At 42.3% G+C, this 119,392-nt stretch overlaps 5 protein-coding genes, 1 long non-coding RNA gene and 1 other non-coding gene across 9 annotated transcripts; 6 read left to right on the top strand and 1 right to left on the bottom strand.

Annotated features, from left to right (window-relative positions):
- Positions 1–8,158: 8,158 nt before the first annotated feature.
- Positions 8,159–18,694, top strand: LOC112261497 (human immunodeficiency virus type I enhancer-binding protein 2 homolog). The gene is made up of 7 exons (XM_024436874.2): positions 8,159–8,388; positions 11,315–15,330; positions 16,045–16,220; positions 16,461–16,636; positions 16,824–16,922; positions 17,064–17,899; positions 18,122–18,694. Exons 2-7 carry the CDS (start codon positions 11,398–11,400, stop codon positions 18,587–18,589), a joined length of 5,688 nt encoding a protein of 1,895 aa, XP_024292642.1. The 5' UTR covers positions 8,159–8,388; positions 11,315–11,397; the 3' UTR covers positions 18,590–18,694.
- Positions 18,695–26,543: 7,849 nt separating this feature from the next.
- Positions 26,544–33,302, top strand: LOC112261496 (beta-taxilin). Of its 2 annotated transcripts, none has more exons than XM_024436872.2 (10): positions 26,544–26,647; positions 27,668–27,911; positions 28,046–28,137; positions 28,440–28,610; positions 29,558–29,752; positions 30,514–30,633; positions 30,885–30,959; positions 31,905–31,997; positions 32,147–32,242; positions 32,555–33,302. In XM_024436872.2, exons 2-10 carry the CDS (start codon positions 27,683–27,685, stop codon positions 33,200–33,202), a joined length of 1,719 nt encoding a protein of 572 aa, XP_024292640.1. In that variant the 5' UTR covers positions 26,544–26,647; positions 27,668–27,682; the 3' UTR covers positions 33,203–33,302. The 2 variants fall into 2 exon arrangements, with proteins under 2 accessions (XP_024292640.1, XP_024292641.1); XM_024436873.2 differs by lacking the exon at positions 26,544–26,647 and adding an exon at positions 27,324–27,347.
- Positions 33,303–33,446: 144 nt separating this feature from the next.
- LOC112262285 lies at positions 33,447–36,985 on the top strand. Its single transcript, XM_024437969.2, has 9 exons — positions 33,447–33,568; positions 33,753–33,846; positions 34,056–34,109; positions 34,289–34,334; positions 34,506–34,633; positions 34,765–34,879; positions 35,093–35,215; positions 35,377–35,514; positions 35,615–36,985. The coding sequence occupies exons 1-9, from the start codon at positions 33,463–33,465 to the stop codon at positions 35,720–35,722; spliced, it is 912 nt and encodes a 303-aa protein (XP_024293737.1). The 5' UTR covers positions 33,447–33,462; the 3' UTR covers positions 35,723–36,985.
- Positions 36,986–37,956: 971 nt separating this feature from the next.
- On the top strand, positions 37,957–44,425 carry LOC112262284. The gene is made up of 3 exons (XR_002955316.2): positions 37,957–38,160; positions 42,462–42,684; positions 43,615–44,425. It is a non-coding gene; the product is annotated as an uncharacterized LOC112262284 (long non-coding RNA).
- Positions 44,426–45,401: 976 nt separating this feature from the next.
- On the top strand, positions 45,402–76,813 carry LOC112262432 (afadin-like). Its single transcript, XM_042330605.1, is given in 25 exon segments — positions 45,402–45,591; positions 51,152–51,344; positions 51,530–51,633; positions 51,809–51,981; positions 52,190–52,342; positions 52,552–52,610; positions 52,768–52,991; positions 58,804–58,949; positions 59,175–59,266; positions 59,472–59,595; positions 59,826–59,985; positions 64,365–64,508; positions 64,776–64,974; positions 65,234–65,302; positions 65,402–65,514; positions 65,594–65,659; positions 65,806–65,879; positions 70,184–70,302; positions 70,537–70,734; positions 74,145–74,230; positions 74,393–74,530; positions 74,690–75,337; positions 75,494–75,607; positions 75,858–76,111; positions 76,312–76,813. Coding segments are annotated over 25 exon segments (3,864 nt in total). The 5' UTR covers positions 45,402–45,495; the 3' UTR covers positions 76,430–76,813.
- A 7,218-nt stretch (positions 76,814–84,031) lies between these two features.
- trnal-cag lies at positions 84,032–84,114 on the top strand. The gene has a single exon. It is a non-coding gene; the product is annotated as a tRNA-Leu (tRNA).
- Positions 84,115–87,339: 3,225 nt separating this feature from the next.
- Positions 87,340–113,966, bottom strand: LOC112261494 (guanine nucleotide-binding protein G(I)/G(S)/G(O) subunit gamma-2). 2 transcript variants are annotated; one of them, XM_024436870.2, is made up of 4 exons: positions 113,765–113,966; positions 103,913–103,992; positions 88,492–88,621; positions 87,340–88,110 (listed from the first exon to the last, which is right to left on the bottom strand). In XM_024436870.2, exons 3-4 carry the CDS (start codon positions 88,576–88,578, stop codon positions 87,982–87,984), a joined length of 216 nt encoding a protein of 71 aa, XP_024292638.1. In that variant the 5' UTR covers positions 88,579–88,621; positions 103,913–103,992; positions 113,765–113,966; the 3' UTR covers positions 87,340–87,981. The 2 variants fall into 2 exon arrangements, with proteins under 2 accessions (XP_024292638.1, XP_024292639.1); XM_024436871.2 differs by lacking the exon at positions 113,765–113,966 and adding an exon at positions 110,972–110,992.
- Between the last annotated feature and the right edge of the window lie 5,426 nt (positions 113,967–119,392).

Raw genomic sequence — 119,392 nt, 5'->3', positions numbered from 1 at the left:
TACGATTAGAACTAGTGTAGAACGAGTCAAGCACACATGATTCCAAAACAGGTCCTGTATTCCGATTTGCGGTATAGGCTATGCGGTCTTTTTTTGTTGGTCAGCATGCGCTTAATATCAACCGTCAGTCGTTGTAGCCTACTTTTAATTTAATTTCCAGAAGTAAAAAGGACAATTTCTTAATTCGAAGCCTTCAAGTGTGAACGATACCAATATGTCCAATCTGAGCATTGCAACGTGTCTCAATGTTGTATGTCTACTCCTATCTGTAATGCACGCGCTTGGCCTGTGCCTTGTGGAGAGAGGTTTTTCAGAATTGTTACGAAAATGTTCCATGACGTGAAATAGGGGGTGAGCAAGGGGTTCTCATGTTCCATCGGTCTATTTCTCAAGATAGGATACTTAGACCTTAGGAGACACCAGTTCTGCAAGAGAAAGCACACTGCTAATGTATGTTAGACTGGTCATATCTGTTCTTTCTCTTATCATGGAAAGAAGGACATTTGATTCCAGCCAGGATGCCAAGAGAGGAAAGCAAGCCTTCTTGAAATGTCAGTGCAATTTCATGTGGTTTTCTCTGATCAAGCCATGTCTTAAAAGCAGTGGTGGGCCGTCAGGGCCAGCAAGGCCTTCTCTGCTGGCCTAAACATCATCAGAATATATTTAAAAAATATATATATATTCCCACATTTGTATTAAATTATTCCCCAGAGTAAGAGTTATACTCTTCATTTCATAGCGTTCCTCTTGGTTGCACTTGCTTCCAGCCCCAGGTTGAGATTTGGAGGGCTGGTCTTTATGTTAGATCTTTTATCCAATCATATTCAGCCATGTGTTGCCATGGGTCTAAAATCTGCCCTCAGGCCTTCAGAATCAACAGTGCGGGCGCTTGTAGCTTAAAGTGAATGGAAATTCAAATTTAGTGTCAACCAATCAGCTTTAGAGTTGGCTATTGTACGCCTGCTGGCTGGCTCCAGTGTTACACAGGAGCCAGCTAGCAGGCGTAGTGCGTGCACGTATTTTGATTGGATTACCAATATTGAGAGGCAGGTCCTATATGGGCAGGTCTCAGAACTAGGAAACTGAAATTGATTAACAAATTAATTCGCGTACTACTAAGCTGTTTTTTCAACCCACAATGGCGGAAGGAGAAGATATCGATTTGATCGAGGATATAATTATAATGCCATTCTCAAGACAAACTTTTCAAGAAAAGTTAGACATTGTCAGGAGAGGTAGATGCCGACGCTACAAAGCCTGTCACAGGCGGGAAAGGGGTTCGTTCGCCACTTTCAACTATGGGCGCTATCAATGACTCACAGGCTCCGAGACGCACTGCAAACTGTACTGCTGGGAATGCCTATTATTTGCAAGTGATCGATTTGGTGTTTGGAGCCACAATGGCTTTGCAAACCTGAGTTGTCTAACCAAGGCAGCAACGAGACACCAAAGTACGGCTGGGCACTTACAAGCAATGGTTCTTTTGAAAACCTTTGGGGACACCCGAGTGGATCTACAGCTCAACGAACAAGCGCGCAGGGCAACGAAGCTGCACAATGAAAAGGTATTGTACTCTTCCCCTGCAATTCTCTGAATAAAAATGTCAATTTCAAGGTGACGTGACGCAACGCCTGGTTATACTGCGTTTCTGTCTAAATGTATAGTGTCTAGAGCCATGGCATCATAATGATGGTAATAAGAGGTGGATTAATTCGGGTGGGACTGTGTAGGACTTCACTGAAGGCCCAGGCCCCAGAACCACGGCACGCTACTGCTTAAAAGTGGACTGCCCTCTTCAAGACAGTCATGAAGAGGGCACGACAAAACCTATTCCCCCTCAGGAGACTGCAAAGATTTGGCATGGGTACTCGGGTTTTCAGATCCTCAAAAGGTTCTACAGCTGCACCATCGAGAGCATCCTGACTGGTTGCATCAATGCCTGGTATGGCAACTGCTCGGCATGCAACCACAAGGCACTACAGAGGGAAGTGCGAACGACCCAGTACATCACTGGGGACAAGCTTCCTGCCATCCAGGACCTCTACACCAGGCGGTGTCAGAGGAAGGCCCTAAAAATGGTCAAATACTCCAGCCACCCTAGTCATAAACTGTTCTCTCTGCTACCGCACGGCCAGCGGCACCGGAGTGCCAAGTCTAGGTCCAAGAGGGTTCTAAAACAGCTTCTACCCCCAAGCCATAAGACTCATGAACATTTAGTCAAATGGATACCCAGACTATTTGCAGTGCCCCTCCCCTCACACCCCTCTTTACACCACTGCTACTACTGTTGTCATCTATGCATAGTCACTTTAATAACTCTACCTACATGTACATACTACCTCAAATAACCTGTGCCCCTGCACATTGACTCTGTATCGGTACCCCTCCTGTATATAGTCTCGCTATTGTTATTTCACTGCTGCTCTTTACTTGTTACTTTTATCTCTTATTCTTATCTGTATTTCTTTTAACTGCATTGTTGGTTAGGGGCTCGTAAGTAAGCATTTCACTGTTCTGTTCTATTCAGCCTATGTGACTAATAAAATTTTATTTAATATGGTCCCACAGTTGACAGTGCATGTCAGAGCAAAAACCAAGCCATGAGGTCGAAGGAATTGTTTGGAGAGCGAAGAGACAGACAGAATTGTGTCAAGGCACAGATCTGGGAAGGGTATCAAAACATTTTCACAGCATTGAAGGTCCCCAAGAACGCAGTGGCCTCCATCATTCTTAAATGGAAGCAGTTTGGAACCAAGACTCTTCCTAGAGCTGGCCGCCCAGCCAAACTGAGCAATCGGGGGGGGAGGGCCTTGGTCAGGGAGGTGACCAAGAACTCAATGGTCACTCTGACAGAGCGTTCCTCTGTGGAGATGGGAGAACCTTCGAGAAGGACAACCATCTCTGCAGCACTCCACCAATCAGGTCTTTATGGTAGAGTAGCCAGACAGAAGCCACTCCTCAGTAAAAGGCACATGACAGCCTGCTTGGAGTTTGCCAAAAGGCACCTAAAGGACTCTGAGACCATGAGAAACAAGATTCTCTGGTCTGATGAAAACAAGATTGAACTCTTTACCCTGAATGCAAAGCGTCACGTCTGGAGGAAACCTGGCACCATCCCTACGGTAAAGCATGGTGGTGACAGCATCATGCTGTGGAGATGTTTTTCAGCTGCAGGAACTGGGAGACTTGTCAGAATCGAGGGAAAGTTTAACAGAGCAAAGTACAGAGAGATCCTTAATGAAAACCAGCTCCAGAATGCTCAGGACATCAGACTGGGTCGAAGGTTCACCTTTCAACAGGACAACGACCCTAAGCACACAACCAAGACAGCACAGGAGTGGCTTCAGGACAAGTCTCTGAATGTCCTTGAGTGGCCTAGCCAGTGCTTGGAACATGTCTGGAGAGTCCTGAAAATAGTTGTGCAGAGACTCTCCCCATCCAACCTGACAGAGCTTGAGAGGATCTGCAAAGAATAGGAGAAACTCCCCAAATACATGTGTGCCAAGATTGTAGCGTCATACCCAAGAAGCCTCGAGGCTGTAATCACTGCCAAAGGTGCTTCAGCAAAGTCTGAGTAAAGGGTCTGAATACTTATGTAAATGTGATATTTCTGTTTTTTTATTTATACGTTTGTACAATTTTCTAGAAATCTGTTTTTGCTTTGTCATTATGGGGTATTGTGTGTTGATTGATGAGGGGGGAAAACTATTGAATCAATTTTAGAATAAGGCCGTATTGTAACAAAATGTGGAAAAAGTCAAAGGGTCTGAATACAAATGCACTGTATGACTTATATCCTTATTGGCTCACTACTAGAGGGTGGTGTGTGTGTGTGTGTGTGTGTGTGTTTGGTTTCACTATCCTTGTGGGAACCAGAAATCCTCACAAGGATTGTAATTTGGACATTTTATCAGTCTCCACAAGGAAAAAGGCTTTTAGTCTTAGGGTTTGGGTTAAAATTAGGGTTAGGCATTTGGTGTTAAGGTTTAGGGAAAATAGGATTTTGAATGGGAATCAATTGAATGTCAATCAATCAACAAGGATAGTAAAACAAACGTGTGTGTGTGTGTGTGTGTGTGTGTGTGCACAGAGCACAGATATTGGGAATGCCAAGCAGTGTGTGTGTGGGAGGTCTAGGGGACAGACCATGGGTGCATCCCAACTGGTACCCTATTCCCTATATGGGTCCTGGTCAAAAGTAGTGCACATTATACGGAATAGGGTGCCATTTGTGACAGAGCATTATATTTATAGATTGGCAACTTGACCTTCACTGCACAGTATCAGCCATTTTAGTGTCGCTCCTCCAGATACTGAATACAGACAGGTAGCATAATGGATTTAGCTGCAATGCAGTGCACTCATGTTTAGCTTCAAGCCTAAATTATTATCCCTATATGTACTAGTACTACACTTGGTAAAGCAGTCCCATATACTGTATATCGGCGCTTTTTCTTCTTGATATGTTGCATTTTGAGTTTGGGTATGTTTTAAAAGAGGAATTTAATGCAAACACCGCAGGCCTAATATCTGGACAGAACTGTGAAGTTTATGTATAACGATAAGGGCATTTATATTATTTTCATATAACTGTTACATAAGTTTAGTAAGCAACCCTTTGTTATGCTGTGTAGGTTTTATGTTAACAATAACCCTCTCCTAAAATGTTTTTAACTACAGTACATAAATGGTGCAAACCCTACCAAGGACTCCTTTTCATAGCAACATCCAGTTGTTCTCACCCAATAACACCTACTGAAACTGAAGAGGGGGATTGTCACGACTTCTATCGAAGTCGATGCCTCTCCTTGTTCGGGCGGTGCTCGGCGATTGACGTCACCGGTCTTCTAGCCATCATTGATCTATGTTTTATTTTCCATTGGTTTTGTCTGGTCTTCTTACACACCTGGGAGCCATGGCAGTTATTCATAGTTGTGTTAATTGTATTGTATTAAAAGGGCAAGATTCACACAAATGACAGAGATGCACATATTGTATCCATAGTTATGTTACATGTAATGATTTGTGCACAGTAGTTCAAATACACTATATATACAAAAGTATGTGGACACCCATTCAAATTAGTGGATTTGGCTATTTCAGCCACAACTATTGCTGACAAGTGTATAAAATCGATCACACAACCATGCAATCTCCATAGACAAACATTGGCAGTTGAGTGGCCGTATTGAATATTGGCAGATTCCAGGAGAACGCTATCTGTCCCAATGCATAGTGCCAACTGTAAAGTTTGGTGGAGGAGGATTAATGGTCTGTGGCTGTTTATCATGGGTCGAGCTAAGCCCCTTAGTTCCAGTGAAGGGAAATCTTAATGCTACAGTATTCTAGATTATTCTGTGCTTCCAACTTTGGCAACAGTTTGGGAAAGGCCCCTTCCTGTTTCATCATGACAATGCCCTGTGCACAAAGCTAGGTCCATACAGAAATGGTTTGTCGAGATTCGTGTGGAAGAACTTGACTGGCCTGCACAGAGCCTTGACCTCAACCCCATCAAACTCTTTTTTTGGATGAATTGGAGCGCCGACTGCGAGCCAGGCCTAATTGCCCAACATCAGTTCCCGACTTCACTAATGCTGTTGTGGCTGAATGGAAGCAAGTCCCCACAGCAAAGTTCCAACATCTAGTGGAAAGCCTTCCCGGAAGAGTGGAGGCTGTTATAGCAGCAAAGGGGGGACCAACTCCATATTAATATCCATGATTTTGGACGAAGATGCTTAATGAGAAGGCGTCCACATACTTTTGGTCATGTAGTGTAGATCAAATTCAGTTTAAATTAGAACTTTTTTTTTTTAAGATGAAAGAAATAATTGTAATTACGTTCATAAACAATTAATGCTTAAAAATGACTGTGGGTGTAGATGTGACTGCAGTAGTATAAAGGCTGCACAGTATACAGCCAGCTCAGACTGAACAAAGCATTGATATGGGAACAGAACGGAACAGAGTTTTATTGCCCAACCAAGGATGGAAATGTTCCTTTGGCATCAACTTACAAGCTGTAGGCTGCACTTCTATATAATAAGACAGTTTGCTCTCCTGCGGTTGGTGTCCTAATTTTAGCCAACAAATTATGCTTTGGGACATTTTCACCGTCGTTGGTCCACTTCTGAATTCAAACAGTTTAACCACCAGGTTCGGAAGATAGAGAGAGCATGGCATAGGAGCTAAACAGACCGTGGAAAAGTGGTGTTAGGCTATAGTGATTCAATCTCATTCAAATTGCAACCCCCTCTTTATACTGTACAAGTGCATACCTATATATGATGAGGATATACAGTACCAGTCAAATGTTTGGACACCTACTAATTCAAGGGTTTTTCTTTATTTTTACAATTTTCTACATAGTTTTGATGTTTTCACTGTTATTCTATGAAATAACACACATGGAATCATGAGGTAACCAAAAAGTGTTAAACAAATCAAAATATATTTTATATTTGAGATTCTTCAAAGTAGCTACCCTTTCCGCACTCTTGGAATTATCTCAACCAGCTTTATGAGGTATTCAACTGGAAAGCATTTCAATTAACAAGTGCGCCTTGTTAAAAGTGAATTTGTGGAATTGCTTTCCTTCTTAATGCGTTTGAGCCAATCAGTTGTTGTGACAAGGTAGGGGTGGTATACAGAAGATTGGTCAAATTTGGTCCAAGACCAAGACCAAGTCCATATTATGGCAATAACCTGTCAAATAAGCAAAGAGAAATGACAGTCCATCAATACTTTAAGACATGAAGGTCAGTCAATCCGGAACATTTGAAGACCTTTGAAAATTTCTTAAAGAAACCACTAGTAAAGGACACCAATAATAAGAAGAGACTTGCTTGGGCCAAAAAACATGAGCAATGGACATTAGACCGGTGGAAATCTGTCCTTTGGTCTTAGGAGTCCAAATTTGTGTTTTTGGTTCCAACCGCCGTATCTTTTTGAGACGCAGAGTGGGTGAATGGATGATCTCTGCATGTGTGGTTCCCACCGTAAAGCATGGATGAGGAGGTGTGATGGTGTGGGGGTGCTTTGCTGGTGACACTGTCTGTGATTTATTTATAATTCAAGGCACTCTTGACCAGCATGCCTACCACAGCATTCTGCAGTGATACACCATCCCATCTAGTTTGCGCTTAGTGAGACTATCATTTGTTTGTCAACAGGACAACGACCCAACACACCTCCAGGTTGTGTAAGGGCTATTTGACCAAGAAGGAGAGGGATGGAGTGCTGCATCAGATGAGCTGGCCTCCACAATCACCCAACCTCAACCCAATTGAGATGGTTTGGGATGAGTTGGACTGCAGAGTGAAGGAAAAGCAGCCAACAAGTGCTCAGCATATGTGGGAACTCCTTCAAGACTGTTGGAAAAGCATTCCAGGTGAAGCTGGGTGAGAGAATCTCAAGAGTGTGCAAAGCTGTCATCAAGGCAAAAGGTGGCTACTTTGAAGAATCTAAAATCTATTTTGTTTGAACACTTTTATGGGTTACTACATGATTCCATATGTGTTATTTCATAGTTTTGATGTCTTCACTATTATTCTACAATGTAGAAAATAGTCAAAATAAAGAAAACCCTTGAATGAGTAGGTGTGTTAAAACGTTTGACTGGTACTGTATATCTTTGTAGTTGTCAGTGATCACAGTGAATTGTTTCCCATCACCCAGAGGGAAAGTAAGTGTCTGCTGTGTTTTGGCCCAATGAGGAGGGTAAATCCCTAGCTATACTTCTTCTGTGTATTTGGGTCATCCCAGGTTATCAGACTAGTGTAATCAAGGATCCCAGACATTGGTAGAATCCCTTTTGGTGTATAAAGGACCCACACCGGGAAAGTGTAGTTGAATATTCTATTCCCTTCTGGACCCGTTGAGAAATGTAAGTGTCTGCTATGTTTTGAACCTCTAGCTAAGAAAACGTTGCTGTCTGTTGTGTTCAGGTCGCTGGTAAAAGCAGCGTTTTGGTATATGAAGGGTTTAAACATTGTTTTGCCACCACACTGAGAAGTGTATCTGCCTGCTGTGTTTTGGACCCACACTAAAAAAAGTGTAAATGCTGTGTTTGAGAAAATGTCTTTAAACGTGGGCCGTTGTATAATCCCTCACAGGGCCCCTTTGCTATTTTTGTGCCTGGCTCTGTCCGTGTCATGCTTGGGTATTTTCTCTGTTGACTAGCTCACATCAATAGATATTTGAACGAATACTCAGTCAGCCTGCAGCAGCGGCAAAAACGTAAGATTTTTGAGATTTTACTCCTCGCTAAATCTGATCATTGTTGTTATTACTATAACCCAGGGATTCTGAATGGACCGCTGGAATTTGCAAAATGAGGTATGTCACATGTGACTGGCGATATGGGACAAGAAGGGAGTATACGAATGTCAGGTTTGTATGAGGATTATATTTGCATGTATGTCTGTCTGTTGCATAAGGAGATACTATTTTCTTACCACAGATCTTGTGCTTTAACTGCATGTATTCTGAGCAGCCTCATCTTGCATTGGTGTTCAATCTGCATGCTGTGGGCTGTCATGCCATGGGCTTTCTGCCTCAGTGTCCCTGGCGCTATGTATTTTCCTAATAAGATGTATAGATGAGGGGCCAGTGTTGGCCTACATGGCTGTCATCCCTGTTATGGGATATGTTCTGTATAGCTTGAACGTGATATGATGCAGTGGTATTATAAAGTCGTTTTCAATAACCTACATACAGTATACTTCCCAATGTCTCCATTCAACATGCTTCAGCTGCTGTACCATCCATGTCTTATCAGCATGTACGGTCAGATCCATAAATGTTGGCATCCTTGATAAAGATTAGCAAAAAAGGCTGTATAAAATACAAATACTGAGCTATATTGTATGCTAAAAAAACGGGGAAATTATATTATGTTAATACAATTGCTCAGAGAAAGAGATTTTGTTTAATGAGTAATAAATTCAAAGAAGATACTCTAGCACTGACCACTTGCAAGGATAACCACACTGAGCCTTTTTCTAAATGTGTTATGAGATTGGAGAGCACATTGGAAGGGATCTTAGACCATTCATCCATACAGAATCTTTCCAGATCCTTGATATCCTTCATCTGCATGGATTGCCCAATTCAACTCAAACCACAGGTTTTCAATGTGGTTCAAGTCCAGAGACTGAGATGGTCATTGCAAAATGTTGATTTTGTGGTCAATGAACAATTTCTTTGTGGATTTTGATTAGTGCGTGGGGTTAATGTCTTGCTGGGATCCACTTGCGGCTAAGTGTCAGCCTCCTGGTAGAGACCACCAGGTTTTTGACTAAAATGTCCTGGTACTTGTTAAAGTTCATGATGCCATTGACCTTAACAAGGGCACCAAGACCAGTTGAAGCTAAATAGCCCCATAAAAGCAAAGATCCACCATCATATTTTACTGTAGGTATAAAGTACTTTTCTGCATTTGCTTTCGTTTTTCAATGTCAAACTCACCACGTGTGTGTGTGTGTGTGTGTGTGTGTGTGGCCAAAGAGCTCTATCTTCATGTCATCTAACCATAGCACCGGTTCCAATCCAAGTGCCAATGCTATTTATCAGGGGCTCCCAAGTGGCGGAGCGGTCTAAAGCACTGCATCTCAGTGCTAGAGGCATCACTACAGACCCTGGTTTGATTCCAGGCTGTATCACAACCGACTATGATTGGGAGTCCCATAGGGCGGCGCACAATTGGCCCAGTGTCGTTAGGGTTTGGCCGGTGTAGGCCGTCATTGTAAATGAGAATTTGTTCTTAACTGACTTGCCTTGTTAAATAAAGGTAACAAAAAAAATGTGGTCAGATTAAATCAAAATAGAGCTCTTTTTGCTATGCACAGCAGTGGTACAGTAGCATCTTTCTGTGAACAGTTTTGATATACCATGAATGAGATATATTACTGTAACGTGCGACACGACCGTTAGCTTTACCCACATGAGGAATAGATAGACTTAAAAGAGGTTGGGAAGTGTACATACTAAAGGGTCTGTTCCCTTCCCTCTCTCTCTCTCTCTCTGTGGTGTAATTCAGAGGCGAGGTATGCATTGTTTCAATGAGGGAGGCTTATCTCCCTGACACCCTGCACTTGTAGTTCCTCCTCTCATTGCTTTAGTTGGGAAGGATGGAAAAATACCCAGCTATGAGGTCAGAACGACCTTGAGGAGAGAGAGATCCCCTGTCCCCTCCCTCTCAAGGCTTCTTACAATGTTGTCACCTCTGCCCTGATACCTCTGGAAACCTTCTCTCATAGAATGTTCCAAAAATCAACCTTTTACAGTACACAGAATATACTGGATTATCCTCTTTGGTCTGTCTGTCGAAGTGAGGAATGCAAAACTCTATCTGACTACTGTAGTCTTTAGCCATATGTCAAGTGGGAGGATAAAGCACTTCCATTTGAATATTAGTTGGACATACTTGCAGTATAAGCACAGCCTCTTTGATTTAATGCGTGTTTTATCTCTGCATCTTGAGTCACCTTGGATTTGTATCATCCCCGAGAGAGAGAGAGAGAATACTAGGATGGTTGTAAGAAAGAGAGCAGTAGGAAGAAACAAAAAGAGAGGGCGTCACTCATAGAATGTCCTAATTAAGAGTAGCTCAGTGGGTTTGAACCAGATAATCTTACATAACCTCGTTAAAGAGCACACAGCCTTTGATACCGAGAAGATGAAAATGATGTTCCCTCTGAGACGCAGCATATTGTGGAGCCCCATGGTAGAGAGCTGAGGTATGGGACAAGATTACATACCCAACCCCATTGCATTTTGCTGAGGTATGGGACAAGATTACATCTCATTCTACGGGCCCTGGTCAAAAGTTGTGCACTATGTAAGGGGATAGGCTGCCATTTGTGATGAAGGCACAGTAATAGCGCCGAGATCCAGATAGCCCCATGGTATGGAACTGAGATATAGGACAGGATAATATACAGTACGCACATCCAATGTCTGAGTTTAGAGTCCAAGTGCACACAAATACAGTATGCACACACACACACACACACACATTGTGATTGTAGTGCACAATGTGTGTGTGTAATATGAGATACTATGAGGTAACAGGATTGGAAAAAGTCTAGTAAAGAGCCAGATTCTTCATTCCTGCTGTGAACACTGGTCATTATGTACCAAGTTTATTTGAGGAAGGAACATAAAGTACGTTATTTTTGTAAGTAAGCCATCTTTGCATCTACCGACTCATCTTGTATTCTGTCTTTGCTAGGGATAATGCTTGGGTGTCCTTGAGGTAATGTTTTGAGGTATGCAATTTCACTGATAATAATTTCAGCTTTCTGATGTCTTTCAGATGACCCTTTATCTCCACATATTACTACATTTACATCACAGACATTATTGTCTGTTGGATATCAACCCTGAAGAGGAATCGTCATGGAGTCACTAGAAGCTACTGTGGAGGTGAAATGCTCTAAAGAGGATCTAAAAAAGACAGCTACACAGACAAAGTGGGCAGCGCCAGAGCCTACAACTGCCCAATCTAAAATGCCCCCTTCGGCTGATTCTGAGGGGGAGGGGTGGCACCAATGCCCACAACCTGAGGAGGACCAGAGTAGAACCACATGTGGTTCAACAGACAAGCCTGACTCAGGGAAACTAAGACAATTAGGGAAATCACCACGCCAATTACAGGATCAAGCCTGCAGTCATCCTCATTACAATGTATTAACATCATATCCACCACTGGGGAGACAGGCAGTTCCCTTTGCTCGACAGAAAACGGCAGATCGCTCGGTTTCTGCACTTCCGCTATCCCATGGCAACTATGAAGGACCCGCCCCCAGTTTACCCGCGTCTCTTCAACACTGTTCCCAGTCAGGGATAGAGGAGCTATCCAAGGACGTGTGTAGTAAGCTGGAGCAGAAACAGCAGCAGAGGCCTGGGAAGTATGTTTGTGATTATTGTGGGAGGGCATGTGCCAAACCCAGCGTACTTAAAAAGCATATTCGCTCACATACTGGGGAGCGACCCTACCCCTGCGTTCCCTGCGGCTTCTCTTTCAAAACCAAGAGCAATTTATACAAACACAGAAAATCTCATGCTCACTCTGTCAAAGCTGGGACAGTGCCAATTTCAGAACTGGGTTCTTACAATGCCAACATTGAGGACCGGGGATCTTTAGAAGGAGAAGGAGAGCTATACTCTGATGCTGAGCAGAGCTCTGACACGGATGATGACTATTCATCGTTCTTGGACTCTGTTTCAGTCGAGGAACCAGATAGCACCACTGCTGTGAAAGTACTGAATCTCATTGCCCAGAAACAGGGAGTTACATCAACATTATCTGAGGAGCGTTCAGCCAGGCTCCCAGAGATCAATGGTGCTCAAGCTCCAGCCGTTTCTCAGGTCAGTCGTGCAATTCAATCCAGCGCCATCAAGCAGAGGCTGGCACTCCGGCTCTCAGAGAAAAGGAGCAGTGACACTGACACATCTCTCTCCCTGCCTAGCCAGGGAAGCAAAGGCAGCACAGACTCAGGCTACTTCTCACGCTCTGAGAGCGCAGAACACCAAACCGGTGGTCCTCCCAACACAAACGCCAAGTCCTATCAAGAGATTATGTTTGGGAAGTGTTACAAACCGAACCCGAAACAGGCCATAACAGTTGTGACTTGCACTACAGACTTAATAAGTGATCGTAAGTCTTCAGAGCGAGGTGTTTCCCGCGTATTCACACAAGAAAAGGAATCAATGATAGAATCGATCAGAATAAACACACATTCATTTACAAGGGAAGAAATTAAAGAGGCTCAACTAGAGCTCTCCGATTCTGGGCAGCTGGTGCGGAGCAACTCGATGCCCACATCCTCAGCTGCGTGTCTGGACATGCCACAAGGCCTGCGAGGCAGCCACTCCTTTGATGAGAGGGCGTCCCCTGGAGGTATTAGGAGACTCAGGCGACAGGCTGCCTTTGAACACTCTGCACACGATGGACACACAGAACTTCCTGACCACTACGGAAACATCTCTGATATTTCCAACCTTGGAGTAGAGATGGAATTTGCGACGAGGAAACGACGGCAGGAAAACTGTATCGGGGAGGAGGAGGATATAGCAAGCCAGTATCACACAGACTACGACCACGCTGAAGAGACGAGGGACTGTGATTCAAAGCAAGCCTCTCAAGGTGCTCTAACCACGACTCCTTCAGTGAAAGTGCATGCCCAAGGCGTGAACACACAGGATAGAGCGCAGTGTGATAGACTGGACATGGAAATGTTGGAAGACACCACAGAGAAGAGAGCTTTAGGTAATGTCATCTCTGTGATTCAACACACAAACTCCTTGAGCAGGTCTCACTCGGACGAGTCTTACAACCGCCAGAGACGGGAAAAGCCTTCCTCAATGGAAGTGGAGGAGCAAACCGAAACCCGAGATAAAAGGACTGAGATCATTGCACACCAATTGAGTGACAGTAGATTGTTAGACCAATCACATCAAATGACACCTAAGCTAGTCCGTCAGTCCAACATACAGGTCCCAGAGATCAGGGTGACTGTAGAACCTGACAGTCCAGAGAAAGAGAAAGCAGCGGAGGTGAAACAGGTGAAGGCGAAGGAGCCCGATAGATATGTAGAGGAGTTCCAGTGGCCTCAAAGAAGTGAAACCCTGTCTCAGTTCCCCCCAGAAAAACTCCCTCCAAAGAAGAAGAGACTGCGCTTAGCTGACTTGGAGCACTCTTCTGGTGAGTCTAGCTTCGAGTCGGCCTGTACGAGCCTCTCCCGAAGCCCTAGTCAGGATAGCAACCTATCCTACTGCTCCAGCTTCTCGTTTGACCGAGAAGAGAGAGAGCGAGAGTTTATCCCCAAGCCAGCTCCCCTGGCAGGTAGACAGGATGAGTTTGGAAAAGCGTTGGAGTTCTTAGCTGTGCCAGGAAGCGCCCACTCCCTCTCTGTCCTGAACCAGCGTCAACAACATGAAATGAGACGCTCCTCTTCAGAACAGGCACCATGCAACTCTCAGCGCAGAGAGCTCCCAGAGGTCCGAAGCGTATCATTTGACTACGGCAGTCTCTCTCCAATGGCCAAAGTTAGACATGCGGAACTCGGCGCCAGTTACTCAGAACCCAGACGGGGTAACTTGGTAAGACAGGCGTCCTTGAATGTTGACCCTGAATTTACACATCCAGTCCTTCCGCTAAATATTCTTCCTCAGTACCTCAGCAATGCCCTGTCGCTCTCAACCACTTCTCTGCTCTCGCAGTCTCTGCCAATGTTTGCCCCTCAGCCACCACACTCCGGTCTCTTAGTTCCTGTTAGAGTACAGGCTCACGTGCCATCTTACGGTAGCATTACATACACCACTGTGTCACAGGTTGTAGAGGATCCATACGAAAACTCTCTCACTTCTCACTTTGCACATTTATCCACAAATTTAGATGTGTTATTAGGACACCCCCGAGGACTGTTGACCAACAACCCAGCCCAGATTCAAGTTCTAGATCTGTCACCAGCTAAGTTTAAGACAGGCATCCCACTAACCCTGACCTCCAGGACTATCTCCACCACCAACTGTGGATCCAGTGGTGGATCCAACAAGCGCATGTTGTCTCCGGCCAGCAGCTTGGACCTGTTCACAGAGGTAAAACAGCAGAAACGTGTCAAAGAGGAGAAAATGTACGGTGAGATAGTGGAGGAGTTGGGTGCTGTGGAGTTAGGGAACTGTAATGTGACCGAAGAGAGCAAGTACAGTTTAAAGACTGAGTTTAAAAGTGACACCAACCAGGGAGCTTCACTGTCAGGCCTTTCTTCTATATCCTCTTTGTCTGTGTCATCCTCACGTCATTCTCAAGACGACCGAGCAAGTGAAAGCTTCATCTCACCTCAGCAACAAGGGTCAGAATGTCCTGATTCCTCTATGGACAACTCCCCAACCGAAACACGCCTACATCCACCCTCTCTGATTTCCCTAAATGATTTCAAAGAGTCTGGCATGGACAGCAAGGCACAGATGGAAATTATGGTGCAGGTAGTCAAAGGTCAGGGCATCCTCATCTCTGACGGTGAAAACACCAAACTGATATCTCAGTTTCCAAGTCTTCGCACAACAACAGTTGTGAGTTGGTGCTATCTGAACTACACCAAGCCAAACAGCACTCACAACACTTCTCCTATGTCCTCTGTGTACACTACGTGGTGCGTCAGTTCCCATAACCCAAACCCTCCTAACCTCAACACCAGTGCAACCCTGGCTCTGCTCCGCTCCAAACAGAAGACTAACACATGGGTGTACACCATGGCTGCCATGTACCAACCTGGGACTGGGAAACTGGTCTCCTCCTCACTCTTATGGAGGCAGAGGCTTGAGCTGGTGAGAACCTTTATTGTTCATTTTTGATTTAGTCCAAATCACCCTTACATTTCCATATTGTATGTTTACCATCCTTGACTCAAGTTACAGTACATCATAAACTATCTAATATTGTATAATATTGTAACCATATTACATTGTTAATATCCTGTATTACCTAACTCCATTACCTAAACATATCTAAACTGCATGTTAACCGAATGTATATTCTTGACCTCCTGAGTGGCGCAGCGGTCTAAGGTTGCTGCGTCACTACAGCCTGGGGTTCGATCCCTGTGTCATTATCGGTCGTGACCGGGAGTCCCATAGCGCAGCGCACAATTGGCCCAGCGTCGTCCGGGTTAGGTGAGGGTTTGGCCCAGCGTCGTCCGGGTTAGGGGAGGGTTTGGCCCAGCGTCGTCCGGGTTAGGGGAGGGTTTGGCCCAGCGTCGTCCGGGTTAGGGGAGGGTTTGGCCGGAGGGGCTTTACTTGGCTCATCACTCTGACTTTGTCAGTTGAACGGTGTTTCCTCCTAAACATTGGTGCGGCTTCCGGGTTAAGCAAACGGTTTGGCGGTTTCTGGGGATTGGCGGTTTCTGGGGATTACTCGACCTTCGCCTCTCCCGAGGGAATTGCAGCGATGAGACAAGATCATGGAGAGAAAAATGGGGTTACATTTGTTTGTTTTTTAAAATTCTTCCTTCATATTAATGTTTATTTATCTGGCTCATTTAGCTACAGAGCAAACCGGAGCTCAAAGAGCTGGATGTGATCTCCTGTGGAAGGAAAGTGAAGGATGCCAGCTGCAGGGTAAAAGCAGCGAAGGAGGACTGGAAAGACATGGAGGTCTCCTCGAAACCTACAGCAGCGCCAACACCAACACCAACCCAGATCAAAATCTTTGACGGAGGGTCAGTTATGATACTATCACATGAATCAATAAGCAATAGAATGTTCATTATAATGTTAGCTTGTAATGTTTTATATAGGGGGTAACGCCTGGTGGTACAAAATATTTGTAACTTTATTTATTTAACCCGGTAGTCCTATTTAGGTCAGAAGGGTGACCTGGAATTAGATTAAATATATGTATTCACTTAACTTAGCTTTTTTATAGAACATCACATTAAGGACTGTTTCCCTTCCCTCAGGTTCAAGTCCAATGAGGACTATGTGTACGTAAGGGGCCGAGGCCGAGGAAAGTATATCTGTGAGGAGTGTGGCATCCGCTGTAAGAAACCTAGTATGCTAAAGAAACACATACGCACCCACACTGACGTCAGACCCTACGTTTGCAGGGTCTGCAACTTCGCTTTCAAAACGAAAGGTGGGTATCCCGTCTTTTTATTCCATTGAAACAAGAGGTATAAAAGCACTTTGTGACAACTGATGATTTTAATTGATTTCGATTGATTGATGACAATAGGAACATTTATTTCCAAAATGTACAATTGAATGGAAATGAATGTAGTAAGCTCAACAAGATGAATCTTTAAATGTTTGTTGTCCTACAGGAAACCTGACCAAGCATATGAAGTCAAAGGCTCACATGAAGAAGTGTCTTGAGCTTGGTGTGTCAGTCACAGTGGATGATACAGAGACACAGGAATCTGGTAAAATATTGACCAATGACCAGTATACTATACTTCACTCCCTAATATGAATTATTCAGATATGTAACACTGAGTTAATGACAGAAAGGAATTTGATATTATATTTGTCTTTATTTTTTCCTGTTCTTTCAAACAATACAGATGACATCCAGCAAGACTCGAAGACCGGGGTCTTGAGCTCAGCCAAACACCAGTTCTCGGACGCAGACGACTCCGATGGCATGGATGAAGAGATAGATGACATCGACGAAGATGACGATGATGATTACGACGGTGGCTCCACTCCAAAGAGCTCCAGCCCTCAGCCCTGTGACATAGCCTCTCCGTCGGTTACCTCTACCACCATCACCCAGGTTGTGTCGTCGGCACTCCATGGCTGTACCCTCAGTACCTTCCGTTCTCTCCCCAGCTGCCTTACCAACTCCATCGTGCCTCCACCGTGCCATCCCCACACCTCCATCTCAGGCAAGAGCACAGGGCCAGACTGGAGGACTGTCTTGGCCTCCAGCCTGGACAAGGAGCAGAGTGAGAGAGAGAGGCTTGTGGAGGAGGACTGTAGCCTGGCCATGCTGTCTCCTGACCAGGGTTGTCTGTTCACCGGTCTGCTGTCCACTGGCTGGGAGTCCCCTCTGAGGGAACCGTCCCCCTCCCAGCTCCGCTACCCATCACCCCGTAGAGACCTCTCCCCCCGGGGTCGCTTCTCACCTCGATGGGACACCTCCCAGCTGAGGCCCAGCTCCCCCAACCTCACCCCCATCCAGCACCTCTCCCCGGCCTGCATGGAGAGGCCCCTGTCCTCAGGCGGAGTGGACCTGCCTGGGAGGAGGGAGCCATCAGCCCGGGGCAGACAGAGGGTGGTGCTGAGGGCTGTGTCTCCACGTAGAGGGGGCTCGCAACACAGAGGGTCTGGCGATAAAACCAAGCGACAAGCCAAGGCTGAACTTGTCCACAAGGGAGGATCCATTGAAATGGATTTGGTATGTAATATAGTTGTATACACTATATTATACACACATTTTTAGATTGACTAGTATGCTTGTCCATGCAAAACTAGTTGCACTGACTTTCATTTCATTTCAGCTGGGTTGTTAGTATTCTTGATATAAAACCTTTATTCATTTTTTTTCCCACCCCTGGAGTCCCTGCATTAAACTGTAGAAAACTGTCTTCTGGTAGTCACTATAACTTGTTGTTTTTAGGATCAGAGGAGAAGCACGCTCCCCAAACTGCCTGGTCCCTACATCTCCAGTTGTACCCATCATAACGTCCTCAGCCACCTTCCCCTACACTCCCAGCAGCAGGCTCGAACTCTACTCCCCATGGTCCCTATCGGGGGGATCCAGGTACTGCGCACTTTGCCCTCCTGCAGCTCTGACCGGACCCATCTGTCAGCCCTGTTCCATCAGAAGACTGAGCTCCACCAGGACAGCAATAAGGAGGGATCTGTCTGTGTGGCGGGCTTCGGTGCAGAGGACTCAGTAGCCCAGCAGCAGGAGAAAGAGCGGGAAAGGGAGAGGCCGTCCCCCCACCAGACACCCTGGGACTCTGAGGAGGAGAAAGATCCTGTCTCTGTCCTCACGGTCAGGGACCCTAAGCAGGAAGAGGGTCTTCAGACCTGCACCAAGGCCATTGCCTCCCTCAGGATCACTTCTGAGGAGCATCTATAGACTGGGGTTGCATAGGGCTCTGGCCAAAAGTAATGCACTCTATAGGGAATAGAGTACCATTTGGGACATATGCTACATGACTAGAAGTATGTGGACACCTGCTCGTCTAACATCTCATTACAAAATCATGAACATTAATATGGAGTTGGTCCCCCCATTGCTGCTATAACAGCTTCCACTGGACTTGCTTCCATTCAGCCACAAGATCATTAGTGAGGTTGGGCACTGATTTTGGGTGAATAGGCCTGGCTCGCAGTCAGTGTTCCAATTCATCCCAAAGGTGTTCAATAGGGTTGAGGTCAGGGCTCTGTGCAGGCCAGTCAAGTTCTTCCACACCGATCTTGACAAACCATTTTTGTATGGACCTCGCTTTGTGCACGGGGGTATTGTCATGCTGAAACAGTAAAGAGCCTTCCCCAAACTGTTGCTACAAAGTTGGAAGCACAGAATCGTCTAGAATGTCATTGTATGCTGTAGCGTTAAGATTCCCCTTCACTGGAACTAAGGGGCCCTTCCTGAACCATGCAATACAGTTGGCACTATGCATTGGGGCAGGTAGCGTTCTCCTGGCATCCACCAACCCTAGATTTGTCCTTCGGACTGCCAGATGATAAAGTGTGATTCTTCACTCTGGAGAACGTGTTTCCACTGCTCCAGCTGACGCTTGGCATTGCGCGTGGTGATCTTAGGCTTGTGTATAGCTGCTCGGCCATGGAAACCCATTTCATGAAGCTCCCGACGAACAGTTCTTGTGCTGACGTTGCTTCCAGAGGCAGTTTGGAACTCGGTAGTGAGTGTTGCAACCGAGGACAGACGATTTTTACGTACTTCAGCACTCGGCGGTCCCATTCTGTGAGCTTGTGTGGCCTACCACTTCGCGGCTGAGCCGTTGTTGCTCCTAGACATTTCCACTTCACAATAACAGCACTTACCGTTGACCGGGGCAGCTCTAGCAGGGCAGAAATGTGATGAACTGACATGTTGGAAAGGTGGCATCCTATGGCGATGCCATGTTGAAAGTCACTGAGCTCTTTAGTAAGGCCATTCCACTGCCAATGTGTGTCTATGGAGATTGCTCGATTGTATACACCTGTCAGCAATGGGTATGGTTGAAATAGCCAAATCCACTAATTTGAAGGGGTGTCCACATACTTTTGTATATATAGTGTACCTTGGAGCTTCCTCCAGGAGCAGCTGAGCCTCTCATCCATCGCCCAGTCCCCAGCTTGCCTGGTCCTATATCTGTTTATGCTGTCTTGCCAACTTTTATGGTCACATAGGAGTTGGCAAGACAGCACAAGAAGATCTGGCACCAGAATACATCCACAATCCCTCTCAATCTCATTCCTCTAGACAGACAGACAGACAGTCAGACATACAAAATGACTTCATCCAGTCCCTTTTGGTTGGGTGTTGGAGGCTCTCCTCTCAGTCGGTTCAGGTTTCTGCATGCTAGTAGTGTAAAGGCCAGTCATCTAACAAGCCCCTCCCCTCCTGTCTCCCACAGACTATATCTATATCTGAGCGAAGAACAAACCTTGACATACAGGAACAACATAAGACTTCATGCTCTCTATGAATTTCTCTATGAATTAAGAGTTTTTGAACATTTAGGTCAGCAGAATTCTCATAGCGAAGGACAAGCAAGAAGTCAGTTGAAGCGGTGGACACAGGTGCAAAACATGGTGTTAAAGTAAATGCTTATATATTAGTTAAGCTTGCATACACTTGCACACAAACATAATTATTGATGTTGATTTATACTCCATAACCCACTCTTAACACATACAGTATGTGCATACACATGTATATGTGGACATGTATACGTGGACAAGCATTTCGCTACACCCGCAATAACATCTGCTAAATATGTGTATGTGACCAATAACATTTGATTTGACTACTTTGAAAATAGGCTGTTATTGTATTCATATCGAGTGATGATAGTTAAGGGTTTGATTATTGAAAACATTGGAGAGGAAGTAACAATAGAAGTATCTGAAATATGAAAGTATTTGCAAATTGAGCCTGACCAAATTTTGCATAGACTTGCTTCTTGTCCAGTTTGGTGCTTTTAATTGAACAGCAAAGGTCTGTCTGTGCCTTTTCTTTGCTTTCTACCTATGTTTTGAACGAGCATATTAAGCAAGGGAAAAGTTAATATCATTTTTAAGGAACTTTTAATCAGAATTGTCTGACGTGACAGTGTTATTTATTATCAATGAATATTGCACTAAAACATATCTTTTACTTTGTGGAATGAAATTGCTGATTTGTGCCGCTACGTTTAATGTAAATGTATCCATTTTAAATGTTTTATGTTGCAGATTCTCAATGTTGTGTTTTTATCTTTATGCTATTGCACAAATAGAGAAGTGAATATTATGTATACTGTGAGATGTCTTTATATATTAGAAAAGTACTCTCTTGTTGACGATGGAAAATATTTGACTACTATTTATATGCTGTATATTATCTCCACTTATGCAACAGTGTGTCCCACTGACCGAAGCGTATGAGATCCTTATGATGTCATGTCATTGCTTTATAACTTATGGCTTTGAATCAAAAACTTGTTTTTGTTATTCTGGCCACTGAACCTTTATGAATTGAAATAAGCACTTTCCTCCTAACTTTGATAACTGACTGAGGTGGTGAGTGAGGAGAAATAAAAAAACAATCATGTGAGCTATTGTGAGTTCAAACATTCCACTTATTTTAAGTGATCCTTACCTGCAGTGCCTTCAAAGTATTCACACCCCTTGACTTTTTCCACATTTTGTTGTGTTACAGCCTGAATGTATTACATTTAGATGTTGGTCTACACGCAATACCCATAATGTCAAAAAGGAATTATGTTTTTAGAAATGTTTACAAATTCATTTAAAATGAAAAGCTGAAATGAGTCTTGAGTCAATAAGTATTCAACCTCTTTGTTATGGCAAGCCTAAGTATGTTCAGGAGTAAAAATGTGCTTAACAAGTCACATAAGTTGCATGGACTCTGTCAGCAATAATAGTGTTTAACATGATTTTTGAATGACTACCTCATCTCTGTACCCCACACATACAATTATCTGTACGCTCCCTCAGTCGAGCAGTGAATTTCAAACACAGATTCAACCACAAAGACCACTGAGGTTTTCCGATGCCTCGCAAACAAGAGCACCTATAGGCAGATGGGTTAAAATTTTAAAAAATCACACATTGAATATCCATTTGAGCATGGTGAAGTTATTAATTACACTTTGGATGGTGTATCAATACACCCAGTCACTACAAAGATACAGGCGTCCTTCCTAACTCAGTTGCCGGAGAGGAAGGAAACCGCTCAGGGATTCACCATGAGGCCAATGGTGACTTTAAAACAGTTATAGTTGAATGGGTGTGATAGGAGAAAACTGAGGATGGATCAACAATATTGTATTTACTCCACAATACTAACCTAAATGACAGAGTAAAAAGAAGGAAGCCTGTATAGAATATAAATATTTCAAAACATGCATCATGTTTGCAATGTGGAAATAAAGTAAAACTGCAAAAAATATGGCAAAGAAATGTACTTTATATCCTGAATACGTTATGTTTGGGGCAAATCCAACACAACACATCACTGAGTACCACTTCATATTTTCAAGCATGGTGGTGGCTACATCATGTTATGGGTATACTTATTGACAAGGGAGTTTTTTGGGGATAAAAATAAATGGAATTGAGCTAAGCACAGGCAAGATCCAGAGGAAAACCTGGTTCAGTCTCCTTTCTAACAGACACAGGGAGACAAATTTCCCTTTCATCAGGACAATAACCTAAAACACGAGGAGAAATATAACCTGGAGTTGCTTAGAAAAACAATATTGAATGTTCCTGTGTGGCTTATTTACAGTTTTAAATTAAATTGTCTTGAAAATATATGATAAGACTTTAAAATGGCTGTCTAGCAATGATTAACAACCAACTTGACAGAGCTTGAGGAATTAGAGACTTACCAAGAAAGACTCACAGCTGTAGTTGCTGCCAAATGTGATTCTAACATGTATTGACTCAGGGGTGTGAATAGTTATGTAAATGAGATGTTTCTGTATTTCATTTTCAATACATTTAGAAAAAAAAGAAGAATATATATTTTTTTCTTCACTTTGTCATTATAGGGTATTGTGTGTAGATGGGTGAAAAAAAATCTAATCCATTTTGACTTCAGGCTGTAACACACTAAAATGTGAAATAAGTCAAGGGGTATGAATAGTTTCTGAAGTCACTGTAAGTATGCATGTACAGTGCATTTGCGTTTTACAATTTTCTTTCCTTTTAATTTTAAGTGTGAATGTTCTTTTAGGTTTTAGGAAAAGAAGATGGATGGATTAATTAATTTGTTTCCGCTAATAATGTAAATACTTGTACACTGAAATTCATATTTCCTTTTTGCGCAATCGTTTTTTTCTGGGTTGAATTTGCAGTGTTTGAATTCACAACTTTTTATGTGGATTGTAGATATCTTTTAAGAGGTAAAAAATAATGGCTGCATTTTAAATATTGAAGTTATTAACAAATTAGCAAATTGACATGACATTTACAGTTTCACAGCTGAGACATGAGTGTGGATTGATTTGAAATACGTTATACTCAGCTACCACAGACATCATGGTGAGAGTTAAAGCTATCACTTTACCGACTCCATTTACATGCTATCACAGGTCATACTGTATGGCAGTGGCGATTTTAGCATATACACAACTTTTTTTTTTAGATGCATGCCAGCAAAGCCACTGCACAACACAACTCTAAACAATACATGAATTGCACTATAATGGTGTCTTGTGGTGCCCACAAACTGTTAGGGCCTACATAAAGCTGAGCTTTCTTTTCAGCACCATAGAGTGAATCCTGACCACTGCTACACCTGGCTATCAGCAGAGCCTTGTCTAGCAGCGAAACAGCCTCATTTTTTATTTATTTTTTATTCATCTTTAATTCACTAGGCAAGTCACTTAAGAACAAATTCTTATTTACAATGACAACCTACCAAAAGGTCTCCTGCGGGGATATGGGCTGGGATTAAAAAATATATAATAATAAATAAATATAGGACAAAACACACATCACGACGAGAGACAACACTACAATAAAGAGAGACCTAAGACAACAACATAGCAAGGCAGCAACACATGACAACAAAGCATGGTAGCAACACAACATGATATTATTTCTTTAAAAAAAAAACATAGCTGATATGGCTGACTTGCTTAAACCAATATGGTTTCTACTGACAATTGAGATGAACAAACTATGGCATAAGGTGACGTCGAGTGGATAAGAGGAATTCTGTAATTTCGATTAAGACATTAATGAGTGATCTAGGATGGACATAACTATTTGGTCAGCACTTTTTAAATGTACAGCGACAGAATTTAGGACATGGGCCATTCTTACAGTATTCTCCCTGTATACCAAGTCAGAACCGTAGGATAAATAAAGGGGGGCATATAAGCAGACAATTGTGCATCGCCCCATGGACCTCCCGGTCACGACAGAGCCTGAACTCGAACCCAGAGGTGGCACAGCTAGCACTGCGATGCAGTGCCTTAGACCATTGCGCCACCCCGGAGGCCTGAATGTTTATCCTTTTAAGCTTGGAAAAGAGACCCTTAAACCCAGACTTGGACCACACACCCACTCCACAGATAGCAGATTGCTTTGCAACACTTGCTGTTAGCCACTGATTCCTTCCAAACCACTCATTGTTGAATTTGCAATTTCCAACTTGTTGTGTAATGTTTATGTCCAATGGCTGATGAGCACTGATATGTTTTATCTATAATTTCTCTTCATATGACAATGATTTGCCAGTAGATTGTGGACTTTTTTATTTTACCAGGCAGGTCAGTTAAGAACAAATTCTTATTTTCAATGATGGCCTAGGAATAGTGGGTTAACTGCCTTGTTCAGGAGCAGAACGACAGATTTTTACCTCGTCAGCTCGAGGATTCGATCTTGCAAACTTTCAGTTACAAGTCCAACGCTCTAACGCCCTGGCTACCTGCTGACTTGATTCTTGATGATAACTGCTAGCTTGCTAGCTAAGATTTTGAAAGTACGATGATCACTCCAATCAAAGCTACGGTAGATATAATGTGATTTGATGTCATTTTATCTATGGCCTTGAGCCTTCTTGGATGGGCAGTTCTAATGTAACTCTATGGCAGCAACCAAAGGGGTTCTTGCCATAATATGGACTTGGTCTTTTACCAAATAGGGCTATCTTCTGTATACCAACCCTACCTTGTCACAACACAGCTAAAATTGGCCCAAACACATTAATTAAGAAGGAAAGAAATACCACAAATGAACTAACAAAATAACAAGGCACACCTGTTAATTGAAATGGTTTCCAGGTGACTACCTCATGAAGCTGGTTGAGAGAATGCCAAGAATGTGCAAAGCTGTCATCATGGCAAAGCCTGACTACTTTGAAGAATCTAAAATCTAAAATATATTTTGATTTGTTTAACACTTTTTTGGTTACTACTTGATTCCATGGGTTATTTCATAGTTTTGATTTCTTCACGTTTTTTCTACAATGTAGAACATAATAAAAAATAAAGAATAACCCTTGAATAAGTAGGCGTTTCCAAACTTTAAACTGGTACTGTATATATAACTGAGAATAAAAAAGACTAGGCAACAGGATAGATAATAAACAGTAGCAGCAGCGTATGTGATGAGTCAAAAAAAGGGTCAATGCAAAAAGTCTGGGCAGCTATTTGGGTGACTACTTAACTAACTGAAAGTTAGTGTTATTGTTAACTCACCAAGTTACAGATTTTGTACCTCTTATTAAAGCAGTCGCTAATTCCCTTGATTGGTTATTGACATCGTTACAGGACAGTCAGGATAGAGAAAACACAGTGACGTTTCAGATTTTATCATTTTTGTCCTGGGAGGGAGAACTCTCCAGAATAAAGTGAATAGAGATTTATATTATACTGACATCCTCTGGTGATGAATGATCAGTACAGGCAACTGTTCCTTTGAGAAAGGGGAGAACGTCAATTGCACCTAAACACAAACCTTCATATTCCAGCCACTGTTACTAAGAATACCATGATCAATTATACAATGGATTTCGTGTGTGTTTTAGTCATAAAATGTATTCGCTGTCTATTAATTCAGTTCTAATAAGCTGGAGGGTGAGCAAAATATGATTGCTGGTTGTATTGTTTATGAATCTACATAGTACCATGGGTCGCAATAGCTTTCAGAAATCAGCATTTTCTATTGTTTTATATTGAAAGTCAACAGTGGTATTTTGCGTCAATGAAGTGATTGGGGCGTGCAAGAACTAAAAGATGCATGGCCATCATATTTCTCAATGTTTATCGTAGAAAGAATTTAGCCAGATACATTTCCTAATGTTTTGCTCAAAGAATCTTGAATTTCAACTAGCTACAAGAGAAATACTAAACAGGAGGAAAGTACCGGACAAAATGAGTCTACAATAGTCTGCACATCAGTCAGAGCAAAAACATTTCACCGGGAGTGTAGAAGTGAAACTAAAGCAAGAAAAATGGTCCTTTTACATGAATGATTTGGAGCGAACCGTGTCTGAAACCGAGCAGAATTTACAATAAGAAGCATTTTATAAAACGCAGCCTATTTTCTGCGTTGCATCTTTCCTTTTCTGCGTGACAAATGCGAATCCTGCGTTAACGCGACCCCTGATAATACTGTTACAAAGTCCTTAACGTTTCTTGGTAAACATCAACATAACTCTTGTCCGTAGGTCATTGCAAGCTTAGAGGCATAAGGTTTGTGTGGTTTTCATTGTGGGACGTTCTGAACAGGGGATGCGATTTATATATTATTATTTCTCTATGGCCTCTCTCTTTCTGTGTTGGTGTCAATATGTTCCCCTGTCTCTCTCAGTTGTGTCCCGGTGGTTTATTTTGAGGTCTTCTTCACAGCTGTTATATCTGTGGGGACAGAGTTAGAGCACCCCCTCCCCCTCTCTTACCCCCCTCTTCACGTTTCCTTTCCCCTCTCCTAGATCCTGGACCTTTTGGTAAGAAGCAGTTCAATATCTTCTATGCGTTTGTTTGCAGATATTTGAGTTTTGGATGGTGTAGAATGAAATATTTTCATGGGTATATGTTTTCTGTCTTGTGCATTGTACGTTTGAATGTATTTAGGATAAGCTTACTTTTGGGGGGGAATGGGTGACTTGTCACACTCGTGAAGCAGTGCAATGTTTCTGTCGTGATGGAACCTCTTGTTCTTTGGTGTTTTATGAGAAGTTGTCAGCTACAGTATAGGCCAAATGCATTTTTACATGTCCCGTTGTATCAAATTAATGTTCTGTTCAAAGTTTTTCTTGGAATGGATTAGGAAGGCTATAGAAATAGATATGTCTTAATTTCTTCTGAGTAAATGTAAATTCTAACTCAGTTGGGTAGTCACTTAAGTACTTTGCTGGATATTTAAAGTTATGTTTTTAAGTGTCATTAATCTATCAATAACAAAAATCAATAACATGCCCATATTAAGAAGTTCCTAAAATAGCATATTGGCCCAGGACAGGTGCCATGTGCTCTGACTACTCTGCTCTGCCTGTGAGTTGAGACTGAGTAGAGGGTATGCACCCAGGCAGCAGGCTAATTATATGCACATTAACAGGCCACAGTCAAGCACTATCAGACTTCGATAGGCAAACAGACAGTGGAGGTTGATAGATTATAAATTCCTCATCGACTATGTCATGAAGGGTAATAAAATACATAAACAATAGAAAACAGTTTAAATAATATTGGAAAAGATTGTTTCAGCTATTCTGATAAAGATTGGTTTGACCTTGGCTTTTCTTATACAGCAGTATACAAAATGACAATTTGTATATAGCACTGCTTTTCATTTCCAAGCTTGAGAAACTAATCAGGGCGTTTTCATTGTGAGTGTGTGAAATAGGGCTATAAGATTCGTCTCATTAACCGTCATCCTTCACAGAAACATTGAACTTGAACAAGAATATGTCCATATTAGTTCAAGTAGTTCTAATTCTATGCTGTATTATATCATTATATCTTAGTGCAAGCCTATCAGAATGGAGACATGTCAGGTGAGTGGCCAGGTGGATCCAGCCCAGTGTCAGGGTCAGGTGGACCTGACAGAGGACCTGAGCAAGCAGCTAGAGGACATCATTAGTACCTACCAGGAGGCCAGTGAGGAGCCTGCTGAGCAGGAAGAGGTGGAGGAGGAGGTTCTGAAGGAGCAGGTCACCAAGAGCTCCGCCAAGGACCAGAAACTAGAGAAGAAGATGCTGAAAAGCCTTGGTGGGTTGTGTGTTCTTCTTCATCTTTCTTCTTCTGTTCTATTTAGCATCCATTCAGCATCAATAGTTGTTAGTGTTACAGTGTATCAATAGTTTTAGTGTTATTAACTGTACTGTAACATGATCTCTATTCAGGCAAAGAGGCCATGCTATTGATGCAGAGCTTGAACAAGCTCGGCACTCCAGAGCAGAAACTGGAGGCCATCATCAAGAAGCACGCTGAGCTGGTGAGTAGACCATGCTGAATTATACATCGGAGGTAGTATGCCATGGTGTCTAGTAGGGAACTAGATGTGGTCTTTGCCCTTGTATTATCTGTTCATGCTAAATATATTTATATTATTCGTGGTGAAGCATATAGTTATATTTATCTAACTGGCTGCTAACCAGTACCATATCATTAGTCTACACCTATGCAGCAGTATTTGCTTATTCTGCATATATTTGTTTTGTAAAGAACAAAAATGGTGTGTGTGTGTGTGTGTGTGTGTGTGTGTGTGTGTGTGTGTGTGTGTGTGTGTGTTGGTAGCTGGAGGAGCACCGGGGTGACCAGAAGCAGCTGAAGGTTCTGCAGAAGAAGCTTCTTCAGGTGATGAAGGAGAAGGACCAGCTTCAGAGTGAACACAGCAGAGCGGTTCTGGCCCGCAGCAAACTGGAGTCTCTGTGTAGGGAGCTGCAGAGACACAACAAGACACTGAAGGTAGGCCTCTCTTTGTAGCATATACTATAGTACTATAGTACACAGACTGCTCTGTCTAACGTCCTAGGTGAGGCTCTCTTCTCACTGTTTACAGCCAACCATACTTAATCAAATGCATATATCAAATACTACTTTTAAATACCTAAACTGTGCTTGATTTCATATTCCCTATACAGTGGAACCAATGGAATAGTCCTGAAAGTTCAAACTCCAAGCTCAAATACTGACCCAGGTCTGATGCAACAACCAGTGGTGCTCACTAAGTTAAAATTGTGTGGCATGTGTATGGTTAGGCTACAGTTAGGGCTCTATTCAATTTGTTAAGCTGAAGCGCTACAGATTCCGCTGTTAGAAATGTAAAGGTCATTTCCGATTGAGCTGACATATGCAACATTTCCCCTGAATGCAGTCTCCACTCAAGCGGGAACATTGCCTTTAAATTTAAATGATGCTGTAAAGCTGAACTTCCGGGATGCGGATTGAATAGAGCCCTTAGTAATGTGTGTACACGGTCTGTGTCTGCTTGTATGTGCAGCGACATTACAGTACATATTTCCTTGCATTATGAGTATATCTGTGAGTGTAACTTACTGTGCATCAGGTGTCTGTGAGTGTGAGATCAAGATTAAGATAACGTTATTGGTCAATTGCACACAAGGTCCAACCTAAATTTGACTTCCGCTTTTAACCCAACCCCTCCGAAAGACGCGCATACCTATAGAGGTTTTGGAGAGGTGCGGGGGCTGCCACACTGGGCGCTCGGGGAGCTGTTTTTGTGGGGGTTAAGTGCCTTGCTCAAGTGCACAACGACAGGCAATGGTATCTAGGATTTGATACCAGGAACCTTCCGGTTGCTAGCTCACTTCCCGGGATTCTAGCTGGCAACCCATTGCTAGGCTACCTGCCACCCAACTAACTGCATCATCCTGTATAATGTGATCATGCAGGAGGAGACCCTCCAGAGGTGCAGGGAGGACGACCTGAAGAGGAAGGACATCACCACTCACTTCCAGAGCACGCTGACGGACATCCAGGTCCAGATCGAGGAGCACAGTAACCGCAACACCAAACTCTGTCAGGAGAACAGCGACCTGGCAGAGAAACTCAAGAGCCTCATCTCCCAGTACGACGCAAGAGAAGCGGTATGGGGCCTTGTTACAGACGCTCCGGACTGGAGTTTGTAGTGCAGTTTAAACGGAATGTGTTTAGTAATATCAACATGCTATAATAATGATATATTTATTTTGTATAGTGTTTTTCAATACAATGAGAATCTCAAAGATGCTTTTAAACAATAAAACAAATAATAAACTATGTGCGTCTCTCGAACATACGATATGTCACAAAGACATTTCAAATTCCTTAGCGACGGCATTCAGTACTCAACTGAGATAGAGTCCCCCTCATTATTGACCACAACAGGTCCATGCCACACCAGGAGTCACTGTGTGACAACAACAAAAACTTGCTCCTCCATGAGTCGAGACTCAAGAGCATGCTCAGTTGTTCATTTGTTTCCTTTTTAGTAATTTAGCAGTGCATCAATCTTAAGATAGCTAGGTGAGACAACCACACATCACAGTCATAGTAAGGTAAATGTTCTTCAATCATGTAGCTATCAGTAAAGTCAGTGCTAGTAAGAAAAGACAAGTGTGAGTGTTTGTGCAAAGTAGTTTTTTTTGTTTGTTTTTTTTCACAGTGTTGTTAGTGTCTGATGAGCTTGGCTCTGTTCATCTCCTCTGCATAAATGTCATAGGTCTCCTTTCAAGTAAAAATGTTACCACTAGCAATATACCAATGATTAATACTAGCCCTTGGCTCCTGTCTTACCGTGGATGTTGTGTCAAACGTGTGATGTTCGTCTCAGTGAAAGTGACCCAGTCTCCCTCGTCTTACCTTGCAGAACCTGGAAAAGGTATTCAAACATCGAGACTTGCAGCAGCAGTTGTTGGAAACCAAACTTGAACAGGCAAACATATTCATTAAAGAGGGAGAGGAGAAGCACAAGCGAGAGAGGGATCATGTAAGTTAGCATCTTTCAGCAAGTCTGGACTGGCTTAATTGATTTTATACAATTTAAGATATTTTATTCATATGTGTTTGTTATGTAAGAGTTTAATCACATGTTCAGTATTTTTTTATACTGTATGAAATATGGATCAGTGCATGGAATAAGTTAGACACTGCCATCAAATATCTTTGAGAAATTCCATTCAGTGACAAAGCAAATAATTATTAACTGATTTATTTTTTATAAATTGTATTTCTCCAAAGTTGATAAATAAGGCGGCACAGTCACAGGTGAAGGTGCAGATTCTGAAAGAGCAAGAGGAAGGGATGCAGGCCCAGGTAAATGGAGTCTCTGTCTGTCTGTGTGTCTGTGTGTCTGTGTGTCTGTGTGTCTGTGTGTCTGTCTGTCTGTCTGTCTGTGTCTGTCTGTCTGTCTGTCTGTCTGTGTGTCTGTCTGTCTGTCTGTCTGTCTGTCTGTGTGTCTGTCTGTCTGTCTGTGTGTCTGTCTGTCTGTGTGTCTGTCTGTCTGTGTCTGTCTGTCTGTGTGTGTCTGTGTGTCTGTCTGTGTGTCTGTCTGTCTGTGTCTGTCTGTCTGTCTGTCTGTCTGTCTGTCTGTCTGTCTGTCTGTCTGTCTGTCTGTGTGTCTGTCCTGTCTGTCTGTCTGTGTGTCTGTCTGTCTGTCTGTCTGTCTGTGTCTGTCTGTCTGCCTGTCTGTGTCTGTCTGCCTGTCTGTCTGTCTGCCTGTCTGTGTCTGTCTGTCTGTCTGTCTGTCTGTCTGTCTGTCTGTCTGTCTGTCTGTCTGTCTGTCTGTCTGTCTGTCTGTCTGTCTGTCTGTCTGTCTGTCTGTGTGTCTGTCTGTCTGTCTGTCTGCCTCTCTGTCTGCCTGCCTGTCTGTCTGTCTGCCTGCCTGTCTGACTGTCTGTCTGTCTGTCTGTCTGTCTGTCTGTCTGTCTGTCTGTCTGTCTGTCTGTCTGTCTGTCTGTCTGTCTGTCTGTCTGTCTGTCTGTGTGTCTGTCTGTCTGTCTGTGTCTGTCTGTCTGTGTCTGTCTGTCTGCCTGTCTGTGTCCGTCCGTTCGTCCGTCCGTCCGTCCGTCCGCCTCCCCTCGTATTTTTGTCTGTAATGTATTTTTCGATGTGTGTCGGACTGTGTAAGACTAGCTGTCACCATTGACGTCGGCTAATAAGGATCCTAATAAAATACAATCAAAATCTCTGTCTCTCTCTCTCTCTCTCCGGGTCTGTCTCTATATTTTACAAACTTAACTTTCCCATTTCTCCCCCCAGTTGTCCATGTACTCTGAGAAGTTCGATCAGTTCCAGGGGACTGTGTCGAAGAGCAACGGAGTGTACGCCAGCTTCAAACAGGACATGGAGAAGGTAGCCTAAGTCTTGTTCTCCGTATATTACTATCTCCTTATCTGTAATCTTATGAGGTCAATTTTGTTGCCATGGCACAAATACTTTCCCTTTGTTTACTCTTCGATTTAACTGACAAACTTTCAAATGGGATGGGTTTTGTCTTGTAGATGACCAAGAGAATGAGGAAGCTGGAGAAGGAGTCTATTCAATGGAAAAGCCGTTTTGAGGGCTGCAACAAGGCTCTTATTGATATGCTCACAGACGTAAGATACCATACACATAGCGTACAGTTTTCACCCATTTTTTGAATGTTACTTTTACGATCACGCTCTGTCAAAGACATGATGAAAGACAAACAAGCAACAGAGTTAAATATGACTCTTCTTTGACTCATGGTGGAGATAGTGGCTGCATACCAAATGCACCCTATTCCCTAGTGCCCTACGCTTGACCATAGCTGTATTGACTTTATGCACTATATAGTGAATAGGATACCATTTGGAATAATACCTATGAGTGATCTTTATGAATATCAGTACTGATTTGCACCCTGTATATATTTCTACTCCATTCAGAAAACCCTGAAGGAAAAGGAGTTTGAGCTGTTCACCCTGAAGACCCAGAAGCTGGAAAAACTGTGCCGGGCGCTGCAGGAGGAGAGGAACAGTCTCTCTCATAAGCTCCAGGAAGCAAATCCAGAGGCTGCCACCAATGTAGCGGAGATTAAAGAAAATGAGACAAAGGAGAACCCAGAGGTACCTGCTGCTGAGAAGCCCATTGAGACACCCTCTGAAAACCCCTCGAATGAAAGCCCTACTCTCAAAGTACCTGTTGCTACAGAAACCCTCGCAGTTGTAACTCCTGCTCCGGAAAAACCTGCTCCTGCAACACACCTGACCAGCGAGCTGGATAACCTGAAGGCCCAGAAGTCCCGTCTGCAGGAGATTCAAATGTCGTTCACCCTTTCCAACGTTGTGCCACCTGAGTTCTTTGACAACGAAGAAGAGGAGGAGACCACCACAGAGCCACATGGACACACGGAGGCCCCAGAGGCCAGTAGCGAGGCCAGCAAGATCCCAGAGGAACATCACATAGAGGGGTGTAATGGAGACAAAATGACAGAGGAGACCACTGGCCCTTTTTCTTCTTCTTCTTCTCCTGCAGCAGCTGAAGGACACGAGGCCCAGGAGCAGAGAGATAGGGAACTGGAGACAGTTGACTAGACTATGGTGTAGTTACAGTAGGTTACAATCAGAGATGAAGAACATGAAGTGATCATAACTTATTTGACTGGATTTTTTAAGAATAAACAATAAAAACGTGCTCTTGTTGTCTTCTTTCTATGACTCCATGTTAGAAGAGAAGCTGAGAAGGGGGAGTTGTATAAATGGGAAGCCTAACACTGGACTGATTAGGAGTTGTATATCTTGTATTTATTACACATCTTTGCTAGTAGTTAATCAGTAATCATTAACCATACAACATGGCTGAGAAAGAGACAGATGCGCAGACTTATGCGAAAGCTTTGACAAGTTTTGTTGAAAATGGAAAAGGACTATTGGAACTTGCTGAACAGGAGAGCAAAGAGGGTAGGTTGTGTGCTAGGCCCACAGCTAGCGCTATCTGTTAAAGTTTCATGATTCATTCCTGCTCAACATGGACAATATGTGGAAGGCTAATGAGCTGTTGGCAAATGGCAACAGTAAGTTAAAGTCAGCAATGTCCTAAAAAGAGGTTATGATTGTTAATTAAATAAACATATATCATTTATAGGACTTCTGCAAGACTACATCAGGAAGAAGATCCGTATTGAACTGGACCAATCACTACTGGGACTTATTCCAGCAGGGGCAAGGTTATTCACAAGGTTCTGTTTTACATTAACAAGTTATTAACCCTTTACAATCTGTTTATAAGCACATAATTGCTGTCAAACTTGACTGTCTTTCAGGCCCTGAAAATATACCCTGGAAATAACGCAAAATCTAGCCTATATAGATTCAATGATTATTATTGGAAATGACTACCAAATATGTTTGCAAACAATGAAAGACGATGATTATTATACACCACCAGCATGTCAGTGAAGAAGAAAAAGGACGCTGATGAACTATGGAAGAGAAGCTACCAGTAAGACATATAGCAAAGCTATGTTTCCTAATCAAAACCATTGACTTTTGAATGTCAACACCTTTGTGAGATCAACTTTATTAGAGCCAATGTCTTCAGTAATAATTAACTGTTTACCTCATTAGATTAACCTTTGAACAGCTCGTACAGAAGTTACACAGTTATTGTTCTCTCTCTAGATGTGCTGAAATGCAGGATGCTGTTGAGGACTTCTTGCAGCTGGGAGTAAGCTGATATGGCTGTTGCTAGGCCTGTGTTTGATATTACTTGCATGAGTCTGTGTAAAAACTCTTGTGTATTAGCTTAGCAGGTTAGTGTTTTTTTCTTGTTCTGGAGGCAGCTACCTCGCATTAACACTTCCTTCCTCTGACATCCACTGGATGTGCTTGGTAATAGGTGCAGTGGGATAGTTTTCTGGAGTACTTGGACAAAGAGCTACATCTGGGTGATAGAATCTTTGGTCAAGAGCCACAAGTAAAATGCCTGTCGCCTGACATACCCCTCATTGATGCCCAGACTGGAGCGTGAGTTTGATGACTTTGTCTTACATGGCCTCTTCTTTGTGATAGACAATAGGTCAAACCAGGGTATTAACTTCTGCCTGTCAGAAGTGACGTATTTCATCTGTCTCGCTGTCTTTCTGTATTTGTTTCAGAACTCTGACGTTAGGGAAGTACCTTGGGAGAGGTGAGAAAGTGCTACTTGTGTTGATCCGTCAGTTCTCCTGCCTCCTCTGTCGAATCCATCTGAAAGATCTGGAGGCCCATAAGGTGAGCCATGTGTTGACAGTTGTATCTAAGATTTATGATACACCTAGTTGACTCTTCTCATCAACATTAGTTCTCTGTGCATAGTCTACAACCTTTATGGATACACAGAACTGTGATAAAGAAAGAATATGCACGTCCATATTCAGGTGCTGGACAGAAAATAACATATTCAAGTTGAGGCCATTACACGGAGCACTGTGCCTTGTGTTGCAGATTGCCCTGGATGCATGTTCAGTGCAAGTGGTGGTGGTGTCATTTGGCTGCAGAGAGGGGGCGTTGCATTGGCTGGCAGAGACAGGTTGCCAGTATGACATGGTGTTAGACCCACACAGGAAGGTTAGAGTTACCAGGCAAATTGATTGATTTAGAATGAGGCACCACTTCCTGATACTTGTCTGACTGAAATTATTTATGTCATACATACTATATAGTGCATTTACTACTACTATTCATTTACAATGCACTATAAACAGTCATGTTATGTCGGGGGATTGCAGGTGTACAGCGCTTTTGGCTTGAGAGCATCTCTAAAGAAAGTGTTGAACTTCAACAACATGCTCCTCTACGCTGAATACGTTGTGGCAAACCTGGAGTTTCCAAGAGGTCTGCCTTCTATAGAAGATGATATGTTTCAGGTGTGGTTGTGAGATGATCAGACACATAAAGAATACATTCACTAAGGAGTGTACTTTTATGGTTATATTTTTGCTCATTCTGTTTTCCATGTTTTCTCAGCTTGGAGGAGACTTTGTCCTGGATGACCAGGGGAGGGTGCTGTTCTCTCACTGCTGTGACAGCCCTATAGACAGACCTGCTGTAGAGGACATACTGAAAGCCCTATAGAATGACCTGCAGTAGAGGACATGCTGTGTGCCATTCAGAAGGGATACCCAAACCTGTCAGGTTCAACATTATGTTAAAAAAAAAACAAGCAGACCCCATCTCATCTGATACAGAAATGGTTTTATCACAGGGAGATATCAGCTATAGACTATTGCCCTCAAATTCTTCCCCCCTCTAATCAGGGACTGATTTAGACCTGGGACACCAGGTGGGTGAAATTAATTATCAGGTTGTAGAACAGAAAACCAGCAGTACTCCGGTCAACCATAGGGTAAGATTTGAATACCTCTGGACTGAGATTATATTAGCCGCTCTCTTTCAATAGCTGCTGTACAACTCTGGCACGGGAGACTATAGTCCAGGGGTATTCAATCTTGCCCTACGAGGTTACTTCTGGTTTTCTGTCCTACTAATTGCACCCACCTGCTGTCCAAGGTCTAAATCTGTTCCTGATTAGAGTGGGAAGAATTTAAAAAACAGTGGAACTGGCTTCAAGTTCCATATTTGAATTTGAAGCAAATCTTACATGCGTGCTCTAACAGTCTATTAGAAGACTCTAGCAAAACACGAACAGGTAGTAGCTGATCAATCGAGAGAAACCTTATATGATATTCCCTCATTTCTTGTGAATTATGATTTTTATTGGTTTCCAATGCGATTTCTTATTATTTGCTTGCTGTTGTAGACCTTTTTGAAAGTGTTTCGGCTGGCGTAGATGTCGGTGATGTAACCATATGCTCTAACTTTGAGCTTAGTTCTTCTATGAACTGGGGCTACAAAATTTGGTACAATAAGGTGCAAGCGTGCAGCACAGTTTTGATGATGTTGCTTAAATTCATGATTACACGTAACCTACAGCACCAGTAACTAATATATTATTAAAGGCACTGCAGAAGAGGAGTTCACCTTATGGACATTCTTGGAAAGCACCCCATGTCACTGCAATAGACACAAAGAGAAATAGTGTACTATTAAGGACCATAACTTGACTTCTTCACTTTCAAAAGGGCTGACTGCAGCAAAGATGGTGGATAAATGGTCACTCAGGCCATTTACCGTTGTCTACTTATTAATGATGATTATATGATGTATATGTAATTGTATATACATACAATAAAATTACCTAGGTCCATCAGCTCAACATTCTCAACACTACACTCTAATGGACATTTTGTCAAATGCAACCAGAAAGACCCCTCAATTTCAATGACTGTTTTATTGTCATCAGAGTCAAATACAGCAAAATAAACGTTTTTAATTTTGGTGAGGTAATATCTTTCTAAGTAAAATAATTGTACATACTGTCTTACCCACTTCATATGTATATACTGTATTCTAGTCATGGCTCATACTATATAACTACTGCTGTAGATACCTTTTTCTATTAATATACTGTCTTAATTTATTTATTTTTATTTTTTGGATTATTTGAATATTGTTGTGCACCTGCAAAAACATATGCACATCTATATATGTGATTTTGATTTGAAAATGCAGCAATGCTAGATTTCACTAAGCAAGCTAGCTGATATCCGATTTGAGTTAAATGAAATTTAACATTTGATCATATTTAGAAAATGTATTTCTGTTAAGAAAACATTTATTTCGTAACCCCCCCACCTCCTCCCTGCGCCTGCCGGCCCAGTCGCACACATTCCGCATGGTAAGCCTATTTTATTGGTACAGTCGGTTTCCGCCTCATCTCTGTTGTAACACTTTGTAGAAATCGGGTTCTGCTCACCATTCCTGCCTCTGGTGGATGCACATGGTCATGAAACTCGAATACTCGAGTATTTGGATTTGCATCTTCAGCATCGAACACGTCGTCACTCTTGCTCTGCAGTTATTTTGCTAGCACCTCCTCTGAATGTTGTCACCCCTCGTTTGGTGCCGGTGATACCTGAAGTGTGCATACTCACTTAAAAAAATCTTTGCTCGAAAAACGAGAGAAAAGCACCAATAGTAATGTTTGTCCATTTTGAGACGCCATAGCCAAAATAGTCAGAATTAATCTAAGATAACTCAAGAAATCTTTCATTCATTGTAAAGTTTTTGCTGAGGAGATCTTAGTCACACAATTTTACATCTAACTAAGATGTTTGGTGCAGTATTTCTCAATGAAAACATGTGCATGAAAATGAGTCGTCTTTGGTTGAATGACAACAAAGACTTTATTGAAGAATCCCTACTCTTGACCAATCACCAATGAAGGGGCGTAGACTTCGACTACGGACTTCAGATTGCCAATTTGTGTGCCTGAACAGCCGAAAAAACTCCACAAAAAGTCATCATAATATATGCATGAACTCTTCCGAATTGTTTTTGGCTTGTAAGAATGGGAACGCCTTAAATCGCTCTACATACAAAACGAGGCAACAGTGATACAAAATGGGGCGGCGGTGTGCTTTAGGACCATTCAGACGCCTCCGAGCAGTCCGGTAGGCTGTTTGGAGTGTTTATTCGACTGGATAAAAAAAATAGACTTCTAAAACCAAAGTTGCGCCCCAAATGTTTTCATCTGTTGAACAATTGTTTGACCAACAGATGAAAACATTTGGGGCGCAACTTTGGTTTTTAGAAGTGTTCATGTAGGCTAACGGCATACGTTACTCAGGGACTGCTGAACGACAGAAGGTGCAGAAAAATATTGTCTTTAAGCCTCATTTAGACATTTTCTGCTTATAATTTCAAACATTTGGTAGGCTACTTGTTAGTAAACTTGTCTTTAATTAGATACATGCAGCTTCTCTTCTGTCATTACTTGATGCTCGTCTAGAATACTAAATAAAGCCTTATTCACCAGAAATGCCTTAAATAGATAGAATGATCAATGCATCATCAAAAATCTAGTTGACATTTGTAGTTTTTCTTTCATTTCTGCTTCTCTCATGGAGCAAGGACATTTTTTTAGCTATTGCAAGAGCAGCATCTACTCTTCCTGGGGTCCACACAAAACATGAAACATGACAATACAGAACATCAATAGACAAGAACAGAACTACATTAAAAAAAATCAAGCACACGTAGCCTACATATCAATACCTACACACAAACTATCTAGGTCAAATAGGGAGAGGTGTTGTGCCGTGAGGTGTTGCTTTATTGGAGTTGTATGCAAAAAAAAAATGGCTCTATTATGATACTGATGCTTTCTTGAATTTGTTCTGGATTTGGGGACTGTGAAAAAAATCCCTGGTGGCATGTCTGGTAGGGTAAGTGTGTGTGTCAGAGCTGTGTGTAAGTTGACTATGCAAACATTTGGGGATTTTTTTCCAACACATTAATGTTTCTAATAAAAGTGATGAAGTCAGTCTCTCCTCAACTCTTAGCCAATAGACTGGCATGCATAGTATTTATATCAGCCCTCTGATTACAATGAAGAACACGACGTGCCACTCTGTTCTGGGCCAGCTGCAGCTTAACTAGGTATTTCCTTGCAGCACTCGACCACTCGATAATCAAGATAAGACAAGACTAGAGCCTGCAAGACTTGCTTTTTGGAGTGTGGTGTCAAAAAAGCAGAGCATCTCTTTATTACTACGGCCAGACCTCTCCCCATCCTTACAACCATTGAATCTATATGTTTTTACCATGACAGTTTACAATCTAAGGTAACACCAAGTACTTTAGTCTACTCAACTTGTTCAACAGCAACACCATTCATTACCAGACTCAGCTAAGGTCTAGAACTTAGGGAATGATTTGTACTAAATACAGTACAATGCTTTTAGTTTCAGAGATGTTCAGGACCAATTTATTACTGGCCACCCATTCCAAAAGAGACTGCAACTCTTTGTTAAGGGTTTCAGTGACTTCATTAGCTGTGGTTGCTGATGCGTATGTATTTGAATCATCAGTATACATGGACACACATGTTTTGTTTAATGCAGTGGCAGGCCATTGGTAAAAACAGAAAATAGTATTTGCATTGTGTCCCGCCAACCCCCACTCTCTGTTTATCATCTATGCATAGTCACTTTAACTATACCAAGCTTATGGGTCTGCTGTCAGAACCCGAAAAGGCCGCTTTACCACTCTTAGGTAGTGGAATTACTTTGTCTTCCCTCCAGGCCTGAGGACAAAGACTTTCCTCTAGGCTCAGATTAAAGATATGACAGATAGGAGTGGCTATAGTGTCAGCTACCATCCTCAGTAGCTTTCCATCGAAGTTGTCAATGCCAGGAGGTTTGTGATTATTACTTACAAGCCCAAAAACCAACAAGGCAGTTCAAGAACGAGTTAAGAAAATATTTACTAAATAAGCTAAAGTGAAAAATAATAAGAAGTAACACAATAAAATAACAATAACGAGGCTATATACAGGTGGTACTGGTACTGAGTCAATGTGTGAGGGTACAGGTTAGTAGGTATGGGTAAAGTGACTATGCATAGGTAATAGACAGCGCGTAGCAGCAGTGAAAAAAATAATGGGGGTGGGGGCAATGTAAATAGTCCGGGTGGCCATTTGATTAATTATTCAGCAGTCTTATGGCTTGGGGTAGAAGCTGTTAAGGAGCCTTTTGGTCCTAGACTTGGCGCTCCGGTACCGCATACTGTGCAGTAGCAGAGAGAACAGTTTATGACTTAGGTGACTGGAGTCTTTGACAATTGTCTGGGCCTTCCTCTGACACGCCTAGAATATAGGTCCTGGATGGCAGGAAGCTTGGCCCAGTGATGTACTGGGCCGTATGCTTTACCCTGTGTAGCTCCTTACGGTAATGCAACTGTTTCTTTCATTATTTGTTTTTTTTATGCATGAATATGATGGCTCATTGTTCGTTGTTGGCATTTCCTGCCTAAGTTTGCCCACCTTGCCAATGAAGTAATCATTAAAATAATTGGCAACATCAAATGGTTTTGTGATGAATAAGCTATCTGATTCGATGAAAGATGGAGATCAATTTGTCTTTCTGCCCATAATTTCATTTAAAGTACTCCAAAGTTTTTTTCCATTATTGTTTATATCATTGAGCATAGCTTCATAATACAGTTTCTTCATTTTGTTGAGTTTTGTCAGCTAGTCAGATGTTCAACCAGACTTATTAGCCACTCCTTTTGCCCCATCTCTTTCAACCATACATTATTTAAATTCCTCATCAATCCATGGAGCCTTAACAGTTCTAACAGTCAGTTTCTTAACAGGGGAATGTTTATTAATAATTGTATAAGAAGCAACTTCATAAATTCATCAAGTGCGGCGTCTGGATGCTGCTTATTAATCACATCAGACCAACAAATATTTTTTACAGCAAAATATTTAGTATGATCTCTTATACACTATTTTAGGCCCAACTTTTGGAACTTTGGCTTTCCTTGATATAGCCACTATATTGTGATGTGCACTGCATCCAATGGGTATGGATACAGCTTTATAACGAAGTTCTACAGTATTAGTAAAAATGTGATCAATGCATGTGGATGATCTTGTTCCTGTAGTGTTTGTAAACACCCTGGTAGGTTGATTAATAACCTGAACCAGATTACAGGAACTGGTTACAGTGAGAAGCTTCCTCTTGAGTGGACAGCTTGATGAAAACCAGTCAATATTCAGGTCCCCAAGAAAGAAGGCCTCTCTGTTTAGATCATATACACTATCAAGCATTTCATACATACTATTTACATACTGACTGTTAGCACTTGGTGGCCTATAGCAACACCACAAAGGAAAATGCTTTAGAGCCAAGTGAACCTGCAACCGCAACACTTCAATAACATTTGACATAAGATCTTCTCTAAGCATTACAGGGATATGGCTCTGAATAAAAACAGCAACACCTCCCCAATAAGCATTTATGTATCTTCTATAGATGTTATGTCCTTGTATTGCTACTGTTGTATCATCAAATTAATTATCCAAGTGTCACGATCGTCGTCCTCCTCGTCTGAGGAGGAGGAGTTGGAAGGATCTGAGGACCAACATGCAGCGTGGTATGTGCTCATCGTGAATTTAATGAACAGAGAACACTTGAACAAACTATTCAAAACAATAAACAAATAACGACTGTGAAGCTATAATAAGAACTGTGCTGACACAAGCAACTAACATAGACAATCACCCACAACTCACAATGACAAAACAGGCTACCTAAATATGGTTCCCAATCAGAGACAACGACTAACACCTGCCTCTGATTGAGAACCATATTAGGCCAAACATAAAGTACATTCCCGAAGTATTCAGAACCCCTGACTATTTCCACATTTGGTCACTTTACAGCCTTATTCTAAAATTGATTAAATAATCCCCCAATCAATCTTCACACTATACCCCCAAAATGGAGCCGCAGTCCAAACCGTTCAGACGCTACAGATGTTTTCCCGAGAATACCGATTTTCAGGATGTCTCACAGTCTGACAAACACCGCTCTAGCTCTGCCACCTTTTACCGCAGATGTGGAAGGGCGATATCGGCGGGTGCGGTGGATTGAGACACAGCCCATGCAAAAAAAACATCTCTCTTGCTTAAACAGATGGATTTTGATGGGGATTTTTTTATTACGCTAATTAGATGTCCGCGGGGGCGCGGCCATTGTAAGCCAAGGTTAAAAATCTTTCTTTAATCTTTAAACTGATTGAAGTGGATATAACAGGTGACATCAATAAGGGATCATAGCTTTCACCTGGTCAGTCTGTCATGAAAAGAGAAGGTGTTCCTAATGTTTTGTACACAGTGTAGATATGATACATTAATGGATTTGTAATGCATTGTTTTCTCTTTATTCCCCTGCTCTCTCTCTAGAGAGTGCTCTCTCAAGAGCACCGTTGATTTTCAAGGGCTGGTTCCACGCCTGGGGATCACAGGATACAATTTCTTCCTGAATGTATTTATCTCTGCAGCTGTGGAGCTGCTCACTGGTCTCATCTTCAACTGCTGGTGGACAGGGTGGGATGGAGACTCCTCATGGCTGTCTCTAACTTCATATGAGTCGCCGCCTGCCTCATAGTCCCCTTTGTTTCAGTAGGTGAGTAGATGTAAGTCTATTTATTTGTTTAATTGGAGAATCCTTTTCCTGTATTTTTCTATTTGATTTAGAACAGCTCCTAATGTAGATGTATGGGTACAGTAGCAGAATGGAGAATGTGGCTGGGGTTCCACTTTGCTCTTGGTGGTGGCAATTCAAACTGAATAGTGAGGTTAACCAATTTAACTCAGTTACCCATTTCCGACGATAACTGACATGGGAAAGCTGATAAGAATAGATTCATGTTGAAATGAGAGCTGCTTTTTCCCCTTTTACGGATGATACTTTTTCACTCTTTCTTTTTGATCTTTTACTGTAATTTTGAGATTGTCTGTTGTAATCCCATCATAAAAATGCTGGGATGACCATTCTGCTTCATTTGGCCATTACAAATATATTACGTCGTTTACCACCTTGCATCCCATTGCTGGCTTGCTTCTGAAGCTAAGCAGGGTTGGGCCTGGTCAGTCCTTGGATTGGAGGCCAGATGCAGCTGGAAGTGGTGTTGGAGGGCCAGTAGGAGGCACTCTTTCTTCTAGTCTAAAAAAATATCCCAATGCCCCAGGGTAGTGATTGGGGACACTGCCCTGTGTAGAGTGACACTGCCCTGGCCACGTTCTCCATTCTGCTACTGTACCCATACATCTACATTAGGAGCTTTTGGGTGGGATGTTAAATGGGTGTTCTGAGGTCATTAAAGATCCCATAGCACTTATTGTAAGAGTAGGGGTGTTAACCCTGGTGTCCTGGCTAAATTTCCAAGCTGTCCCTCATACCATCACGGTCACCTAATCATCCCCAGCTTACAATTGTCTCATTTCTCCCCTGTCACTATTCCCCAGGTTGTTGCTGTAAATGAGAATGTGTTCTCAGTCAACTTACATGGTTAAATAAAAATCTATTCAACCTTTTCTTTTCATCTTTCTACAGACTGTGTGGCTGATGAAAACCATAGCGATCATTGGTCAGGCTGTTGCCATTGGAATTGAGACTGAACTTTGCCAACTCTAAGCTGTATCCAACACCTCTCAGCAAATAATAAAATGAAACTCATTAATGCTGCTTAATTCTGTTTTCACAACCTGGATTACATACTGGTAGTAATACATGCAGTAACATACAATAATAAGGTATTATACTACATATATTGTGTAAACATATGATATGACGTAGTGTACTCTATATTGAGACTCATATTCAGTAACGTTTTTTTTTTTACACTGAGTATACCAGACATTAGGAACACCTTCCTAATTTTGAGTTGCATGAACACTAAAAGTTGTCGAAACTGCATTCACCTGGTCAGTCTATGTCATGGAAAGAGCAGGTGTTCTTAATGTTTTGTATATTCAGCTCATATTTCTGCATTTCAGAACTGTCGGCTAAACTGCTTGATAATACTGTACCATGTGTATCTGTAGGTGTCATGTCTGTGCTGTACAATGGACTGACAATTTGCCTGAGACCATAGAAGACGTGGAGAACTTAAATGGTTGTGTTAGTTTGTCTTGGTCGCTTAATATGCCCATTCTGCATTACCAGGAGATACAAACAAAAAGGAAAAGACTTGAAAGGAAAAGACTCCAACAGAAAGGACTACATCATGTAAACTATTTCATATATTTGTGTAAATTTCACACAGTATTACACTAATTTTTCTGTTACTCGGTGAGGCTTGGGAGGAAGAAAAGCAACATGTAGAGTAGGAGGAAGAGAATAACAAAAAATAAACACTTGTCTTTCAAACACTGTTTATAACATCATGAAATATTTGTTTCAAACCATAAGAATTGTGTTTAATGCACACTATTTTATGATGACAATAAACATTGAAAGTCATTTTTTACAGTAAAACTTTCTGAAAAATACTACTGATGGGATACAAAAGCATTTTCAACATCCAGACGACAATAGCATTTTTTTTTTAAAGAACATTTAATTGGTTGTTCATGTATATTAGGATCTTTGTTCCATTGTGAGTTGTCCTGTAAGCTTCAAGAGCAGTAACAAAAGCTGCCCTACATTAATGATCTGGTTGAATGGGCTGGATTGATGACCTGTAAACATACATTCTAGTGGAAATCACAGATATGCATGAGAAGTGGAATCCACTCAAGCGTGATCACTTCCTGCACCCCACTAAAGGAGGGTGGAATGCACTCATACGTACTGTAGCAAGCTGGGGCAGAGTTCTAGGGTTCAGGGAATACCCATAGCCTATAAATCATGCAACTATCTTCATGATCAATCTCAATGATTTAACTCTGTACACTCCACCAGATGTCAGCCGTTTGAGTACAGTATGTGCACCACACACACACACATTGATGATAAGCCTTGTACAAGGGCATACCAGAAACCACAGGGGTGTAGGGGTGTTCCCACTTTTTATAGGCCGACACCTGATTACCCAGGACACCTTTACGGTAAAAACAACAGTTATGGGCCCCTAGACTTGATGTTGCTGTTATTGTTGATGTTGTTATGCTATAAGACTTTACACAGGAAATGCAATATGTATTATTATGGAATCAAGTCACCTGGGTTGCAGATACAGCAGGATAATTTGATTAAGAGGCCAGTCTATTGCGGTCACTGCCACACATAAGGGTGTGATGACCTGTCACTAACAGGGGTGGGATCCCAGGGACCGCTGAAGACATTAACATTACTATGTATAGGCGTTCAGAGCACTCCTGTCATCGCTATAGGTTATGCAGAATAGTGCACTGGCTGAAGATTGTGGCCAACAGCAACGATCATTGTGAAGATATAAAACTGTTACTTTAGTATTTACTCGGTTGACTGGACATGGCAGGGAAGGAAGAGTGGCAGAGATTAGCTGACATCATCCAACATTGGAACAACACCCGACTGGACCTGTTTGAGATCAGTCTGCCATGCAAGGTGAGTGGACTTCAGAAATGTAATCAATCAAATCTACAGTGGAGTAGGAAATTATTGACTCCCTTGATAAAGATGAGAAAAAAACGACTAAATAATTCAAATACTGAGCTATATTATACGCTCCAAAAAAATTGGGAAATTATATTATTTTATACTAATACAATTGATCAGATAAAGATATTTAGTTTAATAAGTATATATTTTTCCTTCAAAAAGGTAGAGATTAAAATTATTGACACCCATGTTTTCAATACGTTTCAAAACCTCACCCTGAGAGGTTAACGGCACTGAGCCTTTTTCTAAAATGTTTTATGAGTTGGAGAACACATTGGGAGGGATCTTTCTATTTCCATCTCATACGATCATAGCACCTGGTTTCAATCCAAATGCCAATGCCGTTTAGCAAACTCCAGATTTCTATATTGGTTGCTCTCAATAAAGGCTTTTTTTTCTGGCAACCCTATTGGCATGCGTCTAAAGAGCCTGACTGCCAATATGTCCAGCCTGAGACTCCCATCTCACCATTGCTACAACCCCCCTCAGATTATTATAAGTCTCAACTTTTCAAAACAGTACTGCATTTAAAATTGTATGGATTGGTTCACATGTCAAACTAACATGTCTCTGGCATGCCACCTTAGCTTTTTGAGAAGATAAACTGAGTGTGGTGTATAAGAAATACAAGTCAACTGGTTTTAATAAAATCACAACTTAAACCATTTTACATTTCATATACTTCCTACTGACAGGCTATTGCTTATGTGTTGCATGTGAGTACCAATTACTTCAATAGTTCATATTTATTTTGAGAACTGTGACACATTAAAATGGTGATAATGTACAGTACCAGTCAAGTTTGGACACACCTACCCATTCAAGGAGTTTGTTATTTGAGCAATTTTCTACATTGTAGAATAATAGTGAAGACATCAAAACTATGAAATAACACATATGGATTCATGTAGTAACAAAAAAAAGTGTTAAACAAATCCAAATATATTTTAGATTTGAGATACTTCAAAGTAGCCATGCTTTGCCTTGATGACAGCTTTGCACACTCTTCACCTGGAAAGCATTTCAATTAACAAGTGGGCCTTGTTAAAAGTTAATTTGTGGAATTTCTTTCCTTCTTAATATGTTTGAGCCAATCAGTTGTGTTGTGACTAGGAGTGGTATACAGAAGATAGCCTTATTTGGTAAAACACCAAGTCCACATTATGTCAAAAACAGCTCAAATAAGAAAATATAAACGACAGTCCATCATTACTTTAAGACATGAAGGTCAATCAATCTGGAAAATTGCAGTAGCAAATACCATCAAGCGCTATGATGAAACTGGTTCTCATGAGGACCACCACAGAAAAGGAAGACCCAGAGTTACCTCTGCTGCAGAGGATAAGTTCATTAGAATTAACTGCACCTCAGATAGCAGCCCAAATAAATCTTGGTCAAATTGCTGAAAATAAACCACTATTAAAAGGACACCAATAATAAGAAGAGACTTGCTTGGGCCAAGAAATACGAACAATGGACATTAGACCAGTGGAAATCTGTCCTTTGGTCTGATGAGTCCAAATTTGAGAATATTGGTTCTAACTGCCGTGTCTTTGTCAGACGCAGAGTAGGTGAACGGATGATCTCCGCATGTGTGGTTCCCACCATGAAGTATGGAGGAGGAGGTGTGATGGTGTGGGGGTGCTTTGCTGATGACACTGTCTGATTTATTTAGAATTCAAGGCACACTTAAGGATTAGCCCCCTTTTTTTTCTCACATTTCGCCAAAAATGACATACTCAAATCTAACTGCCTGTAGCTCAGGCCCTGAAGCAAAAGCAAGATTATGCATATTATTGGTACCATTTGAAAGGAAACTCTTTGAATGTTATGGAAATGTAAAATGTAAAACAGTAAAATATAACACAATAGATCTGGTAAAAGATAATACAATGAAAAAAACAACCGTTCTTTTGTATTTTTTCTTTACCATCATCCTTGAAATGCAAGAGAAAGGCCAAAATGTATTATTCCAGCCCAGGTGTAATTTAGATTTTGGCCAATAGATGGCATCAGTGTATATGCAGAGGTTTAGACTGATCCAATGAACCATAGCATTTCTGTTCAAAATGTTGTATCAAGACTCCCCAAATGTGCCTAATTTGTATATTAATAACTTTTCATTTTCAAAATTGTGCACTCTCCTCAAACAATAGCATGGTATTCTTTCATTATAATAATAGCTACTGTAAATTGGACAGTGCAGTTAGATTATCAAAAATGTAAAAATGTTCTGGGAAATATTCTTGTTACTTACAACCTCATGCTAGTTGCATTAGCCTACGTTAGCTCATCCATCCCGTGCCCGTGGAAGGGACACTGATCCCAAAGAAGTTTTAAGCATGGCTAACACGGCATTCTGCAGCGATACGCCATCCCATCTGGTTTGAGATTAGTGGGACTATCATTTGTTTTTCAACAGTACCCAAAATACACCTCCAGTCTGTGTAAGGGCTATTTGATCAAGAAGTAGAATGACGGAGTGCTGCATCAGATGACCTGGCCTACACAATCACCCGACCTCAACCCAATTGAGATGGTTTGGGATGAGTTGGACCGCAGAGTGAAGGAAAAGTTGCCAACAAGTGCTCAGCATATGTGGGAACTCATTCAAGACTGTTGTAAAAGCATTCCTCATGAAGCTGGTTGAGAGAATACCAAGAGTGTGTAAAGCTGTCATCAAGGCATGTGGCTACTTTGAAGAATCTAAAATATATTTTGATTTGTTCAACACTTTTTTGGTTACTACATGATTCCATATGTGTTATTTCATAATTCTGATGTCTTGACTAATATTTTACAATGTAGAAAACAGTAAAAATAAAGAAAAACCCTTGAGTAGGTGTGTCCAAATGTAGGTGTGTCCAAACTTTTGACTGGTACTGTATGTGAAAAATGGCTTGACAGAAATTATATGCATAGAAATCTAATCTGAATACTTTCTGAATGCATTGTATGTTGCATACAAAGAAGTTGTTGACTCCCAAGAGATGTGAAAGTTACAATACCCCCCACACACACTATAATGCATGCTCCCGCTCTTCCCCCCTGGATTTTGAGGGCACCAGGCTGCCCTGTGTTGCGCACTCCTGCCACCATAAATTACGCACACCTGCCTTCCCTCGTCACGCGCTTCAGCAATATTGGACTCACTCAATCACCTGTTTATTACCTCCCCTATATTTGTCAGTTCCCCAGCTCTGTATTGATTGTAATATGTCTGTGTTACCTGTGTGCCGATGCTGTTTCTGTCTTGTTCCATGTCTGTTCCCTATCAAATGTTTGACTCCCCGTACCTGCTTCTCATCTCCTGCGTCGGTCCTTACATATACATAATGTAGAGATTTAAGGGGGTATTCCTGACTGGAACTCAAACCCAGGCCCAGCAACTGTCAAGCCAACACCTTAACCCTTCGCCAAGATGTCCAAGCCTCTTGACGAGGTTTCTAGGTATTGGGTTTAGGTCACTACATTACCCCCTTCCTTAAGAGTGAGTCCCCACTCCTTTCTATAGCAAGTTAATGGACACACACCGGGGGTGCGTAAGCCAGCTCGTCGGGTTTCCATGGATGGCCGCCCTTGCTCCATCCAGCAACTTTCAAGCCAACACTTTAACCAGTGTAAGACATCATTGTGAATAAGAATTTGTTCTTAACCAACTTGCCTAAAAAAAAAACTTTTACCGGTACGCCAAGAGATCTCAACCTTTTGACGAGGTCGCTAGGTGTTGGGTTAAAGTACTGTTTGTACTGTAAGTCTCCTGGAAATACACGAAGACTGATCATGAGGATGTGTAAGACTTCACTGTATGCCTGAGATTGCCAGCTGTCATAATGACCCATGTACGGAAGAGATTCAGTTTTTACCACAGTCAAGGAGTTTAACCATACAAGAACCACGTTCATCTGTAAATAGAAAAGGGTACAGTAGACTGGTATGCGTTTTGTTACACTCAGAGTAAATCATGGGGCATTGAGTTCGACTGTCAGCAAAGGTGTGAAAAATTTGTAAACAGTCTAGTCGTGTGTTGTTGTATATGAGCACCTACAGTTGTGCTGTTGAGAAGACAAGCACTGCCAACTACACTCTGAATAGGTTCAAAGAGTGTACTAACAGCCCCTATCCCCCATGACAAAGAACTGACTGCAAGGGTGTGAAAAGTATGAGGAGCTTGTGGATTGGTGATGTTTTCTCAAGAGGGGGTTTTGTTTTCATAAATACCTTTGGCTGCCCTGGCTTTTTTGCATCCCACATTCTCATTATGCTCTGGGATAGCATGATGTGTCACGTTCGTCGTATGAATGAGACCAAGGCACAGCGTGGTATGCGTACAGTCTTATTTATTTAAAGAATGAACACTGAACAAAATGAACCGTGACGCTATACCAACAAGTGCTGCCAGGCAACTACACATAGACAAGATCCCACAAACACCAAAGGGAAATGGCTACCTAAATATGATCCCCAATCAGAGACAACGATAAACAGCTGCCTCTGATTGGGAACCATATCAGGCCACCATAGACATACAAATCACCTAGACTGTTACGGTTTTCTAGGTGTGAAGGAGAGTCGGACCAAACTGCAGCGTGTAGATTGCGATCCATATTTAATAACGAACGTAAAACACGAATCAAATAACAAACACTACAAAAACAATAAACGTAACGAAAACCGAAACAGCCTATACTTGTGTAACCTAACACATAGACAGGAACAAGGACACTAAGGACAATCACCCACGACAAACTCAAAGAATATGGCTGCCTAAATATGGTTCCCAATCAGAGACAACGATAAACACCTGCCTCTGATTGAGAATCACTCCAGACAGCCATAGACCTTGCTAGATAACCCCACTAGCTACAATCCCAATACATACACACCAAAACCCCAAGACAAAACACACCACAATACAAAAACCCCATGCCACACCCTGGCCTGACCCAATACATGAAGAAAAACACAAAATACTTAGACCAGGGCGTGACATAGACCTACAAAAACCCTAGACATACAAAAAAAACTAGACAATACAAAACTAGCGTACCCACCCTAGTCACACCCTGACCTAACCAAAATATAAAGAAAACAGATATCTCAGGTCAGGGCGTGACATGATGTGTCTGCAGCAGGATTAGTCTGTAGGACACCCACTAGACAGTGATTAGCTAACATTTTACTACTTTGTCCCAAACAAGGTACTATATCCACCCATCCCCCCATGTCAATAGATCATGCATACTAACAACCTTCACACACAATACCCACCACCAACAGACATCAATCCCTTCCTCTGCTTTTCTCCAATTTCAAGTTACAAATCTCATCACCAGATAGCAGCTGGCTAATTACATTGATTTGATTTGGAATTTCTAGCCAGCAAATTATGGAAGCTAGCTATGTAGATTTTGGTTTAGATAAACAAATGAAGATTGCTAGCTAGTTAGCTAAGTTAGCTACGTTACCTCTGCTTGACTTCGTTCATCTACTCTTTCCCCTCTAGAACTTAGAGTTCCATGGAGTGATGCGGTTCTACTTTGAGGACCATGTTGCAGGGAACGTTGCCACCAAGTGCCTGCGAATCAGCAGCACCACCACCACTGGAGAGGTTATTGAAACACTGTCAGAGAAGTTCAGACCGGACATGAAGATGTTGAATACTCCCTATTTCCTGTTTGAGGTCCATGCTAACAAGGGTAAGATGGATGGATGGATGGATGGATAGACAGACGGATGGCTGGATGGATGGATACATTAATTAAAGAGTACACTTGGGGGCAGGGCATTTGTGAACAATTCTATATTTTGAATAGATTGAGTGTATTATCCGGTAAATTTGTTCATGTTACTCTCCCACTCTTCGCTCTGTTAACCATGGCAGAAGAACGGCAGCTGGACCTGAGTGAAAAGCCTCTGGTTGTGCAGCTGAACTGGAACACACACAACGGGGAGGGCCGCTTCGTACTCAAGAAGGATCAGGACATTATTGTACATGTGACTGACTGCTTACTGTATTTATAATTGAGCAGAATTTGCTCAGTTAGAAATTACTTTTCATGCCCGACCTAGCTTGAATGTCAAGGCAAGGAAAGCAATTTAGCTGGCAAGAGTTAATGCTTTGATTTCCCACTGTAGTGTTGTGTCTCTCTGTGTGATTATGTGGCCTTTATCCATACAGGACAACAGCCCAGAGAAAAAGAAGGGAGGCATGATCCAGAACTTCAAGAGGACCCTGTCGAGGAAAGAGAAGAAGAAGGAGAAGAAGAAGACGGGAGATGATGCTGTTAACCACTCGGCAAAGCCTAATGGGTCCACTATGAGGAAAGAGAATGGGTAGGTCTTCCCTTAACGCCAATGAATTCATTAGCAAACAGAGAAGCATGACAATAAAAACTTTATTTTTAATTTTTTAATTTTTTAACTCCAAGCATCCCACTCTGGTTCACAAAAGTTAATGTTCAATGTTAAGTCTGTCTCCTGTAAAAGTTCACTGCCTGTAGCGGATTCTCAAGTTATAGGTATAGTCTTCTCTCCACTGCAGGCAGATATCAGCTTCTGTACCTGTGGAGAAGTCCTGGACCAACAAGGATATTGTTTCTAACCCTGACACAACAGAATGCAAGAAAAGTTCCACGTGGCGGGGCATGGTCCGTAAGCATAACCAGCAACAAGACTATGGAACAAGGAATGAAAGGTAAACATGACCCCAAGTAATGTAAACATTTACATTTATTGACATGACCTTGTCTTCTGTGTGTGACAAAAATTCACACGTTTCTGGCATCTCTTGAAGCTTAATAAAATGGCTACTGTGGCTTTTGTTTTTTCATGATTCCGGTTTTGAGATATTGTTGAAGTGACTATAGGCTGGACAACTGAAATGATTACATCTTGTCTTAACAGAGATCAGGACAACATGGACCAACTTGCACTTCCAGTTGGTATTAAATTCAGGGAAAATTGTAAGTAATTCAATTTGACCATTGTAGTAGCACTGTAGTAGCACATTGTAATAACACATAGTAATAACATAGCAATAAAACAATCCATTTGTTGTCAGTCTCATTATCATCCTGTATTAATCTGCTGTCCTCTACTGGTGTCCCTCTGTCATAACAGCTGAGGACCCCTTCCTCTCTGCAGTCATCAACTACACCAACAGTTCCACTGTCCACTTCAAGCTCTCCCCTGCCTACGTCCTGTACATGGCCGGACGCTTCGTCCTCCACCGCCATTATAGTCACAGTCAGGAGACATCACAGAGTCATCGCCCCTCAGAGCACACACACAGAGTCACCGCTACTGTCAACAAGATGGTAGCCATGACTGAGGTGGTCATCCAGGCAAGTGAGACCATGCATGCACCATCACACGTTTGACTCTGAATTATACAGCTCAACTGGAAAGAGCATGCCTCTACTACTTCATGGGTTCATTATGGTTTTGGTAACACTTTAGCCTGAAGGTATACTTAAGCAATACGGTTTGAGTGGGTGTGGTATATGACAATACGCTGTACCATGGCTATGGGCTGTTCTTATGCACAACGAAATGTGGAGTGCCTGGACACAGCCCTTAGCCGTGGTATATTTGCCATATATCACAAACCCCATACACAGTCAAATAGTATCTCACAAGCTACAATAATGAACTAAATGGGTTCATAAGCATAAGTCATCACCTCCCAGTCTTAGAAACAACATGACAAATAAAACGCGCCCAGCTTCTAGAATTGTCGTTTCTACCAGTGATCCTAGCAAGCATTTGTTCATAAGATGCTACTTCTAAAATTGATTCTATCCATTGTTTCATAGTAGGAGTGGCATGACCCTTCCAAATTCTAAGGATTACTCTAGCTGCTGTAACCATACAGTGATCAGTGCAAATTACTAATTTGACATGCAAAAGTACTCATTACATTTTCAATTCTTAGCAGTACAGGAAAATGGTCAAATTCACACACTTATCAAGGGAACATCCCGGTCATCCCTACTGCCTCTGATCTAGTGGACTCACTAAGCACAATGCTTTGTTTGTATAAATTATGTCTGGGTGTTGGAGTGTACCCCTGGCTATCCGTAGGTTTTAAAAACAAGAAAATGATGCCATCTGGCTTGCTTGATATACGGAAGTTGAAATGATTTTTGATATTGATATTTTAGCAATTACATTTACTTTGACACTTAAGTATATTTCAAACAAAATACTAATAGACTTTTACTCAAGTAGTATTTTACTAGGTGACTTTCACTTTTACTTTAGTCATTTTCTATTAAGGTATCTTTACTTTTAATTAAGTATGACAATAGGGTACTTTTTCTACCACTGGATATTTCAAAACAACCTTCCAGAAAGGTAGCACTAATGTACACTCCCTTATGGACTACCGAAGTGCGCAGCGGTCTAAGGCACTACATTTCAGTGCAAGAGGTGTCCCTGGTTTGAATCCAGGTTGCATCCCATCCTGCCGTGATTGGGAGTCCCATAGGGCGGTGCACAGTTGTCTGGGTTTGGCTGGCGTAGGCTGTCATTGTAAATAAGAATTTGTTCTTAACTGACTTGCCTAGTTAAATAAAGGTAAAATTAAAATTGTGTGAAAGAATTTCCCAGTGTCTTTTTGGCATTTCCAACACAGAGAATTGTTGGTCAGCCCCATCTTATAAAGCCTTGTTGGGGTCCAATAAAATCTATGTAGTATCTTATACTGAGTAAGTTTCCCCCTGACTTCTCTTATGTTCCTCCTTGGACAAGATCTTCAACCAGGTATCATCCTCAATTTCACACTTAAGGTCAATTTGACATATTGTTCTGAGGTTTTTACAGTCTTTACTCTGCAGATGACTAAATATTGAGTAAAAAATGGCTGCTTTATGTTTGGGTAATTCCAGTTACTCAGCTATTGGGTTCTTTCCTGGATTTAGTTGATAGCTGGTTGTGGACCACAACCATTTTAATCACGTTGATCTTTCCACATTTTTATAAAATTGTCTTAATCTTGACTACTAGTGGCTCAAAATGTAGTCTTAATACCCAAATATTTCATCCCAGTAGGAACCCATTTGATATTGCATGTGGTAACAGTTCCAGAGTAACATATGGCATTAATTGACATTGCTTCCGATTTATTCCAATTTATTTTGTAGCCTAACAATTAGAATATGATTCAATACAAGTAAGTAATTGTGGTACAGACTGAAGAGGATCAGAGACTAGCAGTAGAATATTGTTTGCATACCTAAGCAGCTTGTGTTTTTTTCCTCCTCAATGTACGCCCCTAATTTCTGGATCTGTTCTCATCATTGTTGCGGGGAAAGGAGGCTCTAAAACTATGGTAAACAGGAGAGGGGAGAGTGAGCAACCCTGCCTTGTGCCTCTAGAAAGGCTAAAAAAAGGAGACATAATTCTATTTGTAAGTACTGTTGCTTTAAAATTAGAATGGAAGACCCCTATCCATTTACAAAAGTCAGCCCACTCTATCCTATCAAATGCTTTCTCAGCATCTAAGGAGACAGCAGCAGTAGAAACTATATTTGAGCGGTTTAACCACATGAGATACTGTGGAAATCTTTTCAGTTGAGCCTATGTTGATCTCAAATAAGGATCTAAGATCATCTGCTAGTGATTGGCTAAACAGCTCATATTGTAATAGCATTGTGTTGAGTCTAAATCTACCCTTTATATAAACATGTAACTTTAGTATAGCATGATCTGTGAGGGCAATGGGCCCAATCTTGCAATCAATCCCATTATTAACCATGAAATTAGATATCAAGAAGAAATCTATTCTGGCTTATGACAGTGAGAGAAAAAAGTATATTCTCTATCATTAGGATGGACTAATCTCCATACGTCTGTAAGGCCCATATCTTCTGCTAATATGTACTAGCGGTCAAAAGTTTTAGAATACCTACTCATTCAAGGGTTTTTCTTTATTTTTACAATTTTCTACATTGTAGAATAATAGCGAAGACATCAAAACTATGAAATAACACATGGAATCATGTAGTCAAATCAAATCAAATGTATTTATATAGCCCTTTGTACATCAGCTGATATCTCAAAGTGCTGTACAGAAACCTAGCCTAAAACCCCAATCAGCAAGCAATGCAGGTGTAGAAGCACGGTAGCTAGGAAAAACTCCCTAGAAAGGCCAAAACCTAGGAAGAAACCTAGAGAGGAACCAAGCTATGTGGGGTGGCCAGTCCTCTTCTTGCTGTGCCGGGTGGAGATTATAACAAAACATGGCCAAGATGTTCAAATGTTCATAAATGACCAGTATGGTCAAATAATAATAATCACAGGCAGAACAGTTGAAACTGGAGCAGCAGCACGGCATGGTCCTAGGGCTCAGGTCCTCCGAGAGAGAAAGAAAGAGAGAATTAGAGAGAGCATACTTAAATTCACACAGGACAGGCCAGATAGGACAGGAGAAGTACTCCAGATATAACAAACTGACCCTAGCCCCCCGACACATAAGCCCCACTGCAACATAAATACTGGAGGCTGAGACAGGATATAACCCCACGCCAAAGCACAGCCCCCACACCCCTAGAGGGATATCTTACCATCCTGAGACAAGGCCCCCACAAAGATCTCCGCCACGGCACAACCCAAGGGGGCGCCAACCCAAACAGGAAGATCACATCAGTGGCTCAACCCACACACCCCTCCTAGGGAGGGTATGAAAGAGCCCTAGTAAGCCAGTGACTCAGCCCCTGTAATAGGGTTAGAGGCAGAGAATCCCAGTGGAAAGAGGGGAACCGGCCAGGCAGAGACAGCAAGGGCGGTTTGTTGCTCCAGAGCCTTTCCGTTCACCTTCACACTCCTGGGCCAGACTACACTCAATCATATTTTTTATTTTTTTAACCTTTATTTTACTAGGCAAGTCAGTTAAGAACAAATTCTTATTTTCAATGACGGCCTAGTGGGTTAACTGTCTGTTCAGGGGCAGAACAACAGATTTGTACCTTGTCAGCTCAGGGATTCGAACTTGCAACCTTTCGGTTACTAGTCCAACACTCTAACCACTAGGCTACCCTGCCGCCCCACTGAAGAGATGATTCTTCAGTAAAGACTTAAAGGTTGAGACCGAGTTTGCGTCTCTCACATGGGTAGGCAGACCATTCCATAAAAATGAGCTCTATAGGAGAAAGCCCTGCCTCCAGCTGTTTGCTTAGAAATTCTAGGGACAATTAGGAGGCCTGCGTCTTGTGAGGTATGTACGGCAGGACCAAATGAGAGAGATAGGTAGGAGCAAGCCCATGTAGTGCTTTGTAGGTTAGCAGTAAAACCTTGAAATCTGCCCTTGCCTTTACAGGAAGCCAGTGTAGGGAGGCTAGCACTGGAGTAATATGATCAAATGTTTTGGTTCTAGTCAGGATTCTAGCAGCCGTATTTAGCACTAACTGAAGTTTATTTAGTGCTTTATCCGGGTAGCCGGAAAGTAGAGCATTGCAGTAGTCTAACCTAGAAGTGACAAAAGCGTGGATACATTTTTCTGCATAATTTTTGGACAGAAAGTTTCTGATTTTTGCAATGTTATGTAGATGGAAAAAAGCTGTAACCAACAAAGTGTTAAACAAATCAAAATATATTTTATATTTGTGATTCTTCAAAGTAGCCACCCTTTGCCTTGATGACAGCTTTGCACACTCTTGGCATTCTCTCAACCAGCTTCATGATGTCGCCACCTTGAATGCATTCAATTAACAGGTGTGCCTTGTTAAAAGTGAATTTGTGGATTTGTTTCCTTCTTAATGCGTTTAAGCCAATCAGTTGTGTTGTGACAAGGTAGGGGTGGTACACAGAAAATAGCCGTATTTGGTAAGACCAAGTCCATATTATGGCAAGAACAGCTCAAATAAGCAGACAAATGACAGTCCATCATTCCTTTAAGACATTAAGGTCAGTCAGTCCGGAACATCTCAAGAACTTTAAAAGTTTCTTCAAGCGCAGTCGCAAAAACCATCAAGCGCTATGATGAAACTGGCTCTCATGAGGACCACCATTGGAAACGAAGACCCAGAGTTACCTCTGCTGCAGAGGATAAGTTTATTAGAGTTGCCAGCCTCAGACATTTCAGTCAAAATAAATGCTTCACAGAGTTCAAGTAACAGACATATCTCAACATGAACTGTTCAGAAGAGACTGTGTGAATCAGGCCTTCATTGGTTGAATTGGGGCAAAGAAACCACTACTAAAGGACACCAGTAATAAGAAGAGACTTGCTTTGGCCAAGAAACACGAGCATTATACATTAGACCGGTGGAAATCTGTCCTTTGGTCTGATGAATCCAAATTTGAGTTTTTTGGTTCCAACCGCCATGAGACGCAGAATAGGATGATCTCTGCATGTGTGGTTCCACTGTGAACCACACATGCGTGAACCACACGTGAACCACACTGGTGACACTGTCTGCTATTTATTTAGAATTCAAGGCACACTTAACCAGCATGGCTACCACAGCAATATGCAGCGATACTATGCATGCCAGTCTCTCTTAGCTAAGAGTTGCGTCACATCTTGTTTTTCTAAGAAACATTATTGTATTGGAAATTCCAAATTGTTTGCTAGTCAATTTACACACAGCACTGACACACACAACTACCCCACCAGATATGCCACCAGGAGTCTTTTCGCAATCCCCAGGTCCAGAACAAATTCAAGGAAACATACAGTATTATACAGAGCCATGAGTGCATGGAACTCCCTTCCATCTTTTATAGGGCAAGTGAACAACAAAAAACAAATAAATCAACACCTCGCAGGACAATGTCTCCCCATGTGACCTACTTGTTGTGTGTATGTACTAACATGTATGTGTAACTGATAGATTCAAACACACACACACACTACATGTTCATTTAAAAAAAAAATGTATGTAAATTGTAAAGTCTTTTGTCTGTAATTATTTTTCATTATGTGTCAGACCTCAGTAAGATTATGTCGCCATTGTCATCGGCTAATGGGGATCCTAATAAATAAAATAAATATACCACGGCTGTTAGCTAATCAGCATTCAGGGCTCGAACCACCCAGTTTATAATGCTTGATAACTTGTTACAAGCATGCATGACACTTTATAATGTCTCATAATAAGGCTTATAAAATGTCCATATTTATTCCATCTTGATCTTTCTCTCTCTCCCTTCCAGAAGCAGAAGTCCATAGCTGGTGCTGTAGCCTTCTGGATGGCCAATGCCTCAGAGCTCCTGAACTTCCTAAAGCAGGACAGAGATCTAAGCCCCATCACTCTGCAGGCTCAGGAGAACCTGGCACACCTGGTGTACAAGGCTTTCAAGTAAGACATTACATATAGCACTTCTTATCTCTTCTAATCTATGTAATTTACTCTGACTTCAGTAAATAAGGAATTCAGTAAATAAGGATTGTAGCTGCTGTTCTACTGTGAAGACTTTGAACTGAGCACATAAGTGATCTTCCCTCATCAGTCCTGATGTTGTACAGTATTGATAAAGCCCCCTGCCCCCCTGTCTGTCTGTCTTTCTGTCTTTTGTTCCTCAAGGTGTTTGACTCAGTGTCTGCTGGCTGATCTGAGCAGACACTTGCCAGAATTCCTTATTTATCCCGAGGGGAGTCATTCACCTGCAGGAATAGGTACACCATGAATGTTAACCACAACACAATCTAGTTATAACCTCTAACTTTTTTTGTTTTAACCCGCAGCTTCCATATGTTAGTTTTGATCCAGTAGATATAGAACCATCATATTAGCATGAAAATCAACACCAGTGTGCTTATTTTCAATGTTTTTTAAAAGTTTGTTTCAAAACTTTTGGTCACTCGATCCTCCCTCCACCAGAGGGCGTACTGCAAACCTTGATGGGTGCCATGTCTCTGCTGCGTCACTGTCGAGTCAACGCTGCCCTCACCATCCAGCTGTTCTCCCAACTCTTCCACTCCATCAGTGCCTGGCTCTTCAACAGGTGAGAGAGGCAGACATACAGTAGTTGAGGCTTTTAAATCACTTTTTGAAAACCCACCCTTTTAGCCTGGCCTTTAATCACCAATATTTTACTCATCTTTTTTGTTTCATGTTCTTTTATTCATCTCTTTTATTTCTTTGTCTTGTTTTAATCTCCTTGTTTTTCATGATTTTATTGTAAAGTGTGTCATTTTAAATGCACTTTAAATCATGTTTGATTTGATTCAACAGGCTGCTGAGCCCCAGCCCCCAGGGAGAGGCCTGCTCCCTGGGCCTTAGGTCCCACTACTGGGGGGCCACCCTCCGCCAGAGGCTTAGCCTGGTGGAGGACTGGGCAGAGAGGCAAGGTCTGGAGCTGGCCGCAGACTGCCACCTCAGCCGCATCATACAGGTGGGTGACTTTATTTTAGTTTATTTGACCAGGTTAATCTAAATTCCTCAAGGTGGGCGTTTTTAAGCTAGTTCCTATGTCACAGTAGGGCTGTTTAAAGGTCCAATGCAGCCGTTTTTATCTCAATATCAAATAATTTCTGGGTAACAATTAAGTAATGTTTGTTTTAAATTCAAATGGTCAAAAAGAAACAAAAATAGCTTTTCAGCAAAGAGCAATTTCTCAATCAAAAATGTAATTAAGACAAAGTTATTTGACAGAAAACAGACTTTCAGCATGCTTATAGGGAAGGGCACTCAACATGCTTGGTACTGACACAAATGACTGATGATTGGCTGAAAGAAGATTGTGGCAGCTGTTTTGTTAGACTTTAGTACAGCTTTTGATGTCATTGATCATAACCTATTGCTGAAAAACTTAAGTGTTATGGATTTGCATCCTCTGCCTTATAATGTATTGCGAGTTACCTACTGTATCTAATAGAACACAGAGGGTTTTCATTAATGGAATTATCTCTCATGCAAATTCAGTTGAATGTGGTGTACCGCAGGGCAGCTGGCTAGGGCCATTATCGTTTTCTGATTTTACAAATGACCTTTCACTGACCTTGAATAAAGTCTGTGTGTCTTTGTACACTGACGGTTCAACAGTATACATGTCGGCTGCAACAGTAAAATAAATAACTGAGACATTTAACATAGAGATCCAGTCAGTTTTAGAATGGGTGACTAGCATTAGGCTGGTGCTAAATATAAAAAAAACTAAAAGCATAATTTTTCAGACAAATCACTCACTCGATGCTAAACCTTGTTTAGATCTATTATTGAATAAAATGCCTAATGAGCAAGTTGAAGGGAAAAAACTGCTGGGTGTAACCCTAGATAGCGAGCTTTCATGGTCAAAACATATAGAATCAATGGTTGCCAAAATGGGAAGAGGTCTGTCCATGATAGGGTGTTGCTCTGCCTTCTTGACATCTTAGTTGAACAGGCAGGTCCTACAGGCCCTAGTTTTGTCGCACCTGGACTGCTGCCCAGCTGTGTGGTCATGTGCGGCAAAGAAGGACAGTTGGTCCAGAACAAAGCAGCACGTATCACACTTAGATGTACACAGAGGGAACGTTGAGGAAAGTTGAGGAGAGGTAATGATGTGTTGAAGTTACCGAACCCCGAACTCTGATGAGGGCAGCTTGTCTGTTGAAATGTTGGTTATTAAATGATTGAATCTGAGCTCCTAGAGTGTGCAGAAGTTGCAGCAGTGTTCAAGCAGTTGGCAAGCAGTTCGGACACACATCAGTACAATACAAGACATGCAACCAGAGGTCTCTTCACAGTCCCCAGGTCCTGAACAGATAATGGGAAACGCACAGTATTAAATAAAGCCATGACTACATGGAACACTCTGCTACCCCAGGTAACTCAAACTAGCAATAAAACCAGTTTAAAAAAACAGATAACACAAAGGGGACTGTGAAGAGACAGACATTTTATATACAGTTGAAGACGGAAGTTTGATGTCTGAAAATGATGTCATGGCTTTAGAAGCTTCTGATAGGCTAATTGACATAATTTGAGTGTGGATGTATTTCAAGGTCAACCTTTAAGCTCAGTGCCCCTTTGCTTGACATCATGGGAAAATCAAAGGAAATCAGCCAAGACCTCAGAATGTTTGTGTTTAGACCTCCACAAGTCTGGTTCATCCTTGGTAGCAATGTCCAAATGCCTGAAGGTACCACGTTCATTTGTACAAACAATAATACGCAAGTACAGTCTAAACACCATGGGACCACACAGCCGTCATACCGCTCAGGAAGGAAAGCATTCTGTGTCCTAGAGATGAATGTACTTTGGTGTGAAAAGTCCAAATCAATCCCAGAACAACAGCAAAAGACCCTGTGAAGATGCTGGAGGAAACAGGTACAAAAGTATCTATATCCACAGTAAAACGAGTCCTATATCAACATAACCTGAAAGGCCGTTCAGCAAGGATGAAGCCACTGCTCCAAAACCACCATAAAAAAACAGACTACAGTTTGCAACTGCACATGGGGACAAAGATCGTACTTTTTGGAGAAATGTCCTCTGGTCTGATGAAACAAAAACAGAACTGTTTGGCCATAATGACCATCATTATGTTTGGAGGAAAAAAGGGGATGCTTGCAAGCCGAAGAACACCATCCCAACCGTGAAGCACAGGGTAGCAGCATCATGTTGTTGGGGTGCTTTGCTGCAGGAGGGACTGGTGCACTTCACAAAATAGATGGCATCATGAGGATGGAAAATTATGTGGATATATTGAAGCAACATCTCAAGCCATCCAAATGGACAATGACCCCAAGCATACTTCCAAAGTTTTGGCAAAATGGCTTAAGGACAACAAAGTCCAGGTATTGGAGTGGCCATCACAAAGCCTTGACCTCAATCTGATAGAAAATGAGTGTGCAGAACTGAAAAAGTGTGTGCGAGCAAGTGTGTGCGAGCCTGCAAACCTGACTCAGTTTCAAGAGCTCTGTCAGGGGTAATGTGCCAAAATTCACTCAACTTATTGTGGGAAATTTGTGGAAGGCTATCCGAAACGTTTGACCCAAGTTAAACAATTTAAAGGCAATGCTACCAAATACTAATTGTGTGTATGTTAACTTCTGACCCACTGGGAATGTGATGAAAGGAAATACAAGCTGAAATAAATCCTTCTTTCTCATATCATTCTGACATTTCACATTCTTAAAATTAAGTGGTGATCCTAACTGACCGTAGACAGGGGAATGTTTACCAGAATTAAATGTCAGGAATTGCGAAAAACTGAGTTTAGTTTTTACATTTTTATTTCACCTTTATTTAACCAGATAGGCAAGTTGAGAACAAGTTCTCATTTACAATTGCGACCTGGCCAAGATAAAGCAAAGCAGTTCGACACATACAACAACACAGAGTTACACATGGTGTAAAATAAACATACAGTCAATAATACAGTAGAAAAATAAGTCTATATACAATGTGAGCAAATGAGCTGAGATAAGGGAGGTAAAGTTAAAAAAAGGCCATGGTGGCAAAGTAAATACAATATAGCAAGTAAAACACTGGAATGGTAGATTTGCAGTGGAAGACTGTGCAAAGTAGAGATAGAAATAATGGGGTGCAAAGGAGCAAAATAAATCAATAAATACAGTAGGGGGAGAGGTAGTTGTTTGGGCTAAATTATAGATGGGCTATGTACAGGTGCAGTAATCTGTGAGCTGCTCTGACAGTTGGTGCTTAAAGCTAGTGAGGGAGATAAGTATTTCCAGTTTTTTGCCAAAGTGTATTTAAAGTGTATTTTCCAAAGTGTATGTAAACTTACAACTTCAACTGTATCTTGTCTTGTTTTTTGCACTGTACTAGATATTGTTTGTATGTACTAATGTGAATATATTTTTTATTTAACCTTTATTTAACTAGGCAAGTCAGTTAAGAACAAATTCTTATTTACAATGGCAATCAGAGAACAGTGGGTTAACTGCCTTGTTCATGGGTAGAACGACAGATTTTTACCTTGTCACCTCAGGGATTTAATCCAGCAACATTTCAGTTACTGGCCCAACGCTCTAACCACTAGGCTACCTGCCGCCCCTGTAGGCTATGTGTGACTTTTTAAATGTACTGTATGTATTTCAGTCCTTGACTAATAATGTTCTGTACTATGTATTATGTCATGCTTCATGTGGACCCCAGGAAAAGTATCTTATACTTTTGCAGCGGATAATGGGAATCCTAATAAATACCAAATATCAAGATGAGTCCTAATTGGTCTGTCATGTCTATAACAGAATGGGGGCCTCCCTGGTCAGTACATTGTACACCATTTTTAAACCGCAGATTTTAGGAAAGACATAGCTATGGAAAATGGCTACAGTGTTGCTACAACTCTCAACAACATTGCTGCCCTGAATTCAGCTGGTGCTATCGACAAAGCTCAGTGGGAGAAGAAAGGCTCATTTCTGGAGGACAATGCCAAGCTGACTCGCATGCGCTTACTTGTGAATTGTTAAAGAGATGTGAACAATGCTGAATGGGTGTAAACAAAGAAGACCTCTCTAGCAAGTGTGAAAATCTCCTTATAAATCTTTCAAGGGCATTTTCTCCTACTTGTGTGTTTACAAGTTTATCAACTTTCAAAGCAGTATAACTTTCCCATGTTTACCTGGTCAACTACAGTGTATGATTTACCATAAAGCCAACATTAGAGATGTGCAGGAAATGTACCTTTTCTAGTTGACATTTAGAATCTCCTTTTCAAGACCTGTGTTTGCCCAACCACTTAACCCATGCCATTTATAAAAATGTGTATCTTATCAGGTTCAAGGTAGTCAAGAGGTGATTTGATTGATGGATATTTTCTAGGTAACAATGCTGTTGACCATGAACAAGTATTCCATGCAAGATTCGGAGAACATCCAGAATACCTGCTTCAAGTTAAACTCCTTGCAGCTCCGAACACTGATGACAAGCTACCTCTACGATACCAACGAGCCCCGCATTGCCCCTGTGAGTACTAGCCAAGTCCTTAAATTTGTAATTAATTGTTCGTAAACATTTCTAAACATTTATGGGCATTTATAAACATTATATGCATTGTAATTCATACTGTGGGTATATGTATTGTTATATGTAGATGTATTTTATATGTATTTTTCTCAAATAAAATCAATCAACATCAAATAAATGATAAAGCATTTATAATGGCTTATAAAGTCTAGCCAAAAACACAGGTTTTTCAAATATCCTTCATGTCTTCTTCCTCTGCCCTTTCAGGGTGTGATTGACAGGGTGGTGGCGGCTGCAGAAGCCAGTGCTGATGAAATGTTGCGTAATGAAGGGCATGACCTCCAGCTGGAGGAGGGGCCAGACCTCCACCTGCCCTTCCTGCTCCCTGAGGAAGGCTACTCCTGTGACACGGTCAATGGCATCCCGCAGGGCTTCAGAGAGTTCCTGGAACCTATCTGCCGCAAAGGTACTGTAGCTACATGCTTTTTAAAAAGAGGTTTGCTGAACTGACTAATTACTTTCAATATAAACCAGAGAATGACTTTTGTCTAAACTGGTATACAACGTCTGCCTTGTAGAGGCATTATCCGGGATGGTAAAAGGCTATATTGTAAGTAAAATGCATGATACAAATGACACAAAACAATGCACTCCCTGTACAACATGCGTTGTGTGTTGTGTCTGTGAACAGTTATCTAAATAGGCTGTGCTCTCTCTTCCTTTAGGCCTCTGCACTCTGATGTCTCACCCCCAGTCTGGTGGCACCTGGACCATCTTCTTCAACCGAGCAAACTGTTTCTTTGCACAGGACGCAAACCCGGTGCATTTTTTAAAAACATATCCATATTTTTTACCATACCCTTTTCAAATGTTAATACCTCTTTCTTATTGAGATCTCTTCTCTTTTTCTTTCATTTAGCCACTGCATAGAGAACTTGAGGTTGTGACTATTACACTGACGAAACCCTTGAACAGTGGAATGGGGGTCAGCATCGTGGCGGCCAAGGTACAAATTCATTCATCCATCCATCCATCCATTCACCCAACAATCAGTGACAATAGTCCATCTTTGGCCCCATCTACAGGGAGCAGGACAAGACAACCTTGGGATTTACGTCAAGTCTATCGTCAAAGGAGGACCAGCAGAAATGGTTAGAAAACTATAGTACAATTCAAATAATGCCTGTTGACTGGATGCAGTATGCAATAACATTTCACATCATTTGAATGAACAGCATTGGTATCTCATTTCAAATCTTATGTTCCACATGTGTTTCTATGCTGTTGTGTTGGACAGGATTGCAGGTTAACTGCTGGGGATCAGTTGCTGTGTGTGGATGGACACAGTCTCGTGGGCCTCTCACAGGAAAGGTTAGATAACATTCTAACTTTCTACGTTCAGATCAGAGTTGAGCAGCTGGAAATCCCGCTCATGATTTCCTTTCCGCTAAAACTGCTTGTTGCTCATAGGAAGAAAAAAACTGCTGCTCCAAATTCGCTCCATTCATTAAAATCACAATTTAACCAACACCCATCTATATTTTTGACTACCTGTACCTACCATTTGGTTTTGAATTATTGAAACCAAACCATATGGATTTTAATAAACTGTAATGCGGTGCGTGCTGGTGGCAGGGAAGTCAGGCGCAGGAGAATGAACTTGGTAAAAAACAGAGCTGTTTAATAAACATACAAAAAACCTCAGAAAACCAAAGTAAACAAAAATAACATAATTGGGTGCAAAACCCGTCGCACACCAGAACAAATAACACACCTACATACAACAAACAATCTCTGACAAAGACATGAGGGGAAACAGAGGGTTAAATACACAACATGTAATGAATGGGCGGCAGTGTAGCCTAGTGGTTAGAGCCTAGTGGTTAGAGCATTGGACTAGTAACCGAAAGGTTGCAAGTTCAAATCCCTGAGCTGACAAGGTACAAAATCTGTCATTCTGCCCTTGAACAGGCAGTTAACCCACTGTTCCTAGGCTGTCATTGAAAATAAGAATTTGTTCTTAACTGACTTGCCTAGTAAAATAAAGGTTAAAAAAAATGGAATTGGAACCAGGTGTGTAGGAAGACAAGACAAAACCAATGGAAAATAAAAATGGATGGATGGATCGATGGCTAGAAGGTCGGTGACGTCGACTGCCGAACACCACCTGTACAAGGAGAGGGACTGACTTCGGGCGGAAGTTGTGACATAAACATGAAAATGTGAATGTAATCATTATAGTCTATAAATTGCACATGTAGGCTGTTACTTATAATTAAATACAAATTACATTTTTTTTAAATGACTTATTAGTGCATTTGAATACATTTTTAGAAACATGAGTTTGGTCAGTCTGTGGTTTCAGGCTCTTGTGATGGTGCCTGGACAGCAGGCCAGCAGTGGAGAATATCCTCTCCGCGCTTGCAGAGCCAATGGGAATGCTAAACACCCTTTTGGTCACTCTTGCCAGGCTGGGTAGAGATCTAGAGTTGTTTGTTTAGATAGGCCTAAATGTTTTTAGGCAAAATAACCCAATCAAAATGGAAAGGTCCTTGAACGAGGGGAATATGCCAGGCCTATTCAGCCAAAATGGCCTATTGTATAGATAATAGAACAAAAATGAACGAAAAGTTTAAGAGATCAGATTTTTAGCTTAGAAATACTTTGCTACAATGACAAAGCATGTGCACATAGTAAGTACACCATCAAGCTTTCGGGATAGGTGTCTTTTCAGAATGATTCTTTAGTTTTGGACACTACATTACCGCACTCCCTCTCTTGCTCTTGGTCCTCCTTTTTATAATTCACCTTAATTTAGCACCTGTGCGTTTATCAGTTTCTTTATGGAAATATTTAGCGAACTCCACGACAGTAACTAAAGCAAGGGGCTAAAGCAGCACACAAGTAGACTACAAATGCATGCTGGGCCAGGCATGCCCCCCTGAGCTCGTAAAGTGAGCGCTACTGGAGCGAAATTGGGGGGTGAGAAGGCCGACACACCAGCCTTTGGGAATCGAACTTCACGCTCCAGTCAAATTGGAGCGATCTGTGCCGCTCCAGCAACGCTCTGCTCACGTACTCTTAAGTTCAGATAGTCTGGCTAACACCAGCCTCTCCACATCCTTGATTTGAGAGTCTGAAACGGGTGCTTTGATGTGTCAGCACGAAGCAACAATACTGAAGGGGCTGTGCCCTCAGACTTCAAGGCGGCACCCTACGCTGGTTGGATATCCCCGTTTCAAATTGAACAAATCATGATTTTTGCTTTACATAGGACCGCTCCAGCCCTTCCGTTTCCACCAGCCCTTTCGGGATAAACAAACACACGCAGTAGCTAGCTAGTAGTGACGGGCATTCCGGCTCTTTTCAGTGAGCCGGATCGTTGGGCTCAGCTCACCAAAAAGAACCGGCTCTTTTGGCTCTCAAACGGCTCTTAAGTTAAAAAAACATGTTTTGTATTTTTTTAAGTCAAACCGTTTGCGATAGTTTGACTATGATTGGCGTTAAAACAATTCTAATTAAATTATTACATGAAATGATACTCTACCTTAACCACAATGTATTTAAAAATGCATTGGTTTGTTGTGAAAAAGAATGCTATTAAACATTTAAAAGTATAGTATTTAAAGTATAACTTTTTAATGTATATAAACAAAGTGCATATAAATGTAACAATTCAAAATGAATACAATCTGAACAACATAATAATAGAAAATTGCACCATATCAAAGAAAAATAAATAACAATGTGCAAAACTGCATCATCCCACTTAAAACGTTAAAATTGTCCCTCTTTTCTCTCTCTTCTTTATTGCCATGTTATAACCAGCAGCACACAGCAATGCTGACCATATTTTGCTTTTATGAGAGATTTGCATTCAGAAATGCAAGCTGCCTCACTTGAGGGGCTGATGCGGTTCCTTCACTCAGTAATTATTTGTACCGTTTTTGAGAAGACCCTCTCAGAGAGAACAGATGTGGAAGAGCCTCATCAATCACTCTGGCATCACTGAAGGCGAACTCCTTAAACCTGGGGTCAATTGCAGTGGTTTCTGATAGCACGTGATTATATTCCATTCTGTGGAGCTTTCTGTCCGTTGATGAACATAGGGTGTCACATGTCCTGTGTTTACCTCCCAATCCTCATGGGTCAGAGCATCAACAGGTGCATTGACAATGGCCAGGGTAGAGATGATGGCATCCTTTGACTCAAGAAACAGCTTCAACATATTAAATGTTGAATTCCACCTTGTAGTGCAGTCTTGTTTCGGCCTCAGCTCAGGCATCCCCATCTGGCATTGTGTAGACTAGTTTTTCAGCACATGCTGTGCTCTGTGAAAGTATTTTACAGCTGATTTCACTTTGTCCACAGTGGGCTTCATCACCTTCAGAGCATCTCTTACAATCAGGTTGATTGTGTGGGCAAGACATGGTTGATGATTGGTCCATTTTCAACAGTTTCATGGCTTTGTTTATGTTAGCTGCATTGTCGCTAACACAACAGACCTCTTTTCCATCTTCTTGCCATTCTCTGGCCACTCTCAACAGCTCCTCTCCCAAGTTCTCTGGGGTGTGTCTGTCGCTGAACTCAAAGAAGTCCAGATGAGAGCTAGACATCAAAAAATCTTCAATGAAGTGACATGTACTCTTTCCTCTGGCACTCTTTCCTCTGGTCTAAAAAATATCCCAATTCCCCAGGGCAGTGATTGGGGACACTGCCCTGTGTAAGGTGCCGTCTTTCAGATGGGACGTTAAACGGGTGTCCTGACTCTCTGAGGTCATTAAAGATCCCATGGCACTTATCGTAAGAGTAGGGGTGTTAACCCCGGTTTCCTGGCTAAATTCCCAATCTGGCCCTCAAGCCATCACGGTCACCTAATAATCCCCAATTTGCAATTGGCTCATTTATCCCCCTCCTCTCCCCTGTAACTATTCCCCAGGTCGTTGCTGTAAGTGAGAACGTGTTCTCAGTCAACTTACCTGGTAAAATAACGGATAAATAAAAAAATAAAAAATGGAACCGGCATGTAAGAAGTGGTTACCCTTGATGTCCAACAGTCAGTGGTAAGGCAAACTGCAATAGCTTTTTGGACTCTTTCTCGCACTGAAGCCTGTGTGCTCTCGTACAGTTGTGGAATAGGGGCTTTTGAAAGGGTTTTCCTGCTTAGAATTGTGTACATTGGATTTAGACTATTGCTATAATTTCTGGAACCTCTGTCCTCCACAATGGAAAATGGCTGGAAATCAGTGGCAATCATTTTAGCCAATGCAATATCAATTTGGCCTTGTTTTTCTACAGACATAGACTTGGGCATAAACTGGTCCATAGGAGACTTGACTGAGTGGATACGCTGACTCCACCACTATGTTGAGCCAACCTCCCCTTTTAAAAGCCCAAGATACTAGACCAGTGAGTCACAGCGAGCTGTCTAGTCACGTGGGTCGCTGTCAGCAAGGCTAACTTTCAGGTCCTTTTTTAGTATAACATTTATTTAGGTCTTTACAGATAACTATTCGGTCATTAACCCTGATGTGAAAACAGTTTCTGTTGGAACAATCTGCAATAGTTCCATCTGTTCAATGGTCATTTCAAATATGCTGAAAAACAAATAGAGGATTATGCTTTGAAAGCATAATGAATTGACAGTGATTGATGTGGTCTTGTCTTGATTGTAGGGCAGCAGGCATAATGATGCACACTGGGTCAGTTGTGACTTTACAGGTTGCCAAGCAGGGAGCAACATGCCATGGTCTGGCTGCCTTGCTAGATGAACCACCTTCAGTATCAACTACAGGTACGAGCAGAACAAAGGCATTATTCTCTCTGCATTGTTATCATTTTCCCCTGAACAGTCCCTCAAAAGAGGTCTAATGATCTAAGACCAAAACCAAATTCAGATCATTTAATTTCATGGCTTCCTGTTAGTAGTTGTTTTCCAAAATGAATGGTAAGAATAGTCTTTTTCAATTAATAGTAGACCTACACCTAGATGTTCAAGATCTAACCAACTTTTCTATGGTTCTCCCAGCTTTGGATGGTAGTGGCCCCACCAGCAGCAGCCATGCTAAGCCGAACGGCAAGGCCCTGATCGTGTATGACGGCATGGAGCAGAGCTCTGGGCCCTCAGGACTATGGGGTAATAACTCCCATGGAGGGAACAGGAGACAGAGAGAACAGACCCTGCTGAAGAACAGACAGCTATACTGCTCCAACCCTAACATGATCAGTGAGTCTAACAATAGTGTTCTTTTTGAAAAGTTGACTTAACACCCTTTTCACACTATTGCGTCGATCCAAGCCAGTCATACTGTGCTGTCTCTGATATTTTAGTTTCACATGGTATTTCTCAGCACAGTCCCAGCAACCATGGTAGGTATAACGAAGCCAGCTCAGTACAGCTTGATTTGGCTTGGCTCAGTTCGGCTAGTATTTTGCAACCCTAGATGCAAGTCACATTATAGTGACTTGCAAAGTGATTGGTAATTTATATTGGAATCCAACTCAACATACTGCTGCCACTATATAAGCCGTTGTCCTGCACAGTGGCATTTACCCCTGCTATAGTACACACAGACAAATGTTGAGAACCTGCAGTGGTCAATTGAGTTTCAGACAGCCCTCTGGTGGCTAAAATGTGTTAGGACACTTTGAGCCTGGCTCTATTAGCACAGAGCCTCCTTTGAGTAATTAAAAGCAGGGTTGTCAAACTCATTCCACAAAGGGCCGAGTGTCTGTGGGTTTTTGGATTTTCCTTCCCATTAAGACCTAGACAACCAGGTGAGTGGAGTTCCTTACTAAATAGTGACTTTAATTAATCCATCAAGTTCAAGGTGGAGTGAAAACTCACATTTTATTGTACCTTTATTTAACTAGGCAAGTCAGTTAAGAACAAATTCTTATTTTCAATGACAGCCTAGGAACAGTGGGTTAATTGCCTTGTTCATCTTGCAACCTTTCGGTTACTATTCCAACGCTCTGACCACTAGGCTACCTGCCATGCTTCAGAAAAATGCATCCTTCCTCCCTTGTTTCCTGGTGGTAAGCACATATCTATAGGTGGGTAGGTTCAAGCAAAGTTCACCAATCCAACCAATTAAGATCTGTGATTACTTTGAGGAAAGTAAGAAGGGAGGAAGCATTTCTGAAGAATTCAAACAGGGTCAGGGTCTTGTTTGAATACTTTTCCGCTCAAGGTTAAAATACTTCTAAGATGCACTCTTCCTCCATCCCTTCCGCTCAGTCAAATAATCACTGATCTGGCTAGATTCGAAATGTGAAAATAAGGGTTCCACCACACCGCTTCCACCAATCCACTTCATTACTTCAAGGAATGGAGAAGGAAAGGATGCTTCTTGAAATTATTCAAACAGGGCACTTATTTGCATCCTTTCTTCCTTCCATCCTTGAGGTAATTACTGATCTTTAAAGACGAGATAGGTGCAGGCAAGGGTTCCATCCCACAGCTTTCACCTTTCCTGTCATGTCTGATCAGTGATCCCAAAGCCACTCCTGGGTTGTCTTGGCTGTGTGCAAAGGGTTGTTGTCCTGTTGGAAGGTGAACCTTTGCCCCAGTCTTGCCCCAGTCTGAGTGCGCTGGAGCAGGTTTTCATCAAGGATCTCTCTGTACTTTGCTCCGTCCATCTTTCCCTTAGTCCTAGTTTCCCAGCCCTGCCACTGAAAAACATCCCCACAGCATGATGCTGCCACCACCATGCTTCACCATAGGTATGGTATGGGGTTTCCTCCAGACGTGACACTTGGCCTTCAGGTCAAAGAGGTCAATCTTGGTTTCATCAGACCAAACAATTTTGTTTAGGTACCTTTTGGCAAACTCCAAGCGGGCTGTCGTGCCTTTTACTGAGGAGTGGCCCCCGTCTGGCCACTCTACCATAAAGGCCTGATTGGTGGAGTGCTGCAGAGATGGTAGTCCTTCTGGAAGGTTTTCCCATCTCCACAGAGGAACTCTAGAGCTCTGTCAGAGTGACCATTGGGTTCTTGGTCACCTCCCTGACCAAACCCTTTGCCCCCAATTGCTCTAGGAAGACTCTTGGTGGTTCCAAACTTTTAAGAACGATGGAGGCCACTGTGTTCTTGGGGACCTTCAATGCTGCAGACATTTTTTGGTACCCTTCCACAAATCTGTGCCTCAGGGGCTCTACGGACAATTCCGTCGACCTCGTGGCTTGGTTTTTGGCTGTGGACCTTTTATATAGACAGGTGTGTGCATTTCCAAATCATGTCCAATCAATTGAATTTACCACAGGTGGACTCTAATCAAGTTGTAGAAACATCTCAAGGATGATCAATGGAAACAGGATGCACCTGAGCTCAATTTCGAGTCTCATAGCAAAGGGTCTGAATACTTATGTAAATAAGGTATTTCTGTTGTTTATTTTTAATAATTTAGCAAACATTTCTAAAAGCCTGTTTTCGCTTTGTCATTATGGGGTATTGATGAGATTTTTTTTTATTTAATCCATTTTTGATTAAGGCTGTAATGTAACAAAATATGGAAAAGGTCAAGGGGTCTGAATTCTTTCCGAATGCACTGTACCTCCTAATTTGTGTTTGTGCTTGGCTTACTTTTCACAATGGATTTTTGTTTTGTTTGTATGATATGCCTTTCTGATTATATATATTTTTTCCTGTAATATAAAACAGCACGGACACAAACAACGCAAGAATTATAAAATAAAAAAACAGGTACCATTAAAATATGAAATTTATAATAATAATTTTCTAAAATGTTTTCTCTCTTGCTTCAGGGAATGTGCTTTGGTTATGTTGCCCTTGTGCTTTTAATGTGGCATTCTATTTTGAATATTCACAAATACAGTAAGTTAACTTTTTGCCCACAATGCAATGTGTTTACGATAATCTACTGTATTCAGTTTATACAGTATGTTACTGTTTGAGTAAAAAAGTAATTTACTGTGACAATTACAGGATTTTTTTTTGTATAGTGTACTGTAGAATACTATAGTAAATACTACAGTATTATCAGCAAAAAAACACTGTGGTAAATACTGCAGTAATGTCTACAAAAACACTACAGTCCACAAAACACAACAGTTTTTTTAACTACAGTAAATGCTAAAGTATTTCATTTACATCTCCCTCCCTCATATTCCATCCATAAGTGAGAAACCTACATGCCGAGTATAGATCATATAATTTGTTTGCTAAAGGTTATAGAAAATAGTAGAACCTCTGGACTTTCTGTTCTGAACCCAGTCCTAATGGAAAATGCCATTTTAGTATTTCTCCAGTAGGTTTCCTTAAGGAAAAAGATTCCACTTCTATGTCAAAGATAATAAAACAAAAACAGTGTAGTAAATATTACAGTAATGTCTGCAAAAACACTACAGTAAATACTACAATATACTACAGTCTGCAAAAACACTAAATTCATTACTATAGTATATAGTTTATACTATAGTTAACTGTAAATACTACACTATCCTACAGTACATACTACGGTGTTCACTGCAGTGCTTTGTGCAGACTTTAAGAGTGTATAGTATGTATACCATAATACGCTATAGTATTTTTTCATGTGGGAGTAGTGTGAAAAGCCCTTTTTAGAAATGTTTCATGGCAGTTCTGTCATTTTCTTTCTTTCCTCGCTTGTTCTAGGCCCAGAAGGAGAACCAGTTGACCCAGCCATCCCAACAGACAGTAAAATCACTGCAGTCTCCACCAGCAACCTTCTGTGCTCTGATGTAAGTAATTTAATAATAATACATGGGTTTTATATAGCGCTTTCAAGGACCCAAAGATGCTTAAACAGTGGGTCAATACTTGTAATCCGTGGCTTAGTGGGTTTGTCTACATTGAATCTGTAATGGTATAAAAACACAATCACCTTAATGTTCTCCCATCAGATGTACCAAAGGGAATACCTGACTCTACCAGCCCCTAGGTCTCAGGACAGGAAGACAGTAGCCTTTGAACTCCCACCTCAGGAGCCCAGAGTCTCATTTAATCTAGATGGACAGATCTCCAACAAGAGGACCTTGATGGTATGAGTAGCTACATCTTATCCTTTATACAGCAGTACGTCCCCCAATATCTTAAACCAACTATTTCAAGTTTGGACCATTTCATATATGCAATTGTTACACTTACACTTAATCAACTTAAATGCCAAATGAAAAATAATTGAATATTTCCTTCCATAGCGGCAGGCCCTTTCACAGGAGAATTTGTGCATGGAGAATGATCGCCCCCTAGTGGACAATACACATAATGCATGGAACCAGAACCAGCAGGAAAGCTACTACACCTCCTTTCCTATGAAGCCTAGCATCTCTACCCACGACATACATTACAACCATACTGTCAGCCTCTCCACTAAGACCCAACCGAGCCACCACAACACACGGTATGGCTACTGGAGAACTCCTACGTCACACGACCCTTCGTCTGCCATCCAGCCAATACACATAGACATCCCTGCTACACGGCTTTCCAACACCCAGCCGCGCAGTCCAATGACTACTTTCCAACAAACTCCCACTCTACTGCCCGTGAAGATGAACCAAAACCCTGAGGGTAAAGGCCAGGGACAAGCCCTCCTCAGCAATCAAAAACAGGGGTCTCATTATCAACTGCCAGCCCAGCATCGCCAAGCTACATGTCCTCCTCCATCCTCTGTGTCCATGAGGCAACCTCAGCCCTCACTCTCATCCTCACAGAAGATCCAACAACAACAAGCCTTGAGGAGGGTGCAAACAGCGACGTCCCAACTGTTCCCAACCCAGTCAAAAGACACATCCCTCCAGAGACCTCCAGCTAAACCACAACCAGGGACCACCCCAGGACATCAGGTACTGTACATTCTTTTTTTTGTAATCAAAATCCAACTGTCTTAATACACACGACAGTGAAAACTCAAATGCATGTATGAATAAGGAATATACAAATAAATACACAAATACACTTCCAGTATAAAATACACAATTAATGCCAAATGTCGAAATCAGGACCAATACTTCAGCATGAATAAAGAGCCACCATCAGAAGGCAACAAAAGTCTGTCTCCAGACCCATGGAAGAGGGATGCATGGGAGAAGCAGCAGAAGCAGCAGAGACTACAGGTAACATAATAATAATTAACATCTTTATTTGAAGTGTGTCTACTATATTATACTCTACAGTATTGTGTTGTGTTGTATTGTATTGATTTTGTGTATTTTGTGTTTTTGATGTGTTGCTGACCTCACAAGATGAACTTCCATGCAAATAGAGAATAACGTAACGTATTGTCCATCAAAATCCAAATTTGCTTGTTGCTGGCTGTTCTTACATGGAAATGTGTCTTTTTTTGCCGTCTGTTCCTTGATCTAGGTGGTCGACCTGTTGGAACAGGAGATCCAGGATCTGCAGGCTAAAGCCCAGCTCACACCAGAGGAGACCGACAGGCTCCGTAGGCTCAACCTGGAGTGGCAATTTCAACAGAGACTGCAGGAGTTCCAACAGAATGGAAACGATGATGATGATGAGGATGATGATGAAGAAGAAGATAGAGACACGTCAACAGGAGAAAATGTTCAAGAGTCGAATGAACTCAACGTAAACTTTGATGAGAAGTCCTCGAAAGAGTAAGTTTCAACTTCATTTGAATGTACATTTGTATCCCACAAAAACAATGTCCCTGGCTAAACCAAAAGTTAAATTACATAATTTGTTCTGAAAGTAATGCATCATGATGTATAACAGACCATGATATACAGTATTGTTAACCTATAGGTATTGATCTTCTCAATTACATCCATATGTGTGGGTTATTGATTGGTTGCAGAGGCCAGAAAGAGAACAACTTCAAAGGTGACGCAACACCTGAGAATCTCACATTTAAGGAGCGCCAACGTCTCTTCTCCCTCGGATCAAACGCCTCCATCAAAGTCAAAGCCTTGTAAGATGAGGATCCTGAGAAGATGGCCTCAACATTCGGTCAAGGCTCATCGATCAAGGCTCAACCTTTTTATAAGCTACAGTAGAAACCAATCAGAAGATGTTAGAATTAATATTATAATCTATATTCTGTGGAAAAATGTGGACTATCTTTGTGATTTCTCGGCATGTTTACTTGTCTTTTCTCCTAATTGATCTTTACACTTAGACTGTCGAATGCACATTTTCATGTTTTTCTGTTATATGTTTACTTAAATGAAAACTTAGGTAGGTAGATGCTTTTTTACATACATGGATTTTTAAAAATAAATTAAGATTTGATTCATCTTTTTGGAAAATGTACAACAGCAGTCATGGTATACATTACGGATGTACCGTACATCACATGAGGCTGCTGAGGGGGGGACGGCTCATAATAATGATTGTAATGGAGAGAATGGAATGGCATCAAACACATGGAAACCGTGTGTTTTATGTGTTTGATACCATTCCACTTATTCAGCCTCGGCCTTTACCACGAGTATGTCCTCCCAAATTGAGGTGCCACCAACCTCCTATGCCGTACTCCTCCTTTACAACTCAGGACATCCTACTTGTATGAATAGTTCACTATGTTTAGGGGTGACTCCACAAGAGTCCACGTGTACAGTAATCTGAGCCCTTCTGATCTCATCGGTGACTGAGATTTTCCTGGTCTTTGCCAGCATGGTTCCTGTCCTGCCATGGCCATGAATACAGTAGACAGCTACCCCCTATAGCAGAGAGAAGTACATATGGTTGAGTACATAAGTAAACATACAGAAGGCTATGCGTTTATACACATCATTGTTTGAGAATAATTAGCCTGTGTTCACTGTCCAGACCTGTCACATTGAAATCAGTGGTTAATGTTAATTTAGCTTCATGTGTCAGAAATAAGAACCTCTTTGATGTATTGACTGAATAATGGGTTACTGAATACTTTTTAACTGAATCCTTATATAGCCTTTTGCATTTATTCCTCCACAATGGACATAAACCTCAGAATCTTCTCTGGAGTTGGTGAGGTTTAGGAGCTTTTCTCACACAAGCACACCAGGTGTCGTATGCAATTGTCCAGTAGGTACAGGTAATAGGAAGTCATTTGAGGGAGTGCCAATCTGGCCAATTTGATAGGTTCGACCCAGGAAAAATTGGGGGGTGGATTACAGTCAATCTGAAAATAGTGTGAAATGTAGATGTTATATATTCACAGCTACAGTGCCTTCAGAAAGTTTTCACACCCCTTGACTTTTTACAAATGTTGTTGTGTTAGAGCCTGAATTTAAAATGGATTAAATTGGGATTTTGTGTCACTGGCCTAACAGAATACCCTATAATGTCAAAGGAATTCATTTATTCGAAATGTTTACAAAATCATTAAAAGTGAAACGTGGAAATGTCTCAAGTCAATAAGTATTCAACCCCTTTGTTATGGCAATCCTAAATAAATTCAGGAGTAAACATCTGCTTAACAAGTAACATAAGTCACTCTGTGTGCAATAATTGTCACGGCTGATTTGTAGCAGGGATCGGATCAAAATACAGCGTGGTAAGTGTCCATAGTTATTTTTAATGAAATAAACCGAAACACAACAAAACAATAAACGAACCATGAATAACCGAAACAGTACCGTGTGGTGCAACAAACACAGACACGGAAACAATCACCCACAAAGTACCCACAGAATATGTCTGCCTAAATATGGTTCCCAATCAGAGACAACGATAGACAGCTGCCTCTAATTGAGAACCAATCTAGGCAACCAAAGACATACAATATACCTAGAAAGGAAACAGCCCCATAAACATACAAAACCCCTAGACAAGACCAAAAACACATACATCACCCACGTCACACGCGCACCAGCGACTCCTATGGCGGGCCGGCGCAGTGCGCGCTAACCAAGGTTGCCAGGTTCACGGTGTTTCCTCCAACACGTTTGGTGCGGCTGGCTTCCGGGTTGGATGCGCGCTGTGTTAAGAAGCAGTGTGGCTTGGTTGGGTTGTGTATCGGAGGACGCATGACTTTCAACCTTCGTCTCTCCCGAGCCCGTACGGGAGTTGTAGCGATGAGACAAGATAGTAGCTACTAAAACAATTGGATACCACAAAATTGGGGAGAAAACGGGGTAAAAATAATAAAAATAATAAAAAACTCAAATCTTAAAAAGTAAGACAATAAAATAACAATAACAAGGCTATTTACAGGGGGCACCAGTACCTAGTCAATGTGCATGGCTACTGGTTAATCGAGGTAATATGTACATCTAGGTAGGGGTAAAGTGACTATACATACTGTAGATAATAAACAGTGAGTAGTAGCAGTATAAAAACGGGGAGGGATCAATGCAAATAGTCCCGGTAGCCATTTGATGAATTCTTCAGCAGTCTTATGGCTTGGGGGGTAGAAGCTGTTAAGGAGCCTTTGGGACCTAGACTTGGCACTCTGGTACCGCTTGCCATGTTTGGACCTTCCTCTGACACGCCTAGCATAGAGGACCTGGGTGGCAGGAAGCTGGGCCCCAGTGATGTACTGGGTTGTACGCACTACCCTTGTAGTGCCTTACAGTCGGATGCCGAGCAGTTGCCATACCAGGCGGTGATGAAACTGGTCAGGATGCTCTCGATGGTGCAGCTATATAACTTTTTTTTGGTAATTATCTTTTTATTAAAAATGTTATTTTCTTTTGACAGAGGTTACATAGACAACCCAACAAAGTGCACCACATATAGACTAGGTACAATAAAAGGAATAAGGATGCAGCAAAACATTATTCAAAAATATATTTTCAAATAAAAATATATATACAGACATCACAATTATAACATGGGGCAGTTATGTGAGGTTTTCTACATAGGACCACAATTGAGACCAGATTTTCCTAAATGTATCAGACTGGTGTCAAAGAGAAGTTTCTCTAGGGGTAGAATAGCAGAGGCTTGAGAAAGCCACATTCTCGCAGTAGGTACTTCAAGGTGTGGACCATTATAACAATAAGCATTTTTTGGGGCTAAGTAAACAAGGGTATTGAACAGACGTTCAGAGTCAGGGTCAAACACAACGATTACAATCCAAGTAGAGCAAATATAAATTCAGTGAAAAAGCTAATGATCTACCTAAGATCTTCTGCATGTGTAAATTAATATAATTCCAATAAGACTGGATTCTGCTACAGTACCAAAAAACTTGCGCGAAGGTGCCAGTATCCTGTTTACATTTGAAACATAAATGTGATGCATTGGAAAACATTCTGATGGAAAGGTGTAAAGTAGGTCCTATGAATTGTATTCTTGTGGAGTTGCATTTGGGGTAGACCCTTTCGCAGATAGAAGTCCATTCTTTCACGCCGAATGCATGTCCAATGTCTCTCTCCCAAACACGTCTCAACTCATCATAGGATGAGGCACTTCTGTTCAATAAAATAGAATATATGTCGGAGATTCAACCTCTCCGAACAGTAGGATTCATAAATAGTTTTTCAACTTCGGTAATTTGAAAACATAGTTTATTGACTTTCTTCTGACCCTCTATGAAGTGTCTAAATTGTAGGAACATGGGGGGGGGTCTGTATTAAGGGAAATTGGTGACCAGAGTGATATATGGTCTGGAATTACCACCTTGCATCTTGCCAAGCTAAGAGTATTTTATGTACTGTCAAATTGTCAGATAAGGCCTGGATCTTTTCAAAGCTATTAATAAATGGTAAGGAAGCTAATGCTCTTGGATGACATGCTATCGATTCCATCCCAACCCAAAGTGAGTGGCATCTGTCGAGGAACCAACTAATCATGTGCTTGATCTGAGCAGACCATTAATATAGTTGCAGATTTGGCAAAGAGTCCCCTCCTAAATCCTTAGGCTTAATTAGTTTGGTCAATTTGGTTCTAGGTTTCTTATTGTTCCAGATATATTTAGATATATTGGCATTTATTTTCTGAAAAAAAGGATTGAGATAGATGGCAGGGGATATTTTGGAATAGATAATTTAGTCAAGGAAGGATATTCTTCCTGACGACATTAATCCTGCCAAAAAGAGAGTTTGGTAGGGTAGACCAGTTAATCAGGTCCTGTTTAATATTTGTCAGCAAAGGCATATCATTTGAAGTGAACAGGTCTTTAAGATTTGGAGTAACATATATGGCAAAGTATTTTAAGCCTGTTTCAGTCAATTGGAATAGAGATATTGTTTCTAAGTTGATTGTAGAGGGGATATTCAAAGGTTAAGCAATGGATTTATCCATGTTAATTTTGTACCCTGACAGGTTACCATATTCAGATATGATGTCCATTCCTGCAGTGACAGAGGTCTAGACGTTTAGGTTTAGACGTATACAAGCAAATCAGAGCAAATAATGACATTCTATGCTCTTCTTCACCCATAGAGATGCCCCTGATGTTATTACTAGACCTTATTGCCTCGGCCGGTGGTTACATGACTAACGAGAACAGAGCGGGAGATAAAAGACAGCCTTGACGACAGCCCCTACCGATAGGAAATCTTTCTGATAATTTACCATTTGTGTTAACTGCTGCTGATGGGTCAGAATAAAGTGATTTTAAATTAATAAAATGATCACCCAGATTAACTTTTTCAAATACAGCAAACAAGAATTTGATGCCTTTTTGGCATCGAGAGAGACAATGAGTGCAGGGTCTTTCATTCTGCCAAGGTGGTTTATGATATTCAAAGCACGTCTCACATTGTCTGTTCCAAATCTGGATTTGACAAAACCAGTCTTATCAGGTTTAATGAGGTCTGGAAGTAGGACCTCCAACCTGCGGGAACGTGTTTAAGCGACTATTTTAACATCAACTCCTATCAAACTAATAGGTCTAAACGAAGAGCAGTTTAATGGGACTTTGGTGTTTTGGATGCAGTTTTCCAGGACTCTGGTATGATGTCTCTTTCGAACGTATCATTTAAAGCAGGCATGAAGATAGGGCATATCTCAAGCCAGAACTTCTTGTAGAACTCGCTGAAGAACTTTTTGAGGATCTGGGGATCCATGTCAAATCTTTTCAGTCTCCTGGGGGGGGGATAGGTGGTGTCCTGCCCTCTTCACAACTGTCTTGGTGTGTTTGGACCATGATAGTATTTTGGTGATGTGGACACCAAGGAACTTGAAGCTCTCGATCCGCTCCACTACAGGCCCTCCTTTTCCTGTAGTCCACGATCAGCTCCTTTGTCTTGCTCACGTTGAGGGTTAGGCTGTTGTCCTGGCGCCACACTGCCAGGTCTCTGATCTCCTTCCTGTAGGCTGTCTCATCGTTGTCGGTGATCAGGCCTACCACTGTTGTGTCGTCAGTAAACTTAATGATACAGTTGGAGTCATGCTTGGCCATGCAGTCATGGGTGAACAAGGAATACAGGAGGGTACTAAGCACGCACCCCTGAAGGGCCCCGATGTTGAGGATCAGCATGGCAGATGTGTTGTTGCCTACCCTTACCACCTGGGGGTGGTCAATCAAGAGGATCAGAATCCAGTTGCAGACAGAGGTCTTTAGTTCCAGGGTGCTTAGTGATGAGCTTTGTGGGCTCTATGGTGTTGAACGCTGCGCCGTAGTCAATTAACAGCATTCTCACATAGGTGTTCCTTTTGTCCAGGAGGATATGTTGGGGCGGTATGCGAAGTGGGTCTAAGGGTTTCCGGGATGATGGTGTTGATGTGAGCCATGACCAGCCTTTTTAAGAACTTCATGGCTACAGACGTGAGTGCTACAGGGCGATAGTTATTTAGGCAGGTTACCTTGGCATTTTTGGGCACAGGGACTATGGTGGTCTGCTTGAAACATGTAGATATTACAGACTTGGTCATGGAGAGGTTGATATATCAGTGAAGACACTTGCCAGTTGGTCCGCACATGTGACCTTGTGAATGTTGACCTGTTTCAAGATCTTACTCACATCGGCTATGGAGAGCGTGATCACTCAGTCTGGTGCTCTCATACATGCTTCAGTGTTGCTTGCCTCGAAGCGAGCATAAAAGGCATTTAGCCCATCTGGTAGGCTTGCGTCACTGGGCAGTTCACAGCTGGGTTTACCTTTGTAGTTCGTAATAGTTTGCAAGTTCTGCAACAAAAATGAGCGTCAGAGCCGGTGTAGTAGGATTTTATCTTAGTCCTTTGTTGACGCTTTGCCTGTTTGATGGTTTATCTGAAGGCATAGCGGGATTTCTTATAAGCATATAAGTATTGAGTATTATAAGTATTGAGCAAGTCACTGGTGCTTCCTGTTTTAGTTGTGGTGGCAAGCATGAAGTTCCCTGTTATGGTGAAGGAGACCGAGGTAGCAGGAGTGAGGGCTGTCCAGCATGTGGGCTGGGCTGTCCGCCAGGTCGCAATTGTAAATGAGAACTTGTTCTCTGGTTCCCTGGTTAAATAAAGGTGAAATAAAAAAAATAAAAAAATGTCTCCTATCCAGGGGCGATGAGAAGAGTGGAAGTAGGGAGTAAAGTTGAAGATAACATTGCAGGTGGATTAGAGAGACCAGTAAATGTTACTCACCAACAGGATTCTGACACGTTTCATGTTAAAAAGGTGGACTGTATCGTTTATGCATTGCACACCGCAAACAAAGAAGAAATCAGAGAAAAAAGGCATTGTTTTGAGTGCGGCTGGATGTTTTTTGGGACTCAGGGATTTTACAGTAGAGACATTACAAGGAATCCTGTCGACAAATGTCTTCACAGGCACCTGAGCCAGTGTCGGGATGTGATTTGGACTATGACTGAAGGAGTGGGATGTGTTTTTAAATTTATTTTATTCTTGTACTGCTTATGATGTTTTTCTTCTTCTCCCTTTTCCGCAACCCATACAGTAGGTGGCAGCACGCACCTTTAACTTTTGTCTGCTGATCGCCATAATACCAGAGAAGAAGACGTGACCAACAACATGACTGAAAAACAGGAACCAACTGCCGCAATTATGTATACAGTGGATATGTACAAATTAATGTGATATTAGGATCTCTTTCAGTGTTTCACTCTCTCAATTGATTGTAGGCTACAATATACACACATGTGATTTCAGTTCGTGTGTGTCTGGTATGGGAGTTGGAGACATGTTTATTTCGACATTATAAAGAAACACTTTTATAAACAATGCCAACTCAGCCACATTGGTCTGAGTCTTGCTGTTGAAAAACCCATTTTAGTGTCCGACTTTCGGCTGTTGCAGATGCGCCTCCCCCGTCCTTCCTCTAACGTTACAGTAGGTTGCTTTAGCCTTACAACTCAACGAGCCCCTTAGCTACGTCACAGCCACGTATAGAACAATGAGCTAGGTAGTTATAATAAACAATGTGTTAATTATAAAATCTTTGCCACAGCTGCTGGAGCTTCCTCCCGTTTTCTTTTGCTCGTTGCCAAAAGTCATCGGTTTTGAATTTGTCCGTTGCGGCAGAGAGATTGGGTTAAAGTGAAAAAGCGTTAGCACCTGGTGTGATAAAAATCTAGCAGTTTCGAAATCATGCAAGTTTAACGAAAGAAAACCATATAATGTTTGCATTGCATGAACTTGCTTGTTTTGTTCTGTTTTGTTGTTTTTTAAATCTTTAAATATGAAGATGTACAGTTAAAGAACATGTGTCAGGATGGCCGAGCGGTCTAAGGCGCTGCGTTCAGGTCGCAGTCTCCCCTGGAGGCGTGGGTTCGAATCCCACTTCTGACAGTATTTTTTTGTTGTGACTGAATCAGTTTGCAACTATGTTTATAACCTTGGCTACAAGTAAGTTATTTTAAATGTGCATTTAATGCAATACTAAATAATTAGGTATAAAATTATGTTGGAACTGTTATCCATGTGAGGGCACTAAAGTGCAACAAATGGTAACTTTTCACATTTTAGGGGTGAAATTGACCTAGGTACAGATCTAGGATCAACTTTCCCTCCCCCTAATCCTAATTTTAACCATCAATGGGGGACATGCAAAACTGATCTAGAGGCAACTTCATCCTACTACTGCTTTAAGATGCATCTATCCATTTCAATGTATTGCTATTGCTCTTCACTTATGCCTAGTCTACATAGACTACACAGTCTACATAGACTAGGCCTACTGAGTCGTTTTTATGGTTGAATAACTCAAGATAGAAAATGTACCTGACATTTGTCGAGACTCTTTTCACTGCACTTCGATAAAAAGTGATTTTCGTTGCAGGTTGGGAGAGCATTTTCACGAACCCTAACCGTTTCCCTAACCTGAACCTCAGTCTCCTGACCTGCTACGCTACTTCTCCGAACCTTATGCGTAAGTTCTCCGAACCTGTTACGAAAAAGTAACTTCGGTATCAAAGTGCTGTGAAAAGAGTTTCCCTACATTTGTCTTGTCTCCTGCACAATTAGTGAAAAAATATAATTGGTCTGCCTGTCTGAACGCAGACTAAACAGAGCCTTCGGGGGACTACTAGTGTAACAGGGTAGAGGTGCATTTTCCAGTCACACCTTATTAGAGTAACTACAGTAGTAAATGTGTATGATTTGCTATTGGTCAGTTTGAATTAATTGTTTGTGTGCTCTGATTTGTTGCTGGTGTGACTCTGGAGAATGCACATCCATTCTTTCACACAATAGTTATAACATCCGCAATAACATCTGCTAAATATGTGTATGTGACCAATACATTTTGATTGGATTTGATTCGTTACACTGGTTGAACCAGACAAATGTGAACGATTGTGTTAGAATTCATGGACAGCAAATCTCCACTCCACAACGATCATCATTCTCCTTTTCTACCTTTCTCAGTTTGAGTATTTTGTAACACACAACAGGTTTCTGCAATACTGCAGTGAATCTAAAAAAAAAAAAAGAATCACTTCTTATGTGCAACTTCATTCATTTATTTAGGCATATGGACAATTGGCAAGATTATAAATCTGAATGTACCCCATAATATGTCTCAGCCTACCTTTTGTTTTGTGATGAAGGGAACAGTTATTCAACCAAAACTATGGTTCATCAATTATCAATCACCTATGATAGATTCTGCACAATCTGGGATTATCTACTGGATTCCTCCTTTCAACTCGAAAGGGTGATTGATACATTTGATATGGTTTTATGAATAACCCTCACGATCTTGGGGCATGTGAATGGAAATGGTCATCGCTGTCTAATACTTCAACTAGTAGCTTCATGTTCAAAGTGCTGTACATATCCCACCACCCAAAACACTAACCCTGACCCAAACCCCCAAAATACTAAATTTAAGGGACATTTCTGACCAGCATCCCATTAACTGCCCAACTAGTCAAAACCTAAAACGGACCCTATTTTAAACTCAAAAATGTAATCTAACCCTAACTTTACCACTAAGCCTAACATTAGGGGTAAACCTTAATCTAATGTTAACCAATTGTGAAATTCATCATCGGCTTGCAGATCAGTTACGTCACTTTAGTTTTTCCCATGACAGAGATGTCTTTATGGAGTCCATGTTGAATCATTATTATCATTTTAATACAGTTGGCACTACCAGACAGAGGCTGCCTTGTTCATACAATCTCTACATTAAAACAAAAGAAAAAATTGTTGTTTGATAATTTCATGCAATTATTAATGATATCAACACAAACATTCAGAACGCACAGCACAACACAGTTTACTTGCTAGCATTTTTATACAAATAGTAAAAAGAGAGCTTGTATCTGAAGGAAACAAATACCGTATCACATTGCCAGATATATGTTTAGATACTGAAGAAAAAACTATTCTCAGAGGTTTAAAGAAACATCTCTGTAAAGAATATAACTGAATTGAATGTTCAAACTTTCCATTAAAAAGCTTTCACCAACTCAGATGTAAAAAAAGAAAAGTTTAAACAGCTGTTTCAGTAATCACATACAGTACCAGTCAAAAGTTTGAACACACATACTCATTCTAGTTTTTCTTTATTTTTACTATTTTCTACATTGTAAAATAATAGTGAAGACATCTAAACTATGAAATAACACATATGGAATCATGTAGTAACCCCAAAAAGTGTTAAATCAAAATAGATTTAAATAGATTAACCCATTAAAGTGTTAAACAAATCAAAATATATTTTATATTTGAGATTCTTCAAAGTAGCCACACTTTGCCTTGATGACAGCTTTGCACACTCTTGGCATTCTCTCAACCAACATCATGAGGTAGTCACCTGGAATGCATTTCAATTGGCAGGTGTGCCTTGTTAAAAGTTCATTTGTGGAATTTCTTTCCTTCTTAAAGAGTTTGAGCCAATCAGTTGGGTTTATAACAAGGTAGGGGGGTAGCCCTATTTGGTAAATGACCAAGTCCATATTATGGCAAGAACAGCACAAATAAGCAAAAAGAAATGACAGTCCATCATTACTTTAAGACATGAAGGTCAGTCAATCAGGGACATTTTAAGAACTTTGAAAGTTTCTTCAAGTGCAGTTGCAAAAACCATCAAGCACTATGATGAAACTGGCTCTCATGAGGACCGCCATAGGAAAGGAAGACCCAGAGTTACCTCTGCTGCAGAGGATAAATTCATTAGAGTTACCAGCCTCAGAAATTGGAGCCCTAATACATGCTTCACAGAGTTTAAGTAACAGACACATCTCAACATCAACTGTTCAGAGGAGACTACGTGAATCAGGCCTTCGTGGTCGAATTGCTGCAAAGAAATCACTACTAAAGAACACCAATAAGAAGAAGAGACTTGCTTTGGGGAAGGAAAAGCAGCTCAGCATATTTGGGAACTCCTTCAAGACTGTTTGAAAAGTATTCCAGGTGAAGCTGGTTGAGAGAATGCCAAGCGTGTGCAAAGCTGTCATCAAGGCAAAGGGTGGCTACTTTGAAGAATCTCAAATATAAAATATATTTTGATTTGTTCAACCCTTTTTTTGGTTACTACATGATTCCATGTGTTATTTCATAGTTTTCATGTCTTCACTATTATTCTACAATGTAGAAAATATTAAAAATAAATACAAACCCTTGAATGAGTAGGTGTGTCCAAACCTTTGACTGGTACTGTACAATAATACAAATATATCTACGTGATATAGCCAAACCAATGAACCTCAGAATCAAAATCAACATGAAATAAACAACAAAAATAAAAACATTCAGATACACAGGTGGTAATATCTCGTGGTAAGCAGCTCAGTTAGCCAGCACACCTACCCTACCCAGCCCACCACAAACCATTGAACATAACACTTGGATTTCAAGTTCCAAAAGAACCACACAATATTTTGTTGTTGTTTTTTCCTTCATTTTTAAAAACACAACACAACCTGAAGACTTGGTTGATTGGTTGTCCATCATGTTTTTGGGTGGATAACCACACTTATCTTCTGTTGTAATCTGACTACACAGATGGATCCATCAAACATGCTGCACACCCCTTAACCTCTGTAAATGGTAACGTGTTACTCTGTGGTTTTTAATTGCACTCTTTAGGTGCCATTGTAGAGAAAGGGGCACTAGTACTTCACCAAGCCCTCCTGTTAGAAGATGTCTACATATTGAACGTCCTTGTTCATGTCCCAAGATGAGCAGACCAAATAAACCACATCCTGTTTACAGGATGGCACAGAAGAACTTCTTCTCCCTAAAAGGGTTTTCGGATGCGGGCACCGGCGACAGGAGCGGGTCCTCTTTGGCATGGGCTTCGCAGTATGACATTAAGTCTGCTGCTGCTTTGGACACCTGTAATGAAAGAGAGCAGGACACACACACACACACACACACACACACACACACACACACACACACACACACACACACACACACACACACACACACACACACACACACACACACAGTTTGAGTTAGATTCCACACAACAGATTGGTCTGTACTTTTACATTAACTCACAGACTAAAGTGCTAATGAAATGGTAATTATAACCTGTTGTTACCATATTATCACAATGCTACAATGTCTTCCATGCTGGTAATGTAAAGGGCAAGTGATGCCTCCAATATCGGTAAGGTTGCTATATCTTTTTGGGCAGGGATGCTACAGATTTCTCCTATATCTGTTACGTCCTTTATCCTCTTAGCCAGTGATGTAGGCCTAATTTCTCACCTTTATCCTGTCGATGTTGGCCTCCATCTTCAGCTGCTCTACCAGTTTCCTGGCCTGGGCGATGCTTGCTGTGTTGTTGGACGCCATGATAGGGCTTCTGAGCTAGGCCTTGTGTAGTCTGTCTGTCTGTCTGTGGTGGGGAGAGAGAAGAAAGTTTTGGTTCCTAATGAATCCAAATACATACAGGCACTAGAGATAAAATCCTATTCAAGGGAGAAGATCTTAGTTGGCACGCTGACAATACAAAAGAGTATACTGAAGGAGAGATTCATCCACACACACACACCGCAGACACACACAGACATATTATTTATGGTGGCAGTTGCTAGGCAGCACATGACAGTGAGGGGGTGGGACAAAAAGATAGTGTGAAGAGAGAGAGACCGAGGGGACATTGCTTTGTCCATTGTTAGGTTTGCTGCCAGTACTAATGTTATTTGGTGTGTGCTTCAAGGAACTGCAATTATGTGCTGACCATAGGGATGGCGTGTGTGTCATAGGGTCATAAAACAGGTTTACCCTCCAGTCTGCTTGGTGGTGCATGTGAGAGAATTTAGTAACGCCATCCCTGCTCACTGTGTTGGTTGTATCATAAATCAATGTACAGTAGTCTGTCTCTGGTGTATGGTGTGTGTGTAGGATACACAAGTTGTCCTCTCAGTCAGCATTGCTAAGCAATAAATTAGTACTACTCCCCTGCTGTAGTAGTTTCAGGTAGCAGTCTGATTCCCTCTATCAGGCTGTGTCCCAATGGCACGTTATTACCCACACAGTGCACTACTTTTGACCAGGGTAAAGAGTAATGCGCTGTATAGGGAATAGGGAGCTGAACTTATGAAACATGAACAGGCTGCATTATTGCCACCATTGAACATCAATAGGAATCTGATGACAAAGACACAGCTTGATCATCTCTATTTACAATATTCACAGTGATGATCATCCGACTCATCAGTTGACACAGTGCTGATCCCCTGACAGTGACCTTATTACACCAAAGGTTACATCCAGGATACTTTGAAGGTCAAATTCAAAAAGTGCCCCAATTACATGTTGCTGTGTGTGTATGGTGTGTGTGTGTGTCACTGACTGGCCTTCCCCAGTGCTTAATCCCATCAGGGTCTCCTACCACTCTGCCCCATGACGCAGCAGGGTAGGGCTCACCGTGGGATCAGATGAGTCAGTGTGTTGTTAAAGACTTATCTCAGATCTCTGCGTGGTGTTGGAACATCAATATTGATGTCCCACAGTGGCACACCACAGCGCCACACCTGTCCATCTCACTGTGGCACACCTGTCCATGTGGATGCCTTAGGGACAGCCCTGTAGGGGGGCCAGTTTCCACTACTGATGCAGCATGGCCGCACCCTGTCCCTGATCTGCCTCAACCACAGGGTCCAGCCCAAACCAGTTACCACAGACTGTAGTGTTTTTGCTGACATTGCTGTAGTATTTACTAGTGTTTTTTTGCGGATAATACTGTAGTATTTACAAAAGTATGATCAAGTATAATATAACATTCTAAGTACTACACATGATCGAGGGATACTAAAGTGTGTAGTATTGAATTCTACAGTATACTACAGTTTACCACAGAATTACATAGTAATACCGTAGCATTCTACAGCAAACTGTAGTATTTTTTCATGTGGGTTGAAGGATATCGCCGCTGAGCGTAATTCTTCAGACCCTGTCGAGAAGTTGAGTACTAACCGGACAGTTTTTGCTTTTGAGTAGAAATTCCCATTTCTTCTTCTCAGTCTCTGTTGGTAGCCAGTGTCATTGCTAGCTATTGATACTCGGTTAGCCAATGCTGCAAGGCTACCTTCCCTGCAACATAGTAGCATTGCTAGCTCCCTAGTCTCGTTCACCCGTTGTGTTAGCTAGACCAACCCTCTCTGCCTTCACGGCACCGTCGGTCACGGGAGCACTCTTTCTGAAGGCTAACTCGGTCACTCGGTTTCCTTCAGCCAGCACTGAGCTAGCCACGGCACACCTTCACCATGACCCTTACAAAAACAAGATTGCCATTTGGAAACTGCAGTAAAAGTGCAGTAACTGCAATCGACTGGTATTTTGGATGTATTATTTTGGACGTATTTTGGATACAGTAATTGCAGAATAACTGTAGTTAGACTTCACTTTAACTGCATTTATACTGCATTGTACTACAGTTAAACTGCACTCTGACTGCAATCTTTTTTCGTAAGGGGAAGCAGCTGCTAGCTAGAATACGCTAGGTGGGACTAGCTGGGACTCTTATGACTAAAGAGGCTTCATGCATAGCTTTCATTTTTACCCATAAGAGTAGAGGTAAAATGTCTCTATTCTCAGCACTTATGACCAATTTTCTACTCTGAGGCATTTTGTGGATACAGCTCCAGGTCAGAAGAGGAAGCTGAAACGTGCATCTATCTCGATAGCCCTTCTTGCCTCCGAGCCAACAGCAACAGTTGAGGCTCAGCTCTCAGTAAACGAGCCCAGTTAGGGCAACGTCATGGATAGACTTGACTAGTGTCGGCGGAAGGCGAGCTAGGGGATGAAGAGGACGACAATGGAATTAATCTCATGGAGTTCCTCGAGATAGTCCACAACTCCTGCGCTGACGACCCCATTCTCTCGCCCTCTCAGGCCCACACACCTGATGGCCCGAGAGCAGTGGAGCTGCCCCTCCTCCAGTGGAGTTTGGGCTCCTTCATGTCTGCAAGTGGATTGCTGCCTGACTCAACATCGAGTGGCCGTCTTCTGTAGGGGATCAGGTCTTTAAGTGACCTGAACGATGGGAAGCGACTCCAGTCCCATACAGCCCGATAAAGGAACTGCTTCCCGCAGTACCAGCTTGCCTCAGTGAAAATAAGAGCTTGTGGAATAACCCCTCACTCGCAGGATTCTTGCTAAGCGTACCCCGGAGCTGGACATGCACAATATAAAGGAATCCGGGTTAGGCAACATTCCCATGGTGGAGCTGTCACTGGCTCGACACTTCAGCCCCTTTCGTTGTTTTACTAACAACACCAGTGCTTCACTCCCTAGGAAAGCGGAGCACTTTACTGCTTCCGTTTTTCAGAGAACGTACAAGGCCCTCAACGTGACCTCTTTATTGTTGGCTTATTTTATGAGTTACTGGAGGAGGTGGGGAAGCAACTGAACTAGGAGACCCTAGACCCAGATGCTTTGGAAGAGATCTGTATGGTTACAGACCTGAGCCTCCATTCGTCCTGTAGTGCCATCCAAGGCTGTGGTTGTAAAATGAGCCTAGTGGTGGTGGGAGAAAGGGCACTTTAGCTGAGGCTATCCAGCTTAACAGACAAAGGGAGAATTGATCTCCTGGATGCCCCAGTTGTTTAGGCCCACTGTCGCTTCTATGTGGCAGAAGTGTGCCATGTGCAAAAAGGAGTTGAAGCCTTCAATTTCTGCTTGCCCCACAGACTTGGGCACCGTGGCAGCCCATTGGCCTCTGCAGCTCACGCCAGCCTCACAGCTGGGAAGGGGCAACAAGCTAGCCTTGGGGGACTGAGGTCCCTGGCGATGCTGCAGTCTGCCAAGACTCAGGCACTGAACCAGGCCAAACCTATAGGGAAGCAGTCTTATGCTGCAGCCACAGCAAGGATCTGCCCCTCTACCCCTCCTATGGGATGTATGAAGTGCAGCAAGGCCTACAGCTCTCTGCCCTACCCCCTCTTTTCGGGATTCTGATGGGCGTTTTCTTTTCTCCACTTGGCGAGGACGACTTAGCTCTGTTATGTAGAACACTCTCCATTGAGCTAGAAATCAGTCAGTATTGTTGTTCCTTACTTTAGTTTCTGGGTCTCAGGGAAAAGACAGGGGGACCGCACCCTCACAGGCGTCAGAACCCTAGACAGCTATCTTCTGGTACTCCCGAGCCCACAAAGCTTTGGCTTTTCCTTGTCATGTTTTTACAGCGATTGGTTCACGCAACTGGGCCGCTGCCTGCTCTACCTCCCCATCGCACGGGTGGCTGAGTAAGCATCTTTGCTCATGACAACCCTCCTCCATGGAACGGGGCCAAGATATACCAGTTATGTAACTGTCCTTCAGATATATTGCCCGACGTCATGCATCATGGTGCTGGTAGCTCTTTCCCGAGAAAGCCTGCTTCCCGTATCTTTCCAGATTGTCTTACTGTAGCCTGGTAGAAGCCACGATCCAATAGGGGAGACCCCATCCCATAACATGGTGACCACATGCTTTCCTTGCTCCTCTTCGAGCCCTCGATGACAAGTGATTTCCCGGTCAGCAGTTACAACCCTGCCTACGACCAGTCCTGGCAGCTATTGTTATGCGGGGATTATATCCTACAGAGAAAAGCAATTCTCCATCCTCACCCAGATGCTTTAGCTTTCGGGGCACAGGCAGAAGAAAAAAAATGAGAGTGCCAGCTGCTTATGCACACTCTGGTTTTACAGTTGATGCATTTTTGTCGTGGAGATGTTGTGTGACTATACAGATTGTTCCTCCCCACAATCAGTTGTCCACGTCCTGTGTCCTTTTGGACGGAGAGAAGGTTAATCTTGTTAAGGTCCCTTTGCCACGTTCTCAGCCTGCCAAAGTCCCGACAGTGATACAGATTATCCATAACTGTGGTGCAGTCTATAAGTAGGGCATGTCGCTTACGCCCAGTCTCTAAGCTTTTAGCTCGTCCTGGGGTGTGACTATTGTGCTTACAATCTTTTTCACAGCATCTATTAGCCGCTGAAAAGCTTGGTAATGTCATATTCCTCCTTTTTTGCCTTACTCCTGCCATAAGCATATGCGTGGACTATGTTCTACCAGCCACTGTTTGCACAGTCTGCCCAGGGGTTTTTCAGGTTAATGTTCCTAACCCCATCTTTGGCTAGGGATGACTTTTATCCATTGCCACACCTTGGAGCCTATGGCTTTTCGCCTGTAGCCTAATCGTTGTCCAGTACGTGCGGTTCGCATCTACTTGAATTCTAAGAAAGCTAGGGCAAGGGTGTCATGCTCTTTGCTCATTGGGCAACCACCCTCAGAAGAGGGCCTTTTCGACTGTATCCTGCCTGATCCTTGGGACCATTATATTGATTAATAATGGCAAGGGAAGGGCTGTCTCCTACAGAGGAGTTGACCTCTTGGGCAATGTGTTTGGGACATGTCTCATTATACTGAGATTTATTAGGGTTTCCCTCACTTTGTTATATGTTTTTTCCCGATGGGCTTTCTGCAGCTTCTTGGTGTGAACTCCTTCTGAGGGTTATTGATGTTGGGACTTCCCTGGCTTCAGAGAGCATGTTTCTTGTGATATGGGAGTTGGCCATATCACCACATGTGATACATCAAAACGATTATTTATTTCAAGGTTACGTAACCCTGGGTTGCGTAACCCTGGCTCTCTGATTTGTAGTCAATTTTGACAGTAGAGTAAATGTTTCTGACTCATACCGAGGCCACATAGGCTGTTTGAAAAGTCGTTTTTTAGGGGCAGTTGCTCTTTCATGTACATTGTCCTCAATCTGAGGAGACAAACTGCAGAGCAGGGATTCACTTTTGACAGGTTAAGATAATTCAGATATCCCTCAATTCTTTTAGCTACATATACAGTTGAAGTCGGAAGTTTGAATACATCTTTGCCAAATACATTTAAGCTCAGTTTTTCACAATTCCTGGCATTTAATCCTAGTAAAAGTTCCCTATTTTAGGTCAGTTAGGATTACCACATATTTTAAGAATGTGAAATGTCAGAATAATGTCATAATCACATTCCCAGTGGGTCAGAAGTTTACATACACTCAATTGGTATTTGGTAGCATTGCCTTTAAATTGTTTAACTTGGGTCAAATGTTTCAGATAGCCTTCTGCAAGCTTCCCACATTAAGTTGGGTGAATTTTGGCCCATTCCTCTTGACAGAGCTGGTGTAACTGAGTCAGGTTTGTAGGCCTCCTTGCTTGCACATGCTTTTTCAATTCTGCCCACAAATGTTCTATATGATTGAGGTCAGGGCTTTGTGATGGCCACTCTAATACTTTGACTTTGTTGTCCTTAAGCCAATTTGCCACAACTTTGGAAGTATGCTTGGGGTCATTGTCCATTTGGAAGACCCATTTGTGACCAAGCTTTAACTTCCTGACTGATGTCTTGAGATGTTGCTTCAATATATCCACATAATTTTCCATCCTCATGATGCCATCTATTTTTGGAAATGCACCCGTCCCTCCTGCAGCAAAGCACCCCCACAACATGATGCTGCCACCCCCGTGCTTCACGGTTGGGATGGTGTTCTTCGGCTTGCAAGCCTCCCCCTTTTTCCTCCAAACATAACGATGGTCATTATGGCCAAACAGTTCTATTTTTGTTTCATCAGACCAGATCACATTTCTCCAAAAAGTACGATCTTTGTCCCCATGTGCAGTTGCAAACCATAGTCTGGCTTTTTATGGCAGTTTTGGAGCAGTGGCTTCTTCCTTGCTGAGCGGCCTTTCAGGTTACGTCGATATAGGACTTGTTTTACTGTGGATATACTGTAGATCATTTTGTACCTGTTTCCTCCAGCATCTTCACAGGGTCCTTTGTTGTTCTCCTGGGATTGATTTGCACTTTTCACACCAAAGTGCGTTCATCTCTAGGAGACAGAACGTGTCTCCTTCCTGAGCGGTATGACGGCTGCGTGGTGTTTATTCACAATTACTGCCACATCAAGGGAAGTACTGGATGTACTGGATGTGAGTTAGTCTATAGTTTTAGCAGGGGCTGTAACATTCTTTTTTTATTGTATTTGTAACAGAGTCCATGTGCCCCAAATGGCACCACATAAGGTTCTGGTCAAAAATAGTGCACTATAAATGTAATAAGGTGCCATTTGGGAGGCAGCCCATGCACTGAAGTATGTCTGTGACAGGGACAAGGACCGGACTTCAGTATGTCTGCTGAGTAAGTGTACCTGAGGTAACATACACAAATATATGTAATTTAGCAGATGCTTTTATCCCAGGTGAGTTACAGTTATGCATGCTGCATGCATTTAATGTATGGGTGGTCCCAGGTGACCATTTTCTAAGCCTCACCCCCTTTGGTTACTGTTGCAATCTTGGATATTTTCTAGGGATGCCCAATTATCCATTCAACCACTGCCGAAATTCCCTCACAATGATCTAACACAATGAAATTAAACACAGACTACCCTTGCTAATCATTAAACTCATGGGTATGTTGCAAGGGCATAGGCATGGGTGGGCCTGGGCCCCCCAGGCCCACTGAGGAGCCAGGCCCACCCAATCAGATTGAGCAAAAACACTTTTTTTTTACTATTAAATGTTTTCTATGCTCTTTACTTGTCAGTGTTCCAAACGGGGCATTATTTATATTTGTACCTAAACATATAAATATCAAATATACAAATATCATCAGATAGATTTCATAGCAAGCAGTGCACTGGGTTAGTGAGATGTGATGAAATATCACAGAACAGATGAACTGGAATGACATTCATTCTCACGGGATGGGTTGCCAAAAATAACTAACTGAAAGCCACAACCCCAATAATACATGAATGTGACTGTATTGAGGCTTCAATGACTGTATTGTGCTTCTGTGGCTAAATGCACCACGGCACTGCCTATTGCATTTGTTCATTTAGTTTACAAGACAGCTCATAATCCAATGCCTTATCACAGTCAACAAACCTATATTTGAGCTTTAATTTGCTTTAAAAATGCTACATTTTCTCTCAGCCTCATGGCAAAATGTGTACTGTAGAATAGCAAGAGATTAGCTATAAAAATGTACATTTACCTCTCTGCCCCATGACATATGTGTAGAATTGCAGGAAAATAGTTTTAAAACAGCAACATTTTCTCTTAGCCTCATGGCAAAATGTGTAGAATAGCATGAGATAAGTTATAAAACTGCAAATGTTTCTGTTTGCCCCATGGCAAAATGTGTAAAATTGCAGGAAGTTAGACACCCTCACTGGCTTTCATGTGTTTGAAACAGAGCTTGTCCGAGGTGTCGGACTCGACAACAGTTGCTAACCCATTGGAGCGCTGTGATTGATTTCTCAAAATTATGGGTGGGGCTGAGCGAAGGGTCAATGGCAAAGGTGTATAAAGATGTCAGAATTGACCCTTCACTAAGCTCTGCCCACGAATTTTGGGCAACCAATCGCAGCACTCCAATGCATATCAACTACTGTTGAGTCCGGCACCTCTGACAAGCTAACTTTTAAACCGCATGAAGCCAAAAAATAAATGTTTAAATGGCTTAAAAATTGAACACCAGAAGTACTTACTACTGTGCACCAGAAGTAGTTACTACTGTGGTTCCTGAAATGCAGAGTCTGATTTTTAAATCCAAAATTATACTTTTTTTTTTACATTGTTAGCTAGCTCAGCTGGTTAGCTGACTACCTCTATCAGTCTGATTGACCACCAAACGTTTTTTTTTAATGCTAGCTATCTAGACTGTTAATATAACTTGTTTTCTCAAAAGGTATGTTAGCTAGTTAAGTTAACAATGTTATGAATACAACTCCCATCTGCTATCGACATCAAGATACGATTTGAGAGCACTAGTTAGCTCCAAAAGTGGTAATAGCTTTACTGCATACTGACAGTGAATTCAGACCCATTCAGTGGCTAGCTACAAACATAATTTTACCAGGTTCCCATAAAGCAATTGTAATGAGATTCCACCACAACATACCCAAGAGTTTCCTGATTAGCAAGCGATAGTATGTGTTTAAAAAATCAAATCAACACACACACACACACACACACACACACACACACACACACACACACACACACACACACACACACACACACACACACACACACACACACACACACACACACACACACACACATACACACACACACACACAGTGGGGCAGTGTGAGAGGAAGGTGACTCAGAATGGCGATGGAACCCACTCATAGAGTAGACTAGAGCGTGCAAAGCTAAACACACACACACACACACACACACACACACACACACACACACATACACACACACACACACAGTGGGGCAGTGTGAGAGGAAGGTGACTCAGAATGGCGATGGAACCCACTCATAGAGTAGACTAGAGCGTGCAAAGCTATGATACAGTACATCTCAATGGTGCCAACAGAAGGGGGGCGGGGCAACAACCACTGCACCAAGGGTCACATTGATTGGTTGGGTGGGGCATTCTACCATGTGCCCCTTGAATAGTGTGATGGAAATTTTAATGTTTGTGTTTTTCTTATAACTCATTTCTGTGTTCTATTCATGTGCTGTTCTATAAACCAATTTCTGTGTTCATGCAAGTGGCTGACTGATCAAATCTTCACTATCAGTAGCTGCAATTTGGCAGTACGCCCAGACCTTGTTTTGAGAAACGAAAAAGATATCTCAGTTTCAAGGTCTCAGCTTAGAGAGAAGAAGCCTCGTGAGGTATTGGTCTGTCACATGTTATGAACCACTATTGCTCGGTTACATCAATGAAACAAAACGGTATTGATGAATTAATTACGCAAATATAACTTGTCTGTGTATAGCCGTATATAAGACAACTGCTGGGACTGCCCAGGGACAGCTTCTTGATCGACATGTCTACTATGGTGCATTGAGTTGGATGGAACCTCTCCAGCGAGCCGACAAATAAAGGATGATTCATTTAAGATAGACTTTTTGTGTCCCTGTGTGAGAATTTCCATGACAATAGTAAATACTACAATACTAGAACAAGCGAATATATGAATTGAACACTACAATGGAATATTGAATATGGAATACTAGAATACTTAAAGCGGCAATCAGCAGTTGAAACAATGACAAAGCGTTCACCCTTCTACTATCTCTGTAGGAAGCTGAGGGATGGGGCTGTCAAATTCATAGACAGATCTATGGATTTAAGGAGTGACCATCCAGGACATCACGTTTTGAGGTTATACAGTATTTGTTTGCGTTTACTTCGTTTACAGACAGTGGAGTAAAACAAACGTATGGGTGCTGATGGGGTACGACAGTTGATCTAAGATCATGAGGCTATATTCTTAAGCTATAAGTTATATTCTTCAAGAATCAATGGGTCCATATCATTCATTTCTAAGTCCCAAATGGATGTACTATAGAGCAACTGCTGATTGCCTCCTTTAAACTGCTCCTATTTTAAGATTTTAAGACTGTAACCAATCTCACTATTTATCTTATGTGTATATTATTTGGATGGTTGTCACACATTTGAATGAATGTTGTTTTTATTGTTGTAACCCTGACTGCACTACACATTTCCCAATCAGGACAATAAAGATATTGATTGATTGAATACTGAATATATTCATTTAATACCCAGGTGGTAAGGGTAGGTAAAACATAACATCTGCCATGCTGATCCTCAACACGGGTGTCCATCAGGGGTGAGCGCTTAGTCTCCTCCGGTACTCCCTGTTCACACATGACTGGGGAGGTAGTTTTTCCTAGCCACCATGCTTCTTCACCTGCACTGCTTGCTGTTTGGGGTTTCAAGGCTGGGTTTCTGTGCAGCATTTTGTGACATCAGCTGATGTAAGATTTTTACAAATACATTTGATTGATTGATTGATTGACTGCGTGTCTATCATGACATTTTCTGACGACATGACGTTGGTAGGCCTGATCACCGACAACGTTGAGACAGTCTATAGGGACGAGGTCAGAAACCTGGCAGTGTGGTGCCAGGAAAACAACCTCTCCCTCAATGTGAGCTCGACAAAAGAGCTGATGGTGGACTACAGGAAAAGGCGGGCTGAGCACGCCCCCATTCACATCAACGGGGCTGTAGTGGAGCGGGTCATGACCCAAACACACCAGGACAGTTGTGAAGAGGGCATGACAACACCTATTCCCTCCAGGAGACTGAAAAGATTTGGCATGGGTCCCCAGATCCTCAAAAAGCTATACAGCTGCAACAACTGCTCGCCATCCGACCACAAGGTGCTACAGAGGGTAGCGCATATGGCCCAGTACATCACTGGGGCCAAGCTTCCTGCCATCCAAGACCTCTATACCAGGCGGTGCCAAAACATTGTCAAAGACTCCAGCCACCCTAGTCATAGACTGTTCTCTCTGCTACCGCACGGCAAGCTGTACTGGAGCTCTAAGTGTAGATTTAAAAGGCTCCTTAACAGCTTCTACTCCCAAGCCATTAGACTGCTAAACAGTTAATCAAATGGCTACCCGGACTATTTGCATTGTCCCCCTTTTTACGCTGCTGCTACTCACGGTTTATTATCTATGCATAGTCACTTTACCTCTACCTACATATACATATTACCTCAATTACTTCGACTAACCTGTACCCCCGCACATTGAAACGATACAAATGGGGGGAAACACACATTCTTTCCAAATGACCCCCATTGTAAAAGAGCCAACTTCTTCAACAAACATGCCGGAAAGCTTCTGTGTTGTTCAATTTACATGTAACAAGGTCCAAAATCCCGACCGACGGTTCCAAATGCTCCCACATAGGGAAATAGAGCTTACGAGAAGAGCCCAGTGGCTTCAGGCTAATCGGCGTGGGAGAGTGGGAAATGTGGGGAACCGGTGTCCAAGTAGGCTACATATAGCTATGTGTGTGGAAAACATTTCATCACAGGTAAGACATTTAACTTGTTTAGTAAAGTCTGTTTGTTTGTGTTGCTGGTCTTGGCTAGCTTAATGTGCTGGTCTTGGCTAGCTTAATGTCCGGTTGGTACAGTACCTAGCTAGCACTCACTCACTCACATGGCTGCTAGCACTTTCATGAAAAGGGGCATGAGGGCAGCCCGACAATACTAAGTAGTGAGAATGCTCAGGAGTATGCAATGTTGAAAAGTAATCTTTGGACATGTTGTACTTTTCTTAAATGGAGTTTTGTAATTGATGAAAACAAGCAGACAAGAAGAAAATTGCATTTGAAAAAGGTTAAGCTTTTACTGTGGCCTACTGTAGGTATCCACAGGTTGTTTTCCCCACAGGCGGGCGGGGCTGCAACGTTTTTTCTAATGCCGACTGGGACTATACTAAAAACGCTAGAATTAGTAAAAACTATAACAATAATTATTTCAGAGAGGTAACACAGAGTAAGGCCCATTGTATGTATTCATATTTGTGAGCAGGGTGTTATAATCTGTAACCTGGCTGGAACACTATATAATAATAATCTGTTCTCATCTGGGTCCCCTCTGTGGAGGCCATATGCCTGCCCTTCTCCATGTTGGCCCCTGATGGGTGTCAGGAAGACCAGCACTGTGAGGGTGAGGTCCCCAGGGGCCACGTCATATGTTGGACCAACAGAAGGTTACTGATAAAGGGCTCTGTTCGAAAGTTCTGAGTTACAGCATGATGGAAATTTAATGGCAAATGTTAGTGGAGACTGCAGTCATGGTAAACTCTGCATTTGTCGGCTCAATTGGTCATTTCCGACAAATGCTACTATCGCGTAATGCTTCAGCAATACAGATTAAATAAAGCCCTCCAAGGTTTGTTTTAGAGAAGCGAGTCATTCTTGACTTTTAAAGGTAATATACACTTCAGCCAACATTTGCGACGTTTACTATGAATGTGATCTTCGTGAACATCGGGAATAATGCCTTTAAAAGGTGCATTTAAGACAGACCAATGCGCTTCCCTACAACTCGCCTTGGATTGAATCCCAGACTTAGTCTTCCAAATGAACATGAGAATGTAATTTAAGTTACCCCACTTATTGAAATAGGGCAGAAACTACATGACAAGGGCTTCATTGACAAAACTCTGAACAACTCTCAAATAATGCTATAATGGGGCCACAATATCATAATGTTCAATGCTCATGGGAGATGTCAAAATAGACCATACTATCATCAGCCAGTTGATAGATACCCGAGTCACTTGTTGAAGGTTTCTGCAGTGTATCAGGGAATGTAGGTCTTTATGGAAACAATTCAATTAGGAATGGCTGAACACTATAATATAGTTTAGTGTACAGTGCATTCGGAAAGTATTCAGACCCCTTGACTTTTTACACATTTTGTTACGTTACAGCCTTATTCAAAAATGTATTAAATAAAAATAAATCTTCATCAATCTATACATAATAACCCATAGTGACAAAGAGAAAACACATTGTTAGAAATTTGGGCAAATGTATGAAATATAAAAACAGAAATACCTTATAAACATAAATATTCAGGCCCTTTGCTATGACAATCAAAATTGAGCTCAGGTGCATCCTGTTTCCATTGATCATACTTGAGATGTTTCTACAACTTGATTGGACTCCCCCTGTGGTAAAATCAATTGATTGGACATGATTTGGAAAAACACACACCTGCCTATATAAGGTCCCACAGTTGACAGTGCATGTCAGAGCAAAAACCAAGCCATGAGGTCGAAGGAATTATCCGTAGAGCTCCAAGACAGGATTGTGTTGAGGCACAGCTCAGGGGAAGGTTACTAAAACAATTCTGCAGTTTTGAAGGTCCCCAAGAACACAGGGGCCTCCATCATTCCATCAAGTTTGGAACCACCAAGACCCTTCCAAGAGCTGGCCGCCCAGCCAAACTGAGCAATCGTGAGCTCCAGAGTTCCTCTGTGGAGATAGGAGAATCTTCCAGAAGGACAACCATCTCTGCATCACTTCACTAATCAGGCCTTTATGGTAGAGTGGCCAGAAGGAAGCCACTCCTCAGTAAAAGGCACATGACAGTCTGCTTGGAGTTTGCCAAAAGGCACCTAAAGACTCTGAGACCATAAGAAACAAGATTCTCTGGTCTGATGAAACCAAGATTGAACTCTTTGGCCTGAATGCCAAGCGTCACGTCTGGAGGAAACCTGGTACCTGGTGTTGGCAGCATCATGCTGTTTGGATGTTTTTCAGTGGCAAGGATTGAGAGACAGGATCGAGGGAAAGATGCAAAGTACAGAGAGATCCTTGATGAAAACCTGTTGCTGAGCGCTCAGGACCTCGGACTGGGGCAAAGGTTTACTTTCCAACAGGACAACGACCCTAAGCACACAGCCAAGACAACGTTGGAGTGGCTTCGGGATGAGTCTCTGAATGTCCTTGAGTGGCCCAGCCAGAGCCCGGACCTGAACCCAATCGAACATCTCTGGAGAGATTTGAAAATAGCTGTGCAGCGACGCTGACAGAGCTTGAGAGGTCGGCAGAGATCTGCCGAGCAGAATGGGAGAAACTCTCCATGTACACAGGTGTGCCAAGATTGTAGCGTCATACCCAGGAAGACTCTAGGCTGTAATTGCTTCCAAAGGTGCTTCAACAAAGTACTGAGTAGAGGGTCTGAATACTTATGTAAATGTATTATTTCAAATTTGTATTTTTTTTAAATAAATGTGCAAAATCTTCTAAAAACCAATTTTTGCTTTGCCATTATAGGGTATTGTGTGTAGATTAATGAGGGGGAAATGATTGAATACATTTTAGAATAAGGCTGTAGTGTAACAAAGTTTTGAAAAAGTCAAGGGGCTGAATACTTTCCGAATGCGCCGTATAGCCTACTTGGTATTGAATTGTTTGAATAGACAACTGCCAGATTCTGAAATAATCATTTGTACCAGAGGACTCATGATCTTGTGCCGTATATATCAAGAGTCTTAGAGTAGGAGTATTGAACTAGGATCAGGAACCCCCTGTTCGTGTATTCATTGTGATCTAAAAGGCCAAACTGATCCTAAATCAGCATTCCTACTCTGAGAAACTTGATACATATGTCCCTGAACCTAATCTTTTAATAGGACTAGATAGAGGATGAATGGATGGAGTCTTGGCTATCAGTGTCTAGACTGTTAACACTCTTGAACCCTGTCCTATCTGCTGTCCAAAATACCACTCTGAAATGTTACACATGGTGTCAACATGCTGATAACGATGACATTCTATTATACAGTGATAACATGGGACATTCTAAATGGACAAAGACCTTAAGTGTGTCCCAAATTGTGTATAGTGCACTATTTCTGACTAAACCCTCCTACACATTGGGTGTGCCCCAAATGGCACCATATGGCAAATGGCACCCTATTCCCTTTAATGCTCTCTATAGGGCAGCACTACTGCCTTAATGGTCCTGGTCAAGAGTAGGACACAATATAGGGAATAGGGTGCCATTTGCGACGCAGACCGTATCTCTCTCCGCTGACCCCTTTGTGAACAGCTCTCAAAGTACTTATCATTGGCGCAACTTTTAAAAACGTTCATAGTTGAGAACACAATAAGTATAAGTACAGAACAAAGTGTTAGTACAGTACAGTATGTGTAAGATGGGATCTCCCTCAGTTTCCCACTGTAACATTACAAGACTCACAGACACATTCATTCTTCATGCACACGTATCATGCACACATATCCCGGGCTCGCCCATTTCTCAATGTGCATTGTGGCACAGACGCTCTCAGGCAGGCAGGCTCTACAGCCTGCTCTTTTCTGTGTTCTCCGGCTTACCTTGTCTGCTCACTCCGCCACTCACTGTCCTGGTGTCCTCCTGGCCTGCAGTTCTGTCAGAACTCTGGTTCAGCCCTACTCTGTAGAGAGAGTGAGAGAGAGCAGAGTACAATCATTCAGAACAGCACAGCATAGAGAAAGTACAGAGATAGTAAAGTACAGACACTGACTGCATGCTTCTTCGTTCCATCAGAGGCCTGCTGTATCCCAGTTAAATTATATGGAGGCCTGTGTAGTCTCTCTTGTCTGGTCACTTACACCATATACAGTACTGAAGAGCTCCCTCCCTCCCTCCCTCCCTCCCTCCCTCCCTCCCTCCCTCCCTCCCTCCCTCCCTCCCTCCCTCCCTCCCTCCCTCCCTCCCTCCCTCCCTCCCTCCCTCCCTCCCTCCCTCCCTCCCTCCCTCCCCCCCCAGTGGATCCATTCTTCTTCATGCATCTGTGAGTTGGTTTTCTGCTGCCTCTGTTAAATGGGGCAATTACTCTACAAGAACAGATCTGCAGCGGAAGGGAATCCCACCACCGCAAATCATCTTCTCACACAATGTTAAAGCAACTAAACCTTGTTTGTACCTTCCACTAACATGCATCCTTTGTCCTGATCTTTTCCACATACTGATTGTGCCCACATTTTCAGAAATGTTTACACATGGTATTAAAGTGTGTCTCATATTCGTCCACTGTGTCTGCATTGTGACCACTTGTAAGATATCCAGACACAATGCGTTCCTGACTACCTCCGGATGTGCTCTGATCAGAATCAGATCACAATGTGTCTTTTAATCGTTTACACCTATCTACAAATGTGGGCACAATCAGAACAGGACAAATTACACATGTTAGAACCAGGCTTATGTGGTCCTATGTGGTCTGCATCATGTGTCCATGTCACTTCCTTCCAGTGTGGTTAAACTCCACTCATAACAAATGGGCTGGAAGATGCTGTCATCCATCATCCATTTCTATCACTGTCTATTTTGTCTTTACTCTCGCAATTACTCTCTTCTTTCCTCTCATGTCTCCCAGTCTCTTCTAATAAAATTACTTATTGAAGAGCTACTGAACACACCAATTGGCACGTGTGTTTTTCTGTTGCTTGTGAGAAAAATGACATTTCAGTCTTGGAGGTATGTTTCCTAACCAATTCTGCGGTTAGTGATGTTAATGATGTTTGTCCCCCATGAGACACTGTAGATGTGGAAGCCTATTTAACTTCCCAGAAGTTAAAATCTCCAGAATGAGCCAGAATAAGCCAACAGAAATCTGTAATTCATTTGGAGGTTTTTGCTGAGGATGTGTTTGTTGTGCAATTTTTCATCTATAAAGGTGTTTGGTGCAGTATTTCTCAAGTAAAAAAAAATGTGCGAAGTGTGTTGTCTGATATAAACAAAGTCGGAGCTGCAAGGCTGGTCTGTCTCACTACGCTATTGGATAGAGAGTAATCACCGCAGCTGTTCACAACATGTTAGTGGGCAAATGGACAGTGTCAAATCAAAGCCCAACCTTCGAGACACACAGATGTTCCAAACTTCTTTTTAGATGACACTGACTTTATGACCAAAATGATCCTATTTATACTTTGTAGTCAATGATCAAATCAAACTGTATTTGTCACACGCGCCGAATACAACAGGTGTAGTAGACATTACAGTGGAATGCTTACTTTACAAGCCCTTAACCAACAATGCAGTTTTAAGAAAAATGTTGACACTAGAATGACTGTTTCTGAATTATATCGATGCCACATATGCCGTTTTCAAAGGGATTAGTTGCTTTTTTAAAAGCCGTCGCTTTTTAAATCTGTGTTTCAATGAAGCTCCCCTGTCTGATTTCACACCCTGGGCTTCGCAGCATGGGGCAGAGGTGAGGAACTGTGTGTGTGTGTGTGTGTGTGTGTGTGTGTGTGTGTGTGTGTGTGTGTGTGTGTGTGTGTGTGTGTGTGTGTGTGTGTGTGTGTGTGTGTGTGTGTGTGTGCGTGCAGAAGGCCTGGGACATTAGAAGGGATGGGAGGGAAAGAGAGGAGGCTGGGGCACAGGGGAGCAGAGGAGCAGGAGAGGGAACTGGATCACTAGTCATGATGCCCCTTGTACATCCTTCTTAGTCCAGATTCTACTACTCTGCTCTGCCCGGGATCATGACTCAACCATGATGACGACATGCACAAACAGTAACAGGAAAAATAGTGTGCTTGCTTCAGAATAATTACTATGTTGAATATTCAGAGTGGTCTTGCTCACCAAGAACAATAATAACAACAACATGATCAATTCTACTACCTCCACTAGTGCTGTATACAGTCTGTAGTGCTTGTGCTGTTCAGTATTAGTCCCAGACATCACATTTCTGATTTCTACCCAGTCTTGTACACTCATGGGACAGGGTTGTGATGATGTTGATATGGGTGTGTTCCAATGACACCCTATTCCCTATATGGCCAAAACCCTATGGGCACTGTTGAAAAGTACTGCGCTACATAGGGAATAGGGTTCCATTTGAGACGCTATTTTAGTCTCTATGATGCTCCAGCTGAACATTAGTGCATAAATAGATCCTGTCCTATAGTGTCTCCATCAAAGTCAGACTACCACCCCCCACCACCATTAGATTACCCCAGACATCTGTGCCCTCCCCTGGCCTCAGCAGGCACTGCTCTGCCCAGCCTGACTACATGGGCTCCAAGGTTTAGGGGGGAGGGGAGAGGGCAGTGACCCAGGAAATGATGCGTTCCCTGGGATCCGAGGAGACAGCAGGCAGGGCCCTGCCTCCAGGGCATGGAGATACTGTGGTTATTTTAGGTTATTATTATCAACTGGTCTGGGGCCTGCCTCACGAATAGGATTGTAATGGTGAAGGGACAGAGAGACAGAGGACTAATTCTAGATCAGGTGCTAGAGAAAGCATGAGAGTGACCAAGGAGGGTAGAGATGCAGATAGCTTTGAGTATGTGCACATTTGGATTCTAATCTTTATTATAGGTTCTATACTAATAGATTGACTGAAGTATTTTTTAAATGCATTAGTGTGGTGTAGTGTGTAGATGCGTTCCTTTGTCTCTGGATGGCACTGACTGATGGACTTCACATGAAGTGCACTACTTTTTGACCAGCGTCCTATGGGGAATAGGCTACTATGGGCGCTGGTGCTATGGGCCCTGGTCAAAAGTAGTGCACTAAGTAGGGAGAGTGCCATTTGGGACACAACCCTGGTACAGGGTTCTATCAGGGAGCAGTGTTGGGGATGATGCACATTGCACAATTATCAGGGCTCAGAGAGTTTTGAGTGAGAATTTCACCTGTTCCCTACATAGTGCACCACATTTGACCAGGGCCCATAGGGATCATATACCTTTATCCAAATGAATCCAGCCCTGCATGTTGCTGATAGCTAGTTTCCATTAGACAGATGTGTAGTTTCTTACCATCAAAATGACCTGCAAGCCTCTTTTTCAGTAGTTTAAATCTGTCATGGCCAATGTTGCCATCGAATGCGCATAACCACTGGCGTACCACGCAGCCCCCGCGAAGCTGGGGGGCCTAAAGGCTTTTTTTGTGTGTTGGAAGTCACCCCCCTTCTCAGATAGCATATGAACAGGTCATAAGCCAACAATGTGTAGAAGTACAGGAAATTAGCTGTAAAACTGCAACATTTTCTCTAAGCCTCATGGCAAAATATGTACACTAGTGAGTGGAATGTAGTGCTATGTTACGTTGCTCCGGTTGAGGAGGAATAAACATAGTTTCCTCTGGCATCAATCAGCCAGCCAACAATAACACTGTCTGACTCACTCCGCTAGACTGTTAACAATAATGTCTGAATCCCAAATGGCACCCTATTCCCTATACAGCACACTATTTATGGGTCTAGGTCAAAAGTAGCGCACTAAATAGGGAATAGGGTTCCATTTGGGACACAGGCAATTTTACAAACATTCAGGCTTGTTTAGAGTGTGCAGGACTGGAGTATGCTCTTAATGTTTCAGTACATAAACTAACCATGCTGTCCAGATAGATATGGAGGCGCTACACAGAGGGAATCATAAAACTAGTACTAAAGCTTGTTAAAACTACGAGGCCTGACAAAAAGACTGCAAGGCACATACATACCATTGGCTGTTTGATAACTTGGAGAAAAAAAGATGGAAGGGAAGCGCTGCTAGAATACAATATAGATCTTTGTAGTGTCATAAAAAAACAGCAGGACCAAGGCACATTGTGATGGCATGTTCAAGAAAAACTGGTTTGGCATGGCCTTTCTTTTCAAACATAGCCTTTGATCAAGATACAACTATAACAGTGCAATATACTGTACAATTTCACTTGTACAAGTGAAAAGTATGTATAAGGTCAAATGTGTCCTTTAAAGGTTATAAAAGGGCTGTCCGTATACATTCCCGGTAACAGTTTGCTCACCATTTATTTATCATTACATTTTTGTATGCTAGTTATTCACAAATGTATGTTTATTTCCTTAAATATACTGTGTTGTGTGATTATTCTTTTACCAGGTACTGTTGGAATGTCCATCTTTTTGTGAGAAATTACACTGGTCACTCAAAACGTTTATGAAGTATTTATAAAGCATAAATAGCGCTCACTTTAGATTAGGGGCTGCAAATATACTTTACTAATGATTAGTATCTAACTTCCCGGACAGGGAGTCTGATTGACTGCAGACCTCCAACCCTAACCCATAGGTACAGTATGCGAGGCTACAGTTATTATTATTATTTTTAGCCGTGGTATATTGGCCATATACCACATCCCCCGAGGTGCCTTATTGCTATTATAAACTGGTCACCAACATAATTAGAGCAGTAAAAATACATGTTTTGTCATACCCGTGGTATAAAGTCTAATATACCATGGCTGCCAGCCAATCAGCATTCAGAGTTCGAATCACCCAGTTTATAATGTAAAACATATTATACAATCATCCACACAATCCAGCCTATCGGAAACATTTCAAATCAAATCAAATTTGATTGGACACATGGCTAGCAGATGTTAATGTGAGTGTAGCGAAATGCTTGTGCTTCTAGTTCCGACAGTGTAGTTTTTTCAGTCTCTCGGTCTCAGCTTTTATGCACCTGTACTGACCTCGCCTTCTGGATGGTAGCGGTGTGAACAGGCAGTGGCTCGGGTGGTTGTTGTCCTTGATGATCTTTTTTGGCCTTCCTGTGACATCGGGTGCTGTAGGTGTCATGGAGGGCAGGTAGTCTGCCCCGGTGATACGTTTTGCAGACCCACCACCCTCGGGAGAGCCTTGCGGTTGAGGGCAGTGCAGTTGCCGTACCAGGCTGTGATACAGCCCGACAGAAAGTTCTCAATTGTGCATCTGTAAAAGTTTGGCAGGGTTTTGGGTGACAAGCCAAAATTCTTCATCCTCCTGAGGTTGAAGAGGCACTGTTGCGCCTTCTTCACCACACTGTCTGTGTGGGTGGATAATTTCAGTTTGTCTGTGATGTGTAGGAACTTAAAACTTTCCACCTTCTCCACTGCTGTCCCTTCAATGTGGATAGGGGGTGCTCCCTCTGCTGTTTCCTGAAGTCCACAATCATATCCTTTGTTTTGTTGATGTTGAGTGAGAGGTTGGTTTCCTGACACCACACTCCGAGTGCCCTCACCTCCTCCCTGTAGACTGTCTCGTCGTTGTTGGTAATCAAGCCACCTACTTTTGTGTCGTCTGCAAACTTGACGATATAGTTGGAGGCGTGCATGGCTAGCCAGTTGTGGTTGAACAGGGAGTACAGGAGGGGGCTCAGCACGCACCCTTGTGGGGCTCCAGTGTTGAGGGTCAGTGAAGTGGAGATGTTGTTTCCTACTTTCACCACCTGGGGGCGGCCCGTCAGAAAGTCCAGGACACAATTGCACAGGGCAGGGTTAAGACCCAGGGCCTCCAGCTTGATGATGAGCTTGGAGGGTACTATGGTGTTGAATGTTGAGCTGTAGACAATGAACAGCATTCTGTAGGTATTCCTCTTGTCCAGATGGGATAGGGCAGTGTGCAGTGCGATGGCAATTGCATCATCTGTGAACCTGTTGGGGCGGTATGCAAACTGAAGTGGGTCTAGGGTGGCCGGTAAGGTTGAGGTGAAATGATCCTTGACTAGTCTCTCAAAGCACTTTATAATGACAGAAGCGAGTGCTACGGGGCGGTAGTCACTTAGTTAAGTTACCTTTGCCTTCTATGGTACAGGTTCAATGGTGGCCATCTTGAAGCATGTGGGGACAGCAGACTGGGATAGGTAGTGATTGATATGTCCGTAAACACACCAGCCAGCTGGTCTGCGCATGCTCTGAGGACGCGGCTAGGGATGCCTTCTGGGCCAGCAGGGTTAACACGTTTAAATGTTTTATTCACGTCAGCCACGGAGAAGTGGGGGGCGCAGTCCTTGTTAGCGGGCTGCGACGGTAGCACTGTATTATCCTCAAAGCGGGCAAAGATGGCGTTTAGTTTGTCTGGAAGCGTGAAGTCGGTGTCCGTGACGAGGCTGGTTTTCTTTTTGTAGTCCGTGATTTCCTGTAGACCCTGCCACATACAGTGGGGCAAAAAAGTATTTAGTCAGCCACCAATTGTGCAAGTTCTCCCACTTAAAAAGATGAGAGAGGCCTACTTATTTTCTACCATAATTTGCAAATAAATTCATTAAAAATCCTACAATGTGATTTCTGGATTTTTTTTCTCATCTTGTCTGTCATAGTTGAAGTGTACCTATGATGAAAATTACAGGCCTCTCTCATCTTTTTAAGTGGGAGAACTTGCACAATTGGTGGCTGACTAAATACTTTTTTGCCCCACTGTACGTCTTGTGTCTGAGCCGTTGAATTGCGATTTCATTTTGTCCCTGTAACGACATTTCGTGGTCTGATTGCCTTGCGGAGGGAATAACTATACTGTTTATATTCAACCATATTCGCAGGCCTCTTTCCATGGTTAAATGCGGTGGTTCGCGCTTTCAGTTTTGAGCGAATGCCACCATCCGCGGTTTCTGGTTATGGTAAGTTTTAATAGTCACAGTGGGTACAACATTTCCAATGCACTTCCTAATAAACTCACTCACCGAGTCAGCGTATAGATCAATGTTGTTCTCTGAGGCTGACCAGAACATATCCCAGTCCGGGTGATCAAAACAATGTTGAAGCGTGGATTCCGATTGGTCAGACATATGTTGAATGGTTCTAGTCAGTGGTACATCCTGTTTGAGGGTCTGCCTATAAAACGGGAGGAGCAAGATGGCATCAGATTGGTCAGATTTACCGAAGGGAGGGCGGGGGAGGGCTTTGTATGCATCTCGGAGGTTAGAGTAGCAGTGACCGAGTGTATTACCCCCACGAGTACTACAATCAAGATGCTGATAGAATTTAGGTAGCCTTGTTCTCAAATTTGCTTTGTTAAAATCCCCAGCTACAATAAATGCAGCCAAAGGATATATGGTTCCCAGTTTACATAGTGTACAGTGATGTTCCTTGAGGGCCTTTCGTGGTGTCTGCTTGAGGGGGAATGTACACAGCTGTGACGATAACTGACGAGAATTCTCTTGGGAGGTAATATGGCCGGAATTTGATTGTAAGGAATTCTAGGTTAGGTGAGCAGAAGGACTTGAGTTCCTGTACGTTGTTATGAGTCATTAATCATGAGTCGTTAATCATTTACACTCCTCCTGAAGAGTGTTTTGCACCAGAGTTTTAGCCTAGGTGAGCAATACTTAGTAGACTAGACAATTCCTCTGCTGCACAAGAACCCTACGGGACACAGACAAAACAACAAGAGTGCAGTAATATAAAGTGTGACACTCAGTCTTGGCCTCTATACTGTACCATCTCCACTTGTTACTGTAACCAGAACTAGGCCACTGACTCAGTAGTCTTTTAGAAGGAGCCACTGGCAATGGAAGGCAACAATGAGCATTTCATGAAAAGAGAGAAAAAGTAACAAACTGAGAAATTATTAGTCTTTTGTCAAAGTCAAGGCCTTTTGTCTCCCTACATTTGTATTCTTTCACTCTATCTCTCTATCATGCACACAGAGTGTGAATTACGGGGGCCCAGGTAGGTCTCAGACCCCCTGAGAACCACTACATGCAACAAAGTCCAACTTTGGGGGGTGTCTAAATAATGGTAATTTGTTGTTTATAAAAGCTTAATCCAAATAAAATGAAGACTCCCACCTCTGTGTCATGGTTTAAACCATTTTTTCCCCATGTGGCTGCACAGTCATTGGTCTGTACTTATCATTCTGGGAAAGACCCATATCTTAGACCCTTTTCAAGTGTCCCAATTTTTCTTTCTACAACAACGTCCTTTTCTCAGCAAGACACATCAATTACTTCAGGCTACAAGAGTCTAGACCCAATGACAATCATCGAATGTCATTATACTTTTTGGTGTTTTGTAACAGATGTCTCTTTCCATTTATCAGGTAGCCTACTTTTTGAAGTGATTTGTTCGACAAGAAGATTAAAACATCACGACTGGTTGTATTCATGCCAAATGAAAAGGTAACACACTTTTATTACAGTTAAATGACAGGTCTTTACTATTAGGGCTATAGGCGGCCGCCTGAAAAATATTGAGAGCCCCCGAACTTCACTGTATAATTTGCACTCTGTGTATACACACTTACACACACAGTCCATTGTTGCCTTTTCTCATAGTGGGTAGCTATGGAGTCTGTTGACATTTAGTGTGCCATTGTTTCAGTCTCAACATGAATGTGTATCAAACAATATGTGGCCTTGCAGCCAGTCCAGCACTGCAAAACATGCCAGCTCGGCGCTCCCTCTCCCCCTCCCCTAACGCACACACACACACACATGTCCCTTCTCCAACATGTCGGTTCTGTTCTGGTTCTCAACAAGAGCTGAGCACCCCGGAACGGAGTGGTAGCACAATTCTGGCCCTCGACTTATAGTGTGCCTCTATAATACGAGGACTGAAAACACTAATCTATCTTAGCAGTGGCGGTGAGACCATTTTCACATGCTCACCACACAGGGCTAACAGATACTGAGATACAGATGTATTAAGTGAGAGCCTTATAATGGAAGCACACTTAACATGGCTGACTGGGGATGTGAGAGTGTGAACGTGCACTGTGTGTGTGTTTTGTGTGTGTGTGGGTCTGGGCGCGTGTTGTGCATCTATACATCTGAATGTGCGTGAATGTCTGTTTGTATCTGCTTCTGTAGCTCATCAGTGTGTGCTTATATTTCCCAATAGTACTGAATGGCCACTGCCTTCTGAATAGGAACGACCAGAGAACCCACGGGAGGGTTGAGGGATTCCTCTTCCATTCTCAGCTGCCCCCCCCATCCTCTCTCGTTCTCTCTCTCGCAGCATCTCTCATCCAGTTCTCTCCCTTCCCCCCAACCTCAACTCTCCCCATCTCTCACCCCCCACGTCATGCTAATTTTCCCCAAACCAGATGCTCCTAATTTCTCTCCCTCATACAACAGACCTGTCCAATGTGACAGGAGCAGGAGGAATAGGAAAAGAGGAAAGAATTCCATTCTCTCATTCCCTCACTCTCTCACATACACACAGAGATCAGAAATCCAAAGAGAGCAAATTATAAACACACCCCAGAGAGAGAAAGATACAGAGGCTTTAGCCTCCCTAATCTAGAAGGAGGAAGAGGAGGGGATTCCATGATGTAGAGACCAGGGAACAGAACACAGTCATCTTTCTCTCCCCTACAGCACTGACACAACCACTGACTGTAAATCAACACACGCACACAAACAGACCAACGTCTCCTCTAAAGCACACCCCCCCTAATAAGCCATTGTCTTACAACCAAACAAAGGAAAAGACATCAAGATATGGTTAGAAAATGGTGGAAATGTGTGTCTTACCTCTGTAATGTGTGTGCTGCTCCCCTAGTGTCGCCAGAGACATGCAGTCTGGTGGAGTAGTATCCACACGCTTACTGACTCTCCCTCTCACACACACACACACACTCACACAGTCAGGCAGGCTAGCAGGAAGGCAGGCAGGCAGGCAGGCGTGCTCATACACACACACTCTCTCACTGTGCTGTGCTGTGGCTCCCTCTCTCATACACACACACTCCCTCACTGTGCTGTGCTGTGCTGTGGCTCCCTCTCTCCTGCTCTGCTCTGGCTGCTCTCTCTTGCTGATCCAGCTGACATACGCCCTCTCCGCTGCTGCTCAGTCTCCACCCTTCAGCCAGCACCAACCCCACACTACACACGGCCTACAAGAAGCTACCAGGAGCCCTCCTCCCTCCCCCTCCCCCTCTCTCTTTCTCTCTCTGGTCGGCTATCAGACAGTGCTTCTCTGAGGCCACAGGAAAAGGCTTGCCTGTCTTTTGTAAACACAGACTGTAAACAAACACATACTGTAGGTGCAGCTGACAGTGACATCCATGACTTTTTCATCTTTGTATGTAGATTGTTCATGTATTATGGAATATATTCATCTTCCTTCTTCTTCTTCCCTGCTCTGACACTGTGCTGTTACCTGTCTGTCAGAAAATTGGAACGGAAATGGCAACACACCAAACTGGAAGTCTTCCGACTAGCTTGGAAAGACAGTACCGTGCAGTATCGAAGAGCCCTTACTGCTGCTCGATCATCCTATTTTTCCAACTTAATTGAGGAAAATAAGAACAATCCAAAATGTATTTTTGATACTGTCGCAAGCTAACTAAAAAGCAGCATTCCCCAAGTGAGGATGGCTTTCACTTCAGCAGTAATACATTAATGAACTTCTTTGAGGAAAATATCATGATTATTAGAAAACAAATTACGGACTCCTCTTTAAATCTGCATATTCCTTCAAAGCTCAGTTGTCCTGAATCTGCACAACTCTGCCAGGACCTAGGATCAAGAGAGACACTCAAGTGTTTAAGTACTATATCTCTTGACACAATGATGAAAATAATCATGGCCTCTAAACCTTCAAGCTGCATACTGGACCCTATTCCAACTAAACTACTGAAAGAGCTGCTTCCTGTGCTTGGCCCTCCTATGTTGAACATAATAAACGGCTCTCTATCCACCGGATGTGTACCGAACTCACTAAAAGTGGCAGTAATAAAGCCTCTCTTGAAAAAGCCAAACCTTGACCCAGAAAATATAAAACACTATCGGCCTATATCGAATCTTCCATTCCTCTCAAAATTATTTGAAAAAGCTGTTGCGCAGCAACTCACTGCCTTCCTAAAGACAAACAATGAATACAAAATGCTTCAGTCTGGTCTTAGACCCCATCATAGCACTGAGACTGCATTTGTGAAGGTGGTAAATTACCTTTTAATGGCATCAGACCGAGGCCTGCATTTGTCCTCGTGCTTCTAGACCTTAGTGCTGCTTTTGATACCATCGATCACCACATTCTTTTGGAGACATTGGATACCCAAATTGTTCTACATGGACAAATTCTGGCCTGGTTTAGATCTTATCTGTCGGAAAGATATAAGTTTGTCTCTGTGAATGATTTGTCCTCTCACAAATCAACTGTACATTTCGGTGTTCCCCAAGGTTACGTTTTAGGACCACTATTGTTTTCACTATATATTTTACCTCTTGGGGATGTCATTCGAAAACATAATGTTAACTTTCACTGCTGTGCAGATGACACACAGCTGTACATTTCAATGAAACATGGTGAAGCCCCAAAATTGCCCTCGCTAGAAGCTTGTATTTCAGACATAAGGAAGTCGATGGCTGCAAACTTTCTACTTTTAAACTCGGACAAAACAAAGATGCTTGTTTTAGGTTCCAATAAAAACAAAGAGATCTTCTGTTGAATCTGACGATTAATCTTAATTGCTGTACAGTCGTCTCAAATAAAACTGTGAAGGACCTCAGCGTTACTCTGGACCCTGATCTCTCTTTTGATGAACATATCAAGACTGTTTCAAGGACATATTTTTTCCATCTACGTAACATTGAAAAACCTGAAACTTTCTGTCCAAAAATTATGCAGAAAAATTAATCCATGCTTTTGTTACTTCTGGGTTAGACTACTGCAATGCTCTACTTTCCGGCTACCCGGATAAAGCACTAAATAAACTTCAACTAGTGCTAAATACGGCTGCTAGAATCCTGACTAGAACCAAAATATTTGATCATATTACTCCAGTGCTAGCCTCCCTACACTGGCTTCCTGTCAAGGCAAGGGCTGATTTCAAGGTTTTACTGCTAACCTACAAAGCATTACATGGGCTTGCTCCTACCTATCTCCCTGATTTGGTCCTGCCGTACATACCTACACGTACGCCACGGTCACAAGACGCAGGCCTCCTAATTGTCCCTAGAATTTCTAAGCAAACATTTTGAGGCAGGGCTTTCTCCTATAGAGCTCCATTTTTATGGAATGGTCTACCTACCCACGTGAGAGACGCAGACTCGGTATCAACCTTTAAGTCTTTACTGAAGACTCATCTCTTCAGTGGGTCATATGATTGAGTGTAGCCTGGCCCAGGAGTATGAAGGTGAAAGGAAAGGCTCTGGAGCAATGAACCGCCCTTGCTGTCTCTGCCACTGGGATTCTCTGCCACCAACTCTATTACAGGGGCTGAGTCACTGGCTTACTGGTGCTCTTTCATGCCGTCCCTAGGAGGGGTGCGTCACTTGAGTGGGTTGAGTCACTGATGTGATCTTCCTGCACAACCCCCCCCCTTGGGTTGTGCCATGGCGGAGATCTTCGTGGGCTATACTTGGCCTTGTCTCAGGATGGTAAGTTGGTGGTTGAAGATATCCCTCTAGTGTTGTGGGGGCTGTGCTTTGGCAAAGTGGGTGGGGTTATATCCTTCCTGTTTGGCCCTGTCCGGGGGTATCATCGGATGGGGCCACAGTGTCTCCTGACCCCTCCTGCCTCAGCCTCCAGTATTTATGCTGCAGTAGTTTGTGTCGGGGGGGCTAGGGTCAGTTTGTTATATCTGGAGTACTTCTCCTGTCTTATCAGGTGACCTGTGTGAATTAAGTATGCTCTCTCTAATTCTCTCTTTCTCTCTTTCTTTCTCTCTCTCGGAGGACCTGAGCCCTAGGACCATGCCTCAGGACTACCTGGCATGATGACTCCTTGCTGTCCCCAGTCCACCTGGCCGTGCTGCTGCTCCAGATCCAACTGTTCTGCCTGCGGCTATGGAATCCTGACCTGTTCACAGGACGTGCTACCTGTCCCAGACCTGCTGTTTTCAACTCTCTAGAGACAGCAGGAGTGGTAGAGATACTCTTAATGATCGGCTATGAAAAGCCAACTGACATTTACTCCTGAGGTGCTGACTTGCTACATCCTCGACAACTATGGTGATTATTATTAGTTGACCATGCTGGTCATTTATGAACATTTGAACATCTTGGCCATGTTCTGTTATAATCTCCACCCGGCACAGCCAACCCTCATAGCCTGGTTCCTCTCTAGGTTTCTTCCTAGGTTTTGGCCTTTCTAGGGAGTTTTAGCCACTGTGCTTCTACACCTGTTTTAGGCTGGGTTTCTGTGTACAGCACTTTGAGATATCAGCTGATGTACGAAGAGCTATATAAATACATTTGATTTGATTTGTCACACACACACACGCGCGCACACACACACACACACACACACACACACACACACACACACACACACACACACACACACACACACACACACACACACACACACACACACACACACACACACACACACACACACACACACACACACACACACACACACACACAGACCAGTGTGGGCTGAGCTCCTTTCATCTTTAGACAACTGGAATATTAAATCCACAGAAGATTAAAGCAAAAAGAAATTCCAGACAGAAATTCAGAACAGAATCATCCTAACAAATACATGTGGACAAACAGAAACATGCACTAACAAACAAATACACACACAGTTTATGCAAAGGCTTTGTGTGTGTGTGTGTGTGTGTGTGTGTGTGCTCAAACCCCTAGAAATGTTATCTTACACACGGTTATCATTTTTAAATCAAATATGTGCCGTTCTGGCTCGGACAAGGCTCACTTACTTAGTTATTCTTCATTCCCCAGACCTTTTCTGTGAATCACCATTTCCTCAGCTCCATTCATGCAAATGTTATCCTGTGTGGAGAGTTGCATATAGCACACACAGAGAGAGAAAGGGAGAGTTTTTTTTATTGAAGTGTAGGCTATTATTATTATATGTTTATAGGCTTCATTTAATTTAGCCTAGATGTGTGCATTTCTATTACATGTTTGTATATCTATTATTCAAATATTGTTAAATTGTTAAACATTTTTATAGCACTGTAGGTAATTTGAAACGTTAATTTATATTACAACATTAAGTGGACGGTGTTGTTTTCGTTCTTATTGATGCACATGTGTAGCAGGTCACGTTTCCCTAGCCGCAGGCAGAACAGTTGAAACTGGAGCAGCAGCATGACTAGGCGAACTGGGGACAGCCTGGAGTTATCAGGCCAGGTAGTTCTGAGGCATGATCCTAGGGATCAGGTCCTCCGGGAGGGAGGGAAGGAAGAGAGGGAGAGAGAAATAGAGGGAGCATGCTTAAATTCACACAGGACACTGATAAGACAGGAGAATGACACCAGAAATAACAGACTGACCCTAGCCCCTCAGCACATAGACAATTGCAGCATAGATACTGGAGATGGAGACAGTCTGACGATACCCCCAGACAGGGCCGACCAGGCAGGATATAACCCCACCCACTCTTCCAAAGCACAGCCACCACACCACTAGAGGGATATCAACAGACCACCAACTTACTACCCTGAGACAAGGCTGAGTATAGCCAACGAAGATCTACTCCATCACACGAGCATACTACTCAATAAAAAAAACAATACACAATCGTAACCCCCTATCAAAATATAGCTACAAATGTTTTACTCCATAATCCAACCAATCCTCCTTTATTTATATTTTTATACTTTTTTCATGGTATCCAATTGGTAGTAGTTACAGTCTTGTCTCATTGCTGTAACTTCCATACAGACTCAGGAGAGGCAAAGGTCAAGAGCCATGCATCCTCGGAAACACAACCCAACCAAGCCGCACTGCTTTTTGACACAATGCCCATCCAACCCGGAAGCCAGCCGCACCAATGTGTCAGAGGAAACACCATACACCTGGCGACCTGGTCAGCATGCATTGCACCCAGACCACCACAGGAGTCGCTAGTGCACGATGAGACAAGGATATCCCTGCCGGCCAAACCCTCCCTAACCCGGTCAACACTGCGTCAATTGTGCGCCACCCCATGGGCCTCCCGGTCGCAGCCAGCTGCATCAGAGCCTGAACCCAGAATCTCTGGTGGCACCACTAGCACTGCAATGCAGTGCCTTAGACCACTGCGCCACCCGGGAGGCACCAATCCTCCTTTATGGCAGTGAAATATGGGGCGCATATTACAGTCAAAATACACATCATGGGGCAAAACACCTACAGAAAAACTGCAGAATACACATCATGGGTCAAAACCATCCTACATGTAAACAGAATTTCAACCAACCATGC

This window comes from Oncorhynchus tshawytscha, linkage group LG11 (genome assembly GCF_018296145.1).
Source record: "Oncorhynchus tshawytscha isolate Ot180627B linkage group LG11, Otsh_v2.0, whole genome shotgun sequence".
Classification (NCBI taxonomy): Eukaryota; Metazoa; Chordata; class Actinopteri; order Salmoniformes; family Salmonidae; genus Oncorhynchus; species Oncorhynchus tshawytscha.
Note: the sequence above shows the minus strand (reverse complement) of the source record. Positions and strands in the feature narration are given on the sequence as shown.

Excerpts from the sequence above, each read along its gene's own strand:
- LOC112261494 (XM_024436870.2), bottom strand. The coding sequence starts at position 88,578 with ATGGCGTCCAACAACACAGCAAGCATCGCCCAGGCCAGGAAACTGGTA. Across the intron at positions 88,111-88,491 it reads CCAACATCGACAGGATAAAG|GTGTCCAAAGCAGCAGCAGA; the intron begins GTGAGAAATTAG and ends CTTTCATTACAG.
- LOC112262285 (XM_024437969.2), top strand. The coding sequence starts at position 33,463 with ATGGCTGAGAAAGAGACAGATGCGCAGACTTATGCGAAAGCTTTGACA. Across the intron at positions 33,569-33,752 it reads TGAACAGGAGAGCAAAGAGG|GACTTCTGCAAGACTACATC; the intron begins GTAGGTTGTGTG and ends TATCATTTATAG. Across the intron at positions 35,515-35,614 it reads TAGAAGATGATATGTTTCAG|CTTGGAGGAGACTTTGTCCT; the intron begins GTGTGGTTGTGA and ends ATGTTTTCTCAG.
- LOC112261496 (XM_024436872.2), top strand. The coding sequence starts at position 27,683 with ATGGAGACATGTCAGGTGAGTGGCCAGGTGGATCCAGCCCAGTGTCAG. Across the intron at positions 27,912-28,045 it reads GAAGATGCTGAAAAGCCTTG|GCAAAGAGGCCATGCTATTG; the intron begins GTGGGTTGTGTG and ends ATCTCTATTCAG. Across the intron at positions 30,960-31,904 it reads AGGAAGGGATGCAGGCCCAG|TTGTCCATGTACTCTGAGAA; the intron begins GTAAATGGAGTC and ends TTCTCCCCCCAG.
- LOC112261497 (XM_024436874.2), top strand. The coding sequence starts at position 11,398 with ATGGAGTCACTAGAAGCTACTGTGGAGGTGAAATGCTCTAAAGAGGAT. Across the intron at positions 16,221-16,460 it reads ATCAAAATCTTTGACGGAGG|GTTCAAGTCCAATGAGGACT; the intron begins GTCAGTTATGAT and ends CCCTTCCCTCAG. Across the intron at positions 16,637-16,823 it reads CTTCGCTTTCAAAACGAAAG|GAAACCTGACCAAGCATATG; the intron begins GTGGGTATCCCG and ends GTTGTCCTACAG.